Consider the following 144,179-nt stretch of genomic DNA (forward strand, 5'->3'; position numbering starts at 1 on the left):
CAAGGCCTTGTCAACAGTATAGGGACAAATAAACATATTCCATCATGAATGCAATTGGAAGGCGATCATACATAAATGTGACCCATAACCTTGACTCATACAAGCAACACAAAATATTGTATAACATTTCTAAAGAACCTCTGAATTTCTTCACAATGTATGAAAGCTTTAAATATCATTTCTAGATATTCCTCATGTAGGTGTGTCCTTGGAACGGAAGGACATTTATTTCTGACAGGACACTCTTCATTTTCTATCAAGCAAGGTGGGAGCTAAGGTGTAAAGAATTTAACAAGGGTGGAACACTCAATGATGTTATTTTAGTTTACTATAAATATTTGGTTTGTGTGTATTCATATATTGACAAGGAAGTTAAAGTTCATGTAGCAATGCTACACAGCATTTGAGATGCTGATATGATACAAGGGCATGTCTCACATTTACCTCTAACTGCCTTCCAACTGCATTCTGAGTTGCTCATGCAAACTGAATTTGTATGCAAAACTGATAGCTAAGCATCTATCTACTCAGTTTGCATAGAAGCATGGGTGTCCAGATGCGACACTTTAAACAGACAAGCAGGTAGCGTATGCAGTGTTGTTGTAGCTGATTTGGTCCCAGGATATTAGAGACAAGGTGGGCGAGGTAACATCTTTTATTGGACCAACTTCTGTTGGTGAGAGAGACAAGCTTTCAAAGAACTATTCTTCTGAAGAAGACCTGACAAAGAGTTCTGTGTAGCTCAAAAGCTTGTCTCTCTCACCCACAGAAGCTGGTCCAAGCTTTTGAGCTACACAGAACTCTTTGTCAGGTCTTCTTCAGAAGAATAGTTCTTTGAAAGCTTGTCTCTCTCACCCACAGAAGCTGGTCCAATAAAATATATTACCTCACCCACCTTGTTTCTTTAAGAAGGTAGTGTGTCCACCAGTGTAGCAAAAAACTAACAAAAAAGCACAACTGTATGAAAAATACAGGGAAGTGATTGTTAGTAAGGTACCACTCTCTATTTACGATTCAAAATGATTCATTGTCTTGATTATTACTAGACTATGTGATGAAGTGTGTCCTCTTTTGACTTGACAGAGAGGATAGGACATTAGGCACCAAATAAAGGATGTCTCAAAATAAGAAAATCAAAGATTCACCAATTTTAGGATGACAAGGGCCCATTGGAATCGTTTACTCTGACCGTCTACATAACACAGGCCACACATTTCACCCAGTAAATCCTGCATTTAGCCCAACATCTTGGGCTTGAACATCTTTTAGAGACATCCCATCTTGATTTAAAGACTAAGCAATGAAGAATTTATCAATTCCCATGGTAAGCTATTCCAATTGTTAGTTACCCTCACTGTTAAAAATTCTTATTTCCAGTTTAGATTTTGCTGATTTCAACTTGTGGCTACTGGATATTACTATGCCTTTGTCTGCTAGATCAAGGAGCCCTCTAGCAGTAGAAATTTTCTGTGTAGGTAATTATAAGCTGAGAACAAGTCACCTCAACCTTCTCTTCGAGCAATTAAAATAGATTCAAGCTCCTTTAGTCTCTCATTGTAAGGAATATTTTTCTAGACCTCAATCATTCTTGTAGCTCTTCTTTGAACCCTCACCAATGTTTTAACTAACTTTTTAAAATGTAGACACCAAAACTGGAGCATTGTTCCCATAGTGCTCTCACTAGTGCAATATATAGAGGAAACATCACATCCCTGTTCTTGCTAGGTATTCCTAAAGCCCCCAGAAAATTCTTTTATATATATATATATATATAAAACTTTTCATTTTATTTTTCTGAGATTTCTTGTTATTTTGTTTTATCTGTTACCTCTCTCCCCTCAGGTGTCAAATCCTGCCCCTGAGGTGTGTGTGGGAGAGCCTAGGGCATGGGGTGTGTGTCAAGTTTTGCACCCCCCAGGGGGTGTATGGGGCAGTGTACAACAGGGTGCAGCCCTGGTGCAGGGTCAGATTCTTTCCCTAGAGTGTGGGAGGTCCTGGGGGGGCGGGTTGCAAAGCGAGTCTTCCCCCTGCAGCAATGGCTTCTGTTCTGTGGGGCTGGGCCTGGCTCCCCTCTCCAGGTGCTGTGACTTGGCACACTGGGTTGCAGGACCACTCAGGGTTGGCCCGGCCACCCCTCTGTCATGGTGATGATGAGGGGGGAGGCCAGGCCAAATTTGAGCCAGCGGCGTTGTGACCTGGCACACACTCCAGCATCTTCCATTCCCCACTCCTTGGCCAATACTGGTTCCCTGCACAGCCCTTTCCATGCTGTGCTGCTGCTCTGTAATGTTTGGTACCCAAGTAGAAACAGAGAGAAGGCATAAGCAGAAGGGTCTTACCCTTTTTCTGGTCTCCCTTTGCCTTCAGCATCTATCTGCAGCCTTGTTTCCCTTTGTATCTCTGTCTGCTTTCTCTCTCTCCCACTTTCCTTTCGTGCTTTCGTTTCTCTCCTCCTTTTTCCCCTGAACTCTGTGACTCTTCTCTTCTCCCTTGGGCCGAGCAGCAGTAACTGCCATTGCTAGCATGCCAGGTTGCTGAGGTGCCTCTGGGGCTGGGAGCAATACTGTGTTCCTTTTTCACTTACACATGAAGATCTGCTCAGAAAGGTGAAAAATTCCAAGGAAACGGCACATTAGCAAAAGCACACACCCCCAAAAAAGCCTTGTGGGGACACCTGCAAATGTTTCACCTTGTCAGAGCCATCTCCAATGTGCAAACTTTGCCTTATTTTCTCCTAAATACAGACTTAAAAAATAGTAACATATCTCTAGTGACTTATGTCTCAAAGAATCCCAAAGCCCCTCACAAGCCACAGATACACGAATGACTAACTGCCACTGACATGCACCCAATTCTGGGGTGACACGTCACAGCTATTTAACTTCACACAATAACACTGCCCAACAGTTTAGGACAGGAAGTGAAACACTGTCTTCAATTCAGAGTGTAGTGGGGGTTTTAAAATAAAGGATGCAGAACATAAATAGCTAACATGGAATTTGGCTGATATCCTGAGGCTAATACTCCTACTCTTAGGACAAGAGCTAGAAGATCTTCAATGACCACAAAAGGTCAGTATCTCAGCTTTACAACAGAACATCAGAGTTACGAACACCAGAGTTACAAACTGACCCATCAACCACACTCCACATTCGGAACCAGAAGTATGCAATCAGGCAGAAGCAGAGACAAAAATAGCAGCAAATACAGTACAGTACTGTGTTAAACGTAAACTCCTAAAAAAATAAAGGGAACGTTTTAAAAAAAAAAAAAGATTTGAGAAGGTAAAGAAACAGTTTCTGTGCTTGTTTCATATAAATTCAGATGGTTAAAAGCAGCATTTTTCTTCTTCAGAGTAAAGTTTTGAAGCTGTATTTAGTCAATGTTCAGTTGTAAACTTTCGAAAGAACCATACTGTTTTGTTCAGAGTTACGAACAGTCTCCCTTCCCGAGGTGTCTGTAACTCGGAGGTTCTCCTGCATCACTCCCCTCAATGATGGAACCTCTGGCAGCACAGGGCCAAAGCTACAGGACGGGGGTTAGTCAATTCTGCCTAAGAGGAAGCATTTATAAAGCGGAAACATTCTGAAGAACACAGTTTTGTGTCCTCCTGCTTCTCTCATTTTTTCCCTACTTTCCAGCCATCTCTTTCAGCTGCTCTGCATTTCATGAGCTACTACAGCCATGACACTTAGTTATTCAACCCTAAAATCTAAAATAAAATTTTAATTCCAGGATAGCAAATACACGTTTCTCCTTCTTACCAGAAAGACTAAATGAAAGGGGGGGGGAGGAAAAAGAAGTTCACTGCTGCTAGCTCTGTTAGTCTTCTGCACAACCAAGATAGCTGTTGGAGGCTGCATTTTGGGTCTCAGGCAGGGAGGGCAGAGAACAAGGAGGCAGACAGAGGAAGTTTCATGGCGGCTGGAAGAGGAAACTGAAGAAAACAAACTGTTGATAGTGTGGAAAGCTAACACCACGGCACTGGCCCCTCTTCAGTGCATCTGGTAGCACCTGGGGAGGTCAGCACTGAAGCAGCTCTATCACGAAAAACCACTTTAATTCCTCGCATGAATTCCTCTTGATCCTGGCCCCTCGGTGCTACTTGGTGCATGAAGAATGCCCCTCAGCATTAATACTGCACATGCTACACCTTTAAAGGGGCATAAGATAAAACTGCAAGGGAAGTCAAACAGAACATAAGATGGAAATCAATTAGACACGTTCTAAAACTTATGGATGGGCACAAGAGGTGTTTTTAATTGATTCAAACTGAATAGTGCAGAGGGGGGTTTCCTGGTGAATTTTACTACAATCAAGAGACTGGGGTTTGAGCTTGTGCTACTGGAACCAAAGGAAATTACAAAAAAGGTAATTCACAGTTAGTGTCTGTTTCTTGGCATGCCTACAAGGTCAGTAAGGGAAAGGTCAGAAGGATTCTTTTCTGATGTAGTTGCCCCAGGAAAGACAAGTTATGCCTTCTATCCACCTAGCCATGCCTCTTTGCAGGAGGAAATGCCTTTTCTCATCCTTCTCCCCTAAGTCCTCCAGAGGCATTCTGCCTGCCTCTGCCCTGCACTGACTTAATGCCTTCCACTAGTACCATCTTGGCTGTATAAACACAGGCCTGCCCCACCTATGTGAGTCCTCAGCATTTAGGTGCTCAGATACAGGCAGATAGTTCAGCTGTACAATCCGTTTTCCCCTTTTCCTGACTACTGCCAAACCTGAAAGCGCTACCAAGAACATGCAGTGTGACATTTCACACTGCACCATTCCTATAAAGCCGACTTCTCCTGTTACCATAGAAGCCTGTCTACCTGGGAACACAATTTCACATACAAACCTTTGCCCAAGGGTAACAAGGCTGGAGTGAATGGCAGAATAAAACCTTACTGTATTTTCTCGTTGCCTTGACAATATGCTTGTACTCAAAGAAATCTATTGTAACCCTCATGCTACAGTAAGCCTTGTTGATAAAGCCTGCTGGAAACATGACAAGTAACTACGCTTGCCCAAGCCAGCTGTCACACACAGTAAGCTCATCATTAAGATAAAGTACATTGCAGGATGGATCGGCTACATGCCAGAGAAAGATTTTGCAGCATTAGAGTCTAAGGGTCAGATTTTCCAAAGTGCTTAGCATCCAAAGTGCACCCTATGCACTGAGCTCTTTTGAAAATCTGGCCCTAAAATACAGCAATAAATAAGGATTTATGAACTCCTAAGATAGTCTCTGAATGGAACCTGATCCAAAGCCCAGTGGTGCTCATGGAAAGACGCCTGTTGATTTCAAAAAGGCTTTGGAACATCTTGGATTTACAACTTTCCTCTTGTGCCATACGGAGTCACAACAGATTGCTGCTCACAGAAACCTGTAGTTGCTGTTTCCCAGACGGTTGGTTCTCTTTCCCTGTTTATTACCTCACATCATGGCACATTTGATTTAAGAATTCCCCAATGACCAATACATTTCATTATGAGGACAGCAGCTTTCAGCATAATCAGACAGTGAGAAATCAGTTAAGCATAATTCCCTAAAACCAATCCCTTAGGTATTCTCTGGAGTACAGTCCCATTCTCTAAGGGGAGCCCTCTCTTTGATAACTGACATAATTGCACAGTCCATAAACGGCAGGTCGGCTTGCTCATGATCACGTCAAAATGACCATCGTACAGTGAGGCTCTCCATGAACAATTTGGGAGCAATTGCTCGGTGAAGCACGAGAAATCTGTCAGAGGCTTTACTAAATGTAGCGTCACTGAAACTCTGGCTTTTTCAAATCTGTATGATACCTGGAGAATCCACAGCTGTGCATGAAATTTAGGAGACAGGTCAAGTATTTATGGGCTTCCTCATCTCCAGGGTCATAGAATAGTTACAGCACTATTGATTAGTGTGGAATCTAGTGGAAATCGAAAAATGTCACAAGAAAGATATGCTTAATAGTGTTTATTTGTCCCGTCTTTTAAGACTGCACGCTTTTTGGGGCAGAGACCATCTTCTATTTTATGTTTGTAGAGTGTTTAGCACAACAGAGCCCCACACTCACATGGGCCCTGTAGGGTCTACCAAAATACAAATAATAAATAATAGTAATATCACCTCAGACCATTGCTCCATCCAGCCCAGTACCCTTCCTCCAGTAGTGGCCAATACCTGATGCTTCAGAGGAAGGTGGCTTATATGGACTGTATGTTCAGTGGGACAGGGACTGTGCATTCTTCTGTGTTTGAAAAGTGCCTAGCAAATTCTGGGCCCAATGCAATCTAAATAAATAATAAGAAGAAACAACTGTGGAAAGCTATGCGTAGGGATCAGGAGAAAAGCCTTTCTTTAGTCTTGCAACAGCTCATTTATGCATGTGGCAGGTCATCTTGTATGAAGGCTAATGTGCCTTGTCTTAGCATGCAGACCCCATGGAGGCACAATGATGAACATAAATACTTAGACCTGTAGATGGTCAGAAAAACAGAAAGGCAGATACTGTTAATGGTTCATTATCCAGCTCTGTTCTAAACTGGGCCATAGCACCTAACTTCCAGTGGCAGTGAAGATTGCCTATGTGCTAAATGTGAAGTAATATTTCCTTTACTTTATCCTAAATTCCCTGGTGGTGACCAAGAAGGGTTGATCAATTTTCACTAGACCACAGAGAACCTTCAATACCTCACTCAAATCTATTCTATTCTGGTTCCCCCTGTACCCACTAGCACAGCATCTAAGTGCCTAAATATTTCTCCTTTTCAAGTTCAGCAATCATAGATATCACCGTCTCTTCTCATTTCATCAATCTGCCTGAGACAACACTTTTATCAGAAGGGGCTTTGTGTTTTATCAGCTTAATGTCAAGTGACTATTACCTTTGATAGCCAATGATGCGCAGTACATCCATTTAATCAACTTTCTGATAAATGGCTTGTCTATATAATTAGGATAATTGCCCAGGAACAGATTGAGGAGTACGCATGGGTTATGCATTTCAGGGGAGAAATTGAACTTCTGGTGCTGTATGCTGCCCAGGTGTCCCTTTGGCTAGCTCTTTGATTATGGGTCAGTATGAAGAGCTGTTTGACGGCGAGAAGAGGAGTCTGAGGAAAGATTTCATTCAGGATGTGGTCCCCACTGAGTTTAATGATAGCCCATATGGATTCCAGTCTGGGGTGACAGGTGTAGCTTCAGCTCAAGTAATGGATTCTGTGATGCAAAGTGCCTGAAGTCAACGTAACTTGGGCTGGAGCTGTTGTGAACTGCAGTGAAGAAGCAATAAAAAAAAAAGAAACAGCTTTTATTCTGACCATCGAGCTTAAGTCTGCCCTTGCTGCAAATAAAAGGCAAACTTTAAACAGAAAAACAATAAAAGGGAAGGATTCAAAATATCACATAAACTTGGCTGTCAGTGGAATAAAAGCATTAAAAAAAAAAAATCAAACTCCTAGTTCCTTTTTACAGGCCAGAGTAATTTCAGCACCAGCTATTTAAACTCAATGCAACTAACAGATGAAACTTAAAGTAGCCCTAAGGCACTGGAGTAGATTGGGTCCAACTCTGTCATAGCAATTAGAGAGGGGTGGGAAACTGCTTTCCCATCCAATGAGAATTGAAAGTGAGAGACAGACACATACCAAACCTGCCCCAGGATTTGAGAGACATGGGTTCAAATTCCTGCTCTTAATCAGGCTATTCTGGGGTGGGATTCTCTCTCTGGTTTTCACCAGAAATCTCATCCTGGACCTGAGAACCTTTCGCAATAAAAGTTGAATCAAAACTGACCCTTTTCCCACCAAATTATTTGGTTTTGATGAATTAGCATTTTCTGATGGAAAAACCACTCTGTGGACAAATCCCTGACCAGCTCTATTAATAATTATCTGGGGAAAGTTAACAGAATTGCATTCTCTGTGACTGTTGCCTCTTATCTTCATGAGTCATAACCAGCAAATCCAATTGCTCTCTGTCGACAGCCCGTTTTACAACTGCCAATATCCATAGCTACACCTTTGGATCTACACTGGTAATAGATACAGGAAAAAGTTCTTATTCCCAGCTTCAATTCTTCCCTGATGGTTGACTTCAGCCCCAAAAGTTAGCATGCATCTGTTTTGTGCGCACAAACAGACAGGCTGGAAATTGAGAAAAAATAAAGTATTCAAACTAGATTTGATAATTAATTTGATTCAACTTTCCCTTCCAACGGGCATCAGATACTGTGAAATAAAACTTAAAGTAACACCAATGAACTGTTGATAAGGCACGAGTTAGAGCTGAAATTCATTTTTAAAGCAGATATTATGCTTAAACTGTAATGCATTGTGTTTCACTTGAGGCGGTGCAGTCTAGCGGCAACCTGAAGCCAGGAAATCTCAGTTCTAATACTGACTGGCTGTGTTTGGCTGGGAGTAAGTCCCTAAGTTCTCGCTGCCTCAGTCCTTGTGGTATTTTCAGTGATGACGGCGGCGGGTTTTCAGATAATTTAACCAACAGCAAGAAATCACTTTTAGGGTACGTCTACACTGCAAACCAAAGGAGAGATTGTAGCGGGGGAAGGTGTCCCTGTGGTAGCTCTACGCTAAGTAGCATGGGTAATAACAGTTTAGATGTGGTGGCACGGGCTTACACTGGTTGCTAGCCCATGTGTATGTCCCCAGGCTCTCTGGAGAGCTTGTACTGTTGTTGCTAAGCCACCATGTCTACCCTGCTTTTGATACCAATGCCAGTTAGGTGAAAACTAGCCTGGGTAGGCACATCTATGCTATAGTCACATCTTCACCCGCAGTGTGGACAGACCCATAAAGAAAACAGAGCACTGATGCTGCTAGCCTGTCTAGTCATCTAGCCTGGCTGTATTCTCGGTCCGAGTCCCTGCAACTCGTTCCCATCTACCTGTGGGTGAGAGTCTCTATGAATCAACAGTCAATGTAATGCTGCAGAGGGTTCTGGAGAATGTGTATAACTTTACACTTTCTGCCGACTATTAACCCGTGACGACACGGTCGCCATCCGTAGCTGAGATGGTAATGCCCCTCCATTTACTGAGGATGTTCCAAGCATTATCTAGTTCATGCTTTAAAATCCTTTGAACATTAAATGCATTAGATAAAACCTCATTGTCACACTTCTGCTTGAATCACAAAGAAATGCTGAAAATAGAAACAAGTAATATATATCACTAAAATCTCTGATTTAACATTTTGCCATGCAGTATAAAACAAAATTGAAGTAATTTCAGTTCAAATATATTTTAACTGTAAGCTTAATTTTTAGCCATGATTTTTAAATAGCTACATAATACATGCATGTTCATACCTATGTATTAAATATGTCACTATATGTGACATAAATAATTAGACGTTTACTGTAGCAAAACTATAAAATATTGTAATTGGTCATTGCATACTTAACAAGAGACAGGAAAACCCTGTGCTCATATTCAAAATGCCTCTGGTGAGAAGAGATCATTGGGAAAATGGCAAATTGGAGATGCATACAGTACATGTGCTGCTCTCTGACTTCCCTGTCATGTTTGCTCAGTTTATTAGCAAAAACCATATTTTTGCCACGCTCCTTACTTCAAATTTAATTTACTTCAGGAGACTCAGACACGCAGTGTGTCTTGCTCTTTATAGATCACAATTTGGTACCAATCATTCTGAAGTAAGAGCTCCCTTTCTATTACCAGGTCGGTGATGATAATTCCATATGATGAGACCGGAACTAAGAAGAACAGCATGTTACCATCATCGCAGGCTAAACCTATTCCATTAGTTAACTCAGACTGGTGCAAAGATATTCAGTACAAAGATCCTTTCGGTGTAAAGAAAGCCTCCGATGTGTTTGAATAAGGCATATGTAAGAAAGATGGGGTATAAAACAAACCTCAGTTAAGCAACCGCTGAACTGATCATCGGTACCACCTTTCTTAGGGTTTTAATTTCGATTGTGTCACTAAAAAAAAAAAAAAGATCTCAAGAGTTGAAATTAGTTTTATAGAGTTCATTAAATATCCTTAATAGCAATTAATACTATAGGATATAAGAAGGCAAAAACAGTATTAGACCACAATTTGGTACAAACTAGAAAGTTGGTTGATATAAGCACTCAGGTCTTCAGAATCAAATCACAGAACCACAATAGGATACAACACTTATGTACCGTCAGGTGGCAAAATTTGTGGATGATACAAAACTACTCACAATAGTTAAGTTCCAGGCAGAATGCGAAGAGCTACAGAGGGATCTCTCCAAACTGGGTGACTGGGCAACAAAATGGCAGATGAAATTCAGTGTTGATAAATGCAAAGTAAAGAACATTGGAAAACATAATCCCAACTGTACATCAAAAATGATGGGGTCTAAATTAGCTGTTACCACTCAAGAAAGATCTTGGAGTCATTGTGGATAGCTCCCTGAAAACATCCAATCAATGTGCAGCGGCAGTCAAAAAAGCAAACAGAATGTTGGGAACCCTTAAGAAAGGGATAGATAATAAGACTGAAAATATCTTATTGCCTCCATGGTACACCCACATCTTGAATACTACGTGCAGATGTGGTTGCCCTATCTCAAAAAAGAGATATTGGAATTGGAAAAGGTTCAGAAAAGGACAACAAAAATGATTAGGGGTATAGAATGGATTCTGTATGAGGGGAGATTAATAAGACTAGGACTTTTCAGTTTGGAAAAGAGGTGACTAAGGGGGTATATTAATATGACTGAAATTATATAAAGGTCTATAAAATTATGAGTGGTGTGGAGAAACTAAATAAGGAAGTGTTATTTACTCCTCATAACACAAGAACTAGGGGTCATCAAATGAAATTAATAGGCAGCAGGTTTAAAAACAAACAAAAGGAAGGATTTTTCCACACAAAATACAGTCAACTTGTGGAACTCCTTGCCAGAGGATGTTGTGAAGGCCAAGATGATAACAGGGTTCAAAAAAGAACTAGATAAATTCATGGAGATTAGAGCCATCAATGGGCAGGATGGGCAGGGATGGTGTCCCTAGCCTCTGTTTGTCAGAAGCTGGGAATGGGTGACAGGGGATGGATCACTTGGTAATTTCCTGTTCTGCTCATTCCCTCTGGGACACCTGGCATTGGCCACTGTCGGAACACGGGATCCTGGGTTAGATGGATCTTTGGTCTGACCCAGTCTGGCCGTTCTTATGTTCTTACACTGCAGCCGACCACAGAGATGGACTTAGATGCTGCCAGCCGAGAAGATGTCTGAGATGGGCCTGGCAGTAGGAAGTGACCCAGTGAATGTATTACAAACTGATGCCTGAACCTTTACCTGGGAATTTCCCAGCTTCATAGGGCCCTAAGTCAGAACCCAATAGAGTAAGGTGGGCCTGGGTTCCCCTACCCTCCATCCCGCATTTGCCACTAGGTGTGGCTACTGCAGGGCTACAGCCATAGATCGACTGTTTGCTCTGTCCCGCCCAGGGGCTACAGTTGGATTGTTGGCTTCACCTGCCCAGAGGTGAAGAGACCCTCAACTGCTATTGCCTGCCCCAGTCAGGAAGTTCGGGAGACATAGACAGAGTGTTTACTGGGCCCCGCCAAGGGCCCTGAATCCCCCTAACTGCAATTTCTTGACCAACCCAGAGTCCCAATGACCATGTGATGAGGTGTACCAAGCTGGCACTGTGGTAATGGGGGCAGCCCTGCTCGACATGCAGGAACCTTTCATTTGAAGATCCCAAAGTACTTTACAAAGGTGGCAATTAGGTCAACTGAGACACAGAAAAGTCAAAATCCTGATCCAAATCCCAGTGAAGTCAGTGGGAGTTTCCCTATGGACTTCGACAGCTTTAAGGGCCAGGCCGTCAGAGACTTGTTCAAGGTGCCGCATCAAGCCATTGGCCATGCTAGCAATAAACTGAGCTCAGTTTTCAGACTCCCAGTCCTATGCTTCAATCATTAGCCCATTTTTCCTCCCATTGAAGGGAAATAGAAGAAAGGTGAAACGAGAAGCGGTGATTCCGTAATTGTTATTCTAGAATAAGCCCCATTAACTATTATATATTTAAGAAAGATGATAGAAGAGAAACGATATTACATGGGTAAGTGAACTATAAAGCTGACAATACACCACACCTTTAGGAGCTCTGATTATTAACCATTTACAAGAGTGTACATGGTGCTGCGTTAAACCTAGGACAAGACACAAACCCTGCCCCAAGGAACTGGCAATTGAACCAAGGGGAAGACAGTGATTTTCCTGAGGAAGAGAACTGAGAGGCACTGGGGAGGTGCAGTGTGCTGGGGAAGGATTGACTCTGATGTTTCCTCCCTGTTTCAAAATACTCCCCACTCTCCACCTGCCCATCCTTGCTGATGAGAGGGAGGGAGGCATAGCGGTCCCGTAACACCTGCTCTCCTCTGCATGTTACATACCCCCCTGTATATAAAAACCCACAGTTAATGGATTCAGAAGCATCTGACAGATCTCAACATGTATCTGTAAGTGGGGAACCATCACTGAATGGTGGTGTTTCTAGCGGGGTCCCCCAGGGATCTGCTCTCAGTTCAGCGCTATCCCATATCATGATCGGCAATCTAGAAGAAAATAGAAAACCCTGGTAAAGCTCGTAGATGAAACAAAAACAGATGGAAGGGTAAATAGTAAGAACAGGTCAGTCACATTGAGTGATATGGATCACTTGGTAAGTTGGACACAATCAAATGTGCATTTTAAGACAGCCAAATACAAAAATATTTTTTCCAATAGTATCTGTCAGCTGTAGTTGTAGATAAGCCACTGGCCATTATCTGCCAGTGGGGAGATATGATAAAGAGGCCACCATGATTCTTGGCTCTATACACAGAGAAATAGAGAGCAGGAATAGGGTTGTGGTATTACTTCTGCTTTCAGCAGGTGCAAGCCCACGGCTCAAATACTGTGTCCAGTCCTGGTGTCCACACAAGGTTGTTGAAAAGCTGGAAAGGGTTCAGAAAAGAACTCCAAGAATGACTCAAGGCCTGGAAAACTTGCCTTACAGGGAGAAACTAGAAGAGCCAAACCTCCATCTCACCAAAAGGAATGGTACTAAGATGAGTACGGGGATCACAACCTAACCCTAGATTTTAGATCTGACACAATGAATGAGGGTGATGAATGGTAGGGAGGGGATGGGTGAGAATGGACATGGGGTTATCACCACAAGGTGACTCAGTTTAGGCAGGTGCACATATTGTGGGTTTAAGTACGAAACCATCATTAACTCATTTCCTGCGGGCCTTGTGGAAGAATGCTTTGAGAGCTACAGATGAACAACGCTATATAGGCCTGCCCCAAAGCCCACTGAAGTCCATGGAAAGACCCCCACTGACTTCAACAGGCTTGGGATCAGGGCCTGGTAGCGCTAGATCTATAAAGGAGGGATTTGAACACAGAGAGTGCAGCTGTTTGCAGAACAGGATTTGGAGGGTATGAAGAGAGGCATGGAAACAGTTAGGAGAAGTGAACAAAGAGCACAATCCTGAAAGGGGATGAGCTTTTCTGAGTGCAGAGTATCCTTGAGGACCTTTGACTTTAACATTTCACATCCTTGAGCAAGATTTGCAGCTCTGGCTGCCAGAGATCCCTCATCCATATGATCACCAACTGTTCTCATCTTAATAACCTGAATCTCTGCGTCTGAAAAGCAAACAGCATCCCAGAGCTTGTAATGTAATTGACAGCTACACTCTCTGGTTCCACTGAGACAAACAACTATGTAGCAGCAATGTCCTGACTGTAATACTGTGGGCCACGTTACCCTTGCATAGGAGTCATCAGCATGGGGTGGAGGGATGTGTGTGGGGAATACACTGTAGGGGGCCAACTTTCCCCCAGCCCACAAAGGACCCAGTGCCACCCCTAAAGTCTCTTTCCAGACACAGTTTTATTTGTCAAACTCGGCAAAAGGACCACAAAACCAGTCCACCCCGGGCTACAATTCCCAGGGGATTTTCTCTCTCAGACCCTCTTGCTTCATTGCTCTTTTAGCTGAGCATTGTCTACCAGGCTCTCTCCCTGGAGGTCCTGTTTCCTCAGCACATTCCCATTTCCTCCCCTCCCAGGGGACTCAGTATTCATCTCCCTCTCCTGCTTCTGCCACTTCCTTACTGACAGCATGGTCTTTATAGCCCCACATGCTGCTCGGTCTCTTAACTGGCAAAATTGGGAGCACCTCTTCTGGCACAGGGGACCTGTCTGTCCCTGCTTCACATAAAGGGACCAGCCACCCTGTGACACACATGCAATGTCCTAATAATTATTTCTTTACCACCTCGCCTCCTGTAGAAGAAGCCAGGGGCTCCACCCCGTCGGCAAGGAGTGTCTACACAGAGGCCTCTCCACTCTGCCCAACATTTCTCTTGGATCTATGGGCTGCCTGGCTCCTGCGGGTGGCATACTTTCAGGGGCTCCCCCCGCTGCAGCTGAAAACAGAACCCACCAGAAGGGGACAGTGCTGTTTCCACATTACTGGAGCAAGCAGTACAGATCGATATAGTCTCAAGCTGTATTAACGTGCATTGGGAGCCCCTCTGGGTTAGGAAGAGCATCCCATCAGCTCCTGTAGAGTCGGGAAATTGTGGAACTTTCACAGGGCTGGTATGTTGTAGTGATGGAACTTCCTATTCTGTGGCAACAAGCTCCACTTCAAAGGCCCGATCCTGCACCTGTTGACTCCAATGGGAGCAGGATGGCGTCCCAATTGTAGACTTGGAAGCAAGCATGAGTCCCCATAGTTTTATTATTCCACAGCCTGGAGCGCGTCACTGCTGTTACAAAATGGAAATTACCTAAATAAATAAAAATCAGACCTGTGCATTTACTCAGAATTATGATGTGTCAAGTATCATAGGAAGAATAGATTGGGAAGGAAATTTTAAAATCATTCTGACATGTAGTTATACAAATAAGCTATTGAAAGTACAGTCTAAGGCATTATATTTAGCAAGAAGCACGTAGTGCTTTTATGCTTCTTCCCTTTATAATAAAACCAACCCATAAGGAAGAATTACACTAATGAAATTAGTCTAAAAGTGACAAATTTAATAATAAATAATGGCCATTATCTATAAAAATATGAAAAACCATTTTCAAAATCATTAGCTCTAATCACAAATGAATTTTGCAGTGTTTCTTGATATTTTGCACCTTTGTAATGAACCCTGATAAATTCATGGGACTACATGTTAAATAAAGAGATAGAAAGGTCTAATTTGCTGCTTCATTAAACCAGCTTATTTCCAGGCACCTTGCATATTGCTTTGAATTTCATATCTCTGAAAGCAGAGACAATGGAACTATTCGTCTCTAATGTAGTGTGGCACACAATTAGGGGCTCAAAAGGATGTGAATCTCTTTCCATCAGAGATACACACTGAAATTATTTTATTACCAAAGACTGTCAGCGTTACATATCTCCAACAGCTATGGAGACACCTGACTGGCATGTTTAAATTTGTGCTAAGCATTGCTAAAGCAGTAATTTGGAACTTCTTGTTTCACAGCGTTATTCCTTACAAAGTGCAGCATGTAGGCCTCGAAAGGGCACAGTGCACTTCAGAAACTTCTGGGTGGGGTTCAACACCATTGCTAATTTGCAAGCCGTTTGAAAATTGAAGCCAGTGTGGGACTTAAGCATGTGTGCTGTCCTGGGTCAGGGGCCTTAGTCTTTACAGGATGGGAGCGTAACACTATTAAAGAGAGCTCTGTGTTTTTACTGCAACTTTATTTGTTCAAACCACAAACTCGGAGGTGGGGGGGGAGGATGCTAATCCTAAAGGGCCCAATCTTACAACTAGTACTTACACAAGAGTTCCTTAGGCACGCATGGCCCCTCAGCGGAAGGGTGGCAGAATCACGGCCTGAATTTTTACCAGGTATGTAGATCCAAATCCTGCCCTGTAATGTGACCATGCAGAGGTTCTGCTGGTCTTAACACGAGGGCAGAATTCATTCTGCTGTCCTTGAGAGTGGCTCTGTTGAGATTCTGAACAATATCAAAATGAAATGACAGAGATTTAGGGCCAGGGTCTGTCTTCAGATGTACACGTATTAGGAGGTAGGAATTATATACACGCATCACAGAGTAGAACTTTGTCAGAGCCTTCAGTGTTCTCTAACCCAGGGATTGCAGTAGTTTTTGGTAGGTGAGAAGAATATATATATTTTCCCATGATTATTCTCAAGGTAAAGGGCCTGATCCAACTCTTAATGGCGTCAAAGTGAGAGTGTGAATTTTTTACCTATACTGGTAACTTTTCATGACAGTTTTGCAAGGCTCTTTTCAAATACACCTGGGGCAGTAACTATGTTATATGACCTTTTCCCTATGCTGTTAATTTCCAGGTAAATGAATGGGATTGCAGAACCAGTCTCTTTAATGAGATACGAGGTAGCTCTATAAGGAACTTCTTACGCAAGATTCTTCATTACATGACCCTTCTGATAGGGGGGGAGGGTATGTCTACACCAGAAACACTACAGTGGCACAGCAGCATGCTGCAGCACTTCCGTATAGACACCACGGTGATGGAAAGAGTTCTCCCATTGCTATAGTTAGTCCACCTCTTCAAGAGGCGGTAGCTAGGCTGATGGAAGAATACTGCCGTCAACTTAGCACAGTCTACACAGGACTTAACTAAGAGCTTGTCTACATTACCCGCTGGATCAACAGGCAGCGATTGGTCCAGCAGGGTGGGGGGGGTGGAGTTTGATTTATCGCATCTAGTCTAGACATGATAAATCAACCGCCGAGCACTCTCCCATCAACTCCGGTACTCCATCAGGGTGAGAGGCACAGGCGGAGTCGACAGGAGAGCATCAGCCGTTGACTTACCCCAGTGAAGACACCACGGTAAGTAGATTTAAGTACGTCGACTTCAGCTATGTTACTCACCCCCAACAGTTTAGACCAGGCCTCAGTCTCCCAGGGATATGAATTTTTCACACTCCTGAGCAATGTAGCTGGATCCACCAAACTTTCTGGTGTAGGCCAGCCCTGAGTACAACTGAAATGCAAAGTCCTCTATTGACCCTTCTTTGCCATGATCTTTCAGGCTGGTCTATGCTAGAAAATTAGGTTGACCCAGCTGTGTCTCTCAGCAGTGAGAAAAACCTCACACCCCTGAGAGACATAATTAAGCTGACCTAAACCCCAGTGTAGACACTGCTGAGTCAACAGAAGAATTCTCCTGCTACTGCCTCTCAGAGAGGTGGATTTATTGCGGTGACGGAAGCACTCCTAGAAAGTGTCTACAGCGATACAGCTGCAGCTGCGCCTCTCTAGCCTTTGTAGTGTAGCCCTAGCATTAGTAAATGACTTCCAAGTGCCTGAAAACCTCCCACCAGGGAAAATAAAGCAGGGATCTAAAGGAGATTTGCAAGGTTGAGTGTACTGGTGGTACACAGCCCAACTCTGCCCTTTTGGAGATAGATGTATTGAAATGCACGTAAATGTGGTGGATCTGTGCACCATCAGATCTTGTATTCTGCCCTGGGATTTTCACGGACATGTATGTATCTAACTGAGGTTGCGTTATCAAATCTGCACATCTGCCATACATGATTCGTGCTTAAGCTACAGCCATTTACATACATAGGTGTCTATTTAAGCTTGCTCATGGTTACCATATAAGTAGCTAACACAGCGGGCTTCTTAGTTCTATCTTTTTCAGATATAAATGAGACAGACCAGTATAGTGGCCTGTACAGGAGATCAGATGAGATGATCTAATGGTCCCTTCTGGCCTTAAAAATCTAGGAAGCGGAGAATAGTAACTGTGATCAGCTTCTTGTGAAGCATAAACAGTCTTTGGCTATTTAAATTGCAGAATCCAAACTGCTGTGCCAGCATATGGGAGACCCGGAGCTCCAATACATTTTATAGCTGCACAATGCAAAAAAACTCTAGTACATTAGGCCTGAGAATTTAAACTCACAGGTCAGGACATTCAGAATGATGGTTCTCACAACATCCATAACTCAGCCCCTTGCACATACGTAGCATGCTTTAGTGGAGATGTAGTGAAATTTATGCCTTACTATGTATGTGTAAGGGGCAGAGTTATGGGTTTTGGGGGAGCCATAACTTTCTATTTCCTGACTTTTGTGCACTGATTCTTTAAGAAATGGAAAGACGATAAAGGCCCATTTTGTACTATGGTGAATGTTCCTCTTCCTTCCTGTTTTCCTTTCCCTTTCCACATGCCCTCTGCTTCCTCACACACACACACAGTAGCTACCATTGAATAAAACAAGCAACCAGTAAGCTCAGGCACTCTTTTCTTTGCTCATGTACATTGCCTGGCGCAAGGCGGCCACATGGCACTACTGCAGTATAAATAATTGGTCACACTTATATTAAAGTGCCACTGATAAATAATTGTAAAGGCTTAATGATTGATAGATGTTTTATTTGATTTTTAATTGAACATTCGAGTCTCCAACAGGTTGCGTGTGACCTTGTTTTGTAATGAGCTGCAACACCTTTGACTTATGTACTTATGGTCATCCATACCATAACTACTCATGTCTGGAACATGCTTATAACAATTTTATTTATTAACTCTTTATATATGTAAACTTTATATTAAAGTGTGAGTCGTGTGAAAAAATAATTAGTAATAGTGTGCCAATGGTTACCACACTGCAGCAGTGGAGATCCCACGATCAGTATTATTTGAGGCAGAGGGTAATTGTAGGTGAATGTTGATATTTTGCTGGTGACTGCTGCAGGATGCTGAAACGGATTTTTATTGGCCCACAGCTGGGCAGACTGTTACCAGTACCAGTGAAAATTTGGATTCAATTTGCTCAATGCGCAGCAATTTGAGAAAGAACCACACAAGCAGTAAAAAGTTAAATACATCTCCCTAATAAGCCTCAATTCCCCAAGCATAATCCCTCAGTAACTATGTTGCCTGTCCACAGTATCCTGATTGGCAAACAAAGCAGGTATAGCTACCAGTCCTAGATGGAGATTTTTCTTTTCTTTTCCCCCCTCAAGTACTTGGTCTGTCAAATGTCCCCCGAAGCAGGGTCTTGGTTACCCTGAGGCCCTCTGGTTCAAAAGTCCTACAAAAGTCCCTCGTAGGAGGGTCTTGCCTACACTGAGACCCTCTGTCTTACAGCATCACCAACCTCTTTAGATGTTAATTGGGGAACTAACTAATTAACTAACTCCGCTTCGCATTTATACCTTTTGTTTTCAAAGGAATCACATGTCCCAGAAATATGCCCTGTGGGCGTTTCATTACTGTTTTTTTCTAATTAATATTTTAGAAGGGGGCTGCAAAGAGACACAAACCAAAGATCAGTTGCCGTTTACCTTCTTATCAATTATGCACTTGAGCTCTTAGTGTGATGTCATCCAAAAGGGTCATTTTGACCAGGGGCAGCCTGTTCCAAGCTCACTGATGGCGTCTTTCTGTGGTTTTTTTCTTGGTGAGCTGGCCGCTGGCTAATATGACCAAAGTTTTATGTTAAAACACATATACAGATAAAGCCTCTAATCACTGTCAGTAAATTTCCACCCCAACTGTATAATGCTAAAAAACCCTGCTCCCAAAATTGTCTAGCAAATACAGACGTACCAAGCCATACCAAACTCATGTTCATTCATATCAGTTACAGTAATTCATCATAATGATTTTGCACCGTCCCAACATAGGGGAGACATGTACTCACTTTCAAAGAATGTTTTCACTTTTGTGTCTCTCCCTGACACAAATAAGTATTTCAGGTATGGCCCAATGGGTGTTATAATTAAGGCAGTGAGTTTGTCACGGAGGTCATGGATTCCATGACTTCTGTAGTGGTCGGTGTGCCTGGCCTGGGGGCTGCCTGAGTTGTTCAGGCAACCCTGGGCCAGTTGCACTGGCCACTGCTGGGGCAGTCTCAGGCCCCCACAGGCCCTCTCCCCCTGCCCAGCAGCAGCAGGAGTTTGGATGTGGGAGGGGGCTTGGGGTTGGGGCACGGGACGGGGTGAGGCAGGCTCTGGGCGGTGCTTACCTTGGGGGGGGGGGTCCTCTCTGGAAGTAGAGACATTCCTCCACCCTCAGCTCCTAGGCGGAGATGTGGCCAGGCAGCTCTGCAGGCACTGCCCCTGCAGCTCCCATTGGCTGTGGTTCCTGTCCAACGGGAGCTGCAGAGCTGGTGCTCTGGGTGGAGTCAGCGTGCAGAGCTGCCTTGCCACGCCTCCACCTAGGATCTGAGCAAGTGGGATGTTACCACTTCCAGGGAGGCATGGAGCCAGGTTGGGTGCCTGCCAGCCTCGCCAACACCTCCCCCAGCACCCGCAGTACCCCCAGACCACCCCCCTCTATGCCTGAGCCGCAATGGCGCCCCCTGGGTCATGCCACTGCCCCCAAGATTTATTCAGGGGTATATAGTAGAAGTCATGGACAGGTCACGGGCCATGAATTTCTGTTTACTGCCCGTGACCTGTCCATGACTTTTACTAAAAATACCCATGACTAAAACATAGCCTTAGTTATAATAGTGGAAGGACCAGGACCTTCACCACAGCTCACGGAAACGTACGGTGAGCTTCACATTGACTTCAGGGAGCTTCGGATCAGGCCCCAAATCACTCCATCTCTTTGGCTCCCCCTGCTGCCTGTCCATGTTTTCCTCAATTACCCAGATAACATGGATTGCATTCAATGGCAGCAGAAATAGTAAGATATATGATTAAATGCTTTAATATATGTAGCTATTCAGAGAATAAGTAGCAGTAATATAAACCTAATAATACATGATATTTTAACATTCAATAGAATACCATCGAGATGTTTCTGGTTATAGTGCAACCAATATTTCTCCTTCTAAATTTCAGTTTCTTCATTTATTTGAAGGAAAAAAACAAAACAAAACAACCTGATATTCTACTACTCTGCCTTTCATATTTTTGTAAGCAGTAGTGATTAAAAATATTTGTTTGATTTGGTCTCCTGAAACATTACGTTATTTTCAACTTCAATCAGGGTGCATTTCTGATATACTTCAGATGCTTTGAATGAGCAAAGATGCAAGGAAATGTATTACATTTGAGAAAATCTTACAACTGGTAAATGTCTTTTCAAATAAGTTATAATGATATTTCAAGGGCAGTTTAAACCTATTCATTTTCCATATTCTCATTACCATTCTTAGCAACAGGCCTAAGTTCCTCAATTCCTGTGTAGTTCTGTTAATCTCTCTCCACAATGTTCAATTTCCTTACAACTATTCAGCTGATTTATTATTTCCCTTCTGTATTTTAACTGCATTGTAACCCCATAAATTTGTTTCACTCTCTCAGCTTCAATACTCAAGGTCATTAATACCCCCAAAATATCCTTTGCTTATATCACAACCTTAAATATGCTCTTTCTTGCCCAGTGGCTTGCTACATAATTACCAGTGGCAAGATCATCTTGTTTTTATAGTTTTATGATTAAAGGAGATAAAAATTAACCAAATTGAGTGAAATGTAAAAAGACACATGAAACATATGTGAGTGTTGTTGCTATTTAACTCACAGTAACGCTATACAGAGATCCAAAATTATTTTTTCTTGGAATGTTGCTTAAGAGAGGGCCACAGTAAAATTAATGCTTGGTTTGGGATTGGATGCTGCATAAAACATGGGCAGAATTTTTTCAAGCATATGGATGTGCAATATCTAATGCAAATGTGCAGGCCCACCCTACATGCATGCTCTGCTGGAACCTTTCTATTCCCCTTGTGGTGCTGTATGGAATCTGGGGGACACTTGAGGATATTTTGAATACGAATATTGTAAAATTGTAATGAGTTATGCCAGATATGCCACGTAAGGTATCTGCAAAAATGTTTTAACTTGCCAGATATGATCTCATAATACAAAGGTGACACAAACACATAAATAAGTTATATATATGTATGTATGTCTGTATTTCAAACTTGTGCTGTACTTTTGGGTGTCACCCCCAGACTGTTTGGGTGTGACACCCAAAAGGTGTCTTCAGCTCTTCCTAGCCTGCTTGATGGCCCATTAAGGACCATCAGCTATACAACTGACTCATTGAGAGAAGGCAGATATACCTTATGACTCAGCAAGGCACGCAGGGGCATGTTTATGGACAGAACTCTAAGGCCTCCAAGCCATGCGCTGAGCAGCTATTTGTTTGAAACAAAGGAAACAGGCTGCATGGCAAGAGACTATAAAAGACAGCTGCATCTTCTCTATTTTGTCTTCAGTCATGCTTCTTACCTCTGGAGGAACTTTGCTACAAACTGAAGCTCTGAACAAAGGCCTAAATGAGCCATCCAAGCTATGGTTTATTATAAAGAAAAAAAAGAAAGAACAAACGGAGAGATGTTAAATGGTAAAACAGTCACATACATACAAAGACTTCAAAGTTCATTTATCAGGTTCCTAGCAGTAGTGGTGATAAATGGACTTTGAAGTCTTTGTATGTATGTGACTGTTTTACCATTTAACATCTCTCCTGTTCTTTTTTCTTTATAATAAACCTTCAGTTTTAGATACTAAAGGATTGGCTGGCAGTGTGATATTTTGGGTAAGATCCAAACCTATACTGACCTGATAACGTGGCTGACCCTTTGGGGGTATATGTGAGTGAAGTTTAAAATAACTTCTCACTGTACGAGACCTAGGTGCTGATTCGGAGCCAGAGACTGGAATGCAATAAAGGGGGCTGTGTGATTTCTTTTTATGTTTCTTGATAACCAGTGTGGGGGGGATGAGAAGCACAGTTTGTGACTGGTTGGGAGGTTTAACTTCAGTGTTACCCACCAGTCTTGGGAGTATCTGCTTTCCCTTTTGCAGCCTGCCCTGATCTTGGCATTTCCAGTGAGAGCTGCCCTGGGCACCATGGATCACACCCCTTATTCTGGCTCCAGCTGAGTTGGGGATTGGTCCTGCTTTGAGCAGGGGGTTGGACTAGATGACCTCCTGAGGTCCCTTCCAACCCTGACATTCTATGATTCTATGAGGGCTGGTTCAGCTTCCATATCTTAGACCATTCTACCAGCTTCAGATCACAGGAGCCTATGCTCCATTCACCCCTCTTCCATCCCCAGCACCCTGGAAGAGAGGAGAAGTAGGTGATGTAGAACTGGTTACACTGGTTCTGTGCGTCCACCTATGCCAGACCCCCTGCTGGGCTCTCTTTTCTTACCCAGTTCTCAGACTGCTCCTACTTTTGCCAGATTCCAGAGAGCTCAAAATCTTCCTTGAATAGACCCCTTTAAAGGATTTCTGACACCTTTGCCCTCTTGGTCATGAGAGTCCAGACGGAGACATGTAGTGAATCTGTTGCTTAGCTGCTTAGAAAGGGAGAGTGGGTCAGGCAAACAAGGCCCTGGATTGGGAATTGGGATAGCTAGGTTCTATTCCCAGTTCTGCCACTGACCTGCTGTGTGATCCTAGGCAAAGAGGCCAGCATGAGACTCTCCCTGACTAGGTGTTTGTACAGAACCTAGCTCAACAAGGGCCCTATCTTGATTTGAGAAAGTGTCATTCAAGCTGTCTTCTGACTATGCCAGAAAGAAGCAAAACAGGAAAGCTGTTTGTCTTTTTGTTAAATAAACTTGGCAAGAAAAGTTTGGAGAAAATACTTCCGTTGTATCAAAAGGGAAAAAGCAAGATATGTATGAGAGAGCAGGGCTGAACATGGGATGTGCAGGGCAATAAGCTTATGTCTATCTAATAGATTTTTAAAAGTGTTTTTTGTGAATTTAGCACCCTTGAATGCAACCAGCATATTTATATGCGAGGATGGCGGGCAGAGCCCAGCCAAGCAAAGGACAGATTGCCCCCTTCAGATGGGGGAGGGGTCATTGAACTCAGATATCAACCAAGTGTGGGGAATAAAAAAAATGAACAAACAGAGATAGGGTTCAGATCACAGGGTCCAAATGAGGGATCCAAAAATGGGACCCAGAGCATAGAACTTTGGACAATGCCCATTACCCTAAGGAGGGGTTAATAGATGCTACTCAGGAACTCTGTGTTGATGCATGCATGGCTGAGGGACTGGAAAAAGGCCCCAGCCACCCAACAGTTGCAGAGGATCCCCCGATCCTGCCTCCTGCTGGTATGATGAATGGCCCAACGTTAGGAGGAGGTTGATGAGGCAGTCTCAGGATCTTGTGTGGCCACAGATAGGAAGCGTGTAGGGGAATAGGTGTGCAAAGAAGTACAGCCAGAACTTCAATTCTAGGTTCTGGAGAAGATGGAAGAGGGGCTGCAACTGATCGACAGCCCTGTCGACAGACGATGTTACCTGAGCACTCCCCAGTCATCTTCTTGAAGTACCACCCCATGTCCAAAGCTGCACCTAAGAGCCCTATATCCCTACGTGTTTTAAAGTAAACCCAGTATTCACTGTAACTGACAAACATGACCATGAAGACACTCCCAAATTATATAGCACTCATTCCTGACAATGCTACTGCTGCGTATTATGGAAGTGTCAGTTATGGTTCTAAAATTAAGGTTGAGTTGAGTTTGCAACCAGGGCTGGTGTTAAGGGGTAGCAAGCAGGGCAATTGCCTAGGGTCAGGCTTCGTGTGGCAGGGCTTAGGCTCAGGCCCTGCACAGCGGGTTGCAAATGTTGCAGAAATCCAATGTGTAAGCAGGTAAGGGAGGCGGGGTGGGGGCCCACTCCTTAGTTTCTGCCCTGCACCCCAGCGAGTCTAACGCCATCCCTGGTTGCAACTAAAGCAGGATTTCAGGCACTTCATTACATATGACAAATATAGCTCATCCTCCCCAAAATTATAGTACTTATTCTTTGAGCAGAGAATGGATTTTCTGAGAATTCACATGTTTATGGGTTAAGAAGACATCCTTTTATGCCTAATGCTGACCTCACAGAGCGAGAGCAGAACATCCATACTGGGAGTTCAATTTTCTTGGCCCAAGAAGTATTTCTCCCAACCAACTGGTGACAGCTGCTAACCAAAAGGTGTAAGCATATCTAGCACAGGATAATCGATCCTGTCGATTTTTCACACTAACATATGGCAGATTATTATTTTCAAGGAAACATTAATACCTTGGAACTTTTCAACATCCTTTCTTCCTCCCATCCCCTTTTTACCATCCATATATACTCTGAACTGTGACTTGATCGGTAAATAAGGTGAATTCCTGACTTGCTCACAAGTGGTTTTGCATTGTTCTTTAAGGTGAGAAAATGCATGGAGTTCTTGGATTGACAATGGCTTCAAGTTTCAGGCTGCTGTTAAGATCTGGGGCTCATTGGATAACAAGATTGCCACAAAGAATATGAGCTGGAAACAGTTTTACGCTCATGCAGCTGCTACGCTCATTCCAGTAGCAGTGCAGTGCTAGGAAGCTATGAGAAAAGCATGACTACTGAGCTATGAAAATTCTGCTTCCCTCCCTCACTCCAGATGGAGAAGAATTACATGAAACATAGCTAAAATACAATGTTTTCTGCATGTATGAATGTGTGGGAAGTTATTACCAAGACAACGCAGGTCAACTCAACAAACCCTGTGCACCGAGTTGCTCCATGATGTCTCTGCACTGTTTGTAGAGGGAGAGGAAAAGGTGGGCTGGCAGGTGGACCATTGCAAATATAATCCACTGCCCCCAAATGGCAGGAGGATCAGGCTGCATCTGCCATTCACAATACCCAGTAGAAGCGATCGCGGTTTGGCAGTGCAGGTGCCCTAGCCCCTACTTGTGGGCTGAGGGGGCAGATTTTGTATCCATTAGCCCACACAGTCCTTTCACTTGGGCTTTGCTTGTAGGATCAGCATTTGGGCTGTGGTGTCTGGATTATACGATGAGCAGGTTGCTCAAAAAAGGGAAAGGAGGAAATTAAAGCTAGACTTCTTTAAAGACACTGAATATTTTACAGTGGGGAGGGGGTTGTGCAGAAAGCAGCTATGTTTTATTCTGCAGTAGGTGGGAGCAAAACGGCAAAAATAATTAACCCAACCTGTGACAGTGCTCTGTGTGCGTGCGTGCATTTAAAAATGCTGTGGGTCCCTTCCATTTTGTGGTTAAATGAGTGAACGATAACCCTTAATTGTTGCTCATGATAATCATTTTTGATTCAAAGGCAAAATACTACTTGTTATACTTTGCTGTAATGTGCTGAATTTATAGAAGGTAAAAGTATTGTAGGAGGCACTGACTATTCCCTACCAACAAAGAAGCCAAGCAGCAACCTCGTAAAATATATCAAGAATGAGAAAGCACATTTCCCAGACTCTAACCACCAGGCAGTGAAGGAAATAATTCAACAGAGAAACACTGATATGATGCCATCATAGACTATCAGGATTGGAAGGGACCTCAGGAGGTCATCTAGTCCAACCCTCTGCTCAAAGCAGGACCCAGCCCCAATTTTTGCCCATATCCCTAAATGGCCCCCTCAAGGATTGAACTCACAACCCTGGGTTTAGCAGGCTAAAGCTCAAACCACTGAGCTATCCCTCCCCCCAAGTAGAGACCAGACAAGTAACTCAAGACGTTGACAAAGCAACAAGAAAACCAGATCAGCTGTAGGCATGATTAAGGTATGATTAAAATAGTAAAAAGAACAGAAAACAAAAACTTCTGAGTAGGGTAACCAAATTATATCCACAGTTATACCCACAGACATGTGTGTCCAAACTAGCTGTTCCTCTCTAAGAGTTGCTCAGCCCACATGCTAGATCCTCTTTCTGTTCCCATCTTCTTTATAACCAGTGTGATAATAAGCTACATTGCTTTGGAAGAAAGGTCTGGTATAATAATAAACCAGGCATATTGAAGAAACCTGAAGTTACAACAGAGCTGTGAAGGAGGAAACCCTAAACCACAAGGTGTCTCCAACTGATTAGACAGCTGAACGGGTCAGGGGAATCAGCAGGAAAAGAGAAACTCTCCATGCAAATGTGAGGTGTCCTTTATTCACTGTACCTAAACCCTCAACTCTATGACCCAAGTTAAATTTTACCAATAAGCCTTCTCTACATACAAAATTTGGACAGATTTAACTATAGTGGAAGAGGGAAAGTGATACAACAAACCCTGGGGTGGGTGCAGTTAAGACCAGTATATGTGTGCTTGTCTTGCTATGGCTTAAGGGGAATATGAGTGAAAGGCACTTTGATACTGACCCAACTGTCCAGACTAGAGATTGTACTTGGTTTAAAAAAATAATTACCCCTAACCAGTACAAAACCCATGTGTACTACATGTGCTGTGTGAAGCATTTCTGTGTAAATCATTTTTTTTGCTTTAAATTGACTTCCCTCCCTACTTTTAATAAATCCTCTATTCAGTTAGACAACTCGAGTCTTAGTCCTGGTCTACACTACAGAGTTAGGTCGACATAAGGCAGGAAATGTCTAATGGCTGTGGGGAGAATAGGGTAGGGCGGTAACACATAAAATTACATATTATCAAGTGAGGTTACATATGTGTCAGGAAGGTTAAGGAAGCCTGCGCTGCTTTAATTTCTACACTGTATGGCTGGAAGAAAAAGCATGTAGTAGGTCAAGAAAGTACCTGTCAGTCACCAGGATGTGGGCAATCATTCTTAGTGGTCAGATCAGGAGTCAGGCCTAGTGGTCAGAACCAGGTTACCTGGCATGAGGCAGGGCTGGAACAAGGAGGAACAGGAGCCAACACAGCCCTAGGCAAATGCTTTGAGTAGCCACTGATTTGCTGCTGGTCTTAAGAGCTGGGCTGCTGACTCTTCCAGCCAATCAGGCTGTGTAGTTAATCAGGCAGCCTACTACAGGCCAGCTGGCCTGGAGACTGGCTCTGCTGCAGACGCTGATTCCTGACAGTACCAAGAATCCCTGTGACATTCACATACCTGCACCTTTTGGATCCCACTGATGTGTAAATTATAATTTAGACTCCTTCAGGCACCCTTCCTGATGGGTAATTCCCAGCTTGGGAGCTGGGACTGAAAGGCTGAGAGCTGGGCTGGGAAGCAGACAGCTGCTTGCAAGTAGGCCAGTGGTAGCCAGGACAGGCAGATACTCGGGAGTGACCTGCAAAAAAAGGGGGTCATAAAGACAAACTAAGGATTGAATTCTGGCAGGGGATCTGCCAGCCAGTGCTTATACTGGACTGCTCCTAGTGGCTGAGATTGGAACTGTTGCTCATCTTTTGTTTGTGATTGGTAAAGCAACCCTGTCTCGGCTGTTTGCAGTTTATTCCGAGGGAGGGAATCCTTTGTTATTCATCAGAGTCTGTGAGCATTTATGGGAACCCACCGTGGGCTAGAGCCTGCAGAACCTAGTGCTTGGAGCACCTACAGGTCTGATGGGGTAGGCCCAGCAAGCTCCCAATACAGACTGGTGTACCATACCATTTGCAGTCAGACCTTGCAGCATGGTTAAGTCCAGCGTTATTATGACCAGTCTGGCACAGCACTGAAGAATGCATTAGCAGGACCCACTTGACAGGGACAGAGGTGCTCCGCTGGAGATAGTTCTTTGGAGCAGGGGTTGGCTTTTCTTTCTGTTCATCTCTAGCACATAGCACAGTGGGGCCCTGCTCCCTGACTGAGGGCTCCAGGCCACAATGCAAATTCATAACAATGTCACCTCAGACAATCCAGATACAATCTCAGAAATCCGCTAGCATCCAGAAATTATTGCCAAAGTCAAGGTCACATTTCTGAAGCTCCAGTTCAGTACAGTACATTGTTGCTTTGTGACAGTTGGTTAGAGAATGATTAAAGGAACATTGTAGGCAAGTGTGGGTACTGGGGTCCCATCTGTCAGAAGAAGAGTCAGAAGTTAATTTAAGTGACTCCTACAACATGTCGCCTAATTCCAGTAGCAGTGGGGCTAATTAAAATGGAGTTGGTCCAAGAGCACAGCAGAGCATCAGCAGTAAGGCATAAATACTGTCTCACAGGCACCAATAAAATTGCAGGCACAGTAATGAACAAGACATGCTGGAAGCATGCAATGAGTGTTACAAAGCCGGGAAGGAATGCTAAGCAGCATAATTAACTGAAAACTTGGTGCCATTGATAACTCCGTGAATATTTCATAATCTCTTCCCACAAATCTGTACTGACAAACAGGACATAGAACTTGTTACAGGAGAATGTCTTTAATATGCATGTATGGTGCAACTGCTATATAAGTAACTATGAATTTATCGTTAAACTTATTATTTTTCAGATACTCCTGTAGGAGACTTACCAGCTACAGAGACACAGCCAACCTCCAAAATCCACACAGAAAGTGGAAAAGACTTCCTCTAATGGACATTTTAAAGCTCCTAGCAATATGGGTCACTTTAGCCACTTGGTACAAAACTTATTCAAGGAAAATCAGAATAATATAAAACAGGTCTGTAAAAATAAACACCAAGCAATAAATACTAACCCTTAGTTACACCTAGAACACATTATTGGTGTCAATGAAGGTATGCAATTTTACTTGAGGAAATAATTATACCCTGTCGCTTTACAAATAATTTCTTATTTACCAACCTTGCCAAGTTATCATTAAACTTTGCCAGGCCAGGCACAAAATCTACTTGCCTTCCCATTACCATAAATGGTCTTTGGTATTTGAAAGATAGACTGTCACTGTTCAGAGACTCAGTTGCCTCTGGGGCCTTTCCCAATGCTAGCCAATTACAGATGAAGATATTGCAAGAAATGTAGGATACTTAGGCTCTCCTATATATGAAAAAGGGGCTGAACAGAATAACAAATACCCAAATTCCACAAGAAAAGCTGTTCTCACATTATTTGCTACCTAGAGCAATCCATAAGTGTCCAGAACTTTGCTGGAAAGTCTGTTCTAGTGGGATTTTTATCTTAATTTCTAGATCAATCTTCTCTTTAGCCAAGGGTTTGGATCCAAGGTTGAGCCTCTCTCTCTATCAAGTATTTAGATGAATTGATGCTTAATATTCAGTAAAAAGAAAAGGAGTACTTGTGGCACCTTAGTGATTGTTCTGAGGTTCGTTCATCCACTAGGTTTTATCTAGAGCTGCGTGGAACAACCTTAGTATCTTTTTTTATGATCTGATTGATTTCATTCTTATGGTTTCACCCCTTAGGTTTGCTTTCAAGTTTCAGTGTCAAATAATCCCCAGATTTCAAAATGAAAAGTCATCTGATTCCACCGAGTTTTCCTTTGTTTTAAGGGCAAACCATGCAAAACTAAGGAGTTTTGTGTGGTTTCCAGTTCCACTCAAACCTAGATGTTCCTTCTTGACCTATTGTACTGCAGATATGTTGTCAAGGTTCCTCCCCCACTCTGAACTCTAGGGTACAGATGTGGGGACCTGCATGAAAAACCTCCTAAGCTTATCTTTACCAACTTAGGTCAAAACTTCCCCAAGGTACAAAATATTCCACCCTTTGTCCTTGGATTGGCCGCTACCACCACCAAACTAATACTGGTTACTGGGGAAGAGCTGTTTGGACGCGTCTTTCCCCCCAAAATACTTCCTAAAACCTTGCACCCCACTTCCTGGACAAGGTTTGGTAAAAAGCCTCACCAATTTGCCTAGGTGACTACAGGCCCAGACCCTTGGATCTTAAGAACAATGAACAATCCTCCCAACACTTGCACCCCCCCTTTCCTGGGAAATGTTGGATAAAAAGCCTCACCAATTTGCATAGGTGACCACAGACCCAAACCCTTGGATCTGAGAACAATGAAAAAGCATTCAGTTTTCTTACAAGAAGACTTTTAATAAAAATAGAAGTAAATAGAAATAAAGAAATCCCCCCTGTAAAATCAGGATGGTAGATACCTTACAGGGTAATTAGATTCAAAACATAGAGAACCCCTCTAGGCAAAACCTTAAGTTACAAAAAAGATACACAGAGACAGAAATAGTTATTCTATTTAGCACAGTTCTTTTCTCAGCCATTTAAAGAAATCATAATCTAACACGTACCTAGCTAGATTACTTACTAAAAGTTCTAAGACTCCATTCCTGGTCTATCCCCGGCCAAGACAGAATATAGACAGACACACAGACCCTTTGTTTCTCTCCCTCCTCCCAGCTTTTGAAAGTATCTTGTCTCCTCATTGGTCATTTTGGTCAGGTGCCAGCGAGGTTACCTTTAGCTTCTTAACCCTTTACAGGTGAGAGGAGCTTTCCCCTGGCCAGGAGGGATTTCAAAGGGGTTTACCCTTCCCTTTATATTTATGACATATGTATAAAAGACTATTTCTCTTTAAGGAGCTATTGTGCATATGTAGTGGCATGAATGCAGGATTCAGGGTAATTTGCTTGTTTCCTCTGAGGTATTTCTCCCAGGATACTGGCATTGCAGTCACTCATTTTTGGAACTATATCCTCTTCTTACAAACACGATCATATCATGGTATTTATAAAATTCAACGCTGAGACCTCTGAAAAGTGCTGCCTTCATTAATCATTTGAAAGGTTTCAACTAGTTGATCTCATTAAATATACATTTTTGAGTTGACAATAGAATATGTGCCACTAGATTTCTTTCTATGCCTTGAAGGTGTAGTGAGAGCTAACTTAAGGTACTGTAGACACCTGAATCTTTTCCAGATTATTTTCCTCTTATTGCAAGCAAATTAGGCCCTGATTCAGCAAGGGATTGTAGCAAGGGCTTACCATTGATTTGAATGGGAGTTAAGTATGTGCTTAAGTGGTTTCCTGAATTGGGCCTTAACACACCAGAGTCTTTCACTGGTACCAACGAGGGGCCTGGTCTTACAGGTGCACAAGAAGGTTCAGCAGCTTGCAAGATCAGTTTCTCGGTTACCCAGAGTGGGCCCAGTCTTGCTCCTACCATTGCTTGATCATTGGCTTCATTGGGAGCTAGATTGAGCCTACTAACTGTAACCGTTTTATGCAAACCTTGGAATGGTTTTGGCTATCTACCTGAAGTTGACTCAATGGCCAAATCCCAACCTCCTGCTCTTTGTTTGCACATGTTAACAGTATGTGCATATTCACACTCATGGCTGTGTGTTTGCCTCTTAAAGTATTCTCTCCTCTCACTTATTTGCATGCTCCCAAGTCCATGGAGGTTACTGCACCTAGGTGCCTCTGCAAGAGATCTCATATTATATACATATGTTCATACAATATATAGCATGCATACCTACACAAACCTCTTCACTTTTACATTGTTCCCGTTCCACTGTTGCTTTTACTATGCCAGCTGCCTCACCTAAAATGAGAGAAACAACTTTTCACTCCACAATAGTACATAGATAAGGACATGATTAAACCATACTGGGTGCTGCTGAGAGGCAAAGTACTGCACTCCGATGTTCAAAAAGCCAGAGTAATGTGATGGTTATATAGACAGACAGCTCAGGCAAAGATTGCCTAGAGCATGGAATGATTGTCAGGATGGGCAAAAATGTTGAAAATCATGTGAGTGTGTAATCTGCCAAAGCCAATTAATCCAAAGAACATTTTGCAACCATTAGTGTTGTATTACTGTGCATGCATCATAATTGCTACAGGTCTATGTGGACAAGATTGCAGATCTGAAACGATATCGAGTTTTCATGTGACCTTTAATTATTTTCATTGTGTTTATTTGCATTGAATAGCTGTAGTATCTCATGTTAAAAAACTGACTCATTTTTAATTTGCCGTTCACGCGGTACTGCAAGAGACGACCAGGATCTTTCTAAAGAACACCAGGATCGTTCCAATAACGACGTACTAGAACTTGCTCTGATGGTGGAGTTTGGAAGAAAATCTATAAAGAAGAAGACACAATGTATTAGACAACATCAGAGGAAAAGAGAAGTGTCATTTGTGTCATCCTTTTCTCACACACGCTTTATTGACATACCACATGGTTAATACCCTGCCTGAAAAAACACTAGGAACTTAAAAACATAGTGTCTAAATCAAACTATATAAATCAAAGCTAAAGACTGCACTTCAGCTTTGATGTAATCACACTTCTCAAGGTTTGCAATGCGGGCACCGCGAGTTAAAAGTGGAGGTGAGCCCAAACCAAGCTCCCAGCTCTGAACATTTCTGGAATTTAAGAGGACGGGGTGGGCTTCAGCTTTTGAACTTGGATACACATTTTGCAGTTGGCCCCGTCTCTATAACTGGCAGAATTAAAACCCTGGATCAATATACTCTACATCTCTGGGTTATGTGAAATCTGGATCCTACCGTTGTGGTCTGAACCCAGTTCTAGCCAAAAGACAACAATATGGGATCATGCCCAACTTGGTTCAGGTGTCTACTGTAGCTGAAGGCCATATCCAGTAAATAACATAGAAAATACCTTTTTAAAATTAAGGGCTTGATACAGTGTTTGCTGGCTGCTTCTACTGCTGGCCTTGGGAGGAGAGGCCAAATATTTGCCACATTCAGGGGGAAGAGGAAATAGGTCCAATTTTTTTCTTTCTGATTTATTTTGTCTCCTATCTGTGGGATGTTAAATTAGTGCAAAGCACTTCACTACCTCATCCTTCACTATCTTCAGTGTCATAATTCCTATAGCATGTGCCCGCACTCTAGACGTTGGGTAAAATTTTCAGAAACACCGAAATGACTTTGGTGCCTAAGTGCCACTGAATTTTCATGAGTCTTAGGCCTCTAAATCACTTAGGTCTTTCAAAAATGTTGCCCCTTGACTTCAATACAGTTGAAGTCCACTTCATACAAGGCTGAAATTCAGCCTAAGGGGAGTTGCCCTAACTAAGGCCCTTTATTCTAAATGCTCTATACAGAATCGTTCAACTCGTGTTCTGTGTCCTCATTTGTGTAATGTCAGAACGTCGAGTACGTTTTTCAACCACAGCCACATAACCGTTTCCTGGTTGTGTCTAGCTTCAGTCCCATCAGTCCCCTGGAGAAGAAATGTGCCTGTTGAACAGTTACTCACTCTTTATTTTGAACCTTAAATCTCATGACCTTATACTTGTCTAAGCAGAAAGCCCCCTAATACTCCCTCATTTGTGTCTCTCTCTTGAGGTCAATCCTTTTCTTTTACATCACTTGTTTCTCTGCTTGATTGGATGTCATCTGCAAACCTTGGCCTATCTGTTCCCCTTCTGCATTCAAAGAAATATAAAATTGTCCCAATAAACAGCAGCATGGTCTGCCCAGTAGCTTGGCTGCCTAGCCTACAGCAACACTCTGTGACCCATCCAGGGCAGCAGGAATTAACACTGAATCAGGCAGCATGCACTTTCTGTCACATTCACTGCATTTGCTACATGGATTTCCTAGAGGAACATTTTTGCCTAGAGTGGCTGGCTCCCTAAACCCTCCTTTGGCCTCATCCCCTACACTCTTGCAATCCATCTGCTAAACAGATGTTTGGCAGAGGGGAAGTAAGGACTAAATAGATAGGATGAATGCTGGCACTCAGAAGCAGATTAAGATTTATTGGGGTCGAGGGCACAAAGAACATTTGGGCCCCTCACATGCCCCTTGACATAGGGCCCCGTCCCCGATTCTCCTCTTCCCGCAAGAGTTCCAGCCCCTGGCCAGGCTGGAAGCCAGAGTTGGGTTGCGGTAACAGCTTCCCAGGGTGTCTGGGCCACTGTGGGGAGCCGTTGACCCTCCACCTGCCCTGGGCAACATGCCTGGGGGTTGGGGACACAGGCTGGCGGCTACTCTTGGGCACCTCAGCTCCCTACTCAGGACAGTTGGAGGGTCCAGGGCTCCCCACAACAGACCAGGCTCCCTGAGTGGCTCTTACCTTGGCCTGACTCCGGCTTCTGGCCTGGACAGTGGGGCAGGGCCTTGGGGGAAGAGGAAGAGCAGTGGGCGGGACCACAATTCTGGCAATGGTGGCCTCACCACTTCTACACAAGTTCTGGTGATCCTGCGGAGGGCCCCCAATTGGCCATGCCCCAGGGCACGGCCCCTGTGGGCCCATGCGTTAATCAACCACTGCTGGCACGAGGGGCATCCTGAACAGTTGCCTTTATCTTCTGCATTACTCAACCACAGATCTTCCCATGGTTTTGTTTCTCTACCATACTGGGAGGTTGTATGGAGACTAAGACCTGGTCTACACTACGGGGTTAGGTCGAATTTAGCTGCGTTAGGTTGATTTTAAAATGGATGTGTCCACACAACCAACCCCATTCCGTCGACTTAAAGGGCTCTTAAAATCGACTTCTGTATTCCTCCCCCGTGAGGGGAGTAGCGCTAAAATCGACATTTCTGGGGTAATGTGGACGCAGATCGATGGTATTGGCCTCCAGGAGCTATCCCAGAGTGCTCCAATGTGGCCACTCTGGACAGCACTTTGAACTCCGGTGCACTAGCCAGATACACAGAAAAAGCCCCGGGAACTTTTGAATTTCATTTCCTGTTTGTCAGCGTGGCGAGCTCAGCAGCACAGGTGACCATGCAGTCCCCCCAGAATCGCAAACGAGCTCCAGCATGGAGCGAACGGGAGACACTGGATCTGATCGCTGTGTGGGGAGAAGCATCTGTGCAGGCAGAACTCTGAGCAAAAAGAAGAAATGCCAATATATTTGCCAAAATCGCACAGGGCATGATGGAGAGAGGCTACAACAGGGACACACCGCAGTGCTGTGTGCAAGTTACGGAGCTCAGGCAAGCCTACCAAAAGACAAAGGAGGCAAACGGGCACTCCGGGTGACCCCCCATATATAGGGGAGGATCCTACCACTACCCCACCTCTGTCCGTGGACACCTGCAAGGGGGGAGTCTCAAGCAACAGGGAGGAGCATTTTGTGGACGAGGAGGAGGGGGAGAATGTGCAGCAGGCAAGTAGTGAATCCATTCTCCCCGGCAGCCAGGACCTTTTCATCACCCTGGACCCAATACCCTCTGAAGACGGAATCCCCAACCCTGAAGCCGGAGAAGGCAGCTCTGATGCACATTTGTAACTACAGTACAGGGTTTAAAAGCAATAGTGTTTAATGTTTGATTTGCCCTGAAGAATTGGGATGCATTCGCAGTCAGTACAGCTACTGGAAAAGCCTGTTCACATGTCCGGGGATGGAGCGGGAATCCTCCAGGGACATCTTCATGAACCTCTCCTGGAGGTACTCTGAAAGCCTTTGCAGAAGGCTGCCTTATTTCATCCTCCACAGTAGGACACTTTACCACGGCAAGCCAGGAGCAAGTATTCTGGAATCATTGCAGCACAAAGCATGGCAGTGAATGATCCTGGCTTTTGGTCTCATTCAAGCAACATTTGGTCTATATCTTTCTGTGTTAGCCTCAGGAGAGTGATATCAATCATGGTCACCTGGTTGAAATAGGGGAATTTTTGTAAGGGAACAGTAAAAGGACCCCGTTTACGTTGGGCTTTGCACTTGGCTAAAAAGGATTATCCCGGAGAATAGCCACACGGCAGGGGGAGGGGTGAAGGGATCATCCCAGAGAATAGTCACACAGTGGGGTGGGGGGAGGTGTGTGCTGCACATCCACCCGAAAACCGCAGCCCCTCCTTTTAAATGTGAAACCCAACCCATTGCTTGCTATGGGAAAGGAGGGTGCTACAGTTTGAAACCATTCCCACATGTTATGCGTAAGAAGCCAACCCCGCATACCCTGGGCCTTATCATGGCTGCCTGGAAACCGAATTCTGTTGCCCAGCTCTGTGTGATGTGTCACCATACCAACAGGTGCTCAATATAAAAGGCAAAATGCGACCTTGTACCTAAAGCACATGTGCTGTCTGCTGTGAATTGCTTGTTTCACTGTTGAAGAGTCTCCCTTTTGTTCTCAGAAATGTATCATCTTAAATTTAACTCTCCCTTTTACCCCCCCTCCCCCGCAGGTGCAAATGTTTCTATGCTCCCCCTATCATCTCCAGCCCCGAGGTTATCACAGATTAGAAGGTGAAAAAACCACACTCGCGATGACATGTTTTCCGAGCTCATGCAGTCCTCCCTCACTGATAGGGCACAGCTTAATGCATGGAGGCATTCAATGTTAGAGGCCAGGAAAGCATTAAGTGAGCGCAAAGAGCAGAGGCAGGAGCGTGAAGAGCGGAGGCAGGAGATGCTGAGGCTAATCAGAGAGCAAACGGACATGATGAAGCATCTGGTGGAGCTTCAGGAAAGCCAACAGGAGCACAGACCCCCGCTGCACCCATTGCCAGCCCTCCTCCCCAAGTTCCATATCCTCACCCAGACGCCCAAGAACGTCGGGGGGAGGCTCCTGGCACCCAGCCACTTCACTCCAGAGGATGGCCCAAGCAACAGAAGGCTGTCATTCAAACAGTTTGATTTGTAGTATGGCTACAAAAAGCAATGTGGCCTTGTCCTTCCCTCCTCCCCCACCCCACCTGGGCTACCTTGTCAGTTATCTCACTTTTTTTTTAATTAATAAAGAAAGAATGCATGGTTTCAAAACAAGAGTTACTTTATTTCGAAGGGGGAAGGGAGGGTGGTTTGGTTACAGGGAATTAAAATCAATCAAGGGGGGGCGGGTTTGCATCAAGGAGAAACACACACAACGGTCACACCATAGCCTGGCCAGTCATGAAACTGGTTTTCAAAGCCTCTCTGATGCGCAGCGTGCCTAGCTGTGCTCTTCTAATCACCCTGGTGTCTGGCTGCTCAAAACAGGACGCCAGGCGATTTGCCTCAACCTCCCACCCCGCCATAAACGTCTCCCCCTTACTCTCTCAGATATTATGGAGCACACAGCAAGCAGCAATAATGTTGATTGCGCTGAGGTCTGACCTAGTCAGCAAACAGAGCCAGCGAGCTTTTAGACGTCCAAAGGCACACTCTCCCATCATTCTGCACTTGCTCAGCCTATAGTTGAACCGCTCCTTACTACTGTCCAGGCTGCCTGTGTACAGCTTCATGAGCCATGGCATTAAGGGGTAGGCTGGGTCCCCAAGGATAACTATTGGCATTTCAACCTCCCCAATGGTAATTTTGTGGTCTGGGAAGTAAATCCCTTCTTGCAGCTGCTCGAACAGCCCAGAGTTCCTAAAGATGCGAGTGTCACGCACCTTTCCCGTCCATCCCACGTTGATGTCGGTGAAACGTCGCTTGTGATCCACCACTGCTTGCAGCACCATTGAGAAGAACCCCTTGTGGTTTATGTACTGGTTGGCAAGGTGGTCTGGTGCCAAGATGGGGATATGCATTCCGTCTATCGCCCCACCACGGTTAGGGAACCCCATTGCAGCAAAGCCATGCACTATGACCTGCACATTTCCCAGAGTCACTACCCTTGATAACAGACCGTCAATGATTGCATTGGCTACTTGGATCACAGCAGCCTCTACCATAGATTTGCCCACTCCAAATTGATTCCCGACTGACCAGTAGCAGTCAGGCGTTGCAAGCTTCCACAGGGCTATCGCCACTCGCTTCTCAACTGTCAGGGCAGCTCTCATCTTGGTATTTCTGCACTTCAGGGTGGGGGAAAGCAACTCACAGAGTTCCAGGAAAGTGGCCTTACGCATCCAAAAGTTTTGCAGCCACTGTGCATCATCCCATACCTGCAACACTATGCGGTCCCACCAGTCTGTGCTTGTTTGCATGGCCCAGAATCAGCGTTCCACTTGTATCAACCAGCCCCACTGCCGCCATGATGTCCCAATTGCTACAGCCCGTGCTTTCAGGAACATCTGTGTCCATGTCCTCATCAAAATCCTCCTCATGCTGGCGTCTCTTAGCCAGATTCTGCATATACTCCAGGATAATGTGCGAGGTGTTTACAATGCTCACAACAGCAGTGGTGATGGTGAGCTGAGCGGGCTCCATGCTTGCTGTGGTATGGCGTCTGCAGGAGAGCAGGAGAGCAGAGTTGCAGCAGAAGCGGTGGATGACGATGGTTAGCAGTCCTACTGCACCGTCTCCTGACAGCAGCACCCAGGACACAACAGCTGCGGTGACGGTGAGCTGAGCTGAGAGGGCTCAGTACTTGCTGCGGTATGGCGTCTGTATGGAAAAAGGCGCAAAATGATTGTCTGCCATTGCTTTCACGGAGGCAGGGGCGACTGACGACCTGTACCCAAAACTACCCGCAACAATGTTTTTGCCCCATCAGGCATGGGGAGCTTAACCCAGAATTCCAATGGGTGGAGGAGACTACGGGAACTGTGGGATAGCTACCCACAATGCACCGCTCTGTAAGCCAATGCTAGCCACGGTAGTGAGGACACACTCTGCCAACTTAATGCGCTTAGGGTGGACATACGCAATCGACTGTATAAAATCGATTTCTAAAAATCGACTTCTATAAATCGACCTAATTTCATACCCTTACTGGGGCCAGATCCTCAGCTAGTGTGAGACAGCATTGCTCTATTGAAGTCAATGGAGCTATGTTGATTTACACCAGCTGAGGATCTGGCCCCACATCAGTGTTATCATTCTGGAAATCTTTTCCATACAGACTGAATTGTACCAGGTCCCTAGCCTTGCAGAGCTGTGGGTCAGTCCAGTCCTTGTGGGCACTGTGCGTTAGACCAGAAGGACAAGAGAGTCCTCTTCAATAAATTATTAAAAAAAAATAATCAGTTAAAAGAATAAATTCCCTTTACATCAAAAGTAGAGCAGCTCTGCTAGGAGTGCTCCTCCTCAGTACATTTCCTTGGCCTCTTCTCTTTCTAGGTTTAAAAGCCGTTAGGAGATGGATTTATTTAGACAAGCCTTTAATTGTTAATCTGTTTTCCTTGTTCGGGAATTGATTGTGAACTGCAAGTTATATTTTGTTTTTCCCGGATGTTATTTTAAGTGCCTGTGTTCTATAATTGGACAGTGCTTTGGGCAACTCAGTTGGAAATGCACTATATACATAAATCTGCCTTGCCTTTCTGCTAGCATTTAACCAATCCTGTTGGCTCTGAAAGAGGAGGAAAAGAAAAGAAGTGAAACAGCCTCTTTTAGGCAAGAGACAAAAACAGCCTGCCTTTTAGCATCGCCCTCCCACCTGAGCACCCAACAGGCCCGGGCAGGCTTTCAAAAATGATGGCCAAGGAGTATAGCTGTGGAATTCCACGGCTGCACACATCTGTGACTCCCGGCACGTGGGGGCCACGGCGGGGATATTATTCCAGCTCTACGGCTGTACTTCTTTCCTCTGCTGTCATGGCCTTAGTTGTGAAGCTGAAGTAAAACAGGGCAGAGAACAGGTGGCTGTGCTGAACAGAGAGCTAGTCTGCATGAGCGCTCATCAGCTCAGTCAGCTCCCCTTTACCTTGAGCACATGGGTTTTTTCTTTTCTTTGGCCTTACATTCTTTACCAGGCTGACTTGTCCAGCGAGTGGATCCTCCTACTGCACAGTCAGGATTCTCTGCCCTCCAGCTCTCTTGCAGACCTGATACTTACAGCTAAACACTGTTCCTCTGCAGCAGAACTTGGGCTAGTGATCAATCAGCACAGCTACAGTACATGGACTGAACGAAATAATTATTTTAGACCAAGACTGACAATTATTTAAAGAAGTTTGGAAGACCCATTAAAATAACTGGGCCCAATTCCAGTTACGATGTCTCACTGTGCAGTCCTAGTGGGGGACATAAAGCAAGACTGATCATAACATGGTTAATTCATATTATTATGTTAGTGGCATTATCGAGCTGGAACTCACAAGTCCTATTCAGAAGTGTAATGGAAAGCGCAAAAGTGAATATGAAGCCAAAGAGCACTCACGGGGCTATGTTGTGCCATCGATTTTGAAACATTTTATGAAATCTAGGAGGAGTTCTGCTGAAAAATTGATGGCACAAGATGGCCCATAGTTCCTATCCACAGTGAGAGCTTTAGCTGATTGTCTGACTCAAAGCCCTATACCCTACCCATTCAATTTTAATTCACTTTCAGAAACTTCCGCCTCATGCAGTGCCAGACATCAGTTAGACAGCATGAAACACGAAAAACAGTCCTTTGATGCAACAAGGAAAGACAGATTTGGGTATCATCTCTGCTAAGATGATACTTGACTCTCCATATGGCTGGGTTCAATCACCGGCTGGTTTTGTGAATAGGTGCGTGTGCAGACGCACGCACAAACAGACACACACAGACGTAAACAAAATACAAAAACTGGCCATGACAGAGGACAGAAGCTGAAAGCAAAAGCCTTTGATTCACTTCAGTGTCACAATCCAGCTGCATAATTTTAGCATCCTGAAACATCCATACTATTCAGCATGAAAGATTAACCTAATGCAGTTGCCTGTTGGCCTTTTGATTCCAAATGGTTGCCAGCTGGTTATGTACAGCAGAGTAGGAAAAGAGCCAAAGTTTTCAAAATCGGAAGCCTGAGGCTCCTAAATCCATACTAAGGCACCTGTCTGATTTTCCCATTGTGGATAATGGAGGCTGTTGGAGACTCCGCACACTTGAAAATTGATGGGTGTTTTATTCTGGATTTAGGAGCCTAAGGCTCTTGTTTTTAAAATCTTGGCCAGAACTGCTCTCTCTGATGCAAACATCTGATTGCTAGTATTTACTTTAGGAATAAGCTACCTCTTGGCACCCTATTTAATCCCATACTCCCTGGTTTATATCTTCTAGGGTACCAGAGTCCCTTAGTCCAATTCCAAAAACTATATCAAAAGAATCTTCAGCCTCACTGGGCTCAGGCTACAGCCCCCTTCTTTACAGGTAAGAATCATAGAATCATAGAATATCAAGGTTGGAAGGGACCTCAGGAGGTCATCTAGTCCAACCCCTTGCTCAAAGCAGGACCAATCCCCAACTAAATCATCCAAGCCAGGGCTTTGTCAAGCCTGACCTTAAAAACTTCTAAGGAAGGAGATTCCACCACCTCCCTAGGTAACGCATTCCAGTGTTTCACCACCCTCCTAGTGAAAAAGTTTTTCCTAATATCCAATCTAAATCTCCCCCACTGCAACTTGAGACCATTACTCCTTGTTCTGTCATCTGCTACCACAGAGAACAGTCTAGAGCCATCCTCTTTGGAACCCCCTCCAAGAAGCTAATTTCCTGTCTCATTGTCTAACCACAGACTTTTGGGCTCCAATCAACCCAATCCAGGTCAGGTCTACCCTCCCACCAAGAGCCTCTGGCAGGCTGTAGACTTCAGCCAGTTCCCAGATTGAGCTCACATTGGAACGGCCTGTCTGCTCTCCCCCCCAGCCAGCCCTCCCGTGCTGGACTTTCCTCCGCTTCAGTACAACATTCTCTACAGGTGTAGCAGGATCAGAGTAATTGAATGGGGCTGACTGGCCCAAGGCTCTTGCCCTTAAAAGGGAAGGCTGCCCTGTTTCAATCACCTACCAGTGAGGGCCCACTATAGGTGGTAGGCCCATTGGTAGGCCAATGCAGTCACCTACCAGTGGGGGCCCATTATAATTTGGCATGGGCCATACCTTGAGGTCCTTTCTCAGGACTGGACTTAGCAAACCATGTACGTTCCTGATGAACTTTAACCACCTACGGATGGGGTAAAGCATGTGCTGAGGGCTGGCTTCAGTGCCAATTGAAGTCAAAGTCAAAAAGCAGGCCTTGCCTCAAAGAGTTTACAATCCAAGACCCCAATCCAGCACAGCGCTTAAACTGACCTTGACTTTAAGTACACAAACAGTCCTGTTTAGGTCAGTGAGATTACTCATATGCTTAAAGTCAAGCACGTGCTTAAGTGTTTTTTCAAATCAAGGCCTAATTTAGTGTTCTTCTTACAGGATTGTTTAAAACATGGTACCAGACTCTCTAATGGAAATTATTTTCTTAAAGGAAAATTCTTCTGTAGAATCAACAACAAAGAGCTCTATTCTATATAGATCAGAAAGAAAATCAAACTCCTAAGGAATCTGAAAAGAAACAGAAAATTAAAAGGATATTTGCCAGCACCTTGAACTGTACAGACTAAACAAAATACAGTGGGAGTTGCCTCTGACTCTCATGGCCTTTAATGGGAGTCCATGGCTAAAACCTGGCTTCCTGTGTGGAGAATTAAGGGGAAAGGCTGCAGGTGTTAGACTTCAACAACAGAACAAGCCATTTTGACAAAGATATGAAATATTTAGACTCAAAGTGTTTCCTTTCACTTAATTTAATCTCACTTAACACTTTGAAAACTGCTACAGATGAAACCACTAGAGGCTTGGATTCGTACTGTGTTCAAACATAACCAGAAAAGAATTGCATCCATTTTCTATGCAACAAATGCTCAACTGCGGATTTTCTGGGTCATAAAACCTCCAGCCTACCTATTTAATGGTTCAGCTGAGTCCCAGAAGAACATGAAGCCATAGAAATCTAAAGCCATTTTCTTGAAACTCTGGAGTAAGGGATAACAAATGTTTGTTTTTAAAGACACGAAGGCTCCAAGCAGGCAAAAACTCTCCCCAGGCAGGCCCTACTGGCTAAAATGGGAGCACTGAAAAATTACATGAATAGCAAGAAGAAAAGGAGTACTTGTGGCACCTTAGCGACTAACCAATTTATTTGAGCATGAGCTTTCGTGAGCTACAGCTCACTTCATAAATAGCAAGGTTAAGAGCACTGTTTAATTAGAAGGGATTTTTCATTCCCATCCAATAATTTCCTGGGAACAATTCATGCTTTTTCAGTGGGTCATTATTAATAATGTTTATACTGGGATAGTGCCTAGTGGCCAAACAGGTCAAGGCACCGTTTGTGCTAGGTCCTGTACAAACAGAGACACAGTCATTCACAGATCTGTAGATTTTCAAGGCCAGACGGTGCCATTAGAACATCTAATGTGACTTCCTGCATAACACATTATGTCCCTGCCCCCAAAAGATGACAATCCTCATGGCTGAGACAGACAGGTGAGCCCGGCGAGGGCGAAGGGGAAACACCAACAACAGGGTGTGTGCAATTCATGGCCAATCATAACAGCGAGGCTAGTGGGAATGTATCAGGTTGCTGCTGCCCATATGCTTTGAGGAGTTGTGAGGAGGACTAAATGGGGGGTTTGCCCATTTTGGCTGGGTGGCATGGGAAATAGTGCAGAAGCGGTTGTGGGAGAGGTGAGCAATGGAGGCTGGCATCGCTGGTAGAAAGGAGGAAGGAGTCAAACTTGCACTAAGACATGAGAGCAGATAGGTGGGACAGGGCAAAATCGTGAAGGGCTTTGAAGGGTGTTTCAAACTGTGAAAGAGGGGGAGTCAGTGCAGAGACTTAAAGAGCAGCATAGTCAGAGTGAATTCAGGAAGATGATCTTAGCAGAGCATTTGGAATTGACTTGAGCGGGATGAGGTTGCAAGGAATCTAGGCCAAAGAGAGCAGCCATCAAGGCACGAGATGACCAAGGTTTGGGCAAGAGTTTTGGCAGCAGGAGCAGAGAGGCGCAGTTGGATCTTGGAAATGCTGGATAAAGGATAAAGCAGCAAGATTTGGACAGCCCGGATGAGTGGGTCAAAGAGTGGGCTGAGTTAAAGATGAAACCTTGGGGGCTTGAGCAAATGGGAAGATCGTGGGACTACCCACCCAGCTAGAGAAAAAAAAGAGTTTTTCTCTCTCCCCAGAGTCAGGGCTGGGGAGAGAGAAGAACTCACCCACAAACTGCACCAGGGACAAGGCAGGGCAGATTCAGACCCCATCATTTATCGTTGCTTTAAGAGGAAATCCATGAAGGCAGCAGGGGTTGGAGCAATTAGTGGTCATGATAATAATCACTCTACACATTTACTGAAGAGATTAGCAGGTTGAGCCTTCAGTGCTACTTTCCGAGGCAGTGTGACTATTTAGTTTATGTAAATGTTCCTCTCTTTGTCTTAAAAAAGTTTGGGGCCATGTCATCACAGCTGCTTTGCAGCTCTGTTCAGCTGCTCTGACTGTCATCAGCTTGGCATCCCTGGAGTGCCTGTATAGTTATAACTGTACCTTGGTCTGCTTTGCAGAGCATAGACCACTAATTATATGGCAAGGCAGACCACAATACAGCACCACCGACAGCTTTATGGTTGATCTGGTGGCAACTGGGTGGCGTCATCTAGATGTACGGCAGCAGCCAGCAATGAGAGCAGCAGCAGGGACACAGGCAGTGCCCCCTGTGGTTTTAAGAGCTGAAAAGCAACACTTTGCCCACCTGCAGAGAGCCCCTGAGGGGCTGGAGGTCCCCTCCCTATTCCTGGGGTTGTAGCTTTGCTTTAATTGAATGTGCTGTACAATGATTCATAAAGGAAATGTAAAGCCAGCTCCTGGGCAATTTGCACAGTTAACTTCTCCTACAACTAGGGTGGGTGTGTGACGCCTGAAAATCCATGTAGATGAAGGGAGCATCAGACCGCAAAAGCAGGGGGAAACAACTAGAAAGTGGGCCATAGTTCAGGGCAACTGCACCTGTAATCCCCCTTCGTGGTCCCCTGAGGACACCCAGAGTAAGCCCTCTCTTGGGTGGAGGCCTGCATCTCTCCATCCTGACTAGGTTTTTCCAGGCTGCACAGTTCCCTGCCTACACTGTGGTATCCCTAGCAAGCCAGACTGCCTAAGCAGGCCAGTGCCTGAGCTTTGCTTTCTCTAAAGGCTATGAACAGTAGCAATTCCCAGCAGTTACAATATATGACACAGCTCTTTCTAAGCAAGCACACTTATTCTTAAGGTGAAAGCATTACAGAGAAAACATTTAAAATGTTTAAAAAAACTTCACGCTTGCTAAACAACTTAGAGGTCACCCCCACAACTCCAACGTAGACTCTGGGAGGAATCAGTCCTTCAAACCCGTTCATAACAGCCTTAGCTTACAACTAGCATCCCCATGAATAGGCCTAATCTTTTCTTTATTCAGCATGGGCCCCTGGGAACAGGTAATCAGCAGACAATGGTCCCCACCTCAGGGCATAGTTTCAAAAGTCTGGGACATTCACAACTGGAGATGGGGAATTTGCATTCACCTTCCCCTAGAGATTCCCCAGGAAAACCACTTGATACTATTTGTCCCAAAAGTCCATTCTCACCTGGCACATTGTACAGTACTGTCCTTTGAAATTCTACTCCTGAGGGCATTCTGCACCAAAAAAATAAAAATTCTGTATACAATATTTTAAAATTTTGCAAAATTCTGAAAATTTTATTTGTCAAATAAACGTGGAGGCTCCAGCATGGCATTGAGGAGCACAGGCCACTGGCTGCACAGTGGTGGGAGATCACTCTGCGGCTCACCCCTGGGACATGGAATCAGCGCTGAGGCTGCACCCAATCCTGACACAGTGCAAGGACTGGGCCTGCCCCAGAAACACCCTAGGGCCCTGCCCCTCCATGCCAGGTGCACCAGGTGTGGGCAGACAGGCTCAGCAAGGCAGGATCCAAGTGTGGGGTTAGTGTTGGGGGATCCAGATGTGGGTTGAGAAAGTTCTGTATGGGGCAATCTGGGTGCGGGTAGCTCAGCGGGGGATCTAGGTGCGGGGGAGATCTGGATGTACAGGGGCTTGTTGGGGGGTTCTGGGTGTAATGGTAATGGGACTCTGCAGGGGGGTCCAGGTAAAGGTGGTTGGGGCTCAGCAGGGTGGGGTCTGGATATGTGGGGGGATAGAGCTCAGCATGGGGGTTTGGGTGTGGGGGGTCCAGATGCTGGGAGAGTGGGACTCAGTGGGGTGGGGATCCAGGTGCAGCTTGTTGGAGCTGGGTACGGTGGGGATCCAGGTGCAGGTGGCTTGTTGGGATGGTCCAGGTGCAGGGGGAGTGGGGCTCGTTGGCGGGGGGGTGAGGTTCGTCGGGAGTGTCTGCGTATGAGGGGGTCTGGATGCATGGGGGTTGGGTGAATGGGTGAGCAACTCCCTGTACAGTGATCCTTCCGCCTGCAACTGAGGCGTGACGGAGGCAGGAAGCACGGGGGGTGAGGGGGAGTTTGCAGAGCTTCCTACAGCAGGGGGAGAAATCTGGGGGTGGGTCTGACACAGCCCCAGATGCCATGCATGGGAAGAGGAAACCCCATCCTCCGCAACCCAGCTGAGACTAGCAGCTGAGCCCAGTTCAGGGTAGGAGCCACAAGCCAGGTCTTTCCCAGTCCCACCACCTGCACCACAGTGATTTACACCTCTGCCAGCTGCTCTGGGCATCTGAAACATACTGCTGGGGAGGGTCGCATGACCGCTTTTGTGGCTTCCTATTGCTTCCCCATCAGAAAGTCATTTTTCTGTGGGGAAGCAAAGAAATCTGCAGTGGACAAATTCTGTGCATGCACAGTGGTGCAGAATTCCCCCAGGAGTAAAGTTCATAACACTTCCCAGGGTTCAAAACCCATTCCTCCCCCCGAGATATTACATGCTGTCACAGCCCACAATAACACCCAACCTTTGCGTTTAATACAACAGACTCCCAAGATACTTAAACTTAATTCAGTGCTATCGTTCAAGGATAGTGCCGGGAATTGCCATATCTGTCACAAAGTGCCTCCCCTCCTGCAACGTTAGCCACGTCTCGTGGCCCTGCCTGTGGCACTGGTGTCCCCTCACATAGTGACAACACTGGAGTGGTGCTGCCAAGAAGCTAATGGAGAAACACAGACATTCCTCCCCTTCAGCAGACCCCCTGAATGCCACATGCATTGTGAAGGGCTAACAGGTTCTGCCCATTCTGAAGGAGCCGAACCCCATCACCCTGACCCAGCCTGCGGGGAGCACCAGGTGTACAGGAGCCCCAGCCATGCCCCGTTCCTCCTTACTGTGCCCCCAACACTGGCAGCCAGGAGGGGGTTGGTGTGGGAGCAGCCAAGGATTACCCTTTGCATGGATGTCCTCCAGGTTTCAGGCTGATCTTTGCAGGCAGAATGGTGCAAAGCAGCCAGCATGTGGCTCAGGAATGGGGCCAGAATCTGAATGTGCTTCTCCGACTTGGTGAATTACCACCAGCTTCTTCAGGAGCCAGGTAATTTACAATAACATTACTAACTACATTACCACTCATCACACACAATGCAGTTTCTGGAATTTACTTGCTAACCAAATCCTCTGTCCCCAGGACATTAGAAATACTCCTACAAGTGTGGCAGTAGAGAGAAATCACATTGCCCTTGTTATCACAATATCTCCTGCTGAGCCGGTGGTAATTGGATGTCAGATGAGTTAGCGGGAGCTCAGCAGGATAGCCCAAAATTGAACTGTGCATTCATGTGAACTGCAGCAGCAGTTGCAGATAAAACCCACTAGGTGGTGGCACAAGGGAAAGAAACATAAACGAGTTCAATTCCCCGTCTGCGACAGCTTATGGGAGAAAGGGGGAAATCAGCCTTAATACTGTCCAAACACATCAAAACTCTATTGACAATTTTGCTCCCATTTCATGACGGTGTCATCTGTTTCAGGCCACTCTTTCCATAGACGGGCAGCTATGCTACTGTATATTATCTTGTACTTTAGAAGCATATGATGCTATAATTAACATGACACTCATTCCATGCCATGGACCGGCAAGCAGGCAGCTCTCACTCTGGACATACTGGCCCAGATTTTAATAGCAGGCGCTAATTTCAGGCACAACGTTAGATGCCTTTGGGCTGATTTTCAAATGTCACATGCCTCAGTCAGTCAAATCCTTTATCTGGCCTCAGCGTGCCCAGCACCAGTCAGGAGGAAAGAAGGGGGATGCCATAGTGGTTTAAAGCCAACCTCACCCTCTCCCAATTCTAAGGGGACCAGGCACTGCACCAGCCCCGCACTGAAATGTAAAGGAGCCTGCAAGTTTCTCAAACTAGAACACCGCCAAGGGGGCCATTCCCGTTTCTAGGGGTGGCCCGGCAGCAGGCCCCCCCGACTATACCTCCTGAAGTAGTGACAGGGAAAGAGACAGCACTGCGCATGCTTTGTGGGCTCTGCTCCACCAGAGGGTTCTGTCACGCCAGAGAAATCCTCTGCTGGCCTTTACAACATATTTAAGGCTTCTTTCATCATGCCATGGAGATGTTCTTCCAAAAAAATCCCTTCATGTGACTTAAACTGGGAAACTGACCCATCTGTGCATGCTGTCTTGTACACTACGAGCACTGCTTATTATACTTCAGCTGGTCTCCCCCCATCTGTATCCACCTGTTATCTCTTGTCACATGCTTAGACCGTAAACTCTCCAGGGCAGAGCTCATCTTTTTTGTTCAATTCGTATACTAGTGCAGCATTCAGCTCAATGGGGCCCTGATTGGGCCCCTAGTCACGGTCAAAATACAAACGCCAACAAAATCTCTTGGTGGCTTTACTGAAATGTTTATTAATGGTTTCTCTCATAGAAGGGGGGGAAGCATGAACAATGAAATAAGCACACACACACACACACACAAAAAGAAAAGAAAACCAACCCCCGCCCCCTCCAAAGCCAAAACAACAACAATGAAAACACCAAACGGTGAGTACCACATACGGCCTCTTGCTTCATGTTCGAACTTAGTAGTTCACCAGCAGTCACTGCTTTATGTTGCAGGAAAAGCCAGAGAAAGAACCACAGGAGAGAAGAAAGAGAAAGAAACCATAGGAAATGAGAGAAGGGGGATGCGCAGGACATTGCTCCTCAGACGGAAGAAATCCCAAGCAGTGCCAGGAAATGGACACCACACAGAAATGACATCAGTCTATGGGTCAGATTTTTAGCCGGGACACATCAGCGTAGCTCCACTGACTTCTATGGAGCTATGCTTCACATCAGCTGGGGCCCTGATCCCAGTCCCAGAACTGACTCTTTGTTCTATAAGGTTTATCTGCAGAGTGCACAGGCATGATGATATTGGCCTCCTTTATAAAGCACTCTGAGATCTGCTGATGTAAAGGGCTATATCAGAGTTGGGTATTAACAACATGACTAGACCTCCTTGAGCACAACTCCATTCCAAATATTCTGTCTGTTGAATTACTAAAGATAAAGGCAAATGTCACCATCTTTGTGAAGTTCTTCTCCTCTTTTAGATCCTGTTCTCGTTAGAGACGCCCAGTCACTTACCCCAGCGAACCAATTTTCTTGGGCATTGTGGACGATTTCCAGTGTCGCACTGTAAGATATTTTGCTACCGGGAGGCTGGTGGGAGCCAGCAGCTATGCAACTCAGGGAGAGCTTTGGGCTGGTGAGCCTCAATACCAACAATTCTGCCTGCAATAAGAGAGAAGTCCCTAATATTAGTCCCAAAATGGGTGACTCAAGTAGGTGGCTAAATCTATATTTAGGCTGCTAATGAAGTGGTCCGATTTTCAGAGGTGTTGAGCAAATTGAATCTGGAGAGCTTGGGCCAGTAAAAGCAAGATAATTGATAAAATCTATAGGACTGACACAAGAGTGCAATACTCCCTATTTTTCCTAACTAGGTGTAAAAACCCCTCTCCCATCTTTGGTGGCTTCCAAAAGCACAAATTTAATCTTTCTTGACAGTTTGTCCAACTACAGCGCAGATTTCTTTAGCGTGATAAAGGAGTCGTTAATTTCCACAGGAAAAAAAAGAAGACATTAACTGCTCCGCTGTTCAAACAACAATGCTACAGTTGTAACATTGTCAGGATAACTTAGGCTGCAGAGTGGTGAAAACCGCAAAGGAAACTACATTCCCTTCTGAAATGTTCCTGCAAAGACCTTAGCTGGCCTCTTCCTGCAATGATGCGTTCAGAAATGTTCCAACAGCTCAAGTTCGGATAGTAAAGGCTAGGATTTTCAAGAGACTAAGGGAATTAGGTGCTCCACTCCCATTGAATTTCTATACAGTTTTGGGCACCAGAATCCCTTGGGATCCTTTGAAAATCCCATCTTAAATGAAAGGCATGTTGCAAACAGAACTGAAATTGTTCCTCTGAAGGATACGCCTTTTCTTAGCTGTTTACACTGCATTTCTGGGCCAGTAACATTGGACATGTTGATCTATCCCCTCTATGACGTGATCGTTCCCCTCTATTCGACATTGGTGAGGCCTCATCTGGAGTACTGTGTCCAGTTTTGGGCCCCACACTTCAAGAAGGATGTGGATAAATTGGAGAGAGTCCAGCGAAGGGCAACAAAAATGATTGGGGTCTGGAACACATGAGTTATGAGGAGAGGCTGAGGGAGCTGGGATTGTTTAGCCTGCAGAAGAGAAGAATGAGGGGGGATTTGATAGCTGCTTTCAACTACCTGAAAGGGGGTTCCAAAGAGGATGGCTCTAGACTGTTCTCAATGGTAGCAGATGACAGAATGAGGAGTAATGGTCTCAAGTTGCAGTGGGGGAGGTTTAGATTGGATATTAGGAAAAACTTTTTCACTAAGAGGGTGGTGAAACACTGGAATGCGTTACCTAGGGAGGTGGTAGAATCTCCTTCCTTAGAGGTTTTTAAGGTCAGGCTTGGCAAAGCCCTGGCTGGGATGATTTAACTGGGAATTGGTCCTGCTTCGAGCAGGGGGTTGGACTAAATGACCTTCTGGGGTCCCCTCCAACCCTGATATTCTATGATTCTATGATTCTATGATTCTATCATGTCAGACCCTCCTCTCTTCATCTGATGCTCTTACTCCCCCCTTCTCAGGCTTGTCGTCATCGTAGTTAGCTCCCTGTCTTCTCAGGAGATTCATGACATGTATATTTTTGTGCCTGGTGCTCTTGAGATGTCTGAAAAATGTTCCTGTGAACCAGTCATTGTTGCATCACTCTGAAGTGAAGATAAATTTCTGCCCATTCCACCCTCCCCTCGTTCCAAGGCATGCCAGGAATACAAATTTGCTTTGCAAAGTTAGGGCTAAGCGGATAATATACCTCATTTTTTAGAAGGCAGAAGTTTCACTTTTAAAAATGTAAGATGACAATTGTTTGAAGGGATATCTGGCTTGTTTGACTCAAGATGTTTCCAATTTAAGTCAAGGCTCATTTTTGCTTTAGTAATATCTATTTCTGTTCTTCTGTAACTTAACTGAGACAAAACATTTACTAAGAACTTAACAGCACAAGAACCATGGAACACTTGATCAATATCGATGCTTATTTTACCCCCACTGAATTCCTTTTATGCTCTGAATTTCTTTCACTGTAAACACTCCTGGGCTGAGATTTGCTATTGTTTGGCATAATTTTGCCACTGCATTGCAACCGCATACATGGGCTGAATTCAAAACCTATTAAAGCTAATGGAAAGATGTCCATCAACGCCAAAGGGCTTTGAATCAGGCCCTTACAGCACAGACGATGAACAATAATTTAACAGTGTTAAAGTCAAAGGGCCTGATTCTACTTTCACTTACAGTATACAATCAGGAGTCAATGGGCCTGATTCACCTCCCTTTACACTGATGCAACTCCACTCACTTCAGTGGAGTTAGTCCTGGTTTACATTTCCGTAAGTGAGAGGAGAATCAGGCCCCAAATATTGTATGGATTACAAGGTAATACATTTCTCATGTGGAATCGGTCATGCTAGGAAATTCAAGCAATCATACTCCATGGGGGAAAAAATCAGATATTCTTCACTACTTTTAAGAGGTTTACAGTTGCGTCAGAGACAATGCTGCTGCAATGAACTGTGAATCCAGGGCTAGCTGTCTGAGGAAAGGGGGCTGCTAATTTGTTGGTCTAGATCAGCAGTTCTCAAACTTCATTGCCCCGCGACCCCCTTCTGACAACAAAAATTACTACACGACCCCAGGAAGGGAGACCACACCCTGAGCCCACTTGAGTCCCACCACCCTGTGTGTGTGTGTGTGTGTGTGTGTGGCGGGGGTGGGGTGGGAGTGAGGGTGCAAAGCCAAAGCCCAGGGGTTTCAGCTCCAGGCAGGGGGCCTGTAATCTGAACCCCACTGCCCAGGGCTGAAACCCTCGGGCTTTGGCTTCGGTCCTGAGCAGTGGGACTTGGCTTCAGCCCTGGGCTCCAGCAAGTCTAACACCAGCCCATTAAAATGGGGTCACAACCCACTCTGGGGCCTCGACCCACAGTTTGACAACCCCTGGTCTAGCTCCTTTGAAAGAAAATAAGGTGAGGGAGGGGGACTGGGTGGTTCAAGGGACCGGCAATTGGATCCAATGCTTGAGTCCTCTCTCTTAAGAGTGGGTGAAGAAGGGGAGAAGATGGGGCAAATATTAATTGCCTATTGTGCTTGTCACCACAGTTGCCAACTTTCCCGCAGTAAATAAGCACCCCGACTTTCACAATAAGCCAAACATCAAGCTAATCCCATTTCAAAACAAGGCCAAAACAAGCCAGTCCCTAAGAACCCCAACACTCTATGTGACTAGATCCCCGCAGTGTGCAGTCTGGGACTGTGGTGGGCCCGCTGTGGACCCCTGACTCTCGGTCCCGCTTGCCCCGCTTGTCCCCCGCTTGTCGCTGCTTGCTGGGAACTGGTCAAAAAAAAGAAGCAACAAGCTACAACAAGCAACAAGCCAAACAGGCAACAAGCCAAAAACTAGCCAACAAGCAACTCACAAGCCAATTAAGCCAAAACCAAGCCCAATTTCTGCGTTTTTTTCATGGGTTTGGCATGCCTGCTTGTCACCCTTATACATGGGACAAACTCCACAAAGTCTGTATCCTCCTACAAAACTCTCCTTAAGATTCGTTTCTGCCAGGACGTTTACAGGGCACTTCCATCTGAGTGACAAGGCACCGGCAGGCAGTGAACTGAGCATGCTGCTTATTATAGAAAAATGAGCTTGTTTCACTGTGTCCTTTCCTTGCCCTCCCACTTCTGTTTGTCTATTTCATCCACCTGTTGCATTTGGCCAAAACCCTAGATTGTAAGCTCTCTGGTGCAGGGACTGCCTTTTTATTACGGGTTTGTACAGCTCCTTGCACACCGGGTCTCCCAGTCCTTGACTGGGCTCCATAGTTGCGACTGTACGACAACAGATAATAGCATTAATAATAAAAACCTCATTAATACAAGTTGTCTGTGCACTTATTCGTTGCCCCAAATCATAATGTGAAAAACACAAGCAAAAAGAATTGCTAACGGTTTGCGGAGCAGGCAAATGGTAAGAATGATTTCATGTCGCTGAAGGATCTGATTCACAGTCTATAACTTTGTCCTTCTGTCTCAGCTGCGGGATAACTGCTCCGACTGGCAAAGGATCTGGGGGTACTGTTGTTAAGCACGCCGGCCTTTTCCCTGCTTGTGCGACTAGTAGCAGAACAGAAGGAGGGGCACAGCTGGCACTCCAGCCAGCTGTAAAAGAAACAGGGAGACAATAAAGTATTTACATTTTGTAGAAATCATGAACCGACTAGAAGGAGAGAGCTGTGTCAGGCACAGCTGGCACGGTGGATTTGAAATATGAAGCGTGACTTTCAAAAATAAGTTTGCCATGACCGGGCAGACGTCAGCAGCTTCTGAGACAGAAGGATTATAAATCATTAGCATGGAGCCAAGCATGAAGCATGGAGCATGCAAACAAGAAGTCAGGATTTGTTCTGGCATATGTCACCTTCCTGGTTGAGCCTCTCCTGATGGATATTCACCAGGTAGGTGTGTTTTGGACCCACAGACTCGATCCCCATGCTTCTAAGCTGCCCGGGTGTCAGGGCAGGCTCCAGCCACATCCTGGATCTGGGTCCTTCGGCACACCTCTCAGGCATGGACTTTGTCTGGTACCACTTCTAGGGGATTGAGACCCTGTGGTCCAGCTGCACTGGGCCCCCAGGACACCCCTGCCACTCAAGTGCGCCTTCTCCAGAATTCCACCCCACTGAGTACTCTGGTCTATAGTTTAACTCTTCGGGGACATGTGGTAGTTGAAGCAAGAAAGAGAGCCTCTGAGCAGAGGGATTTCTGAGCCAATCACTCTTCATTTTTAGAGGTTACAAGAGATACACAGATCTATTCTAGGCAATATACTGTACTAAGGCACAGTACGCCATTCCCTCCTTCTGAGTCCTCACTGCTCTTTGGGTGTCCAGCCCTATCCTCTACCCTCCTATGGGGGATGGAGGGGGAGATTTTATTTTGGCTGCAGCCATCTCATTGTTCTGCTAGGAGGTGATGGGGTGTTTACCCCACACTGCCCCTGAAGCGGTTAAAATGGCTCCAAAGAGTCTGCTTAACAGGATGGGCTGCACCTGGGTGAGGTGTAGGCTTGATATACAGCCTTAAAAGTCTAGCTAAGCAGGAAGAGGCTGGGCTCCTATAAAGCCAGGGAGAGGCAAGCAGAAGAGGCTGTAGGCGGGGGAGAGTCAGAATTTATTGAGAGAAAGCCTTGGGAAAATGGCAGCAAGGGGCAAGACTGTATGGAGCTTAACTGTGGATTGTAGGGTTTATCAGCTGGAACCCAGTGTAGAGGGAGGAGCTGGGTTCCCCTACCAGACACTGGGAGAGGGGCACAGGGAGGGCAGTGGATTTTGAAGCCTGCCTGAGACAGTTTTGTTTAGAGAGAATTTGATACCCCGAAAGGGGGGGGGGGAACTATAGTGACCGAGCCAGAGAGCCAAGCCCTGAAGAGGAAGTGCTGCAGCTCAAGGGGCATGAGAGAGGCCGCAGAATGAGTGACTGGGACAAGGGGCGGAGAAACTGCAAGGCGGGGGTGTCAAACTACTGGGGAGCTAATCCCCAGATGAGCCACAAGGAGGCACCCCAGCAGTGAGTGGAGCAAACCCCATGGCATAGGAGAAGGTGGTTCAACTGTTGATGATCCTTAACAACCCGTCCCATTCGGGGCAGACAGGCACATGCCAGTCCTTCTCCCTTATGACAAGAGGAACGAGGCAGTGAAAGAACTTTAAGTGTATAAACATACAGAGAGTTCATAAAACTAAACTGGAATTCATATGTTCACACTGACTAATTTCCTAATTGTTACAGCACATACCTAGTAATAGTGGGAGGGTAGGCCGGGGGGGATATGAATAAATGCGCTCAGTCTGTGAGTAAAAGATGGCTTTCCCCATCTCCTAGTCCTGCAGCCTCAGCTTGGGATCTGAGAGTCAAGCTGTATTCGTTCTGGCTTGGGCATCATGAGTTTTGCGGGCCAAATTCTGCTCTCAGTGACACCTGTGCAATGGAACTTCATTAACAATTCCCTTGATACAGCAGGAGGCAGGGAAGACTTTAGATGCCTCTGGCATAGCACTGCACAGCCACCACCAGTGCTAATGGGGGTATGAACATATTCTGGGCATCAGAGTCAGCGGATGTGAATGCACACCGGGGGGCTGACGTATTTGGTAAGAAGATGCTATTTCTACAGGGTTGCGTCTCAGGGTAGAATCACATTTTCAGATCTACGACGTCACCAAAACAAAGTTCTTATACGTCCCTGCACCCATTGCTCTCTCAACACCAATTTCAAACGCTCAAAAGCAAAGTAAAACAATTCATAATATCCAGTGTATGCTGCCCACATGTATCCCATCATATAACAATCAGCTTCCCTACCTATCAATCCCTGCTCAAGAGGCACTTCTTCAAACATGCCTACAACCCTCTGCTCCTGAGGGAAATGCAAATAACCCCTTCTTAAACAAATAGGAAAAGCAACGAGAGTCATACCACTGCTCATTCACACTGCTCTCTGTTGTCTCTCTATCCTGGCCGTGTATGCTGTCTATCTAGACTGCAAGCTCCTCAGAGCCAGGACTGTGTATTTTACATGTCTGTAGAGCACCAAGCACATGTCACCCACGCTGGCAGTGTGGGGCTTTGGCCCTCTCAAAGGGCTGGGTTCGGGAGTCTGCTATCACCTCTGCACTAAGGAGCTCAAGCAATAGAGGCTCGTGGTTTTAGATCCAGAGGTTCTGGATTCAGTCCTTGCAGACATGTCCAGTGACATCTCTGTAATAGCCTCATAAAGTGGAACCACGACAGTACTAGTTGCTATTCTGGGCCATACACCAGGCCAGCCATTAACGGGCAGAACAAATGCCGTTCTCACAACTTTTCTAGCAGCCATTTATTCCTTCCTGCTGCAGTGCATCTCCAGAGTGGGACAGTCTACTAAGCAGAGCTCCTCTTACTGCCTCAATCCAGTCTGCAAGGCCCTTGAAAAATTCAACATACATTCCCATACACCTTACCTCACTGCGTCCCACATCTTCCCCAGCACCAGGGTGAAATCCTGACCTTAATGAAGTCAGTCAATGAGAAAACTCCCAGGAACTTCAATGAGGCCAGAATTTGACCTCATTGAATCTTTCCAGTTGGCATTTCTAGCTATGCCCACTCTGGTTACTACTTGACATTTTTCTCATGACTGGACGGTACTATATGCATGTTATCTGAGGCAGCTCAATTCCGCAGTGCATTCTCAGGATCTTAGCATTTTCCACTGCTTTCTCTAACCAATGTGAGCACGTCACTGGGCTGGCCACCTCCTGAGGGCCCCTCCATAGCCAGAGGCTGCTATGCAGTTGGACTACCTCCGTTTCCCCCCATTCAAGGAGCTTCTTAAATAAACTTCACACAGACTTTCATGAGTCTAATGACGACAGCCTCCCTAGGATCTGGGATTTATTAACTTAAAGTTCAAAATAAACATAAAAGTCCTCCCCCAGCCTTAAGCTGGTCACAGTCAGGGCCGGATTTACACCTTATGCGCCCCTAGGCACGGCATCTTCAGCGCCTCCCTTCCCCCTCCCCCCCCCCCCCCGCACCTACAGCTGACCTTTGTGTGGCACACAGTTTCAGAGAGGTAAAGTGCCCCTAGAAGGTCGGCAACCCTAGACATGTGCCTACTGTGCCTAATTGGAAATCTGGCCTGGTCACAGTCCCAACCTCCCCTAGTGTCTCAAGGTCATTTTTGCCTTAGCAGGCTACTGCCAGCCCTTCCTAGCTAAAGCAACGACTCTGGTCTCAGGTTCTCCCTGTGGGAGCCTCTCTCCTTCTCTGCAGTCTCTCCGCAGCTTCCTGCTACTCTTTTTTGGAGAATCAGCTCTTCCAGCCCCAGCAAATTAACCCCAGACCCCATCCTTGATGTGGCAAGCAAGGCCCATTCCAAGCCTCCAGCCCTCAAAGGAGTAGGCTAGCCCATCACAGGGTATATGGCACTAAATGCTTGTTAGAAATCTATGAACAGTCCTGGGAATTTAAAAGCAAATTTTAATTTTCACCACCCCTTTGTGCTCATTTGCTGCACTCAAGCGTCACTGAAAGCAAATGCTGAGCTCAAATCGTCACAGAAAAGAAACTCTGAATGGAAAAATTCACAATTCGTGCTGTGTGGGTTAACTATACAGATTGTCTGGTATAAAAAAAACCAAACAAACCAAAACCACTTGTGATTTATGGAGCTAACCAACATAGCACAACGAGTGAATACTCGCTGAGAACAGTTTGCAAATAAGCTGCAGATTAAGAATTATTTTTGGAGTAAATGCGCAAGCAATTTTAAATGATAATCAGTGGGAGAATTTTGCAGTCTGCTTGTTGACAATTCACAAACTAAATCAAAGGAGAAATTAGCAGTGGTGAAATATTCTCTTAGCTCTAGTGATTAGAATTTTACTGATCTCACCTCCTCATTAAAGTCAGTTTTATCAACCTGTAAGATTCACTGTTGTAACAAAAAATAACCTTTAAAATCTCTCTCCCTAAGGCAAACACACTTTGCTCTCATCCACCTCATAAAGAAGCCTAATGAAAAACTATTTTTCTCAGACACACTGAAAGACACTTAGTTCCAGACATGTCCAGCCTATGAAGAAAATGCAGAAATTGGGCTTGTTTTTGGCTTAATTGAATTGTGAGTTGCTTGTTGGCTAGTTTTTGGCTTGTAGCTTGTTGCTTCTTTTTTTTGATCGGCTCCCAGCAAGCAGGAGAATGGGGGAGGAGGGCAAGCTGGGGCATGGCGGGGAGAGAGTCGGGGTGCACAGCGGGCCCATCACAGTCCCAGACTGTATGCTGGGGGATCTAGTCACATAGAGTGATGGGCCTCTTAGGGATTGGCTTGCTTTGGCCTTGTTTTGAACTGGGATTAGCTTGATGTTTGGCTGATTGTGAAAGTCGGGGTGCTTATTTACTACGTGAAAGTTGGCAGCTGTGCTTAGTTCTCAATGGAGGTGCATTAAAAGAGTGTCTAAAAGTATTAGGCATCAGCCAAAGTAAACCTTTATTTCACTTTCACACAGTGCCAACTTCAATTTAAGTCCAACAGAGCTGGGACTCAGTGATTGTTGTGTAGACTCCTAGTTCTTCCCTCCAGTTATCATGGACGTGTCTGATGACGAGACCAACATACAACGCATGTTTGCAGTGTTGTTGTAGCCTTGCTGGTCCCAGGGTATGACAGAGACTTCTGTTGGTCATGGGCGGTGGGTATGGAAGGCCAGGGGAGGCTAAACCACCCGTAACCCGGGCTGTGGCTCCACCCCTGCTCTGCCCCAAGACCCTGCCTTTGTTCTGCCTCTCCCCAGAAACCGGCGGGGGCTCAGCTCCAGCCCATGGCCTGGAGCTTGGGGGTTGGGCCAGCTGGCGCTCCTCTGGCCCTCGGGTGGGGGCGGCTTGGGCAGAAAGGATGGGGGGCTAGCCTCTCCACCTGCCGCCTATGTTGTTGGTGAAAGGTACAAGCTTTCAAGCCGCACAGACTTTGGAAGACCTGTAAGAAGAGCTCTGTGTAGCTTGAAAGCTTGTAGCTTCCTCCAACAGAGGTTGATCCGATAAAAGATATTACTTAATATACCATATAATCGCTGGTTCATTCCATAATAGGTAACATAGAAACTACACAGTTTTCATTAACACTTCAGTGGGAGTTGTGGATACTCAGCAGTTGATAAGATTGGGCCCTCAATCAAGATCCACTTCTGGGATCGGCCTTAACTTAGGAAAGAAAAGGCCTAGCAGTTATCAGTTGTAACTGTGTTACTTCTGCAACAAGTATCTCTCCATGTCATATTTCTATCAACTCCAGGGCCCTCCACCAAAATGAACTTGACAACCCTGGTATAGCTAAAAGCAAAAAAGGTTTCTTATACATTAAAATGGAGTGATACAGACGTCAAGGATGGTAGCTGCAGTTAGTGACATTGCCTGAGTAGCTCTGGCATACAGAGAAGAGAAAGGAAAATGTATCTGAAGCCCTTCCTCAAAGTCAGGGGGAGCTGTGGACACCAAACAGGAAGCACTCAGCACCTTGCAGTATTGAATCTGTAGACAACTGTTCAATTCACTCAAGTCATTTTCAATGGCATACAACCTTACCTATGCTGAAGTTCACGCATACTCAGCAGAGACTGTTATGCAGCTAACGATGAATAAGAAAAGCAAACACTTCACATTTAAAATGTTCAGCTAGAAAATACCATTTCAGGGTTTGTGAAGGCAGGGCAACAACAAACAGGGAGCTATTCTTGCACAATTCAAAGTGTAGAGTTTTCTGCAAGACTGATCCATGAAATACCTTGCAGGTCAAATCTTGCATTATTTACCATATTAAGGCAAAACTCCCATTGCATTCAATGGGAATTTTGCTTGAGAAAGGAATTGGCCCTAGCTAATGTTTACCTTAGCATCTCATCACACTTGGCACAGAATTTTATTCCCAAGGGACACAACCCAGCATGGTAGGAGAAATTTGCATTGTCCTCTCTTCAGCTAGGCTGAAATACTGTATTCAAATGGCAATTTTAAAAAAAAGAGTGGATAGAAGCAAAAGTGAAGAGCAAAATATTTGCATTGTCGTAAGCTGTCAGGCTGCTGGGGCTGTCAAGTCAGCAGACTATTTTGGGGATAATTCAGCACCTTTCCACTGTCACATAACATTTCATGGAGGATGATGCCTAGCATTGTTCATAGGACATTAACTTCACCTCTTCATCCTAGTGGGACTATATCAAATGCAAAGTTGGATTAAATTCGGCAGATCACATTGTAGGTGGGGAAATGAGAAATATTTCTGCATCACAACTGATTTTCCCAAAGGCACAAGCCATTGATACTGCAATGATAAATAATTTCCCACCAGTACTTTTCATATTCAGCCAGCTGAAAAGTTCTTCTGCATATTCAAGTAAGATTTATTTAAGGCCTATTTTATGTCACTTACAATCTGAGAGTGTCAGGTAAGGTTTTGTCTTGATTTTTTTTTGAGTGGGTCACAACACAAAAGGGACAGTCCTTTGTACCGTCGTTAGAGTCACCTTTGACCTGAGACAGAGCTGCTTGATGTAAATGTGGCTGGATAAAAGTCACATAAAAATAGACGAAATGGGAACGTGGCAATTATAAATTGTTGCATGCTTCATGTGATGTCTGAAATATCAGAAATTATTGCTGTGATAGGACAGTTTCACAAGCTACAGGCCTGCTTTAGCCAGATGATTTCTGGAGCTAATTGGTTCATCTGCCATATTTCTGGCTGATCGATTTTACAGTGTAAAAACCAAAATCCACAGCCCTGATTATTCACATCTGAACCATTAAAAAACCCATCCATGAATCACAATCCTTTTACATTTGCTCTAAATATTTCTACAGTATGGGGTCTGATCCAAAGTTTATTGAAGTAAATGGGACTCTTTCCACAGATTTAGATCCAATCCCGTATGCATGGAAAACGCGCTGCATTCTAACATGTGCTAGGTGATTATAATTTGTGTGGATTCCAAATTTTGATTCAATATCATTCTTTATATTAACCGTAACACTCAAAGACTGGAATTTGTGCAATCCTATCTCATTCAACTTCATCTCCGCCTTTTTGAGGTTTAGATTTTATTTGAACTGTTCTATTCCAGTCTACGTTCTTACATTCACTTGCACTCCGGTTTCTATTCTGTATGTCACATAGAAGCCATTTGGAGACATTCATCTCCGTGCAGCGGGTCAGAACAAGGCTGTGCATCACTTAAGTCCTGTTTTGATGAACTGAATGGTACACAGTGCTTGTGCTGGCTCTATGCACATGGGGGAATTTCACCTTTTGAGCATATTTATATTAGCCACTATTGCAGCTTCTCTTCATTCTATGTATGAACAGAGTATTCCCTGCACTTGATAGATCCCCATGTTTTAGCTTTAACCCATGCATTTTCTTATTTTCTCTGTCAAAGTGGTTGCAGTTATTACAGTTTCTACCCATTGCCTGATTGCTGGACCTTTTCTTTGCTCCTGCCAGCTGCCACATGGCTGACGTACTTCCTCCTTTGGCATGGTTCCCCCCCTTTTTTTTTTCAATTTTATTTTCAGCAGACTGCTTATTTGTTAACTGGTATTTACAGTCACATGCTCTATAGTCCTCTCTAAGGCCTTTAATTTGCACGGCTGTTTGTTCAATAGTTGAGCTGATTCCTGAATGGAAGATCTCCATAGATGGTGATGTGTGCTTTCACATGACTCTTCCTTGCAGGATGCTACCTTTGCTCCAACCCTTGCTGCTATACAGTACGCAGGAAGTCTCCAGGGGACATTGTGAGAGAGGGTGTGGGCGGAGGTACCATTAATATTGTAACGGTATTACTCAGCTACTGTCAATCTGCTGTGAAATGTTCCCTGGCTCTGTGATTGTCTGCATGACATTTTTGTTCCACCAAGGCACAGAGGGCTAGGTTAAAAATCGTGGGCCCAGCTCTCTGCTTGGGTCCAGCTCCTTTGTCTTAATGGAATTTCTCTCACTTATACCAGTAGAGAACTTAGCCCTATGTATTTAAAAGTGTTCTTGACTTATGTTACTAATGTAATCTGTACAGTTATGTTAGTGTGGCTCTCTGTCTCCCTCTAGTGGCTGATCTACCACTTACAACACCCCTGGGTTGGTCTTTGTCTGGAACTTCTGGATCTTGAAGCATCAGCCTCGGCTACCAGCACTAAAAGACCCAACTTTGTTAGCCAATGTTGTAATAAGCTCAGCATCCTCTACGTGTGTCCCATCCACCACGACAGGAGGACAGAGCTCTACACTGAGGGGGTGTGGGCCACACTAATAACACCATGGCATATTATGGCAGCAGTCAAGGTCCAATCTACTCAAACCATCTCTCTGCCTAGGTCCCTCCAAGCAAAATGCAAATGCATGGGAGTGGTAGACATGTTATAGTCCACAAGTGAATAGTGATTCTGGATGTCTCAATGTTTGGTCCCCAACTTGAGACATCTTAAAGGAACCTGATTTTCCAAAAGTGCAAAGTGCTCACTCTCTGTAAATCAGATCCCTTTCACACGTTAGGCACCCAAAATTACTAGCCAGTTTTGAAAATCTTAGCCGGACTCCATCTGACCTCAGACCAACACACAGGGACAGCAACATAATCCTCAAAATCACAACACCTGCCCCCCCCCAACTTAAAAAACAAAACAAAACAAACACACCTTGAACATTTCCACAGACCCTGCTGTAGTTTTAGCCCCAGTCAGAAATTGCTGATCATCAATATTAAAGAAGAGAAAAATAGGCTTGTCTGAGCCAGTTTAGAAGTTCCTCCTCTGGCAGCAATTAGGTAGAGCTATGGTTTTTGTATATAAGTGCTACCCGGAGTTTAATAAATGCTCACATACATTATTAATCTGGAATATTAACCAGAGATCATATAATAAAATAACTCAAGCTTTCCAAGTTATCTCAAGGGCTTTCAAAATCTTTATAAGTCACTAATTAAGGGTGCATTAGAACAATAGTGCAGTAAATTTTATAACCAGGTTTCATCTTCTCTGTAGAAAGACTGGACTGCAAATTTATGCCACATAAAACGGAACCTAATGAATTCCAAGCACATTCAGTACACTGTGCATTTAACAAGTGGGAATAATAATGTTAACAGCACTTTGCGGTAATAGACTATTTAAATCCATATTTATAAAAGAAGCCAGAATAATATACAGTATTACGACTGACACATTTGTTCCCTTTATTATTCAGGTTGTTAATATACATCACAAACTATGAGGCAGAGACACAAATTCTCAGGCACATCAGATTGCTGTCAAGTCATGGAACTGATGGCTCAGCAAGGAGATAAATAGACAGGTTATGTATTTACCGTGATGCGTAGCAGTGGGGTTCTGTACTGCAGAAAGAAAGCCCATTGCCGGGCCACTTGGACATCCCTACTGTCTGCAAGTTAGATGGGAGATGATTTCTTTTGCAGGTATTATTGCTGCAGGCATCTTGTACTAAAGAGAACACCGTGTATTGCCCTCAGTCAAGTAGTGAATTAAAGAGCAGTGTCACCTCCCCTCACACAAAAAAGCTTCCTTGTGTGCAGAAAGGCTCACTTCTTAGCCTGCGTTCTAGGGCCAAAGACCAGGAAGATTAACATGTGTCTCTGTGTTTGGTTTCCTCTTTGTTACATGCTATGGGCAGGACTCTTTTTAATGGTCTACATAAGATGTAAATATTAAAAGTACCACCAAGTTCTGGCCATTAAAAGCAAACTATAATAATACCTAACTGTTTTATAGTGCTTTCCATCATTAGATCTCTGTCAAGGTTCCTCCCCCACTCTGAACTCTAGAGTACAGATGTGGGGACCTGCATGAAAACCTCCTAAGCTTACTTTTACCAGCTTAGGTAAAAACTTCCCCAAGGTACAAATTAATTTTATCCTTTGTCCTTGGAATATTCACTACCACCACCAAACTCTAACTGGGTTTACTGGGAAACGTAGTTTGGACACGTCTTTCCCCCCAGAATCCTCCCAACCCTTGCACCCCACTTCCTGGGAAAGGTTTGGTAAAAATCCTCACCAATTTGCATAGGTGACCACAGACCCAAACCCTTGGATCTGAGAACAATGAAAAAGCATTCAGTTTTCTTACAAGAAGACTTTTAATAGAAATAGAAGTAAATAGAAGTAAAGGAATCACCTCTGTAAAATCAGGATGGTAGATACCTTACAGGGTAATTAGATTCAAAACATAGAGAATCCCTCTAGGCAAAACCTTAAGTTACAAAAAAGACACACAGACAGAAATAGTCATTCTATTCAGCACAGCTCTTTTCTCGGCCATTTAAAGAAATCATAATCTAACGCATACCTAGCTAGATTACTTTCTAAAAGTTCTAAGACTCCATTTCTGTTCTATCCCCGGCAAAAGCAGTGTACCGACGGACACAGACCCTTTGTTTCTCTCCCTCCTCCCAGCTTTTGAAAGTATCTTGTCTCCTCATTGGTCATTTTGGTCAGGTGCCAGCGAGGTTACCTTTAGCTTCTTAACCCTTTACAGGTGAGAGGATTTTTCCTCTGGCCAGGAGGGATTTTAAAGGGGTTTACCCTTCCCTTTATATTTATGACAATCTCAAAGCAGTTTACAAAGCAAGTATTGTTACAGTGGGGAAACTGAAGCACAGAGCGATGAAATGACTTGCCCAAGGTCACCCAGCAGGCCACAGGCAGCGCTGAGAATAGAAGCGAAATCTCCTGAGTCCCAGTCCAATGATTTATCCACTAGGCCACACCGCCTATTATATTAGGGGCAATATCCTGTGTATAGTTAGTTTATGCAATGTTCCCCCCCGGTCATAGAATCATAGAATATCAGGGTTGGAAGGGACCTCAGGAGATCATCTAGTCCAACCCCCGCTCAAAGCAGGACCAATCCCCAACTAAATCATCCCAGCCAGGGCTTTGTCAAGTCTGACCTTAAAAACCTCAAAGGAAGGAGATTCCACCACCTCCCTAGGTAACCCATTCCAGTGCTTACAGTGGTTCCTGTATCCAGAGTTCTAGGCATCTCCCTCCCAACATTTAAAACACACAATTATATTCTCAAGTTTTCAATACAAAAAGTTAATTCTTCAATTTTTTTTAAAGTTAGGAGTCTTCCAATAGAGGGTTAGGGCGAGTTGAAATGAATGCATCTATGCTGATTTCCACCATCTGAGTATCAATCTGGCCCTTAGTTATTAGAGGCTTACATTGTGCCTCCAGCAGCGACAACTGTCTGACAATTAATTAATTTATCAAGGTATTAGACGTCTATATTTTTTCATATGCTGCTACGTTAACCCTGGCATGTCATGACATTAATGAGTCCCCTCCCATGCACGTAATGAGGAATTTGATTGCATATCTGCTGATTTTAGGGAAGTGGGTCAAATCTAGTCAGCAATGATAGCCACACAGCCCACTGACTTTGGCCCTGGATCTCTAGGACTGGGTTCTACGGGGCCCCCTAGTTTGCGATTTGGAAGTAGAATTTTTCTCGAAGATCATTTCCATAGCCACAGCGTACCCTGCTGCAGGGGTCTCAGATGCAGCCCTTGGTGTTTGTAATGCTTTCAGTTTTCTGCAGTGCTGCGATCCCTCTGGTTAAATACATCTTTATCTTGGCGGTGGGGGATGGAAGGCCTATGTTTAGAGTGCCTAACACAATACTGGGCCATTAATCAAACACCTGCATGGTTTTCTCAGATGTCCTTTTGAGAACGCATTATGCTGCTTTTTAAAAAAAAATCTCATGAAGCACTATTAGCATGCTCCGCGCTCTCCTGTGCCAAGGGGGAGACGTGGCCCCTTGGCCCAAAGAGCTAACAATACTATTCAAGCGCAGGCAAAACTATTCAGATCTATATGAAAAGGAGCAGAAAATTCAGTATTAAGTGGAGAGGGCACATCCTGAGAGATCAGCAATGCAAGGCTTGACAGAAGAAGTGGGATTTGAAGGATAAGAGGGAGGACACTTAATGGCTGTGAAGAAGGAACGTACCAAACGTGAAAAGAAAACTGCTTTAAGAGATGCAAGTCAAGTCTGTAGCGTCCACACCCTCCCCGCCCCCCCAGAAGTGGTAGGCCTTGGGGAGCTTCTGTACCAATGCTGCACCTTTGGTCAGAGCAGTTAGCCCATATTCGGGGCCTTCCAGGATTATTTCCATTGGTGATAGGAGTCGGGTGTCTTGTTGGTGTGATTTTGTTTATTTACAGTAAAGGACATTAGGTCTCTTTCCCTGAACACAGTAGAAACAAAGAGCAGCAGGTTCCTCCAGAATTCCCCATGTCTGCCAATCAGGCGACTTCTTTGTGCTACTTTTACAGATGACGATATGGGGCTTGATCCAAAGCCCAGTGAAATCAGTGGGAGTCTTAACAAAAGCAAGAATTCACAATTAACGAGGGTAAAAACTCACTTACCAGACTAACAGTAACTATGGAAGCAGCTTCCAGAGACATCCCCTGAGACATCCTTGTGGCAGTAATCACTTAGTTTCCCTATTGTTACACGGTAACATTCATTTTAAGTGTATTTGTTTTCTTTTTGAAGTTAAAATGGAAAAATTGACTCAAGTGAGAGGCGTGCATATTTACCTATGCAAGGAACAAGTATGTAGCAGGCAAAATACAAGTGTCCATATCTGTAGATTTATTAGGAGATGTGCTCTGTGCTATCATTGTAATTAACTATTGTTTTATCATTAATAAAAAAGGAAATTAAAACCATCCTAACAAACAGGAAAAATGTAAATAAACTATAAAAGTGGCTCAAACCAGAACATCAACTCCAACTCCCTTTCCTTCCCATGCAGGGGCCTGCAGAAATGAAAGGGGAGTGTTTTTACATTGGCCACAAATGCCTGCTATAAATCAGGATGCCATTCACATAAAGAGAACAAGTGACCCTAATTGCTGCTCTGCACAATTCCGCCTTACAATCACCCACCTCACAGCACTCTACACCGCTGATTAAAGTTTTCAAAAACATCTTTCCTAGGGAGCGTGAGGTGGGGTGGGAAAAGCTCCTCTAAAAAATGATGAATCTGAAAGTTATGAACTCAAAAGCTTCCCTCTGTCCACCATTCAACACTCTGCCTATGCCAGAAGCAGCCATCTCAGCCAAGGAGGGCAAATCATGGTGAAAACTATTTTCTAAAAGAACAGAACACACCAGTAGCACATTTCCCTTTGTTCTGTCCTCCTCCGGGGCTCATTTTGCTGAACCTGTTTGACTGCAAAAGAGAAAAGGAGGACTTGTGGCACCTAGCTCACTTCATCGGATGCATTCAGTGGAAAATACAGTGGGGAGATTTTATATACACAGAGAACATGAAACAATGGGTGTTACCATACACACTGTAATGAGAGTGATCAGGTAAGGTGAGCTATTACCAGCTGGAGAGCGGGGGTGGGGGACGGACCTTTTGTAGTGATAATCAAGGTGGGCCATTTCCAGCAGTTGACAAGAACATCTGAGGAACAGCGAGGGTGGGGGGGAGGAAATAAACATGGGGAAATAGTTTTACTTTGTGTAATGACCCATCCACTCCCAGATGTCCATCTGTTTGCATTTGGAAAGGAAGATAATGTCTGTCTGTATCTGTACGAGTTTTTTCATGAAGTTGATAGATTTCCACTCCATACGGCTAAATTCAGCTGCTTTGCTGTGCAGGAGGATATAATTCTCACACAGCATACTTCACTCCAAGGTGCCCCTCGTGTCCTTTACAAATCAAATACAGAATCTCTGACGAGCAGATCTAGGTCATAGCACGGGTTTGAACTTCGATTTCCAAACAGCCAGCGACTCAGCCCCATTGATGGCAGTATAAGAGTTCCAAAGGCAACAGTGCAAAACTCCAATATATAAGTGGAAAAAACTTGGTGCTGAAAACAGACTGGTGGATGAAGATCTCAAAGCTCACCACAGTCTAGAGGGAACAAGCAAATCAATAATGCAGGAAAAGCCCAGGCCCTAGAGTGCTTTAAAAGTCAATAAAAAGATTTCAAATCAGTGTGAAACTTGACAGGAAGCCAATGCAAGGGCCGGCGCACAGGAGTGATGGGCAGCAATTGTGCAGAATGGGTAAATAGCTGAGCTGCATCTTTTTGAATGAAGTGAATCCTATAAGCCAATTTTACTGAGTAATCCAACTAATATGGGATGATTGTGTAATCCTGCAGTGATTAGAGTGTGGATCAACACCTCAGCATCTCCGGGAGAATTTAAGGGATGCTATATGGTAACTAGAATCCAAGTCCTGCATCCACAAAGCTAGATTTCTCCTTTTAACTAGAAAAAGAGGAAGTGCATTCAGGTACAGAGCTATGAGCCCATTTGTATTACTTTCAGGAGGAAGAAAAAAAGCAAGATAATCTGATCCATAACAGCTGCCAGGCACTGTGACAAAACAGAGGCTGAAACTAAAGCATGAGAAGAGAGGGTGACACAGAACAGAGCCTCACTGGGCAAAAATATGCTACATAATAAGTTAACGTACACCATGGAAACAGTTGAATTAATAGGACTAAGCAAATAAATAAGCATAATTAGCCCAATACAGAATCTTAACAGCAAAATACTGATAGAGGTAGCCAAATTTTACTTTTTTAAACTCTTACAATCCAAGATTTTGCAAGGGATCTAACTGGCCCCTGGACTCCAGCAAGATTGTTTGTTATTTAATAACAGAGCCCCTGAAATAACCACTTGCCCCCACATGCCCCCAGTAATGGGACCCTTGAACCAGCCCTCACAGGGGATTACTTTCCATGTAAGAAGATACTTGCCCTGAGTAAGGGTACCAGATTTTGACCCTGTGGGATTGTGCGCAAGTCACATAAACTGTGTGGCACTTTACAGATTAAGTTGTTGCTAATTTATTGGAAGCCACTCTCATACAATATTTTCAATGACTAGAGTCAGGAAGTGGACCAAAGTTAGACGGCACATTAGATAAGTGAATGTTTTTTTAAAACTAAGGAATAACCAATTGTATGTTGAGAACAATTGGGACGGTACCAGGAGCCAAGGACAGATGCACAGTTGCAGGAACAATTGAGGCAACACAATCACCAACTTTCTTGTATAAGCAAGGCAGGCCAGGAGGCCCAAAGAACAGCTGCCCAGAGTGGACTTGCTGAATTATTGTAACAAAATCAGATAAGAAAACAAAGAAAATTATCTCAACAATTCATATGGAAGAGAACGACTGTCCACACTTTAACAGCTGGAGGAATGGCAGTGCAACTCTAATGGAGACCATTTTCTCCTGAAAGTAATTACTAAATTGATCAAATTTAGTCACTGAAGTGGTCTCATTATGAACAGATGGAATTTTGGGATTTAACTAACTCAGCTCTCTGTGTGTGTGAAATTACTGATAATTGTCTTGTTGTGATGCTACACCCCCATATTCTTCATAGAAATACAGTTATGTTATGGATATAACATAACTGAAATGTACTTTATGCAAGATGGCTCATGAAAGGTATCACTGGAAAGGTTACGAATTACTGAATGTGTTTATCCAATTTGTATGCATGTATCATTTTTGTATCTGAAGCTGGGAATATTGACCATGTCTCTGTATTTCAAATGTGCTATGTTGGATGAGGCCAAACAATGTTAACGGTTTATTGAAGAAATGCACACAAGCATAAGGATTACCCCAGGAACTGTGCACAATAGAAACCTCTCAGAGATAGCTCTGCACAATGGGAATTGTTTGACACAGGTCAGATAGCTCTACACAATGAGAACTGTTTGACCCAGGTCACAGCAAAAAAGCTTTCCAGCAAGTGGGGGTAAGATATAAAAGAGGGACAATGACAACATGAGGGGGTCCTTCCTCTGCCTACAACAACACACCTGAAAACACTGAAGGAACAAAGACTGAACTGTGAGAAGAAAGCCAAGACAACTTGTACCGTAAGAATCCACCAGCCTGTTTATCACTCAGGGTGAGACTTTGCTAATTTCTTTCCTACCTGTCTAGTGCATCAAGCTTAGTTTGTGTGTTTTGTTTCATTTGCTTAGTAATCTGCTTTGTTCTGTTTGCTATCCCTTGAATCACTTAAAATCTGCCTTTTACAGTTAATAAAATTTGTTTTGTTTATTATTAAACCCAGTTTCTGTCATTTCTAACTGGGCCGGGGGGAAGAAGTTATCCATACCTTCCTCCACATTGAGGGAGGAGGTGGATTTCATAATATATCTTTGGGTCTGCACTCCAAGGGAGGCAGACATCTTTGTGCTGTGGCAAGTCCCTTAAGCTGAGTCTTCCCAGAGCTGAACTTCAGCTGGGTATGGCCCTGCCTGTGTGTGTGATGGAAGAGGCTTTAATAGCCTGGCTCTGCAAGACAAGTTAAAGGGGGCCCATGCTGGCGGATCAGGTAGACTCAGTGGTACCTCAGCACATCAGGTGGCATCCCAAGGGGAGACCAACCTGTCACACTTGTATCTGTGCAGATGAAATTTGAAAAATAAATCCTGTTGCTAGACAGGCTCTGAATATAGCTAAGGCCTGGCACAGTGTACAATGACAAATGAAGCCCAGTTTCCTACCTGCTACAATCCTTATCCAGTAATCTAGAACCTCTTCATTCTGATGTGTCTCCAAGTGACCTGAGTGGCAGAGGGCACACAATACCAGAACTTTCATCAGGCCTGACACACTGATTGCCCCAAGTCACTGTAAAAGGAGTTATGTAAGGTGTCATATGCCGAACTCTGGTCATTAATATTATTGTGTGATGTAGGTACAGGTGGTGGATAAAGAATTGTAGATGAGTGCTGGAAATGTGGTCCTAAAATGTGTTTGGCAGACAGAGCCTGAACCCTGCCTGTCCAAGACAAAGGAATGCTGTTTCACAGGCTTGACTCCGGTGTAAATTGAGCAAGGCGTGACAAAAGAGAGTGAAAAGCACGTTTACCGAAAACATAAACCAAGCCGTCAGGTGAGCAAGTGAAGGAAGATGACCGCTTCACAATCTTGAGAGGGGGCAGAGATTACACACCCAGGAAACCTTTCTACTTCTTGAAATGGGATCCAGGAACTTTGGGGAGATATAAAAGCAGAATCAAAAAGCCATTCTGTGATCCATCATTGAGGGGCCGATAGGGTACAACAAAACTTCAAGCCTATGAAAGTTGGGTCCCCTCATCTGGAGGATTCAGGATGCTGAGAACTTGATGTAAGCAAGGAAACTGCTTAGGCCAAGTTTATCACTTGCTAGAATTAAGTTTCAGGCACTAGAAAGCGTGCTTTGTTTTCATTCGGAACCTTTCCCATCTCTTTTACTCTTACCTGAGATCACTCAAACCTCTGTTCTTTGTTAATAAACTCATTCTTGCTTTATTACAAAACCACTTCAGTGCAGTGCCTTAAACTGGAGCGTGAGCCTTCAGCCAAATTAACAGGCTGGTGTGTGCTCTGTCTCTTTGGAGGGTCCAGTGAGAGGGACTGGATGCAGCAGGGGAGATGGTTTGGGGGGGACTCAGGACTGGAAGGGCTGTTGGTGTCACCCTGCAAGGAGTAACCAGGCTGGTGGACATCAGGGCAAGGCCACTGCGCTATGAGCAGCCTGCTGGCATCAGGGTTCTGAGCCAAAGTGACACAGCACAGAGGCACCCAGGGTTACTGGGCAGGTGTGACACAGCCCCTTACTGGTCCGGGTGAAACCCCAAAGCATTACACCCCCTGGCTGGGGTGGGAGATACAGCAGAGATGGGGCAGGGATTACTGAAGGGTGGTCCATTATGTTTAGAATACTTGCTGTGATGAAAGCGAATACTTAAATTGGAGAAGTTAAAATCACATCCTGAATCCTTGGGTACTGATGGAAATGAGAGGTACCAAGGTAAGGGGTGTCAAAATAAAAATGTGAGTGATTATTTACCACCATGTGCACAGAGAGCAAATGAAGTTTAAAATATCTAGAGGAAGGCAGAAAGGTTTCCTTTACGGTCAACATAAACTTCAGTGGTGCTTGAGCAGTCTGAGAGTGGGAACAATCTAACTCATTTTGGCAGCGTAAGCCATGGTAGTATGCTGGAGGAGATAAAGGATCATAGGTGGCTGTCTGAAGGGGATAAAAATGAGGCAGGTGCCTTACATCACCAACTATACAGATGCTTTCCTTACTGTCGTTGCTCACATGCCCCAAGTGCTCTCCTTACAATACCTTTGCCTTCTGCTCTAATAAGCAATTCCATTAAGTGATATCGATCCCATTTGGTTGGCACATTGTGCCGAAGCGAACAGTACGGCAAGTTGTTTCCTTGCAGAAACAAAGTTTTAAAATGGCCGGATTTGGTAGCATCAAAAACGGAGTGTCTGTTTTCTGTGAGACTCAAGGGGGGAAAAGAGAGGCACAGGCTATGTCTACACTTATGGCGGCACATGGAGTACAGACACTACATGCAGAGCCGTCCCTTAGGTACGGCGAATCGGGGAGACTGCTCCAGGCCCCATGCTTTGGGGGGCCCTGTGGGCCGGTGCAATTGGCTGGTGCAGTCGTTCCCGGAAGTGACAGGTCGGTTCCAGAAGTGACTGTCAAAAGCATTCCAATGCCACTGCTGAAAGTGGCCAGTATCAGAAGCTCCAGAGCAAGGTGCAAGCCCTGCAATAGGAAGTTATGAAATAATGTGATTCCAGTGAACTTTTCTTCTTCACTCCCCATACTTCACTTCCCCATATCCTAAATCATGAGGGTTTACTTCCAAAAATCTGATTTATTCTTTTCCAGATTTACTGTACCCATATAAACAGTCCAACACTTTTTTTAAACTTTCAAACTCTTTGCCTAATGCGAAGACCTTGTGGCAATGAGTTCCACAGGCAAATTGTGCACAGCTTGAAATTTCCTATTATTTTTAAAAATTTGCTCTCTTTCAATTTCTTTAAAATGTCCTCTTGTTCTCGTATTATGAAAGATGGTGGATAGCAATACCTTCTTTATACCAGTCATTATTTACATACATTCATCATGTACCCTCTTAATTTAGAACATTTCCACCATCCAGGTTTTACACTGCTAATACAATAATACTATCACAGTGATACTCCAACATTTTGGCATTAGATGATGGTTTCTGAGTGCTCACATCTCTGTATTAGCAAAATCTTACGGCCAGCCTACTAGAGTGGAGCTGACTAATTCAGCAAAGTTCAGAAAGATAATTGTAGGTGGTGCCACCTAGTGGTGGGAGCAGGAGTCTGGCCTATTGGTTGGAGGAGAATCAGAGGGCAGAACCAGAGTTGTGGTCAGGAGAGAAGCCAATGGTGAGAGTCAGGAGGCAAGAACAGAGCCAAAGAGCAGAGCTGGAGTTGTGGTCGGGAGACAAGCCAATGGTCGGCACTAGGAGTTAGGAATCAGGGGTTCAGGCAGGCAGGGACTCGGGCTGGAGCAGAATAAGCGAAAAGTGGAGCAAAGCCTGCACAGGAAGCAGGAAGAAAGTCTGGTGCAGCAGCGGGTGTGAAATGCATCAAACAGCCCCTGTGCTGCTGATGCTACCAGGCTTAAATAGGGGTCCTTTGGCCCCTAAACGGATCTGTCCAATGAGGGAGTGTGATGCTGTCCAGAATATGTGGGACACTTTATGATACTTTAATACCAATTATTATAAAATTGCAAGAAACCTCACCAGTTATGCCGTGTGAGGTATCTACGAAAATGTTATAATCTGCCAAATCTGATAATCTTGTTTAAATGTTTGTACCGCCTTTGTATTATGACTTATAGATATGTAGGGTATATCTGTTTTTCAAACTTGTGTTGTTCATCTGACACCCCCAGACAGATTGGCATCAGCAGTGCCTGGCCTGCTTGATGGCCCATCAATGGACATCAGCTGTACAATAAGCCCTTTGAAAGACCAGGGACTACACCTGGTGACTCAGCAAGCCATGCAGGGGCATGCCTATGGACAGAACTCTAAGGGTTTTTCCATGCCATGTGCTGTGGAGCTTGTGTTTGGGACACAGGAAGTACAAGCCACATGGCGAAAGGAATATAAAAGGCAGCTGCATCTTCTCCATTTTGTCTTCAGTCCTGCTTCTTCTCTTCAGTCCTGCTTCTTACCTCTGTAGTAACCTTTCTACAAACCAAGGTCTGAACACAGGACTGAATGACCCATCCCAGCTGTGGATGTGTTCCAGAGGGACTTTTAAACCAGCAAACTCACCAGTACTGCTAATAACCTGATATATGGACTTTGAAGTCTCTCTGTGTATGTGCTGCTTTACCATTTAACAACTCTCTTCTTGTTCTCTCTTTTTTCTTTATAATAAACCTTTAGTTTTAGACACTTTAAAGGATTGGCTGGCAGCGTGATATTTTGGGTAAGATCCAACCTAATATTAACCTGGTAACATGGCTGGCCCTTCTGAATAGTGAACAGAGTTTTAAAATAACTTCTCACTGTACTGGACCTAGGTGCTGACTGGGGTCCAGAGAAGTGGAATGCAATAAAGGGGATTGTGTGATTTTTATTATTATTATTTTGCTTCTTGATAACCAGTGTGGGGAATCAGAAGCACAGTTTGTGACTGGTTGGAGAGTTTAACTTCAGTGTTGCCCACCAGTCTTGGGAGTATCTGCTCTCCCTTTTGCAGCCTGCCCTGCCCTTGGCATTTCCAGTGAGGGCTGCACGAGGCATCCCAAGTCACAGGGAGCGTAGTCACTTAGTGAAAGTTTATGGGGTGCAGCTGAGCTCATTGGGTTGCTAATGACTGTGCAGGGAGCCAGCTGAGTTCCTGGCAATAATAGAGTAAGTGATACAGTATGATGTGTGAACAAGACCCCAGAAGGAAAGCATGGCAGACACTCAATTATAAGTTTTCCCAGTGGTGAAGAAAAGGTACCAGTGGAAAGGATGGTACCTAGAGACTATAGGGTCAAACACAGGAGTCTAAGCAGAATCAGAAACTGCTCTCTAGCAGAAAGGAAGAGCGGAGAGTAAGAGGTTAGGATAGTCTGACTCCAAAGTGAGAGTGACCTAGAAAATGAATGAAATCCTCTAGGAAAGCCGGGCCATTGACGCTCTGAGCCAGCAGCATAACATAGGGAACTTAGGAACTAGTTTCTTTCAGTTTACAAAGAAATTCCACAGCAAAAGATGCACTGTCCCTTCTCAGTCTGGAGTAAAGTGACAGCCAGGGGATTTCTAGAATCAGGAGTTCGGAGGCTAAGGAATGTTTGGGGTTTGTTTAGGCACCTCTTTACACTTGGAGAATGATCACACTAGATGGTATTTGTCACACATTTTTGTAGGTGGTGAAATGTAGGATCCACGGCAGGGCATGTTGTAATGCCGCACACTAGGGTTTGAGAATGGGTTAGCAGCTGAACACTAAGCTTGAGTTCAGGTTCTTCTGTTGACCACAGGGTTCATTTAGTTCAAAATTGAATGGCTTCTGTCTACCTAAAGCTTACATAGGTCTTTTCTGGTCCTTTCTGTGCCGAAAGGATGAGCAGGAGCTCATGCAGGGTAGCACTTGTGTGCTGGCCACCCAATAGGATGATCTTGCACTGCAATAGGAATGTCCAAAGATGGAAACCTTGTGTCTGACAAATGAATATCTCAATGTCTGAATTCAATAGCAGAGAATATGGCTGTGTAAGGCAAGCTTAGCTCTCTGCTCTGTTTGCTCATAAAGATGAAAATAAGCCAGTAAGCATGCATGACAATATTTAAACAATGCCTCTTTTGTGACCCTGCTAGCTATGTCCTTCGGATTGTGATTTGTTCTCACCCTTCAGCTTTTATTCTATTGCAGAATATCTCTCCCATTCCTATTAAGCTAGGGTATGAATCATGAAAAAGTCATATATAGGGTTGTTTTACAGAACCCTTATGTCAGCTCTCAGCTGGAGAAGGGATTCTTTTCAGTAGCCTTTAATCCATTGCTTTCATCGTTACAATGAGTTTTTGCAGGTCATTTTCTCCAATGCTGAACAAAGACCCTTTCCAAACACAAGTGTTCACACATGAAGCATTAAGAGATGCCTTTTTGTTGTATTTCACAAATGTAGGCAGTTTCCATGAACCTCGCTTCCACTTATCCTTGTAAAACAGGGGCGGGCAAACTTTTTGGCCTGAGGGCTGCATTTGGTTTCAGAAATTGTATGGAGGGCAGGTTAGGGGAGGCTGTGCCTCCCCAAACAGCCAGGCATGGCCCGGCCCCAGGCCCCTATCTGACACCCCCTGCTTCTTGCCCCCTGATGACCCCCCTGGACCCCTGCCCCATCCAGCCCCCTTGCTCTCTGTCCCCTGCCCACCCCCAGAACCCCCCACCCCTAATTGCCCCCCGCCACCCCATCCAACCCCCCTCCTTCCTGACTGCCCTCCCACAGGATCCCTGCCCCATCCAACCACCCCTTCTCCCTGACCACCAGTGGAAACCCTGTCCCCATTCAACCTCCCTGTTCCACACCCTCTGACTGCCCCAATCTCTATCCACACCCCTGCCCCTGACCACGCCCCGAACTCCCCTGCCCTCTATCCAACACCCCTCCCCCGCTCTCTGCCCCCTTACCATGCTGCCTGGAGCACCAGTGGCTGGTGGCGATACAGCCGCGCCACCCGTCTGGAGCCAGCCACGCACCGCGCAGCGCAGAGCACCGGGTCAGGCCAAGGCTCGACAGCTCCGCTGCCCCAGGAGCTTGCAGCCCCGCCGCTCAGAGCATTGAGCCAGCGGCCCAGTGAGCTGAGGCTGTGGGGGAGGGGGAACAGCAGGGGTGGGGCCGGGGGCAAGCCTCCCAGGCCAGAAGCTCAGGGGCAGGGCAGAACGGTCCCGCGGGCTGGATAGGGCCCACGGGCCGAGTTTGCCCACTTCTGTTGTAAAGTATTAACAAAGAGATTGACCCTGAGTGAACCAGTAAGAGCTTTAGAGTTTCCAGCAAAGGCATTAGTAATATCATTTTTTAAAAAATCCTGTGAAAAAGAAAAAGCAACTGAAAACAAGCAGCTATTAAATGCCATTCCCAGTTCTCTGATCTCCTGAGTCAGACCATATAGACACAGTCAGATTTTCAAGTGCTCAGCACCCACCAATGGAGTCAGATTTTCAACACTACAGAGCACGTAACATACCAACCTCTCTTGAAAAATCTGGCCACTTAGTTGGATGCCTAAATAGGAGCTGACCTCTTAAAAACTGGAGCAATGTTGAAAATACAGCTCTTAACATGTAATGTCATGCATCCATGTCTTGACAGTTAAAGAGTAAAAAAAAAAAAAAAAAAATTAGAACAGCCGCCTCTCCTGTTCTCCTTCCCTGAAATGGCAGGTTGCTGCAGGAAAGTAACAAGTTATGGGCAAAAAATGGACTGGAAATTTCATGAAAATAAATCTTATGAGGTTTCCAGTGTTTCCTGGTTTCAGCTCTATTGGAAATATCATCAACCCATCCACCATGACTCCCATACTAGTTAGTTAACTGTCTGTCCATCCAGGGTCTCAAAATAGTTTCTATCTGCCAAGACCAAGAAGTAAGGAGGGGTGTAAAATTGAGATAGAGAGAGAGATGAGTCAAGCCATGTTGAACCTCACAAAAGGTTGTATTTCGTTGAAGGAATAGACAAAGGTTAATAATTTGTCCCGCCTTTGATCCAGCAAATTTGCTTCACAGGAGCAGTTCTTACCTCTATGAAGTTCTACACATGAGTAATTCTACTGTGAGGAAGTGACTCATACTGGTGGAAATTCAAGGGAAGACCAAGTCTCTTGGGATTCCAGTAAGGTGTGCAGTGTGCATAGAACCAGGTAGAGGTTAATAAACAGAGTGAGGAAGTGAAAATCCCACCCTGGTCTGAGCAAACACTCACCATACATAGTGCAAACTTATCCCCTCCCTGGGCTTTGGGATGGGTAATAAAGTTTGGCTATTCCTAGTGTTTCAATGCAGGGCTTACTCTGTCCCTTCCCCTAGTTCTCTCTGCCCCAGAGATAGACACCAGCCTTTGCTTAAGTTCTGCTTAGAACTAACTAGCTTCATCTGCCAGCATGATTCAGCAGTACCTGCTCTGTATTTTTATGGAAAGTTTAGCACCTGAACATAGGAATACAGGGCTCCTTTGTTGAACCGCCTATGTGGGGCTCTAGAAACTCACAAAGCATCTCAAAATACATAGTGGGGAGAGGTAAAAGGAATAATTCTTCATGAAGGTCAACACGACAACTCTCACATAAGGAAAACGGCACATGGGTTCTGAACAGAGGTGATCCCTTTTACATTTCAGCTTTCTTTTTTGAAACTAGTAAATAACTTAGTTTTGTCTCTGCTTTCTCCATACTGCAACTTTACACTGCCTGTCCGCAACGGAAGCTAGAGTCAGAAGGTGGGTGAGGTAATATCTTTTATTGGACCAACTTCTGTTGATGAGAGAGACAAGCTTTCAACATAGCTCTCTTCTTCAGAGCTGAAGAAGTTGGTCCAGTAAAAGAAATTACCTCACCCACCTTGTATCCAGGACCAACACAACAATAACAACACTGCATACAACAAGGCAAAGGATGCTGCTATTTTCGGGGAAAGGACTGACAGGACATACAACCGCAGAGTGCAGACTCACACGCTAGTTTCTTTCAGAGACTTTATGTAGGACCAGGTGCTTCCAAGGTACTTCTAGTCCCCCTCCCCCCAATTACCAACGTATCTGAGCGCCTCATAATTGTTAACGTATTTATCTTCACAACACTGCAGTGATGTAGGACAGTTCCATTATCCCATTTCACAAATGGGGAACTGAAGCACAGAAAGGCTAAGTGGCTTGGCCAAGGTGACGTAGGAAGTCTGGAGCAGAACTATGACTTGAACCTGTCTTTACAGAGCCCTTGGCTGGCTGTCTAACTGTAGGCCATCTTTCCTTTGTGTCTCGCTCCCACAGACGAGCAGTTACTCACAGGGAGAGTCCCATTCTCTCCCTTTTTAATTGGTTCTTCCCATGACATTTAAAGTCATTCAGATTGAAAGGCTGCTGCACCATCATTACTTCTGCATGGAAAAACATCAGGACTCTTCCTTCCTCGTTACTGTGAGGAGTCAGATTAATAAAAAATTATATATGCAATTTGTCTAAAACCGTATTGTGCCCCTTCTGACCGGCTTCCTGAGTGCTTTTAAACAAATTGTTGTAAAAAAAGAAAAATAGTGTAAAAATAAAAATGTCACTGCCGAGCCAAGGTTAGAAGTATTGCAAAGGCAGGATTTTCTGTCCCTCCTGGAGAGGGAAGGAATATTCTCCATTCAACTGCAGAGGACACAAGAAATACTACTAATCGCTTCTGGTGAGAGCCATCATCTTCTGTTTCCAGCAGAAGGGGTGCGTGCAGCCGTGTAGGATATGGGCATAGGCACTGACTCTGTGGGTGCTCTGGGAATGGAGCACGCAAATGGGAAAAATGGTGGGTGCTGAGCACCCACCAGCAGCCACCATATCAACTCTGCCCCACCCCCTAGCACCTCCCGCCTGCCAGTGGGCCCCCACAGATCTGCACCTCCCGCTTCCTCCCCGCGCCTCCCGCCCTCCGCGATCAGCTGTTTCACGGTGTGCAGGAGGCTGGGAGAGAGGGAGGACATGGCATGCTCAGGGGAAGGGTGGAACTGGATGGGGGCGGGGCCTGGGGGGAAAGGGCTGGAGTGGGGGCAGGGCCTGGGGGGATACAGGCCCTTAAAGAAAGTGAGTTATGATGTCCATAATGGTTTCATTGAGTATATGTGTCCACTACAGCTGCTAGTGTGCCTCCAGCCTGGGCAGACAGACACACGCTAGCTCTGCTTGAGCTAGTGGGTTAAAAATTGCACTGTGAGCAGCAGCACGGGCTAAATACCCTAGCTCAGACGCAAGGGATCAGGCAGGCTTGTACTCGGCTGGCTAGCCCTTGGTGCAGCCTATGCTGCAATGTTCAAACTGCTCTTTTTAACATGCTAGCTCACGTGGAGCTTGCATGTGTCTGTCTACCTGGGCTGGGAGGCATGCTCCCAGCTGTAGTGTGGACGTGGCCTTTGTTACCTTGTGTGTTCTTCCCACTCCCCCTGTCCTCCAGTTGTATCCATTTGTTGTCTCATCTTAGTCTTAGATTGCAAACTCTTTGGTGCAGGGACTGAGTTATGCATGTGTACCATGATTAGCGCAACGAACCTTGAACCCTGGTTGGGGCCCCTAGGTACTACCACAAGTACAAATAAAATGACAGAGGGAAATGCGGCCCTGAAAGAGAATGCCCTAAAAAAAGATGCACTCGTGCCATGATGGTGTTAGATATTCAGAACAGACTGATTGGGGAATGACCTCCCTCTATGCAAATGCAGCTTGGTCACAAGCGGCTCGGGTCCTTTTTATAAAAAAAAAATTAAAATAGTTGCAGTCCAAACGTGTAATCAGACGGTATCAATTTAGCAGAACTGTTTGGACCCAGTGTGTTCATCGCTTGCCACTACTTAATGTGGCCTGAAGCTATGGCGGAATCGGAGAGAAAGCTAACGCCTGTAACCAGTTACGGTTCATCAACCAAATACTAAGGAGAAACATATTAATAATATCATCTAAAATGCACTCAGTTGGCACGAACTAATTGGCTGTCTAAAGAACTGCAACTACTGTAACAAACTGCGTCGAAGTGCGGGGGTGTGCGTACATATATACAGAGTACAGTACACCCACTTTTAAAGAAAGCATTCTGTCATTCTTTGCACAGTTCCTGGGATTTCTACATCCACAGAGAGACCATTCTGAACACAGCACTTTTGCAGGGCAGGCACAAGGATGACTGCAGGAGAGTGACTAAGTGTAACCTACTGCTCAGTGTTTCATACATCCCCCTGTAGTACCTGGACCACAGAGGTTATGAGTCTTTTACAGTTACCAAATAAAGAAGTTATTCTTTAGGCTCAAGTAGTAGAGGCTCATGCTTTAATCCTCTGTGCATACTAAATGGTTCTCACTCAGTATCTAGCATTTCAATGGTGATAAAAACAGGCTTTGTGCAGCTTCATTCTGGCCACAGCTGAGAACCCAGCTGAATGACTGTGCAGGGCGGTCTGTGGTCATAAGAAGCCCCTGACTGCTAGCGTATGTTCTCCTCTTTGCTAGACCCCGCGCAGGCAGAACAGCTGCTGTGGGGCTGCCCTTCCCCTCCCTTGAAGGGGGGCAGGGTGGGCAGGAAGAGGGGGGAGCTGGTAACCAGAAATGCAGCAGTGCTGGAGCAGGAAGAAAAATAAGCTGCACCAAGACTAGAGCTGGGCCTCCTTTCCCCATGGAGCAAAGAGGGACTGAATTGTGACCAGTGGCGGATTAATGCATAGGCCCGTGGGGCCCGTGCTCAGGGGCCCCAGACAATCTGGGGGCACCTGCACGTAGATGTGGGGGGCCACTGGTGCTGGAACTACTCCTCCTCTTCCCCTGACATCCCACCCAGGCCACAAGCCAGAGCCCAACAGTGGTAAGAGCTGCACAGGAAGCCCGGGCCACCTTGGGGAGCCCTGGACCTGCCTCTGCCCTGGGCGGGGGCCAGGGTGTCCAAGACAAGCCCCCAGCCTGTGTCCCTGCCCCCTGGGAGGTGCCACGGCCGGTGAGACCCGGGGGCAGGGGCTGCGGTCCAGCCTCCTGCCTCCTCCCCAGGGCCTGCAGACAAACCTTGTGTGGAGAAGGCGGCCCTGCCCCAGCTGGGAGGCGGTGGGGAACCCTGGGAAGATCCCAGGCAGCGAGAAGCTGGGCAGGGAGAGCTCCTTGGGCACAGCTCCTGAGGCTACTGGCCCAGCCTCAGCAGTTGCTGCACTCTGCCCTGGCTCACTCAGTGCCTGTGCCTGGCTCACTGCCAGGCTGCCCCCGCCAGGTCCCTCCTGCTCCTGCTGACAGGCTGCCCCCACTGCTGTCTGGGCTTTGTGCCTGAAGCAGTAACCACATGTGGCACCACTCCTCCTGTCACCTCTGGCCCAAGGCTTGCAGTTTGGGGGGGAGGGGGCAATGTCCCCGTCCCCCCGCTCCTCCCAAACTTCGCCCATGCCGCTCCCACTCCACGCCTGCCCAAGGCTACTATTCCTGTGTTAAAAAGTAGGCAGGCATGGTCCCCAGGGTGTGGGGGACCCAAATGTTCCTTGTGCCCAGGGCCCCAATAAATCTTAATCAGCCTCTGATTGTGACAATCCGGTCTCTACCCTGCTGTTCCTTTTCAAGGCAGCAATCCAACCTTCAGAGAACTAATTAGCTGTATACCTCATTGGGGGACAATTGACGGCAGAAAAGGACTTGAAGCAATAAACAACAATGAATCCCCTTACCGTTCCCACTGATGGCAGTCCCCGAGAAATCCCCAAGTGTATTTCAGTGAACTTTTTCCCTTATGAATTTCAGATTCATTCGGTATGAGAAATGCAGAGATGATGGTTTTTTTAAAAACAAATATCCTCTCTGCATATGCTAAGGATATTTTCGGTGTGTGCTTTGTGAACTGGGCATTATTTTGCTTCTTTAGTATTCCCCAAAATGCAGCTAAACAATTAATTGCTTCACCTTTCCTTGTCTGAAGAGGATGTGTCTCTTATACATAGAAACACTAAAGTCAAATTTTTGACTTAGTGGCTTTGTTCATATTGCTAAGCAGATCAAGTAGGAAGAAAAATGAGACAAGAGATAAACAATGTTGTTTTGTCTGCTAACGTGATTGATAGACAAGTTCCAATTATTGTCTCTTAGACTGACAAGAAGCACTTTAAAAAAAATCCTGACAGATATTGTTTCTTTCTGGCTTGATGCTACTTCCATGGAAAAAATATACAAGGTTGCACTCTGGTGGTAACTGCATGGCTGTGTCATGCAGAATGACTGTTTAAAGGTCTTTTTTATTAATTAGTATTATAACTGTGTGACTCATCGCTTGCGATCAGAATAGCCAGAAAGGTAGTTTATTCATCATGTTCAACCCCGTTTACATTTGTTCTAAAGAAACAAACAAAATCGGAAGGCTGGTTTTGATGATTTCTTAATTGAGTTAAGCCAGACTGAAGGAAAAGGTTAGTTTAAACTATAATAATAAAAAAATGATAAAAGTTCCTCTGGGAGTTTTTGCCACCCTGCTGGGCTCAGCAGACGTTTATCAATGTTCCCTTGGCAGGAGGGGGGAAGAAAAACAGTTCTCCTATCTGATCAGAAACACTTCAGCAAGCATTTTGTGCTGCCTTATCCCAGGAGTTTTATCAACTTTTATGAGCCTGATATACGGAAATTTTCTGAGGGATAATAATATTCCAAGGAGTTTGCTGGCCAGCCTCAGGCCATCCCTTAAACGTTATGTTGGGGCCACATACTTTGTTTCTCTGCATGGTCCCTCACGGTTCTATTTCAGTCCCATAGCGCCCCTGTGAGGTAGGGAAGTGCTATTAACTCCACTGTACAGCTGCAGAACTTGAGGCACAGAGAGACTAAGAGTATATCTACACTGAAAAGAAAAGACCCGCGGCAGTGACCCTCAAAACCGGGGCTTGTGCTACGGGGCTAAAAATAGCATTGTAGACATTTGGACTCAGGCTGAAACCTGGGCTCTGAAACCCAGAGAGCGGGAGGGTGGATCTCAGATCTTGGGCTCCAGCCTGAGCCCAAATGTCTACACTGCTATTTTTAGCCTCACATCATGAGCCTTGTGAGCCTGAGTCAGTTGACCTGGGCTCCGAGACGCACGGCCGAGGGTCTTTTTTTGCAGTGTAGACATACCCTAACTGACTTGCCCAAGGTCGCACATGAAGTCTGTGGCAGAGCAGGAATTGAACCCAGCTCTCCTGGGTGTGAGGATAGTGTCTTTAGCCCCAGACATTCCACCCTACTCTAGATATAGAATACTAGGGCTTTATACTAAATCCCCTTTGACTGTATTGGGTATATGGGCAATTTTCCTTAATTGCTTTCAAAAACAGACCTTTCAGTCTATTATAAAAGAGCTTTACAATTACAATTGTCAGAAACCTTGGCATGGCTCTACATAGCATGTAGCCATAAGCCAGGATGTAGTAGAGGATTTATTTATTGTTAGATTTATGACTGGTGAATTCTGGCCATTTGGAAGCTGGGCCTATATTTCACGGATTCTGCTTGATTCGAATCCATGGACTGTGAAATTCAGTGCATGGCCCCAGCTGAGGGTTAGAAAATGTCTATGAGGGAGGCAAAACAGATAGAGAAGATGAGATTATCTCAGTGAATTCCCCACCTCCCTGTGGGCCTCACTTTTTTACCTTTATTTCTAAATACAGCATCAAGCAAAGGCTTGAAGAGGTATGGCAAACTTACTATCAGCTGGCCAGGTACTGAATCTATTTTCAAAGATTTCCAGCATATTAAATGAACTTGAAGTTTCCTGAAATAGTCCATGTAGTAGATGTGTTTTAACTGATCCTTCAAATGGCAGCTTAACACATGCGTACACACTGCATTGAAAAAGATCTATTTGTTCTTGCAACTTTTTCTTTCCGAACAGTTCAGTCCTGATGGATTGCATTTGTACTATAAACTGTATTTTGATAACACATCTACACGCCCTTTTAATTAAAAATACTAAAACAAAGGGTCAAAGTAATGAAGATCGATTAATGCATTTTTTAAAAGGGACAGTCGGGTCCAATTCCCCCAGTTTAGATTTTAAGACCAACTGAAGTGTTTCTGTGAAATTTTGTATTCTAACAGGAACAGTGTGTTTTTAAACCAATGTGCACTGACCTGAGAGTCAGGACACCTTGCTCTGCCTATGACGTTAGCAAGTCATTTCACCTTTCTGTGCCTTGGCTTCCCCACTTGTAAAATAGAGAAAATAGGACTTTGTGAAGTGCTTGACAGATACGGCTGATGAGTGCTATATGAAAGAGCTAGGTATTGTTAACAAGGTTCTAAATGGTCAGAGAAGTGTGTGTAATTGTGTGTCTAATTCGCATAGAGGTTTAATGTGATGAGACATCAGGCCCTTTCTTCCCCTGGGTGTGGGATTTGAGCTGACACACAATATACTCCTCCTTTAGCACAGGTGTTATTAGCATGCTGTGCATGCTGTGGACTAGCAGTGCACTGCTAGTCCAGCTCCTTAACATTTATATTTTTAAATCACACAAAACATATAGCCACTGCCTGATTTGTTATGGGTGCAGATTCTTGGCTGGCCACCAACTCAAAGGTTAGAGACATTCCCTCAATAACTGCAAACCTGAATGCGATTTCCATTTTACAAGGATTATGTGAAAATGCAGGGCCCATCAATAGTTGAAAAAAATATCTTCATGATTCCATTGTGCACTGTGGTTCCAAAAATAGTGCATAAGCCTCTAAATTGTGCTCCACAGATGGTGGTCCATATGACCCAAATATACCAAGAACCTGTCTTGCTTCTGATGCGGAATTCAGGATTTTCATAGAATCATAGAACCGGAAGGGACCTTGAGAGGTCATCTAGTCCAGTCCCCTGCACTCAAGGCAAGACTAAGTATTATCTAGACCATCCCTGACAGGGGTTTGTCCAACCTGCTCTTAAAAATCCCCAGTGATGGAGATTCCACAACCTACCTAGGCAATTTATTTCAGTGCTTAACCACTCTGACAGTTAGGAAGCTTTTCTTACCATCCAACCTAAACCATCCTTGCTGCAATTTAAGCCCATTGCTTCTTGTCCTATCCTCAGAGGTTAAGAAGAACAATTTTTCTCCCTCCTCCTTGTAACAACCTTTTATGTATTTGAAAACTGTTATCATGTCTCCTCTCAGTCTTCTCTTCTCCAGACTAAACAAACGCAATTTTTTCAATCTTCCCTCATAGATCATGTTTTCTAGACCTTTAATCGTTTTTGTTGCTCTTCTCTGGACTTTCTCCAGTTTGTCCACATCTTTCCTGAAAGTTGGCACCCAGAACGGGACACAATACTCCAGCTGAGGCCTAATCAGCACAGAGTAGAGCGGAAGAATTACTTCTCATGTCTTGCTTACAATACTTCTGCTAATACATCCCAGAATGATGTTTGCTTTTTTTTGCAACAGTGTTACACCGTTGACTCATATTTAGCTTGTGGTCCACTTTGACCCCCAGATCCCTTTCCGCAGTGGGCATTTTGATTTCCTTGCTTCAGAGTCTAAAATAAACTGAATTCTTGCAGAAAATTGGGATGATGGGAAATGCAGATCAATGATGAAAATTAGAGAGAAAAGGTGGGTGAGGTAATATCTTTTATTGGACTAACTTCTGCTGGTGAAAGAGACAAGCTTTGGAGTTACACCATGTACCTTGAAAGCTTGTCTCTTTCACCAATAGAAGCTGGTCCAGTAAAAAGTATTACCTCACCCAGCTTGTCTCTCTAATATCCTGGAACTAACATGCTGACAACAACAAGGCAAACAACAATGGAAAATTAAAGTGACATTTAGGATAAAAATGAACCTGAAGGATTCCCACTGTTGACAGTTTTCTTTGAAAGCTGCCCCTAGTGAAAAATGCTGATTTATTTTTTCTTGATTAAAATGTGCCTCAGTACAAAAACATTTAAGATGTTATTTCAGTGTTAATATCACTAGTACTCTGTTTTGCCCGTATTAGCCTTCCGATGGAATAAATCAGAAACTTTCCACTCCCCGCACTGTTAAAATGTATTTTTTTTTGAGAGAGATGATTATTAAGGCCTGGTCAACATAACCATGGTGCTCAGGGGTGTGAAAATTTCTCATCCCTGAGTACCGGAGCTATGCTGACCTCGCCCCCAGTGTAAACACAGCTAGGTTGATAGAAGAATTATTCCATTGACCTAACTACTACGGCTCAGAGAGGTGGATTAACTACAGCCGTGGAAAAACTGCTGAAGGAAGCATCTACACTACATCGCAACAGCAGCATAGCTGCAGAGCTATTGCTGTGCCGCTGTAGCACCTGTAGTGTAGACATGACCTTTCTTTCTTTCTTTCTTTCTTTCTTTCTCAGACAGCTGAGATGTTCATTAGACCTCACCAAGGATATTCTTTGGCGCATCTCTTCAAGAACTGGACAATCATTAAAGGTACAAATTATGTAGCTAAATTTTGCTGGACCCAAATAATTTCCTACTTTCTTTTATTTTCTTAGAAAAGGATTAAAGTGTTCCCCACTGGAATCACTAGGCGTTGCCAGTGAACTCAGTGGGAGCAGGAGCAGGGCCTGTATTTAATTCCTGCACTTCAGGGCCTGTCTACACAAAAAAGTTTTTCCAGTTATGTGGGTGTAATTATACTGGTATAACCCCTCATGTGCACATTTATTAGGGCTTATCAACAAATAGAATTACTCTGGAAGAGCTATTCTGGAAAAAACTATTCCTGAACAACTCCATGTTAGATACTTTTACTCTGGAATAAGAGTGCCTTGTTCTGGTTTAGCTTGATCCACTTTCAAAGATGGAGTTGTTCAGGAATAGCTGTTGTGCTTTCAATTCATACCCTACCTTAATCTGAATTAATTTTCAAGTATAGACAAGCTCCTAGATTCAGGATCTGCTTGTATCGGTGTAGAAAGACTAGTCCATATATATCAGGGCTGTTCTTACATCAGCGGAATGAGAACCACTGCTGCCTTCTGGCAATGTGTGCAGCCAAAAAGGTTTGTTGGTTCACATGAGCATCTCGAAGTTCAGAGGCTCACTCAAACCTCTGATCTCATGTGATTTTTTTTCAACTCAGATTTCAAATGAAACTGCATGACAGAGATTCACCAATACTTTAGTCTGAGCCGGACATACTGCAAGAGCTGCTCTCACATAGTGAGTATTTCTGGGTTTTGCTGAGGCCAGTCTGGTGCGGGAGGCAAAAGGGAGCATGCCACTTCAAATTCAAATAAAAAATTATGTCTTTTTCAAACTACACACACAAAATCTACACCCGTCAATTACAGCTGCAGGTACAAGTAGGCAGAATATAATTGCATGAATCTGAATTTGGCCAAGACACTGTGGTGAATATCTTCCTTCTTTGATGCCATGTCTACCCAAGAATTTTTGCTAAATTTTCCCCTGGTATTGGTCTGAAAGGCTTTGTTTGTTTGTTTGTTTTGTTGCTTGCTTTTTATCTTTGGCCTGGTACTGCTTCATAATGGTATGGTTAAAATGGCACAGCCCCCCTTGATGTGGATGTGGTCACACCAGTATAAATGGGCTTTACTGGTCTAGTTTTATACCAGTAACTATATTGCTAAAAAACCCCACACTGTGACCAACATGTTTATACTGGTACAAAGTCTCTCTGTAGAGCAGGCCTTAGAAATATCAGGAATGTCAACTGTGGCCTGCCCAGGTTTCCTGGAGGACTTTGAGGTTCTCAGAGCATCTGACAGTTGAGAGAGCTCCAACTTCAACAAACACTTCCCTTCTCCCAAAACAATTAGTAGTTGAAGTTAAATAGGCGTTAAAAAAATTAAAAATTTTAGACAGTCCGACTACAGATCTCTTCCCTTTCAATTGCTTGGATCTTGTGATATAAAAGTTTCATTAGCTCTTAAAGGTTTCAGAGTAACAGCCGTGTTAGTCTGTAAAGTTTTTATAAATAGAAAAGACCCAAATTTCTCATCTAAAAAACATGGAGGGAAAATAAAACAACTACAAACCATTAGTCCTCAAAAGGAAGCCCCGAAAGCATACTAGCCCAATTTATTTTTCCCTTCACAAGTAGCCTTTAAGACTCTCATCATGAACCAATTCCCTTTCCACAGAATTGCTAATGAGGAAATGTAAATACACTTGAATGGCTGTAAAAGTGCTTAAAGAATGAGTGGAGAGGCCAAACAGCCTTTTACAACATTGATTAGCAATGAAATCAGCAACCCTGTAGTGATTGTGCAGTTTAAGGCAATTTCTATTTTTAGGCCCTATAAATAGCAATGGTGGCCTAAGATCACATTCCACGCCTGGGACAGAGATTGCTCTTTGGTATACACACTTGAAAACAAAGTAAAATCTTTTCTATACCCAAAAGACTTCCTAACTTAGCTCAAACCCATTATCCACTTCCTGGTCTTTGAGTATTTTCCTTGGATGCAAGATTTCCCCAACATGCCCAAAACCTGGCTCATGTTTTTTGCAGTGAACTCTCCACATTTAATATAAACCTCCACCTCTAGACAGCTCAGTCTGGACTGGGGTCCTTAGCAGATCACAGTTTGAAATGCTGGAGCCAGGTAGAATTTTAACACAACTAGACTGATGAAGGATCTTCTGCCTCACTGAAACAGGACTTGTTTTTGTAAAAAAATATTCTCTCCTCTTTAATTGTTCAACCATTTAGGAAAAAAGAAAGACCATTGCTGGTTAGGCTGAAGCCATAACATATATGCTGCGCCCCTGGCAAGCCATGAACAAGTAGAAGAAATGCTTTGATCCGCTCAAGGCTTTACGTGTCAGGAAAGTGATACTAAAAGATAGCACATAATGAAACACAATGCCGGAGTAGAGCACTGGAGACCCTACAAGTGAGCATGCTGAAAGAAATCACCAGCTTTATGAAGTAGGGAACGTACACCACAATAATGTGATATACCACACAAGCCATTGCTCTTCCTTCTAAAGCAGCGATTCTCAAACTGTGGGTCGGAACCCTAAAGTGGGTCACGACCCAATTTTAATGGGGTCACCAGGGCCAGCATTAGACTTGCTGGGACCCAAGGCTGAAGCTGAAGCCCTACTCCCGGGATCATTTAATAACTTTGTTGTCAGAAGGGAGTCACGGTGCAATGAAGTTTGAGAACCCCTGTTCTAAAGCAAAGTGACACCTAAATCTCTTTAAGAATCTGGGCCTTAGTCTACCAGGCTGATAGTAGCTATCCAGCTTTAATGGGAAATAAGTTATGCTACCGAGTGAGAGATGATCGGCGCCTCAAAGTTTGGCTCCACAACTGAGCGACCCCAAAGCGCAGGGCTGTGAGGTGTTTTGGGTTTGGTTCTGGCCCATCTCTGCTTGTACTGGGACTATCGAAGCGGGCAATGTCAGTAAAGCCAATTTCAGAGGCCTGTCCTGCAGGGTCAGCTTTTTTTCAACACTGGCAGCCTGTACTGAAATTGGAAGAACCACGCTATTTCTCATTGGTCAGATCTTAAAAGGTGAATATTTCATCTTAAATAGTATCTAAAGTGCTTACACCAATAAGGATGGAGCCTAAGAAGTATCTGACCTTTATTAATAAGGACTTGGCCCCTGATGAGGGCCTGTTTAAACTACTACTAAAGAAGTTCATTACATGGCCAAAATGTACGAAAGCAGAGAGTTTGGGTCATTCATTCAAAAAGGGACTGGATTAACTGTGTTCCCTCAATTATCTTCTTCCTGTTTCACTCTAGAGCAATGGGAAAGCCCACTGTCCCTTTCCAGTTCAGGACACAGGGGATCTCCAGGCCTGTCAAAGCTTCTCTCTCCAGTTTGCTCCCTGCTGCAGTGGAATCCTAGCTGACACTGTCCCAGACAGAGACAATCAAAGGGGCTCTGCCATGGGTGACATTTGCTCACCCTGTGCTCTCTCATGTGGATTCAGTTAACACAGGTTAAAGGCTGCAAGAAGAAAGAAGAAAGTTATTTCAGCGGCTCGGTCACAACTTTGACTCCCAGCACCAGCTGAACCATGAGGAAAAGCCACACCGATCAGCAGGGAGCGTGTACACCACCAGTCTTTCTACACACTTATGCAGGGCTGGTGGGGGGGGGGGGAAAGGGGGACAATTGTACCAGGGTCCCAAGCTAGGGGGACCTCCAAAACATCTGGAACTGGGATGAAATAGGGGTGAAGAGGGAGAGGGTCGGACCCTGGTAAAATGATGTTCCGTGGCCCCAGATTTCTCTCTGTGGGCCTGCACTTATGTTGCATGGCTTTAACTCGACCACCATACTGGTCGAGTTAAAGTGGGGTAACCCTGATAGCATACATGCAGTTATACTGGTGAAAAAGTGCTGATTCCCATATGGGAAGGGGAATAAGCTAGTCGCAATAAAAGTATAAACCCCAGGGGAACGAGTGTTCCAGATCTCCTTCTGAGCCTCTTCAGCAGAGGACATGAGTCTGTGATGGCTAAGGCTGGAGAATCTTGGCTCTTTAGACCAAGCAGTAGCAGCTCATGCTTTTAGCTCTGGATGGCCCTGGTTCAGTGGGCCAAGAGGGTGGCTGTCAGATGAGCACTTTTATACCAATATGCCTGTGTCCAAACAACAAGTAGAACTGTATTGATAAAAAGATTGCACCTTAATAGAGTTATATTGGCACAAAAGTGTGTGTAGGACCAGGGCCTAACTGGAGATGGTTGGATAGAGCCTCTGAGGCCAAAACAAGGGCTGGTCAATACTGCAAGAGAATTCATGATGACTTGTTTAAATAAAAAACATTAAATTTGCTTTGATGGCATTTGCCACCCTTTTAATGCTGTCATGGCCATCTTGAATCTCTCCGACTTATAAAAAGGAGGAGAGAAAAGTTTCAAGTCATCAAATCTGGGAGCAGCACCAGTGCCATGTGACTTGTAGGAGTGGTTACCTCTCAGGCAGAACAAAGGGCCCACGAGATAGCCAAAGTAAGAACTTACCAACAGCCCTATAACCTGAAATATGTTCACCTAACAGGTTTGTGGCACCTTTTCCAACAACACAAACAATTCATAGCAATCAAAGTCCAACAACAGCAAACTCAGAACAAAGTCAATGGGTAAGATTGTAGTATACATTATTTGCCATGGGCTATTACCAGCAGGAGAGTGAGTTTTTGTGGGGGGGGGGGGTGGAGGGTGAGAAAACCTGGATTTGTGCTGGAAATGGCCCAACTTGATGATCACTTTAGATAAGCTATTACCAGCAGGACGGTGGGGTGGGAGGAGGTATTGTTTCATGATCTCTGTGTGTATATAAAGTCTGCTGCAGTTTCCACGGTATGCATCCGATGAAGTGAGCTGTAGCTCACGAAAGCTCATGCTCAAATAAATTGGTTAGTCTCTAAGGTGCCACAAGTACTCCTTTTCTTTTTATTATTTGCCATGAACGCTGCCCTTGGCTTTAAGCAGAACAGCCTGCTTGCCCTAATACACAGCAACATCATATTACTGCAGCTCTAAGAAGCTAATGAAGATGTCTTCCCCAGAGCTGTCACTGCCGTTCACCTGCCGTTTGATGACTTTACACATGTGTGACAGGTAGTAATGTCACTGACAATCTTTCCCTAGCACCTTCCCGACACTATGTCTGCTTGCACCATTCCAAGGGAGGGGCTCTATTCACCAACAAGCCTTAGATTTTTCCCCCCTTTCTTTTTGCTGTTTATCTCTCTATATAATAAATCCAATTCATTTCTCTGCTCCTCCACCATTCCAGGCAATAGATCAGCTTACGAGTGTAAAACTCAGATTGCAGCAGGAAAGGATCAGGTCAGCGGTATACGAGACATCCATGGTGTCAAACCCCCTATAAAAGCAAAATATAGTCTCCTGACAGAGGATATATCAGATACTAAACTAATACCACACTTGGTCTGAGCCGAAAGGCCAAAGAGAAGTGATCCCCCAGGAAAAAGCATCCAAAAGCTTTGCTTACTTAATTCTTCACTAAGCTGATTTCAAGTCAGATTCTCTTTAAGTATTAATGTTGGGAGAACTGTATTTGTCCCTGTTGTGCCGTCATTTTATTCTTCTGCAAACCCTTTATCTCTTTTGATGCTTTCCTAGCCTTCGTCAATCATTTTGTGCAGATACTCTTATCTGTCACTAGAGGGCACTGTGGAATCCCTAGAGTTAAACATTACTTGTTAACCCTTTCCCACGGAGGTGACTTTACATAGAGTAGAAAATCTCCTTTCCTTACCACGCACATTTCTTCCCTGACTTGCAGGGGCGCTGGAACTATTTGTATAGTGGGGGTGCTGAGAGCCATTGAACCAAACTGTGAACCTTGTATATAATGGAAACTACTTCAAGTCAGGGGGTACTGCAGCACCCCCTGCATCCCTAGTTCCAGCACTTATGCTGACTTATTATAATTGAGAGGGAACGTTAACACAGTAACAAATGCATTTTTTAAAAACATAACTTGTGCAAAGGCCAGAAGCAGGACAGAGCACGATATTCTTTCAGATCAAATAACTCAGTTGAAATCACTGTTAAAGTTTCAGGGGAACCTTGTTCATCCAAAATGTTCTGCAAGCTGGACATTCACAGGCGACAAGAGACCTGTGTACTGTTCCCAGATCTGCCACTGACCTGCTTTGTTTGGGCAAATCATTTCTCTCTGTCTCTGCTTTTCTTTGCAGTGTTTGTCATTTTTTAAATTCAGATAGCAAGATCTTTGGGGGCAGAGACTATCTCTTATTATGTGTCTGGACAGCACAGTGGGGCTCTGATCTTAGCTGGGGTCTTCAGGGGCTAGTCATAAAAAAAAAATTGAATAAAGAGTGGCTTGGATAAATGTGGGCTCTGATAACGAGATTGTTAGTAGGTAACTGATTCATGCTGGGGGTCCAGTAGTCCTGTTGCATTGGGTCATGACTGGGGACAGAGGTCCTTCTGGCTTTCCAGGAATCAGTTCCCCTCTGCTAGGCACTGTACACACATGTAGTTGAAAAACCACCAGTCTATGCCCTGAAGAAGTGACGAGCGATAACAGGCAGAGAAAAGCAAACAAACAAGGGAAGGACAAGATAACATGGAAACAATCGCAAATGGTAAGGTAAACAGGAGTTGCAGCATGCCCACTGCCCAGCCTTTGCCAAGCGTTTGGTAGGCTGTGAAAAATCACTGCCCCCACTTCCCCGTGATAATGCCAAAGCACACAACATTTGGAAGTGGAATTTATGCATCCAAAATTTACCAGATGAGGTTAAGACCAGGTTTGCACTACAGATTTCTGCTGGCTAGCTAGGTTGGTCAGGAGTGTGGAGAGGTTTGAACCCTGACTGACACAGCTGTGATGGCAGAAGCCCCTAGTGTAGAGGTAGTTATACCAGCAACGCTGTACTTTCCCCAGTGTAAGTCATTTCGCTTGGGGTGGGGGAGGGAGACGGCTGGAATAAGCTATACTGGCCACAGTGCAGGTTTGCTGGTATAGCTGCATCCACACTAGGAGTGCTCTGCTGGTGTAGTATACCAGTATAGCTATCCCGAGGAAGGGCCCCCTTAAGGGCCTAGGGCCAGCCAGCCCTGTTCAGTTTATCAGACCCAGCTGGGAAGGGGCCAGGTGTTTTCTATAAAGGGCTGAGAGATGTCAATTGGAGGGAGCTGTGGGTGGGAGAGGGTTCTACCTCCTGCAATAGCCCTGAAGCAGAAGGGACCAAACAGCAAAGGGGAAAGCCTCTGGCTGCTGTAGCCCAGAGTGGGCTGAGGAACTGTTTGTGTTTGATGTTTTGCCTACGTTTTATGACGGGAGAATAAAATTGTGCCTGGAAAAAGACTTTGGGTGCAGCAGTGAGTCCTTCATGGGGTGTGGAGACAGGAGCTTATATGTGGTGCAGCGTGCACGCAGGCAATTAGCCCCAGGAACAGAGGGGAAACTGAGGCAGCAGCTAACCTGAAGATTGGATAAAGTGGCCTATGACGTGCTCCTAGTGTACACATGGCCTTAGAAGAGAGAATAGAACACAGGAGCTTGCTCCCTGATCCTGGTTAGTCTTCCCGCTTAGCTCTGCTCTGCTGTCTCCCTGACCTATACAGCTCCCTCAATGTGTGTGGTAGGTTATCCAGAGGGGATGCACATGCATTCGAAGAACAGGAAAACCTGGAATAGAAGAGAAGTGTATTAAAGGCAAATCAGGGTCTTTGGGCCCTAATTCAGTATGATGCTTAAGTATGTGCCTAACTTTAAGCATTGACTACTGGCTGAATGCTTTTGGAAATCAGATCATATCCCTTCTGCCCCCAACCTCCTTGGATGATCATGGAATCTGGGGAGGTAGGACTAAGAAAAAGAAATTCCTCTCTTATTAATGGGCCCATAAACATACGGATGCTTTTAAAAAATGAAGCTTGGATCTATTGCTTGCAGTAAGTCAAGTCTAGTTTCAGTGAAATACTACCCAGTGCTATTTGTGTTTTAAATGGTACAGTGCTATTAATTAGTGTTCAAATTAGGCAATAAGATAAGAGTGGGAATATAATAGGCTCCTAATATATGCTTTGGGGCTGTTGAGAGGTGCATGTCTGAAGGAAAAGTGATTTTAATCACCACAGAAGTGTATTAATAATGGCCCATAGATTCTTGTATTGCTCTTCTGACACTTTGGAATATTACATTTTCCTATTAAAATGCCCATTATCCTTGAGCCCTCTAAAAATTTATCAGTGCAGCCATATTCTGCCAATTCCTACTCCACATATTACATATTTAGCATAATCCAAAGGGCTTATAAATTAGAGTCGGGCCTGAATCAAACTCCCAGACCCAGATGCCACTCAGCTTTCAGAACTGAGAGACTCAGGTCCATCTTTGCTCATGAGATGACACCTCCTCCTTTTGCTGCCCCTGCTGGCTGTCTTGCCCTTGCTGTGCCCCATGGAGCAGAACGTGTGGAGAAAAGTCAGACAGTAGGAAGGAGGCAGCAGCTTGGTATTCACTGCCCACCTGCCTCTTGGCCCTGAGCAGTAGCCGAACACCCTCCTTTCAGGAGGACAACATGAATGTGTGGGCAAGACCAGGCCTGAAGACAGGAACAATGTTTGGGAGACACACAGGATCTAGGCTGGACACATGGTGGGACAGGAAAGAGGACCAGAAGAGTGACAAGCAAGGGAAAGAACTGAGGGGAGAAGTCAGGTGGGGGCATTGGACCACTGTGTGGGAAAATATAAGTAGAAGTGGTGGGGGAGAATAAGCCAGGTTGCTGGCAAAGGTTGTAGGACAATGGTGGTGGTGGTGAAAGAAGAGGGGGAAATATTGGGAGCGAGAATGGGGAAGGTTGATTGGTGTTGTGATCAATGTATATCACTTGGAATCAGGCTGCCGGGGTTCTAATTTCAGGTCTGCCAGCGACTCAGGCCTTGTCTCCCTGCAAAAGGTGTACTTATTTGGTTTGTAGACTAATACAATTAAACTGGTGCGCACACTCCTGTGTGGGCACTCTTATTTCAGTTTAAGAGGGGTTTATTTCAGTTTAACTTGAACGTGTTCCTAGTAGACTTAAATTAAACTGAAAAAGAGACACATAGCCAAAAAGAAAGTGGCCACATAGGAGTCTGCACTAGTTTAGCTATATGGGTTTTAGTTCACACCATAGGTTAAATATCGGTGCAAAAAGCCTCTGTTAAGCCAAAATAAGAGGTTCCACATCAGCCTTTTGCACAAGGTTCATTCCACACCTTACCTAAAATATTTCCTTGTAGAAAAGGCCTCACTGTGTCTCCTTGGACAACTCAGTTCACATCTATGTGCCTCAGATTTTCCCACCTTACAATGGGAATACTTCCCTACCTCCCAGGCTGAGAGAAAAGTACTGTTAGAATCTTGGACGGCTGGAGTTCTAGAAGCGCCAAGTATTGTTCTTACTGTTGGGTTAGGAGTATGAGACAAGAGCCAGAAAGGCTAGATGAGAAGAAAGTCATGGGATGGCCACCATTTTGGCAGACACAGCAGGGACTGAAGTAGAGACTGTGGAAGAACTGCTAAAGCTTGAGCTAGAGTGCCAGGGCTCCCTAGTTTGGGCTGTACGCACTTGTATCTTCTGTGGATTGGCACAGAGGAAGAGCTGTACGCACACCAGTGGGCTACATTCACTCACATCTGTGGGAAATATGATGGGAGGAGAACCAGTGTTTTGGCAGCCATCAGACCAGATCATTGCAAACTCATATCTGTCATCCACAAAAATCAAAGCCTACAAAGTACACCCAGGGTTGTTGTTCTACTGACCCCAGAGTATCCTGGGGGATTTTCACAGACAATTAAAGTCACTGCACTGAGGAGTTACTGTCGAAATACTGCACTGCACAAGGTACAGTATGTGAGTGGTTATACAATGGTGTCAGTGAAAATAGTGATTTTTTCATTTCTACATGGATACATTACTCCTCCAAAAAGTCATTTGTACTCAATGCCATTTGTCTGCAGTATATTGCTAATCAACTACAAAGACATTTTTGGGCAGAGGGTATTGGTTGACTCCATGTAAATAGGTGGAACCTTTTGATTAAATACAAATGCAGATGCAGTAACTCACAGTGCATTGACAACATGCAGCACAGACCACTGGAAGGGGCTGATTCTGTTCTCATTTACCCTGGCATAAACCAGGAGCAAGGCTCCAGTTCAGCAAAGTACTTTAGCATGTGTTTAAGTCCGTCATATTGAGCAAAAGAACTCAAGCACGTGCTTTAGTTCCTTTTAAATCAATGGGATTACTCAAGTGCTTAAAATTAAGGACTTGCTGAATTGAGGTCAATGGTGTTTCATTGTGGGTGTGAGATCAGACTCAGACCCAGAGAATTCCATCTGCTAAAATGCCCCTGTTAATAGCTGCACACGTTAGCCAGCAAAAGAGTGTTACAGATCAGATCCTGCAAGGTTAGGAGAAGCCTAGGCTCCCTTTGATTTCATTTCAAGGAGAATGCTCAGAACACCACAGGACCAGGCTCTAGAGGACTATGTTAGCTAAAGAAATAAACTTTGTATGTTCCCCTTCAGAGGGTATCACATAAAACATTACGGTAACTGTTAAAAGAATATGGGGTGTGTGTGTGACAAGATGATTCATTAAGCAGGTTTCTCTCCCATCAGCTAATATAACAGGTTTATGACTTTGGAGACAAACTGACAAGGTTCGTAAAACATAACAATGAGGTGCTATTTAACCCAATGAATAGCATTCCAGTGAAAGCTATGAGGATGTTTAAAAAAATAATAAATAAGGAATTAGCTTTTGTTCATTTGTCAGGCTAAACAGCAGAGCTATTTGGGGCTTAATATTATCTTTAAAGGGTTTATTTTTTATTTTTAAGCAATTGCACATTTCACTCGCTGTTGGTAATTAATTCCCCTCTCTGAGCAGCAATGATAACACTTCATTTAGATTTCACAGATGTGAAGTGATCGCTTTTAAAAATCTTTCATCCTTCAGCTCTGTTTGATGGATATCTCAGATGACAGAAGACATGATTAACTTGAGGACAGACAGAAAGTGTAAGTGGCTGTTCAGATTCACTCAGAGCACAGACACAGGAAAGCAATCTGGGTCTTTGAACTTGACCCCTATTATCTGATGACTCCCCACACCATTCCCACTAAGGTTTTCTCTAAACACTTCTCTGGCTCCCTAAGCAGAGGTCCTGGATCACCTCCCTGGTTAGTTTATTCCAATGGCTCTTAACCTTTTCCATACAGAGACCCCTCTCCCACAAAACACCTCTCCCACCCAGCTTGGACTTCCCTCCCTTCAATTTAGCAATATGGAAAGGGCACGGTAGTCTCAACCCCAGATCTATTCAATTCCCAGTTGTTCTGTTACGAATTTACTAAGATGTGGGGGGTAACATTTTCAAAAAGTGCCTAAGTGGTTTAGGAGTCTAAAGTTACTTCTGCTTATGAGAGCTTATGTTTGTACAGCAACCTATTGTAGACACAGCCAACACCGACAGAAGGGGTTTTTCAGTCAGTGTAGGAACCCCACCTCCCTGAACAATGTTAGGTATGTCTAGAGAAGCCCTCTTCCATCAACCTAGTTGCGTCTACACTGTGGGTTTTGTCAGCATAGCTATGACAGATGTAACTTTTAAGTGTAGACCAAGCTTGAGTTCCACAGACTTTCAATAAGATTTAGTGAGTGTCTACACAGGAAAAAAGGGGGTGTAAACTCAGGCCTGGATTTCACTTAAAATGTCACACCCGAGTACTATAGTTAAAAAGACCTAACCCCCAGAAATAATGCAATAATAAAGCAATAATGCTTTATTAAAATGACCTAACCCCCAGCAATAAAGCAATAATGCTTGCTTGGGGCAGCGGATTACATACAGCAACAGAAATAACTTTTCCATTGATGTAGGAAGTGCCCATACTAGGGCTATGTCTACACGGGCAATTGAACGACAAAACTTTTGTCTTGTGGAGGTGTTAAACCCTCTCCCCCCGAAAGACAAAAGTTTTGCCGATGACAAGTGCCAGTGTGAACAGCGCTTTGTTGGCAGGAGCGCTCTCCTGCTGACAAAGACAAACGCCGCTTGTTGGGGGTGGAAGTATTTTGCCAGCAGGAGAGCCAACAAACTGCAGCTATGCGGTGCGACTTTTCACACTAGGATTGTTCGGGCCCACAATTTCCAGCAGGTACAGGTTCACTGTGGGAGGCTATTTATAAGCAGGGCTCAGGTGCTTCTTCCTCTGTATCATCTAACCTTGATCTATGCAGAGTCAGACAACATGGTGGTAAAAATGTCTGAGCGCACCCAGGCCTTATCTCCACTGCAGCTTCCTCTGGTGGACCTGCAGCGGTCTGAAAAGTCTCAGTGAAGGTCTAACACACAAAAAGGTTCTACAAAGGTTAGATGGTAAAGATACATAATACATGAGGGATTTAAACCCAAATATCTGTTGGCATCTTGTAGATAATATCACCTATCACATTCACTCCAGCAGAAAAGTAAATGCTATGGTTATCGTCTATATACAGCCTTGGAGTAATGTGACAGGGCACTTTTCACCTGTAGATATTTGAGTCACATACAAGGAGTTTGGTGCTGACCCAAAGATACCAGCTGATGGCTGTTCGGTGGGTTTTGTGGGTTGGTTTTACCTCTGTTCCTAAGTGTATCCGGGGAGCCTAAGGATGGTTATCAGCAGAGTCAGCAGCAAGCCCAAGGATTAAAAGGTATGGGCAGCCAACCCCTCAATTCATTTCTGGTCAGGATTGAGGCACATTGGCAGGGCAGCTGACTGGGGCATCCATTTAGTGGATAAAGAGAGGATCTCAGTCTCCGAGGATAGAATTCCAGCCCCTTTTCACAAACACTAATTCCCTTTGGCAAGTACAGAAAGAAAGCAAGCTTGAAACCTTAACTAAAGGCTGGTCTTTGGATTGCAGCATAAAGGGAGCTCAGTCACTGAAGCCATCAATTTTCATAAGGCAGGGAAAACATATGGGAGACAAAGTCCTCTTAGCCTTGGTGTGCTTTGCCAGCTCATTAATATGATAGCAATAATGCCCTTACTTGGAGGTGGTGGTGGTAAGAAGAGTCCTGCTATGGAAATCTGTGACACGTTTGCATTCCAAGTTCTAAAGAAAACAGAGAGGAAGCAAAGGATTAAAGCAACAAAAAATGTTAATTTTTGCAGATTAGCAAAATAAGTAATTAAAAACAGGATAGTAATTCCAGGGCTCAGAGGAGAGAATTACAGGACCTGCTGGCATATAAACTGCAAGGGGATTTTATCATTCGCTCCGCTTCTACACACTGGAATAAATCAAGTCTGGTATTTGCTGAATTAATTGATGGCAGAAAGCAGATCTGAAAAATTGGTTTCCTTAACTTTCTGAAGCATTACATTAGGTTATGATAGTTTAGAAATACCTGCTGCTTGGGTCACCAATTTCCTTACATTTGCAAGGTGAAAAAAAATCCCCTATGTACAGTACTGTACATTCATTAGATTCAAAGTTGATAAATTAAATTCAGGCAAGCACAATCCCAAGTGCCTCATGTAATGATGTGAGGATATAACGAAGTATGAGATTGGAAAGCGGCAGGGTAGTGATTTTGGATTCTCTTGCTCTGAAATTGGAGAGTTACAAGCAAGTTATAGTTAAGTGGAAAGTTTAGTTCTCTGGAGTTCACAGAAGTGGACAAGTTTACTCTACATGTTGAGCAGTGATGGGCATGAGATGGAAAGTTGAGATCTTCCCCATAATTTTTGGGTGGGAACGGATCAGATCCAGTGCTGCAATCTGGGCATATTTCTGCCATTGATGTGAATTTGTGCTTGCGGGGAAGAAGTTACTCAAAGAACCTGAGCTTTTCACTCTTTGTGGAGAAAGGATTTGGCACAGATGTAGACCGGACTCCTTTGCTTTAATGTCTCTGCTATCTGACACCATTCTAGTGACCCTCATTGCAGGGGACATCACCCATTTTGATCTCCCAGTTACCTGCCTTCCACCTCATATTTATTGTTCAAAATGATTTACCTCAGGTATAGAGAGTCCTGGAACACAGGTTATGTATGGAGACAATTATTTACTCTGCAGGAATGAAGCGTTCAGGAGTTAAAGTTTCCTGCATGAATGGCTTTTTTTTGTCCCCCGCCATATTTTTGGCCTTCATCACATCCCACATTTGGGTCGTGGCAGGTTTAAAGGTATCAACCCAACAGAGCGGGAAGAGAAAGTTGCAGCTAGGCTGGAATACAGTTGAAATGTCACCATAAACTGCATTTATATTAGCCTGTTGTGTTAATAGATAACAAAATTGTTCAGTAGCCTTTAGTTTTCATCAAAGTATTCTAATAATGCACCTTCAAGTGGTTCCCAATAAAGACGGGCTGAACCAAATACCCCCAGACTCTGGGAAAAATTTGGATCTAGTTGGCCTGGATCTACCCAGGGTATCTCACAGCAGTATGTACACCCCCTACTGGTATCAAGGGGTCCACAAAGCAGCAGCCAAGGAGCTACTTATGATTGACTGGCTCTAGCCGGATACGAGATAAAAGACTAGCGGTAGAATAGCCTCTTGGGGATTGAGCACTGCACTGTGATCTGCTCACCCATTTTGCTGGTGGCATCTGTGGCTGCCTGTATAAAGAAGGCACTGTGGGAGGGAAACAAGTTAAGCCTGCCAGAGATTTTAACTTGGCTCTTTTCTACTCAGGGATCACTACATGTCTAAGGATCTCAAAATGACCCTCAGAAGCCAGGGACAGATCCTCAACTGGTGTAAATTGTCATTGTTCCATTGACTTCATAATTTCCAAGGCCAGAAGGGACCATTGTGGTCATCTAGTCTGACCTCCTGTAGAGCACAGGCCATAGAACTGCCCCTAAATAATTCCTAGGGCAGAGCTTTTAGAAAAACCTCCCATCTTGATTTAAAAACTGCCAGTGATGAAGAATCCACCCTGACCCTTGATAAGTTGTCCCAGTGGAGCTAGGACAATTTATACCAGCTGAGGATCTGCCCACAAATATTTGCCATCAAAAGCCCTGGCAAAACACACCCCATTCTAAAGCTGATCTTGAAATAGAAACAAAACAATTGCATAATGCATAAGTGCTGCATGATTTGCAGCACATACAGTTCATGCTAAATCCTACCCCAGATGTTTACAAGAGGGCTGAGATTTTATTTGTAAAAACAACAGCTATTTTAGTTATTTGTGTTCATTTTTTTAATTCACTTTTGATCATTCCATCAGAAATATTCCCACTGCCCAGAATGCTTTGGATGAGTCTTCGAGGTCAGTAATAAAGGTGTGGGATGTTAGTGGATCCAGTATTATTATTCCTAAACTGTGATATTTCAGAGCAGTACTGAAACAGTCTGGGAGAAAATCCTAGTGTGTGTATTAGCATTATTATTAATTATAGTACCTACAGGGCTCAGCTGAGATTGGAACCCCATTGAGCTTTGTTTGCACTGTGCAAACACATACTGACAGCCATTGCCTGCCCCGACTAGCTTTTACAATCTGCCTTCTTGCAATCAGGGAAAAACTCCAGTCTGGAAAACAGGGCTGGGTGGGGAGTAATCCAAAATGTAATGAGTTTGGGCTTTACGATGCATTCATAAACCAGGCCCATTATTTACTAATCTATTGGGTATATGAAAATACACAGTGAGCATCACTATTCTTCAGAATAGTCCTGCAGTGTCCAGTGTTAGTATTTGAGATCCAAGCTTAAAAACAGGTCACCCAAGCCATCAGTACGTCAAATGCACATATTAAGTTTTGAATAAAGCTAGAGGGAACCGGGCAGACCAGTTTAGAAGCTTCACTGATTTGTAAATGCTAAAGGGTTCAAATAAGGTCAAATTGAACTGAATGCCCGGTATTCACAAAATAGTCAAACATTTGTTTTCCAGGCTTTAATGAGTTCGGCTGAAAACCCACAGCCTGGTTTTCCAGGGGAAGTAAAACTTGATTCTGAAAATTCTTTGGTAGTTTTTCAAATGGTCAGTTAATGCTATTTCCCTGTGTAAAACTTATACCATACACCATAACTCTGTTCTGGAGCACTCACATGCTGTTTGAGGAAAAAGAACAGAGGATGGAAGTGTAGGTGCAGGATTGGAAACCAATTAAAAATGTGGGGAAAGAATTAACTTTGAGAGAAGTGTCCGTCTATACTTAGCTGTGATTTTGAGCCAGATTTTGGCTACTTTGGCTTCAATAGAGCAATGTAGATTTGTACCAGCTGCGGATCTGGCCCTTGACCCCAGCAGCGCTAGTATAGTGTATGTTTACAGTGCACATTTAACTGAGGTTTTTACCTGGGTTTCAGCCTTAAGCCCACCTACCCCTTTTGGAGGTGCTTTAAGCCAAGCCTACCTGACTTGGCTGCGGGGTGAGAGGGAAGTGAAGGAGGCTACAGACCAAGCTCCACTGTAATTTGGGCTGGAACCCATCCACTTTGCTGTGGTTAATAGGTGCATCTGAAGAAGTGGGTTTTTCACCCACGAAGCTTATGCCCAAATAAATCTGTTAGTCTTTAAGGTGCCACTGGACTCCTCATTGTTTCAATGAAGGGTTATTATGGGTGTATCATTCCCATGATTATGAGTTAGGAATGTACTGATCAATGAAGCCATTATGGTCTTTCAAGTTAATTCGAGGATAATGAGAGTATCCTATACTCATCCATAATAATCTCAAAGGAAAAAAAAAACTTGAAGAGTTTTAGCCAAAATCCCAAATCTGAACACACCTGAACTCTGGGGTGTTTGAAATCCAGACATGGATCTAAACTTTGCAAATGGCCAATATCTTTATTATGGGTTAAGCCACAAGTGGGTCAAAAAAGTGAGTGAAATTCAATGGGCCATGTTATACAGAAGGTTAGACCAGGTAATCATTGTGGTCCCTTCAAGCCTTAAAAATCCATCAGCTTCTGACCCAAAAATTCTTGCACCATGCAGGTTTTGAAACCCAGATCTGAAATGTTGGCGGCGTTGCTCTCGGACTAAAGAAAAGAGAGTGAAAAGAATCAAGTCACTGAAGGTGTATTGGGTCCTTGAGGCAGAAGTGATTTCATTACAGCTGAAAAGTTCAGAATGAAGGCTTCTTCCTCTGCCCATAAACTACATCTTTGTACACAGCACAAGTGAAATGTCTGAGTTCTGCAGCACATAAAATTTCTGTGACTCATTCACGAACTTTTAACTCTGGAGATCATTTTCATTCAAATATGTGCTGACCATTAAGCTAGTGATTCTAACACGAGGAGGAATAATGCTTTCCAGTTTGGGGTCGTTAATGTGTTTCTGCCAGATGTGTTGCCTTAAACATGGTTATGGAGGAGATGAATTTGTTTTTTCCATATACTGTGGCATGGCTTGGAAGCCAATGCTCTGACTTCATGCCTGCATTTGTCCCGATGGGGATTTGGATGCATTTATCACTGTTACAATCTGCCAGTTCAGAGGTGTCTTCCCTGCATTTATTATAATTGTGCAACATGTGGGTTAGCAGGCTGGATTGCCTCACTTTTATCCTGTCAGTAACTCAGAACACAAGTCTAATTGAATTGTAGCAGAAGGGCTGCACACCCTCAGATATGCAGTGGCAGGATGGAGAAATGTATATTCCCCTAAATCTTTAACTCCTAACTTGCCATTTTAACAAAATCTTGAGCTAATTTGATATAAGCCGAACAAATTTGGAAAGATTTAGGGACTCAGGTGCTTGAAAGCCTTTATGGAAATTTTCTTCTCATAACTCCCACAGTCTTGTTAGATCTCAGATTCTACCAGTAAATAGGTCCCACTGAGGTTACAGCTGTAGTTAATACTTAGATGGAAGACCAAAGTCCTCAGTTACCATGGGAATTTGCATGGAACAAAAAACAGAACTACTGTCTAAGGGAAACTCAGGATGCTGTAGAAAGTGATAGTGGCAATTCATTAGCTGGCTCTTTCCTCTCAAAGATCAAGACTAATCCAATGCCTCAGCATGGTGTTAGGGGACAAGTTATGGGGAAGTGCTCTCTTCAGGGTGACATGTAAAACAAACATAAGCCCTGACCATTAGTGGTATTAAAGTTCCCATGTGCTTTTCACAAAAAAGAGGAGTGTTCTCATCTCAGTGTCTTGGTGAAATTCCACTTGCTGTTTCGACTGACTGCTCTAAACTGCTAGGTTCCACCCAGAAATGGCTGCATTTCATTCAAACCACCGATTTTCCTTGTACATTTTCCCTTTCTCACTGGCTGCTTGATGTTCCAGGAAAGAGAGGTTAGACAAAATCCCTACAAGCTCCCACCCGCTACTGAAGAGTCATGGGGAAAGACAAGTTGGATGAACAAAATAATGGAGTGTAGCACTATTAGAGTCCACGCTATATTGTATTTTGCAAAGCAAGGTGAAAATAATTATCTGGAATACCCTGCTGGGCTTTTAAAAAGTTAACTTTCCTGCATGCCTTAAGCTAGAAAACCTTCTGCCCTTTTGTATTGCATGTTTCAACTCTGCTCTTAAATCTGTTTCACTCTGTGATCCTTTGAGCCAAAACTCTACTTAGCTAGAAGAATCCTAATATCAGAATAGGAGATTTTAGGTTATATGTTGCTTACAAATATGAAAGCACGTGGATGGTATTCATTATTCAGAGCTTGGAGCAGAACGTTCAGTGAAATAATAGACTAGATCGGGGTAGTCCATTATTTTTTGTCAAGGTCCAAATTTCTTGGTCAAGGTCCAGACTTCAAAGAAAATAATCAAAAAACCGAAAATGATGATAAGTAAATAAAAATAATTAAGGGTCCATTCAAAAGTGTCTGGCAGTCCGGATATGGCCTGCAATCTGCCTATTGACTACTCCAGCTTTAAAGAGTCCAGACAACTCTGGTGAACTCCATCATCACTGATTCTTTCCTCCTTGCAGGATATGGGGACTTTCTTAAAGGACCATGCCACCTGGGAGACTCCATGAAGGATTCCAATTCACAGGCTGCTCACAGGATGGGGCCACATCCCCCTGAAATTCTTGCTCTGATGTACTTTACATAATGGGAGATTTGATTTTTGCAAAACCGTGTCCCAGAAACGTAAGTCCCATTTCCCAGCCCTCAAGGCTTGCAGGTTTGTGCACATATGTGCCTCTGCATGCAAGAGCAGAGGCATGGGGAGACATGTGCAAGAGATCAGACTGGATGATCACGATGGTCCCTTCTGACCTTAAAGTCTATGAGATTTTAGATAGATGATGATTTGGCCTCACTGTAAATGTAACAAAGTGCCAATTTTTCATTGTGATGGGGTAGATCAGGGTGTGATCAAAGTGCACTGAACTATGGCTGTTCATCATCTCTTCCCAAGGCACATAAGAGGCTCTGGCAAGCAAAGCAGAAGTTACTGAAGCCTTCAGGCTGCTCTAACTCACACGAGGCCCCTGCAAGGCCTCAGAAATCCAGGAACACAAAAAGTATCTTCAAGCCACCTTTCCTTCCTTCTCCATCTCTGGCCCGGGTGTAGGTACACACGGTGACTGGGACTCCTTCTCAAGACCCATCTGCTCTTAGTACCTTCTTTAGTCCTGCCCCACTGAGCTCAGGTGCAGGAGGGAATGTGGGGTATCTTTTTGGGGTAGCCTACAGGGTCATGAGAGAGAGCTATTCCTGTTGCTTTTACCCAGTTGTAACTGCAGTAGGCTCAAGGGTTTTATTTATTTATTTATGTTGGGCTCTCTGATTGAATAGTCTTATTTAAAATAGGATTGTCCCTAAAATCTCTGCGCATAAATCAGTCTCGGGGCACTGTGCCTGCCTCGCTCTCATGGCTCCCAGCTGAGAGGATTACTCAGCCTAAACAAAGAGGCACAAACAAAACAAAACAAAAAAAAATCCAAAGCAAAAAAACAAAACACCTAGGCAGGCAGGAAAATACCCAACCCACTAGCCCTACGCACTAACAGTAACTGACTGTCTCCACTTGAATTGAACCACTCAGAGAATCATTCTAATGACTGAGCTCAGAGGGTTTGGAAAGGAGCCTGACCGGGTGGCAAATTCTGTGTTCTAGCCAAGCAACACACACCGTTTCCATGCTATAGTAAGTTTAATTTGTTGTAACTGTTTCAACAATCCCTAAGCCCCAGTAACAGTGTTACATACTAAAATAAAATGGGAGGGGGGAGGGGCAGAAAATGCTATCTGCACAGATGCACAATTTGGCATAATATAGGCACCCATTATAGCTTGGGCAGCTGGACAATAGAAAAGCCACTACTATTTAAAAATAATAATAATAAATAATAATAATAAGAAGAAGAAGAAGAAGAATGAATAATCCCAGAGCATTTATCAAATGGATGGAGACAAATGGCTATTCTATTGTTCTTTAATTGAATGTGTCTGGGTGGAGGGGATAAAAACGGTACACTTGACGTTCTGGAGTTTGTTTAAAAGGAAAAGGGTTGTCTCAAGAAGTGGCATGGGAAGAATTTTAAACGATGTATTTTGCACTTGTAAGATGAGCTAGTCTTGATGCTGGCATAAGTGGACAGCTGACCAACCAAAAAAAGGCAAGAAAAAAAGGGCTAGTTTTATATGGTAATAAAGCTTTATGATAAAACTTGAGGTGAGTATTGATCGCAGCAAACCTCTTGTACTTTTCCCTTCATTATATCAAGGAAGCGATGTGCAAGACCCCAATTCTGTACAGAGATCCATGTGCTTTGATTGCTGTGCCCATACAGAGCCTCTGTGTACTTGAGTGAGGCTCCCACCGGCTTCAGTGGGGGGACTGCAGGGGCACAGGGATCGGCCCATGCGGTTTTCTTTGTAGGATTGAAGCCTAAGATAGGAAAACAAAAGAACAAGGGAAAACCTGGAGGATGAGCAATAGAATCCCTTTTACTTCTATGACAACTTCCAGCTGAGGTTTTAAAGTAATTTACAAACATGAATTAAGGGTGACCCACAGTTTGGGATTGTGTCGTTGTTTCAGTTCTTTATGATGTGTAGAAAAGAACCTTTCAGAGTTTCTTTGTTTGTTTTTACCTCAGAAATAACTGGAATGTCAAGTCTGGTCTTCCCTGGTTTGTTTGGCAAAAGTCTTGGGGGGAGGATCTCGGTCTCAGAGCACGTATAGATTGCAAGTTCTCACCCCTGTATTAAAACAAGCAGGGTTGTTGAATCCTTAATTAGTCACTTCACTGACTAGATATTAGCAACCAAAGAATTCAAGTGATCTTGACTAAAAATCCCTTCTCCTCTTCACTGTTCAACTTTACTCTGGATTAGCCTGGCCCTGTGTGAGGATTTAAACCAATGGATCTGCCAAGTTGCCAACCCACTGGTGCCATCCTGCCTCCAAACCCTCTTTGTGCTGCCTGGAGGAGATGCCAGAATGGGGTACATGAAGTTACGTGCCATGGAGAGGCTATGAATCCATATCCCCAGGGATTAACTCCTTTAGCTCAGCCAGTGGAGCAAAGATACTGTGCATTCAGCGGAACAGCCATGATTGCATATACAAGAGGCCATTGTGCCCCTGCACCAGGTGTATGGACTGCACAAATTCCACGTGCAACGGCCCTACACCAATGTCATTCCAACATTGTAGGGGGGAAATTATGTAACCTGAAAAGGCAAAAAACACCTCTACACCTCTTGTTCACAGCACATTCCTGCTTCCTTCCCTTCCAGGAACACTGGGCTTTTTAGTTCTCAGAGTATTTTGAAAGAATTTGTCCATCTGCTCTTTCGCCTTTTGTCAGCATGGCCTCTCTGTTGTTATTTGTATAACTTAACTCTCTGAATAAGACCTACTGTTCTGGTTTATTCTGTTATCCACTGAGTCTCTCTCTTATTATGTAGCAGAATCCCCACGGTGTCCTGCTTCTGCTGTACTAAAAGACCATGTCTCTGAGCTACCATCATCTCAATGCCAAATGCCATAATCTGAGAGATCTGGCTACATTCAGAAGTAGCATTGCATGGTTATTGGCCATGTCGCCAGGATGGACAACACTGCCCCCCCACACTGTGACATTCTGGCACCCCCTTATTCCCCACTATCATATAATTGGGACCTGTTTCACACAAAGTATGCCTTCTGAGATCTCATTCTATAAGTCTTGATCTGCTTGAAAGTAACATATCATTGGATGGTATGTGCTATCATCGTATGTGAAGTTATGAAGTTTATAGAATCATAGAATATCAGGGTTGGAAGGGACCTCAGGAGGTCATCTAGTCCAACCCCCTGCTCAAAGCAGGACCAAATCCCAGTTAAATCATCCCAGCCAGGGCTTTGTCAAGCCTGACCTTAAAAACTTCTAAAGAAGGAGATTCTACCACCTCCCTAGGTAACGCATTCCAGTGTTTCACCACCCTCCTAGTGAAAAAGTTTTTCCTAATATCCAACCTAAATCTCCCCCACTGCAACTTGAGACCATTATTCCTTGTCCTGTCACCTTCTACCACTGAGAATAGTCTAGAACCATCCTCTTTGGAACCACTCTCTGGTAGTTGAAAGCAGCTATCAAATCCCTCCTCATTCTTCTCTTCTGCAGACTAAACAATCCCAGTTCCCTCAGCCTCTCCTCATAAGTCATGTGTTCCAGACGCCTAATCATTTTTGTTGCCCTTTGCTGGACTCTCTCCAATTTTTCCACATCCTTCTTGTAGTGAGGGGCCCAAAACTGGACACAGTTCTCCAGATGAGGCCTCACCAATGTCGAATAGAGGGGAACGATCACGTCCCTCGATCTGCTGGCTATGCCCCTACTTATACATCCCAAAATGCCATTGGCCTTCTTGGCAACAAGGGAACACTGTTGACTCATATCCAGCTTCTCGTCCACTGTCACCCCTAGGTCCTTTTCCGCAGAACTGCTGCCTAGCCATTCGGTCCCTAGTCTGTAGCGGTGCATAGGATTCTTCCGTCCTAAGTGCAGGACCCTGCACTTATCCTTGTTGAACCTCATCAGATTTCTTTTGGCCCAATCCTCCAATTTGTCTAGGTCCCTCTGTATCCTAACCCTACCTGCCACCGTATCTACTGCTCCTCCTAGTTTAGTATCATCCGCAAATTTGCTGAGAGTGCAATCCACACCATCCTCCAGATCATTTATGAAGATATTGAACAAAACCGGCCCCAGGACCGACCCTTGGGGCACTCCACTTGATACCGGCTGCCAACTAGACATGGAGCCATTGATCACTGCCCGAGCCAAGTTTGGCTATGTATTTGTTACTGGAACATGTTGTGGGGTTGAACACACCCACAAGCAGCCTTTCAGGTACAACAATAAAAAGGCCAAACAATGTTCATGGCTTATTGAGAAAACGCACACGAGCACAAGGATTACCCTGGGAACTGTGTACAATAGAAACCTCTCAGAGATAGCACTACACACTGGGAACTGTTTGACCCAGGTCACAGCAAAAGAGCTGTCTGTCAAGTGGGAAGAAGATATAAAAGGGGATAATATGATATCATGATGGTACCTCACTCTCCCTACACCAACACACCTGAAAATACCTGAGGAACAAAGACTGAACTGGGGGAAGTGATGGTCCCAGGGTAAAGGGATTTCTAGCCTGTGTATGAAAACCTGGGAAGCCCAAGCTGCAAAGCAAAGACAGCATGTGCCTTAAGAATCTGCCAGCCTGTTTGTCACTAAGGGTGAGAATTTGCTAATTCATATCCTACCTTAAGGTCAGTTTGCGGTTTTGTTTATTTACTAGGTAATCTGCTTTGATCTGTTTGCTATCACTTAGAATCACTTAAAATCCATCCTTCTGTAGTTAATAAACTTATTATATGTTTTAATCCAAACCAGCGTGTGTTCGACTAAGGTGACTGGGGAAAAATCTCAGCTTGGCTACCACAAGTGTGCATGGTCCTCTTCACATTGAAGGAGAGGCAGACCGGGTGTTATACTGGCCAGATTTGACCAGGGCAGGATGGTACTGTTCTGGGGTCCTAGGCTGGGAGGCTGCATGTACCTGCATCTGAGTGTATCCCTACCTGTATGAATGCTGGTGAAAGTGCAAGCCTGGAAGGCTTTGCAGCTTGTCACAACAGCACAGTGTGAGAAGGAGCCCTGGCTGGTGGGTCAGAGGGCTCAGTGGTACCCCAGTTCCAGATGAGACCCTTGGGGGTAACCCATCACACACACCACCTCAGCACACCATGCTTTCAAACTCTCCATTGATGCGCAAGGGGGTGCACACCTTGACCTTTCCTAGCATTGCCTGCGGGACCACTCCAGAGATGTATGGATTCACAGATCTGGGAACTTCACTCTGATGATGTCTGGTATGATGTCATCAACCATGGTCACTCTGGCTGGCACTTTGGTTTTCAGTAGATTATGCACGTTTGGTGACGATCTGAACTGCATCTGTTGTTGCTGAATAGATGCCCTAGTTTAAGGTTTTCCTTTTCTAGATAAGAGGCCTTTTCACCCTGCCAAAGCATTCAAGCCAAACCAGGTTTCCTTTTCTTGACTTCTTCCATCTGGTTTCTATCTGACCTGTGAAGCTGTCCAATTTATAGATATTCAATGAGGTTTCCATTCTATCCAGCCTTTCCTCGACATAGTGTTAATTTCAACCAGGTTACTTTCCTGCCCTTCTGGAAGAGATTTATATCTGTTTGTTACAGTTTTATCAGACACATTCCACCACAGTCAGAATATTTCAAAATTCTTGCCCATGTATGTAGAAATGTTGAAGTGAGCCATTCTGGAGTGGTTATATTGTGAAAGGGTAAAGACATAGGAAAAACAGGTGCTTGTTATCTTGTAATCCTTTAACTCCACATTGATCACACATAGTCCCCCTCTCTCCAGCACCACTCCCTCAGATCAGCTCTTCTCTTTCATCTTCTTTTCTCAACCGTTATTTCTCTTTCCCTGTACTCCCAGCTGGATGCCTTCCTTGAAGTGGGTCACACTGGAAACAACGCCAGACCAGACCACTCATTTCTGTAGCATACAGACAAAATGGCAAAGGGGGAGGGCAGATTTCACCTCTATCCGAACAGAGCTTGCAGGCTCAGGGAGTGGGGGAAGAGGGCAGAAAATCCTACTTTGAAAACAGGACCATTTGCACACCCAGTGCTGGGTTCCAAAATAAGATACAAATAGTGACCGGACAGGCAGAAGAGAGTGGCCGGAGAGCGCACGGTAAATGCATTCAGTTAGCAGATTATTTACACCCAGGCTGCCATTTACGCTACAGCTGTGTCTGCCCAGCGAGGTAGGCGTGTTCTTCCCCTGCGCTCCTACACATACTTGCGCTAGCTGTCATCGAAGTAGTAGAAGTAGAAGTAGCAAGTAGCAGTGTAGGGTAGCTGTGGTCACATGGGTAGCGGAGGCACGGCCAAGCCACGCCCAGGGGGTACCCACCAGTTCCGGATGGGTTTGTATTCTGCATGGCTCAGCCAAGCCTCTGCTGTTGCCGCCTGCACTAATATGGCTACACTTGCTATTTATACTTGCGTTCGCTTGATGAGCGCAGCACGAGTATGCACACATGAGCCGGCGAATCACCCCCTAGCTCTGAGTGGAGACGTAGCCTAAAGCTCCTTTGCAACATTCTGACAGCATAGAGGGGCTTTGGGGTGGCTGTATCTTACATTTCCACCCACTTTAAGAACAGTGTATAGGGCCCCCAGTGTAAATAAGAATATGGCCCTTAATGGTAACGTTGTCGGCAGTGTCCTGGGACTAGCTCCCAGTTTCGTGCACACCAGTTTTACAATGACGTGTTTGCCGTGATTGAAGTGGAGGGCGTTACTGCTGGATTACAGCGAGGCGCCCCAGAGCTGAAAGAGGTTCCTGACATTCTGAAGATGCCCATTCCCAGTTAAAGTTCTCCCACGTCATTAGCGGGCAGTGAATGATTTTTGTAATTCTGCACCATTAACTTCTAAGGATATTGGACTATTGCTGAATCAAAGTTCAGAACTAATTATAACATGAGACCGATGGTTTGGTTAGTTAGGCCCTAGGTCAACAAGGCACTTAAGTGCAGGCTTAACTTTAAACAGGTGAGTAGCCTCATTGATTCCATGGGATGGCTCACGTGCTCAAAGTTATGCTTGAGCTTAAGTGCTTTGTTGAAACAGCACCTTGGTAATATTTTTTATAGTTACTCCCAAGGCATTATAAACCAGCAGTGTAATGCAGAATCTGCTAACTAATGATTTAAAACCATAAGAGTAAGCCAACGGGACATGTTAAGAAGCAAACATCAATTCTGTTTGGTTCTACGCTCTGCTTCTCTGCTTTCAGCTGCCAAAGTCTCAATTGGGAGCAGCTCTTGCCAACAATAATAAGCATCACCTTACATTGCCAGGCTTGTTTGTTTATCATCATCATGAGGTTCTGGCTCCAGCCAGGTAGCCACATTATGCATCATGCATCCACATGTGTTAAAACAGCCCCCCTATTTGAAGTTGGAAAACTAACCACCCCACCACCACACACAACCCACCATGCTGCTTAACTGACATGAGACATTCCTCTCTGCATCCCAAAGGTGAGGAATCCATCCCCTTTGGTTGCTGAGGAGCTTTCCATATCATTGTCAAATTCAAATGCATTACTTCTGGCTGCAATTGGAGAGTGCAGCTCTGGGGTTCAGTCTAACACAACCATCTTGCGTTCTATTCTAAGACCTGAGAAACTGATGTGGTGCTCACTCCTGATACATCATCATTATCACAGTCATTAAGAAGATTCATAGATGTAGTCAGCTGTGCAAGGTACATATTGTAACACTTGGCAAAAGGAGAGTAAGGTTGGGAGGGGAACTTAATTTGATTGCCGTTTCCTTTGAGGCATCGTATCACAGAATTAGACAATTGCCATATCCAGGTAAGAGCCCATATGAAATTTCACAGCACTCTCCTGCTGTATAGCTTTCCTGCTCTATTTAATTTTCCATGAATACAGTTTCTTTCATTGCAATTTGCCCTCTTCTGTATTCCTTAATTTCCCTCCATATCCATTATTATGATCAATTGCAAGAAGAGTTATTTAAAAACCTTTGAACTTGATGGGCATGGTGTTGCTAAAAAATAAAACAAAGCAGCACCCCAGGAAATTCTTGCTGATTTCAGCCTTCCAATTTATGGCATCATGCATCACACGGTACTCTAATGTCTCACTCATCTGCAGCTCAATCTGCTGTTAAGCCGATTTATGATGTGGCAGCACTCACCGAGGTTGTCTGATGTTCATCAGTTGATTGAATCATCTGCTACGTGTGATTTGCCAATGTGCCAGGGCAACCAGGAGCCCTTTTCTGCAGGAGAAACTAATTGGCTTTCACAGTCCTGCAAATGACACCATGCAGATGGTATTTTGCTCCTGCGTTGACCCCCACTGATTTCAATGGAGCTCTATACAGACAAAGGGGCTGTCTGGGCAAATCAAGCTGCAGGATCAATGTCAACGTGGAAAAAGTTTCCAGACAGACCTGATCAGAACTCATGGACTTTTTGTAAACTTTCCAGCTGGGTTTGGAACATGGAAGTTAAGTTCTTCAAGCCACACAACTGTACTCATCCCAAGTCCCCTATCTAGAGACTACTGCCCTACAATTATCTTTCTCCCTTCTGCCTGCTCAGCATTATTGGCCCATAATGACAGTTGTGATTTCTTTCCCAGAGACAACTACCATGGCAAGGGCCTTCTATCTTCCTCTCACCCAGCTGCCTTCTTTAGCCAGAAATGATCATATATGTCTGATCATTGTGATCCCTTGGTCGAGCCACTGTTCCTTTCTCAGCATTGATAATGTGCCAAACTACTAGATGCTTCCCAGAAACTCAAGATAGGCATGAGCCAAAACTACATATCTGATCACCCCCACTGTCTGTGGGAAGTTCGGATGTGGATCTGAAAGCAAAACAAAAAACAAAACACTGCATCACTTGACTATTTGCTGGGTCAGAGCATATCTTTCTGAATCAGAGCATATCTTTCTGAAAAATAAACAGGAATTATGCCAGGAAGCTCTATGGCCTCTGTTATGCAGGAGGTCAGACTAGATGATCACAGGGGGCCCTTCTGGCCTTAGACTCTATGCCAACAAAACACTGCATCACTTGACTGTTGGCTGGGTCCAACAGGGCCTATTCTGTAATCCAGCCCTATCTACTCTAGCCTTAAAATGTCCCATCGTTGTTTGTGGCTGCCAGTGCAGCAAGGTGAGAGGAGGAGTGTTCAGAGTGGAACAGCTCTACTGCTTAGTGGTCTAGATGACAGCAGTTCAAACACCAGTTCCCTCCAGCAACTTGCATATGCAGCATCCATTCCCCGGGTTGCTACCCGCAGCAGGGCTCCATTTTGGGTCAATATTTACTCATGATCTTATACAGTACATTTCTGTGTTTAAAACACTGGATTTCAGAAGTACTGCGCTCCCAGTGGAGAGTCAATGGGATCTCAGCATCAGGCCCTATATGAACTGCAGTAACTTGTTCACATTTGCAGTCAGAGGAAGTTCCGTTCAAACAAGTGCTGGAAGCAGGCGTGCTCGGGGTGCTGCGACGCCCCCTGGCTTGAAGTGGTTTCCATCATATACAGGGTTTACAATTTGGTTCCATGGCTCTAATCGCCCCCACCAAACAAATTGTTCCAGCACCTCTGAACAGAAACACTGGAATGTCGCTTGCATGAGAGATCCTGATGTTTCAGGAGAAAAGCGGGTAGGGAAGGCCACACGGTCTGTTTCGGACTGTTTCCAGCTGGCACTTGAATGGCTTGCTGATTACGGTTGACCATCTGAGCTGGTAAGTGAATGGCACAACTTATCTCTCACGTCACAGAATCTTCAGAACCAATTTGAACCACTTGGAAATAGAGGTCACCAGAGGCTGCCGGATGCCTCGAAAACAGAACTCTCTGGCTTTACACAGGCTCTGAGACACAGTACAGGGTGGAGAAGAACATTTGTTAGCAAACTGACTCTACCAATACCTCGGCAGTGTAGACCTTCCAACTACTGTGGCTTGTGCTACTTTGACTTCTTCCACAGAACACAATGTAGAATGAGGTTTAAAATGTCCACAGCTACATCTTTGCCATTTGTAAGACGAGTCCTTTCCTTTTATCTGTTCTCATCTCAACTTGCTTTCAGTGCTTTGTGTGTATTTATTTTATGGGTGCAAACTTTTTTTTAAAAAAGCCTTGTAAATTGAAAATGAACTCCAGGTCCATCTGACTTTACCTAGGTTTTACTATTATGGTATTACATGATTGATCTGTGAATCTTCCTTGATAATTAGATAATTAGTGCCATTGTCAGGGAAGCTGTTAACTATATTTGTACTGGGTTTTAAGCTCACTGTGATTCTGGCCCCAAACAGGGAAATATTAGACGGTGGGACTACAAGGATACATCACTGTGATTGGCAGGATGTATGGTTTATTGTGGAGATAACACACATTTTGTAGGTTACATAAATTGGAGCACTCCTGCTGACAGCAGAAAAACGTGCAATGCTTTCCTCTGGTTGCTAGGAAATAGAGTTTGCTCTCCGATCCTTACATGCTTTGGTGCACACTCATGACAAATGATAGATTCTCCACAAGTGGGTGGAGACCAGCCTGTTAGCAATCACTGAAAGAAGGCAAGGCAGAGTGAAAGCCGAATTAATTTAACAAAAACAAAAAAGTATTTTTCATTAGTGAAATTAAATCTGTTTGCCCAAGGCATTTAGGAAAACGTAAAGGAAGGATAAAGTTAGCAATAAAGAGACAAATGGTCAAAGACCTGGAGTCAGAGACAGATCTATTACACGAGAATAAGATCTTGTATACATAAGGGATTTTCTCACCTATCAAAGCCCCTGGCGTAGAAGCGCTGTGGTTTCAAACCAGCATAATTCACACTAGTGCAAGCCCCACTTCACCACAGGTGCAAAAGATCCCCAGTCTGGAGCGACTCCCAATTGACTTCTGAGGTCAGAGTAAATTGAAGGCGCTCCACCGGAGTTAATGGAACTCCACAGATTTACAACAGCTGCCTGGCAATCTGGCTTCCATTTACTAACTACAGGACACTGCCTATTGAAACGTGTGGAAAGTGATCAAATAGGAATATGCAACAGCAGGACTGATGATAAAAGAGATACAGGCATGAATTCTTTTCACATACATACACAAAACCCACTTATCCCCTCCTCAGCATTCGTAAGTGAGCATTTCTGAGAGAACTAATTGTACTACACAACTATAATTAAAATGCAGTAAAATAAATAAAAGGAGCAGTTGTGGCACCTTAGAGACTAACCAATTTATTTGAGCATAAGCTTTCGTGAGCTACAGCTCACTTCATTGGCTGCAACTGTAGCTGGATGCTGTAGCTGGATGCTGTAGCTCACGAAAGCTTATGCTCAAATAAATTGGTTAGTCTCTAAGGTGCCACAAGTACTCCTTTTCTTTTTTCGAATACAGACTAACACGGCTGTTACTCTGAAACCTGTAAAATAAATAATCATAGATGGTTATGTGATCTCCATTTCACCCAGTCGAGATCCCACTGTGCTGCACAAACATATAGTAACAAACAAATCTTTGCCCCAAGAGCTCACTGAGTTGGGTTCATGACAAGCTGGATCAGAAGGACTAAACGGACAGACAGGAGTGGGAAGCAGGGGAAAGGGAAGCCCAAGTAACAACGATCTGAGCAGACTTTCAGGCAGACCTGCCATGCACACAGTGGTAGTTGGCCAGCTGCCTAACTGTTGTTTGATAACTCACCCCCGCCACAACAGGCGGGTTCAGAAATAGGTTCAGGTCTCTCTGCTTGTTTCACTTTCTAGTGTTTGCAGTACTGGTTCACACCTGAAGGTGTTGAGCATGTACCACAAGTGGTTATGCATCGACAAGTCCCGTTGAAGTCAATGGCCTTCCCTAGCCTGCTCTCGCTGGGACCAGTGGGAGTCCTGCGAGGGACTTCAGCAAGGTCAGACCACCGTGTATTTCTTACCCATCAGAATCACTAAAGTGATTCTTAACCAGCAATAAATCAAAGTTCTTTTTAAAAAGAAGTGGTTTACTAGGGGTGTCTTTGGTGTGCAAATACACAGACAGTACATCTCTTGCCTGCCAGTCATTCATTGGGGGTGGGGGTGGGGATCATTTATTTGAGAATAATCCCTACACATTGTGATTATTCTCAGTCTTACCCCTGTCAAAATTTGCACACGGATTTTGGCAACAAATGTTAGGTACAGAAATTAGAGAGGGCCCCAAAGTGCAAAATTGGGATCATTATAAAGATGGGCTAGGCCAGGGTTTTGGCTCTGCTCCAACTCCATAGGATATCTATTGGGGGAAAACGTTGAGGTCTCGCTCAGCTGGAGTCAGAAGAATGACTGAAGTGCCTTCTTCCCTCTGACTTGAATAGGTTTTCCTGGCGTATCTTGAATTACTGGAGGAAAGGGAGCTGCTGAACTGTCAGTCACAGTGTCTGGCTAACAATCAATATTCTCTCCAGGACTCAGCATTGCGTGACTCAAACTTTCACACTCTAGGAGACAGGCGCAGAGCCCACTTTTATTAGTCTGATAAAAATATAATCTTATCCCAGTGACACTACATTTCCCTAAGCCCTTTAAAGGACTTTGAACCTCATTTTCCTCCTGGGTGTAAGTGTAAGTTTTCTTCCCCTTAAATTTCCAAGTTCTTTTGAAAAGCTAAGATCGTTTTGTTTATCATTTGCCTCCTTGCCTAATTACATTAACCAAGACCTTCTGTTAGGACAGGGAAAACGTTCATCTTGTCCTGATACAAATGAATTCTGAGGTCTCATCATTGTTAATCTGAACTTTCCCATACTACTTTAATAGTATGTGTCCCGTTTTTGCTGGTCTGCTTCTCTCAAGGTCCAATGTTGTCTGCTGTGCTGAGTGCTCGTTTCTCCAATGAACTTCAGTTGGTGTCCAAGATCAGCCCTTTGCAGGATCTGACCTTGGAGCATAGCCTCCCGAGTAAGTTCTGTTTATATTTATGGCTCTATACAATTGATTAGTAATAATAATACAATTGCATCCTGGTGCACTGGACAACTGTTAAATGTATAGTCTGGAAGTTGGGTGCCTAACTTCCTTAGCCGCTGCAGCTACACCCCATCTCTGGGCACAACATCAGCAGCTGCTCCACATAGTAATGAGTTAATTGTCCAAGCCAATCTACTCCTGGACCTTTCTTCTGAGACTGCCACAAAAGATGTTAGTCAGCGGCAATTGGTGGCGGCGAACAGGGAAGCGGAGTGAGACCAAAACTATTTCACAGCGGCAACTCAACAGCCATCGTGTAGTAGCAACTTTTGATCAGCAGCAGCCTGGGTAGAGAGTACCCATCACATAGAATGCATACAGCAAAACATGCCATCGGTGGGCAAAGTACTCCCATGTATGAACTGAAATGAATACAGAAAAGCTGAGCACCTGCAATTCCTAATCTAGACCATAGCTAGTTTCTCCATGTTCCTAATTTTTGTATGAGGCTCCCTAGAAAGTGCCCCAAGGGGATGATATTCTATCCACAGTTCACTTGACACAAGGACTGTCAGGTTACACTTTGGCTTTATGTAAAATGGTCGCCGTTTGTTCTGAAGGCAAACAGAACATTTATTAATAGATGCCTCAATAATGAAAATGCAATTTATGAAATTCTTTCCAAATCAAGCCAATGGAAGGTATTTTTAAAAATGAACTAGTCAGCATTACACACAGCTTTGCAGCTAATGGTGCTGTCAGGAGGCAATCACAGAAAATCTATCCGTGCGAATCCTGCCGCTAGCCAGGCAAGTGAAGGCACCGTTATCTAACCGTGTGCCCTCATCCGGTCCGTTGGAGTGGCAGCCTCGTTAGGCCTTTCAGCTGCTTCTTTACTGCATCCCTCGCCCACGAACAGCCGCTGCCACAGCACCTTCTCCCCTACAGCAAACAGGGGCTAGGTTTTTGTGGACTGTTCCAGTCCATCACGACTGCTGCCTTATGAGCTGGTCTGCCTGCATCCCCTACAGCCAGGGTGACAGTCAGTCCAGCACAGAAGACCTACCCAAGTCCTCTGCACCATGTGCTCCCTTATTCCTACTGCCTGGGGAGGGATACAAAGGGGAACCAGTCACGCAGAGTCGTGAACACACTCTTTCAGGCTGGAGAAAGAGGGTTATATTCCGGTTCCAAACAATCCAGTACGTCTTTTTATGATGGAGAGAGTCAGTGTAGAAGGCTAAAAGGCCAGTCACAGCAATTTCAGTACACAAAGGAGTTCTTCAAGTGACATTCAGGCAGGAGTCTTGTCTTGAGCCAATCTGCATTCTCCCATGTGATGGGCTATGGCTGATACGACATCGTAATGACATTAAAAGACAGGGTCCTGAGATACTTGGCTCCAAATTTTCAACTTTCTCTTCCCTTAACTGCACATAAAAACATGGTTTGAAACAATCTCCACAGAGTTTTATATTCAGGGCTCACATATTCAAGCACTCGGAAATTTAGGCTGATTGGTTCTATACAAAACTCTAAAAGAGCTAGATTAAATTTTGAAGCCTGTGAGAGCCATGAGATATAATTCCACTAAATCAGAGACAAGATGCACTATGTTCTAGGGCCCAGGGGCCACATCCAGCCCTTCAGACATTTTAATCCAGCCCTCAAAGTCCCACTGGGCAGCAGGGTCTGGGGCTTGCCCCCTCCCTGCATACCGTGTTTCCGTGCGGCTCCCGGAAGCAGCGGCATGTCCCCCCCTCCGGCTTCTACACATAGGGGCAGCCAAGGGACCCAGCACGCTGTTCCCACAGCTCCCATTGACTGGGAACTGCAGCCAATGGGAGCTGCAGGGGCGGCGCCTGTGGATGGGGCAGCGTGCAGAGCTGCCTGGCTGCGCCTCTGCATAGGAGCTGGAGAGGGGACATGCTGCTGCTTCTGCGAGCTGCTTCAGGTAAGCGCCACCTGGAGCCTGCCCCACTCCCACACCCTAACCCCGGCCCCAGCCCTCATCCCCCTCCTGCCCTCCGAACCCCTTGTTCCCAGCTCAGAGCACCCTCCTGCACCCCAAACCTTCATCCCCACCCCAGAGTCCACACACTCAGCCAGAGCCCTCACCCCCACCCTCGCACCACAGCCCGGAGCCCCCTCCCACACACTGACCTTCTCATTTTGGGACCCACCACAGAGCCCGCACCCCCAGCCGGAGCACTCACCCCCTCCCACACCTCCAACCCCCAATTTCGTGAGCATTCATGGCCCGCCATACAACTTCCATACCCAGATGTGGCCCTCGGACTAAGAAGTTTACCCTAGAACAGGGATGGGCATCGAAAATACTGGAAAAGTCTCTGGGAATTTGAAGGACTGAATATTTGAAAATTAAAGTCCAACATTTTCTAACTTGGGGACCTAGAGTTATTTGCAGCCTGTAGGGCAGGTCAGGCTTCCATTTCCCTCTCTTTCTTCAAGTAAGCTGCATAGGAAATGAAGAAGCGGAAAGGAATACAGCAATACCAAAAAAAAAAAAAACCTTGAAACTATCTTGCCTTCCAATTTTGTTGTCAAAAATGGTTGGGACTTGACAACCACCATCTAGCTGTGACCTCATTTTCAGACTCATTACCACACTTTTTTCCTAGTGCTTCTGGCATGATGATCTCATTAGTATAGAAGTGAGAGTTTGCTGACTAAAATGAAGAAGAAAAAATTTAAGATACTGAAAATTCTTCAGTACATTGGCCTTTAGCAGGAGTACTTTAACACCAAATTTGAGGGGGAAATATCAGCTACATGTTTCTCCTCATGGCTTGATTGGTTAAAGCGGTCTGTAAATCCAGATGTCTACCATTTGGATCTACTTTTAGACAGAGGGAAAATAGTTGCTATTTACAGCAACTCATTCATATTATCTACAGCAACCAAAGTGCTTTCAACAGCTCTTCTGCCCAAAATTCTTGTGAGAAGCAGGCCAGTCTTCTTCTTCTTCTTTGAAAGAGTAAGAAAGCAACTAATTTTTAGTTAGAGATGGACCCTGAAAATTCCAGCTCGGCACATGACTCTGAACTTCCGAGTCAAGGCCACCTCCAATCATAATGACATGTGAAACGGTACGCGGTTAACTACAATGGGGCTTGAAACAAACATTGCCTTCGGTTGAAAACAAGATACGTCATCTCCCCAGGTGGCACCAAAATTAAAACACCCTCCCCCCAACAAGTGTTATGCTTTAAATTGCAACAGTTCTTGTAAAAGACCAACGAGGACCATCATCGTGTGACCGAGCAATTGAACAGTTCAGCTTTCCGTTGAAATAGCGTAAGAGGTGAGGTAGAAAGCAGACAAGACCTGCAAGATTTGCTGTTTCAATTCTCAGGGGGTTCAATGCGACCCTTTTTTAGCTGGTATGTTTCAGTTCACATGGGTTTGCACCTGCTGTGTTTAACTTAGAGTTTCATTTTCAAATGAATCCAGAAACTCAGAGTGAAACTCAGTTAAAGCTCTGAAATTTCAGTTACTGGTCAAAGTCCGTGGGCTTAACTGCCATGGCTCCAGCATTAGGAAAGGCTGCTGTGATCATGGTGGAACTGTGTTTATTAGAACAAGTAACCTCCTCACATCACACCCCCATATTAAAGTTGTGGGCAGAAATGGGTAACATTTTATATTTATTTAGATTTAAATAAGATGCCTATCCCCAGATCTAGGCACCCTAGCTGCTATTTAAAACAATGATCCATGCTAAGAGTAACTACCCAGTACCACAAGAGAATTAACTTAACCAGCCAGTAATTCAAACAGCAAGAGAATATATTTAAACAGCCTCCCACCCACCCAAAATCTCTAGCAAACAGACAGTGTTTGTAGCATGGCTTAAAGGTAAAGAGATTCAGACCATTTTGTATCGAGAGTAGGGAGCAAATTCCAGAGCTTGATGTAGAATGATATTTGAAGTGTTTTACAAACCTTAATTAACTAAGTCTCACACCACCCCCACAGGAAGGGAAGTGCTATTTCCATTTTAGAAACGGGCAAAGTGAGGCAAAGAGAAATTAAGTGACTTGGTCAAAGTTAGCCAAAAATCTGTCAGGGCCAGGAATAAAAAAAGCCCACATCTCCAGACCCCCGAGTCCTGGACTTGTAGAGAGCTTAGACATTTTACATACTATAGTTTTGCATGCAGTCCTAGGAAGGCTTGTAGGAACTGAGAGGCAATATTTTCCTTTGGGAATGAGAAGCTTTAATTCTCATAGCCTAGCAAGAACACAAAACAGAATTATCTTGGGGCAATGGGAAAGCTAATGCGTGTCATCTCACCACCGTTCTTGGACTGAAGAAGAAGAAAAACAAAAACAAACCCAAGGGATCCATAAAGACTGAACTAGAACAGGATGGCTATGCTGGATCATTGTTTTGTGACTGTGGCATCCTTCAGCTAGTTTTATGTCTTGTACTTAATGGCAAGAGGAATCTAAACTTTTGCGTGACGTGAACAAGAAAAAATTCAGTCTCTGCCTCACCACAAACTAATAAATACAGGTAGAAAGCCATATACCATAACACGAGCCAAAAAGTCCAGCTTGGGGAGCGGGGGCGGGGCAAAGAAGGGATGGAGGAAAGCAGTCTCCTGACATGGCCACATATGGGGGAGGTGGGTAAATAGGAGGATGATTTATTGTGCTACCCTAAACACCAGGAAAATCTGAAAGACTAGAAGGACAGAAAACAACTGAAAACTATACGGAGACAGTCATAAATCCAAGGGCAATAACACACACTAATAACTGATTAAGAGAAGATTTTAAATTGCATCTGGTTTTAAAAATCAAGAAAAGAAAAGAAAAATTGGTCAGGCAATACATTTCCATGGATTATAGCAGCCCTGGAGTGAAATGTGGGACACCAAGCCAAATGCGGTAATTTTACCCGCAGAGAGGTGCAGTAACCCCCAGAAAGACATTGCCTGAAGTGGGTTTGGTCTGAAATGGAAGAGGATATATATTTGAAAACAATGTTAAAAATACATTTTAGGGAAATCAGAAAACTCCAGCTGCATCTGGAATTCTAAAGCAATTTCAAACGGAAGAAAATGTAACAGAGCTCCAGACAAAGACAAACAAGGATGGGAGAAGTCCCCTTCTTTTGAATTCACTGGATGCCAGATATCAGGCTTTCCATGTCAGATAGTGGATATAAATTGGGAGATTAAGACTGTGTGACAGGATCTAGCTACCTTGCTGGCTTTCCCAGCAAACAGGGGTCACAGAACTGGACTAGATCCCAAGCTGGAGAATTTTCCCCATTTGCTTTCTGGTTATGATAAATCATTCTATTTGCTTGTAATAAATAGTGCCCTTTAATCCTCCAGAGCCCTGAGGAAGAGACCTGGAAGATCAAGACTTTTTTGGGGGTAGGGTGACGGGTGGAGCTGCTGAACTATTGAACTGGCCAAACACAGACACAACATTTTATATACACAAGAAAATGCATATAAAATGCTCCACGACTGCTGTGCTTAAATTTTTTAAAATAAACTGTAATCAGGGGGCCTCTGCATATCTATAGTGTTAAATCCTTCTGAGAAAGAAAAACTAGACCAGAACCAAATGGAACTTTTTACCCCATTTTCGCTGCAAAAATTACATTCCTATATACTTAAATAAATAGTCTTAGTATAGCAGGTGTGATGTGTGCCATGTGCACTGCTAAGTTTACAGCATCACCACCCCTCCGACAAGACTTCAGCCTAAAATGGTGTATTTTTTGTTTGATCTGCCAATTTTAACAAATGTCCAGAATCATGGGCCAAAATCTCATGTGAACAGCTATGGCCCTGAGATTTAGCTGTTTGTGGGCTGGAAAGGGAAAATAAGGCTCTCTTGTTTTTGTATCTGTCCCAGAACCAAAGTCACAAGGACAGGTAATTTGAACCAAAACCCACAGCTGCTTCCACTCGAAACCCTCAAATTGCAATATTGTCAGCACCAAGCATTCAAAAATCATTCGTTAGCACCCGCCACACCTCCCCCCAAAAAAGTGATGAGATTGGCTTAGAAGTCAGGAGAATGGTACAGACTTTAGATCCCCTTTTTCTAAATGAAAGCAAAGATTTTCACACAGACGCATGATTCCAGAAGCTGGGACTTTAAATGAAAATGGCAGGACTTATAATAAAAGTAACTAAACTAGGCAACAGATTCAAGGTCCAAATGTTGTACTTGTTATTAATGGCTAGTGACAGTCCTGTTAAGAACGATATTTAAAGTAATTAACAGTTCAGAAAATAACCAGTGCTCTTCAGAATTTTCCAGGTACTTGCTCTGGTAGAGATGGTTTAAGACAAGTGCTTGAAAGTCCTTGGTGCAGTCTGTGAAATGGGATAAATACTATGGAAACAAAGATTTTTCCGGCAATTAAAAACAAAACCAAAAAACACACCTGTTCCTGCCGGTTTTATTTTTCATGCTCAGGAAGACTCAACCCTTCACAATCAGAGGCTTTGTCTGCATTCGCACTTTTGTTGGTAAAACTGTTGGTCAGGGGTGCTGAAAAAACCACCCAGCCGACAGACATAAGTTTCATCAACAGAAGAGCAGGTGTGCACAGCGCTACGTCAGCAGGAGACGCTGTCCCACCGACATAGCTACCGCCATTTGTTGGGGGTGGTTTAACGATGCTGATGGGAGAGTTCTCTCCCGCCACCAGGAAGCAGCTACACGGGAGACCTTACAGCAGTGCAGCTGTAACATCTGTAGCGTAGACATAGAGTTCTTTGGAGAAGCTCAAGTCTCAGGGTATGTCTACACTTGCAGAGTTTTTGTGCTGTAAGTTGCACCGGTGAAAGTAAAGCGCTGGTTTGAGTACTCACTTCATTCCTCAGGCGTCAGAGAGTGTTTACATTACAGCACTTCCATCGCTGATGAGACCAGCGCTCTAGGGCAGCCATCTCACAGTGCAGCTCTCGCCATTCTGACGATGGGTCTTGTGAGAGGGTTGGGGGGTGATCGCGGGGCACCCTGGGTCCCTGCACAGCCTCCTCTTCCCCAAACACGGATCAGCTCCAGTAGCTCTGCATTGCTCCAAGCAGGGGATCGTTTGCTCCGTGGAGCAGCCATTGTCACCTGGCCAGATGATAGGTGAGCACTTGCCAAGAAAACAGGAAGGGGAGTTTCAAAGTTCTGGAGCTTTACAGAGGGAGGGGTGGGTGTCTGTTTATCTGGCATCAGAGCAGCTGCCAGAGTGGTCACCTGGGCATTGTGGGATATCCTGCAGAGGCTAAAAGCTGTGTAAACAGGAAGAGTGTGTCTTCACTTGCACATCACCAGTAAGAGCTGTACGCCTCTTGTGGAAGTAGTTTTCTTTTTGTGGTGAAACTTCTGAGTTTCACCACAAAAGGTCATTGGCAAGTGTAGACGCTCCCATATTTTTTGTGGCAAAAAGGGACTTTTTCCACTTTAAATGGCAAGTGTAGACATGTCCACAGGGTCTGAAATTTAGTTTATTCCATTCCTGTGCTTGGGGTAGGGATGTGTGTGGTAAAGAGGGGTGGGGGGAACAGAAAGGTGGCGTTAAACTACCTTTGTGCTCACTGTATTCTAGGGCTATGCAAGTGCTGCTGTAACACACACAACACACACACACACTGCTTTCCCAGGACTCACAGAATAGCTGCCATGCAGTGCATACGAGCTATGTACCGATACACTCCTGATCTGACCCCTACATCTTGGGCTAGGAGCAACTCTGCCTTGGCCAGTGAGGTCCTCTGCATAGGGGGTTTCTTAGAAGAACATTTCTATCCTCGGTAAAGTCCCATATGCTGCCAGAGTACCCTAAAGGGATCTTAGTGTACACATGAGAATCGGTCCCTGAGACATCACTGGGCTGGGGGTGCGGTTAGTGGACGGGAAGGCTGGAATGATTTGAATACATACACGTCGGCCTGAGTCAAACAGAATTGTTCATAGCTTCAGAAGGCTGAACTTATATGTTAAGTACCTTCCCTTCCCCCACACCCCATTAAGGATTAGACTGTCCACTCTCCAATAATGGGCCGTGTTCAAGGGTGAACAGATGTAATACATGTCAAGCTTAAAACCTAAGAACACAGCTGGCACTGAAAAAGTCAGCCATTTTCCATGGCTTTTGTCTTGCCACAGAGCCAGTTTGATTGTGGGTAAGGACTTCTATAGATTCTGCGGAAGGTTCAGTGAACCAGATACCTTTAAAACATTCCTCTTTATCACTGAATAATAAAATACTCGCAGATGGTTTTATTTACTCACATGAGACTCTATGAGAAAAGACTATGTTGAAACATGTTTTGTAAAAAGCGTGAGTTTTCTATTGGATTTAAAGGTTTGTGTTGTACCTTGAGAATGCTCATTTAGTCCTTTTATACAAAGGCCTATGGACAAGAGACCTCCTCATGGTCACACTGGCAAGACTCGGTGCGCTACCAGCAGTTTGACATGCACTGGGAATTAGAAGTGGCTATAGGCTACAGCAAATGTCAATAGACTCGCTTCAAGCGGATAAATAGGGCTGTTTGATTCACGAACAGTATAATCCTTTTTGTTGCATATATTCATTTTAAAAAACCGTGATAGAAGTAAGAAATTCTTCACAACTGGCAATGGATCAGTCATCCCCTAGGGAACGGAAATAAGACAAGACACAGGTTATTGGGTTAGGCAAAGGTTTTCGGCTAAGCTGGTTGAAGATTGTGGGGGGAATCCTGAAAATTTTTCAAGTGTTTTAGTTAAAAAAAGAAATAACTGGATGAAACTTTCCCACCCAGCTCACGTTCTCAATGAGGTTGGACATCCAGAGTGCTGAAGTGCAGAGATGACTTGGTATAGAATTACCCCTTTTCGGTTATACAGAGAAGCGAATGACTGTTAAGCATTCTCCACACTGAGGGTGGGGGAAGTTTGCAAAGTCACTTCCCAAATTGTTCTGGTTCATTGTTTTTTGGCAGCTTTTTGGCATGATCTGTGAATGTTTGAGGTTGGTCACACTGCACATTTGCACATCTCTGTTGTAACTCAGGGTTTAATTCAGGGCTTTTGTGAGGCAAACAGGATAGGGAGAGCCTTTGGCCAACCTTCTGCCCAAGGACAGGTTTCAGAGTAGCAGCCGTGTTAGTCTGTATTCGCAAAAAGAGAAGGAGTACTTGTGGCACCTTAGAGACTAACCAAGTTATCTGAGCATAAACTTTCGATGCATCCAATGAAGTGAGCTGTAGCTCACGAAAGCTTATGCACAAATTAATTTGTTAGTCTCTAAGGTGCCACAAGTACTCCTTTTCCTTCTACCTAAGATGTATTTAACACTTTGAGCCTTTGAAATACAAGGGCTCAGCCCAACTTCTATTGAAGCCTGTGGTATATGGAGTTATCTACCCCTTTCAAAGTACAGTGATAAAAGACTGACAAATATTCAGACTGCAGAACCACTGATGTGACGCAAACACTGCTCCATCAGAACTTATTGCAAAAACGTGGAATTCTTTTAGTTGTTTCTTTTCATTAGTGTTTAAACACTACCACCCCCACTCTGGACTGGAAACTATTTTTTAATGACACCTATAAAGAATCACTCCCTCTATAATTAAGAATGGTGCCACTGATGGATATCTAATTCTGGATGATGATATCATCATGTTTATATAGGAAAACTTGCAAAAGGTTCCAAAAATGATTTTCAAAAAATCCACCACAAAATTATTCCCAGGCCTTGCTGTTCTGCATGTATTTATTTGCAACAATGAGTGTGGCTTTATGGGAGCAGATGGGCAGTCCCAGAGAGGATGATTTGTTTCTCCTCTTTTCTTACTTCATGATGTATTTTATGATTTCAGCAGGTCAGTGGCTGCCATGTGTTCTTTCTAATCTGTAAGTACTTTTCGTTTGCTTCATTCTTGGCAGCCTTAGTATTTACCAAAGCAATCAGATACGGACAGATGATGGCGGAGTCCTAGCCTCCTTGAGAGTTCAGTGCTTGGATGTTGGCAGCAGATAAAGAAATATGGATTGTGTTGCTGGTTCAAACTTTCAGGGGTTTGTGTGTGTGTGTGTGTGTGTGTGTTTAACACCCTCTTGTAACACCCTCAATAGATGTAATACTGATGAGCTGCTTTATGGAGAACAATAGATGTCAACTAGATTACCTTTGTGGTTTTTTTTTAAATAGGCCTGGTTTGTTATAAATCCTCCATGCCCATTAACCTCTGAACCGCATCGATGATATCTCTTCTGAGCTAAATTGCCTGTATTTACAGACATTTGTTTCTTCACTTAGAGCTCTATTCAGGAGAAAAAATCGCCCATTACTGCACCGTTCTCATGGATTATAAATGAAAATGCTCTCTGTTTGTAAGATGATGCTGTTCTCTGAGACCTGTTATGAAAGTGGACAGCTCTCACTGATGCACTCAAGGGCGGAGTCCAAGAGTAGAAAGCTAATCACATTGATACCAAAACTATTCAAGCAAAATAGTAGGCAAGAACTGGATCATTTTCCTTAGCTGAATTCAAAGGAGCAAAAGGCTCCATGCCAATACTATGAGGTCATTTGCTATCACTGTTAACTTCCTGACTGTAGTGCTAGCAACAATGGTCTAAAACTGCAGAGACCTTGGATGAAGTTGCACACACAGCAAGGTAGCACAGAAATCGTATAGCAGCAACCTAGTGACTTAAACTGAAGAAATCAGATGGCAGGGTCAGAGACAGGACTGGCAACATGCAATCAAACCACCAGAAAAACACACGTCAGAAAGATATACGATGACAATTTAAGGAAGATGGGTCCGGCAATAACAAACACGCTCATTTATGAGGATCCTGCGCATACCCAGGCTGCCAGTTAGTTGCTTGAAGGGACCATTGAGTGCTATCGGGGAGATCACTCTTCCCCACTTCTTTCACCCTGCTTATTGTGCTGTTCCAAACAGTCTGCATGCGGCTGCTGTGGGAGTGGACGCCCTGCCGGGCCTTCTCCAAGTGAGCCCTGCATCTGGGCAAGATCAGAGTAGCCTGCCTCATTGCTCCTCAGTCTATCCCTGCTCCGGCTTTTCCATGGGAGTGGCTAGTTGTCTACACGTTCTGGTACATGCCTTAACTCATTTTTTCCTGCACTACCTTTTCTTCCATGTCTTATGGGCTTGAATTTTTTAAAGGGGTGCACGATTTAAAAAAAGAGTGCCTAACTGCATGCACAATAAATAAAAGCAAGCCTGCCTGCCTAATTTTCCTGTGCAATTCCTGTAGTTAAACACAAATATCTAATTGTCAAGGGCCCACCTGACTTTCTGGGGGAACAAACATCCCAAGGATTACCCAATTTACTTTTTTCTGCACACCAGAGAGTAGAAAGCTCTTACTTTTGCCCTCTTTCCACACAACAGTCTGTGCATTTTAAAATCATTCATGCTTTTTGCCCTCATTTACTCTGCTGTTTAGTAATCTACAAACTATAACTTCCATTGCAACCAGTAGATAGCACGGTGCATGTTACTTTTCACATACACCTACATATCATGGTGACTGCTGTACAAAAATACCTAATAGAGTGCTTTTGAAACACACAAAAACTCACAGCTGTCTCCACCCTTGTGTCTCATTCAAGCATTTGCATATTTCATGACTCCTTAAAGAACATTGTGTCATAACAAATGGATATACAGTACAGCCTATTCCAGATCTGAAAGCTCATTTTAAACTTTATTCTTGGCTTTTCTATTTTAATCCTAAACACACGTTTTTGGAAACTCTTTCTAAACCATTAGCACGTTGTCATGAAAGGAAAGCTTGAGATTAGTATTTTTTTCCTTCTACCAACTATTTTAGTGTCACCTTTTAGTGGCTAACAGAGCTGCAAAATAAAGCGGCTAAAATTGTGTATAAAATTCTGGCTGCTGCCCATTCTTCTATAGCAAAACTAATTTCCCGCTGCATGGCTTTGCGTTTTCCTCACCTGTGCATCTGATTTCATTGAAATTCCTGCACATGTCACTAAGATGTACATCATGGGCCCACTGAATTTCCATTGGCTTCAATCGGTTTTGAGTCAGGCCCCATATTCACCAAGAAAAATGCTTCGTTTGCCTCAACTACGCCTTCCGAATCCCCTTCACATACCCACTCTGAAGACCTCTTTAAATGAGAACTAATTTCTAAAGTAAAGAACCAGCAATTACTACATTTATCTATTTTACTGGGATTCAAATTGCAGCCATAGCTCCCTGCCTCCTGGCCAAAATACAGAAAAATAGAGTCCCTATGAAATCTCTCGCCTTTCTCCCATATGGCAGGTCAGAGGGTAAAACAAGGCTGAGTAAGAGTCTGCTGAGGGAGTAGACACTGGACCATGTGAAGTCAAGAGGAAAAAGAAAATACACTAATGTGCATCCACATGGACTGAATGAAGGAGGGAGAGCAGGAGAACTGGCATAACAGGCAGAACACTGAGAAGCAACTCCGAGCTGAATATATAATCCAGCTGCAAAGAATGTTGTCAGAGACCACTTTATGGGGAGAGCATGTTCCTATTTCAATTTGCACTGTGTTCTTGGTTGGCTTTATTCTGGATAGTTTATAGTTCCCCATAATGGTACTTACAGCAACTTTGCAGATGGTGTTCATAATTAGGATATTACAAATGTATTGTATTCTGCAACCAAAGAGTGAGCAAGCTGGTTAGGGAGGGCTGATCACAGATGCCAGGCCATAATGACAATGATAATACTTCCCTGGACATTGAATGTGTAGGAATAGCTGTATTTACCCAGGGTTGAGCTTTCTGTGGGGACTGAACCGAGGACACCTGGATCTAAAAAACATCAGCTGCTTCAACTAAAGGATCAAGAACACTAGTTTGAAAGCCCTAGCAGACTCAAACCTCTCCACCCAAACTAGCTGCTAGAGAGGGACAGAGAGTCACACGGTTCAGGTAACCCGCTAATCAGTGCACGTTACGCCTCCCCCTCTGTCCAATCCACAGCCGATGTTGGTCTGTTACAGACTGAGCCGCAGAGCCTGTCTCTTTAGCTCAAGCTGTAGAGGCTCATGGTTCCAGTTCTGGAGGTCCGTAGTTCAGTCATCACGGCCATGACGGCAGCTGTCACATAACCACAGGTTGCACATAGCTCAGTTAAATATTAGTAGGGACAAACAATCAGTTAACGCAGATGCCACGTCATCACTGCGTTGTGGGATGATATATTTTCAGGTTTGAAATGGAAGGAAGACTATGATATAAAAACAAGTTTAATGTGAGAATGGGAAATGACTTTCCAAAATTCAACCCAACTGACTGCCAGTAGGTCCTGTCATTCTTAGAGAGTCAACATTTACCCACAGTTGTACCTCCGATACTATAGCACATCCATCTCCACCCTTCCGCTTGGAATAGGAAATAAACTGCCTCAGGTACCAACTACATCCATGTAACCCCATTGACTTGGCAGAAGTGTAATTAAAAGTAGAATTTGTTACAACAAATGTAAATTAAACCCTTCATGTGGGGATAAATCCTGTGCTTAGCTCACAACCAAGTAACTAGGCTGGGCATGGGAAGAGTCATACAGTGCCTTCATACCCCTTTACGGCACAAGCCATATATTTTCTACTCAGTAAGAGCAAGCTTGACCACCTCATCATCACTCAATGCCACTTTATGGTCTTGAAGGAAGGGTGCTCATTGTCTGTCGAACCAGTTAATAAAAAATGTGCCAGCACACAGTGACCAAGAATCTACAGCATTATTTATGGTTTCACAGGGCCAGTACAGTTTGTTGTGGTGCACTGCAAACAATTTCCCTTTGTGCAACTCTTTACAGCAACACTTAACATGCTGCTGCTTGAATGTTTCCCTTAAATAGAGGCAGAAGTGGCCCCCTGGAATAGCATCTTATGACTCCTGACCACCTTTTTTTTTTTAAACCCATTTTTTTGCTGAGCACTTGTTACATGTCAGCAAGGTCCTTGGAGAAACTGCCCTCATCACACTAGTTAAATGAGTAGGGTTTATTTTGCCTGTTTGTTCTGTGTATTAGTTTGACCTGGGCTGAAATCATCACTCTGTTGATACAGAAACCCAAATGGAGGGAAGGGGAGGTCTTGCCCCATTACTTTAGCATTTATCAGTCCGTTCAGAGCGCTTTGGTTGGCCTCAGTGGGTTTTAAATCAGGCCCTTACAGTAACTATGAAAATCAGTGAAAGCCGGCTTTCTCCACATATAATGCTCCTGAATATGTCCTTCTATGCAAAGAGCTCCTCTCAAAATTTCTCACTTATTTCCGGTCACTGAATGATTCTGGATGCATCCCCATTACTATCTTGACCAAGCTATCCCCATGGTGTTTCAGATTCAACATTGTATATTTAATTGTTTCCATTTATACCAGTACTTTCAAACAGAGGGAAATAGTTTTGAGAGATACCTTTATACACCCACAAGGTCCAACAATGGCTATTCGCCAGGATGGGAAGGGATGGTATCCCTTGCCTCTGTTTGCCAGAAGCTGGGAATGAGCGACAGGGGATGGATCACTTGATGATTACCTGTTCTGTTCATTCCCTCTGGGGCACCTGGCATTGGTCACTGTGGGAAGACAGGATACTGGGCTAGATGGACCTTTGGTCTGACCCAGTATGGCCGTTCTTATGTTCTTAAGAGTGCAAGAATAAGAGGAAATCTCACATGGAAGGGGACAAAGATAAAGGCTTGACTTCATATGTGGACTAAAATGTTTGCAGATATCTGGTCTAGACAAGGATTATTTTAAATAAAAATGGCATCTTTGAAGATATTTCAGCAAGTGAGCAGCTACACCTAAACATTAGAGGGACAAGTAAGGAAGGCAATTTGGACAAGGGTTGTAAATGGCACTTTCACCACCAGGAAAAGTAATGAGTGTTGTGTGAGTTATATCAAGGGATTAAAAGGCTAGCGTGGCTGCCTATCAATTATATAGGACTTGTGTCACTGCTACAGAACACTAAATATTGGGGGACTAGTGAAAAATGTCAATGATTAGGGGGTGGAAGTCAGAGAATTGAGGCTCTGGCTCAGTTGAAAGCCCTCAAACATAGCCTTCAAAGCCTGCTGACATGCACCTTTGTTAGTATGGACAGACAGTGCCGCATATTTGTTTACTATGGTTTAAGCACTTCAGCCGAATTAGCCAGTCTTGGAGAAGCCAAGCATCTATCCAAACATCTCTTAGCTGTAAATCCGGGGGGGGGGGGGCGATGTGATTATATTTTGGTTAACAGGGGAGTTCAGATTAGGTTCTGCTACTTGAAGCATAACATATAATCAAAACTTCCTGGTGCCCTCCTCCCATGTTGGATAATGAGATTTTTTCTTTAAAAAAAACCAAAATGGATAAACTCAGTTTGTTTTGCGTTCCAATAAGATGTATTTAACATTCAAGCATGCCGACTAACTATGTAGTGGAATGAACCGGAAACAACAGCTTCAAAGGAAGGAATGGAGAAACCAGGTGAGTGGCATGTTATATGCAAACACCTAATAAATATGACAAAAACCCCATTAGACCAAGAGAAGATTACTTGACTTTAAGATTAAGCAGTTTACACCTGCTTCCTCAAAAGATGAAGGAGACGTGAAGACACAGACAATGAATTTTCTATAGGAAAGGTAAGGAATGATGGAGGTAGGAAGACCTTCCTGATTTGAGTGGGAAGTCATAGCTTTTCCTCAAAGAGCAAAGAGTCAGTCTTTTGAAACAGACGATCACCAACAGGAAGCAGAAGCTAGGGCTGTGTGGAGACAGGTAACTCTGTTTTGTGAAGGATTTCAATACTTTGAAATTTGGTTTCGGTCTGATTAGGAATGAGAAAAGAAGATTTCAAAATTCTCCACAAAAGGGAATGGTCTCCATTGTGTTTGCCAGTACATTCCAACAGAGGGAAATAATTTTGAGAGGTGCATTTATATACTCATGAAAGCGCAAGTGGCCACAAGGAATATGAGGAAAACTCACATGGAGGAAAACAAAACTAAAGGTTTGACTTCACATGTGGACGCCTCCTGCACTGCAATTGCATTCACAACCAGCCATAGGTGTACCCCACATGAGAAAATGGAGCGACACCAGTTCTATAAGCCCACGAAAGCTTATGCTCAAATAAATTTCTTAGTCTCTAAGGTGCCACAAGTACTCCTTGTTCTTTTTACCAGTTCTATATTCATTAGTAGTTTCTCGAAAAAGCAGGTAGATATCTTCAAATTATCTCTGGAAAGAACAGCTAGCCTGGCTCAAACACCAAACAGGCATAAAAACACATTGGAAAGCCTACCTGAGTCAGCCTGGAAGACCCAGTGTGAATATACAACCCACAGAAGAAATGGGAAGATCAGGTCAGGTATTGGCTACCAAGCTTCAAATAGGTCTTTGAAATATTGCTATTTTGTGGCTTGAGCCTCAACAAACTCTAGTCACCACAGACACATCAAGCTACAATGAGAGCTTGTGAAAAACAGCCACTGAGCAGACCCAACTGAGCACAAATCCATCCCACTGCTTGAGATGTGAATGTGAATGTGGTGCTCTCTCAAGTGACTATGGGTATGTCTACACTAGAGCTGGGAGATGTAAATTCCAACTTGAGAGGACATACTCATGCTAGCTCTAATTGATCTTGCACACTAAAAGTGAAAGTGTCGGCATGGTGATGGGGGTAACTAGTTGCCACAGTATGTACCTATTGTCTCAGACTGGATTGTAGTTGGAGTGGCCAGCCGTTCCCATCTCTGCAGCAACCCTTCTATTTTTAGTGCAGTAGCTCAGATCAGAGTTACCAGAAGTCAGTCTCTTTGAGCTGGAATTTACACCTTCCAAATCTAGCACAGATGTACCCTAAGGCTCCTTCTGGCTCCCCCATCCCCGACACACTGTGCACCCCTCATAGAGCAGCAAGTGATGGGGGAGCTTGACTGTTCCAGCGACTTCGGATGGAAGCTACCTCCTTCCTATCAGGTTGACTATACATTAGAGTGATGTATCATGCTGCTTGCAAATCCCAAGAAGGCATTTCCTTGGCACAGAGGTAATGTTCCTTGTGTGATGATGACTACAATGAGGACCGATAACTATGTCACCATATATATTTAGATCTACTTTAGATCTTTGTCCCTTGGACAGTTGCAATCTTACTTCCCATCACATTTCCTCCCCCTCCCCCCCCCCCCGCCTCCATTTCAAACTCTCACATACAACATACAAATGGCTGATTTCTGTTTGATCTCAGTTCTGTTTGACACATTTCGAGTAAGCTTTGGCAAAAACATTCTAAAGCTGAAACTCATGTTCATTAATGATATTCATATTGCCTCCTACTCTAGGTCTTTAACATGTTGTTTTTATTTGATCTAAGTGAAACTCTAAGTATGATTAATTGCAAAATATTTGTGGTTAACTGGAGAATCTGATACCCCTGCCCTCATATGGATCTGAGCGTATCCTTGCTCAGAGTTCAGGCACGTTTCCTGAAATCCTAGTATTAAAGCTTAGCTCCAACTGATCATACACTCTAGAGGTTCTGTAGTTAGCTTGTCTCCAAGCTTGACATGATGTCAGATATTAAGATTCAGCCTTGAGACATAGTGTCCTAAACAGTAACTACTTACATTCGCTGCCTTCTCATCTCTCTTATAAAGGAGGCTTCTCTTGTACCTGGCTTCTCTCTTCTTCCTCCTTTCACTTATGATCACAGGCCTTGTGATAGATGAAAAGCTTGTAGTAATTGTGGGAGTTCAAAAAGCTGTAAGTTGCTATTGTAAATGGTACTCAGCAGGAATTCAGGGACCAATTCTCCTTGTAGGAATTCGGTATCAGAAACGTTGAACAGAGTGATAAATCCAGTATTAATGTATATTGCTTATTAAGTGTGAGCCATAAGCCTATCATAATACAATTTGCAGAGGTTCTTAAATGCCAGCACATGAGGTTCTCTGCCCAAGGAAGTCTTCTCAGAACTAGATACATTTTTTCCAGTGGTTACAGCTTTTTTTTTTTAAACCATGTTTTTATATTGTTTAAATCCACCACTAAAAAGTTCTCACATAAGCAACCTTAAGGCTTGAGGCTGTTGCCATGGAAGTTAATGGCAATATTCCCATGGACTTCAATGGGACTTGGATCAGGCCCTCAGTGAAGAGACATCTTCACCATATCAGTGTAAGAAAGTTTCTAAAATGTCTTTTGAAGGTCACACACAACACACATGAGACTGATGGGACCAAGTGTTGGTCTTATTTATAATCATGTACCCACCTTCATTGCAGCTAGTTTGAGTTTATGAACTCAAGGCAGAATCTTTCCCCCTCCTGCTTAGTTGTTACAGTAGTTTCTCAGCCATTTTTCTTTTTCTAACCCTCATCTTTTCCCTCTCTCCAGCAACTGGACTGAGAGTTCACTTTCGGTTGTATTCACTTGATGCTTTGGTAATGAAGTACATGTAAGTCAGCTCTGCTATCAACTCATTCAAGGAAAGTGTTTGTTTAACTCGCTTAGTAAAGAGCTGCTGTCACAAGCATCCTGGTTAGAGAGCAACCTGTGATCTGATGTGTGTCACATGTACCAAGGAGGACTTTGGCCTGTGAGACCAGCTATAGACACAGCATTTAGGTACCACCACAGTAGGTTCTCTTGGTTATACCTGCCATAGAACTGGGATTCCAGTACTCTCGAAGCATCTAAACAGGTTGGCAGGTATAGCCACTAACAGGTTTTTATGAGAGGTCTCTAATCTTCACACTGATTTACAGTGTAGTCCAAGTTTCAGAGGAACAGCCGTGTTAGTCTGTATTCGCAAAAAGAAAAGGAGTACTTGTGGCACCTTAGAGACTAGTCCAAGATATTGTCAGTTTGGGAAAGTATCCTATACTAGGTCACCTGGGTTTTTAGTAAATGAGCATTCCAAGCCCCTAAAACTTCCATTAACAAAAGACTTGATTAAACCTACCTGATCATTGGAACCTGCCTTTATTATCTTCTATCCCTGGATGACAGGCAAAACATTCCTACACAAGCCTTTAGCTTATTGGCTAAGATCTACTGCTTATTGCTTACCCAGAAAACACCAATCAAACCAAGGAAATTAAATGCAGGTTCGCACTCATTACAGAGCCAGAGTTTGGAAGAGAGTGAGGAAGGAGGCAAAATGGTGTCATTCCTCTTTACCTGCTTTATTTGCATTCCCGCTAGATGCTATCACTTTTACTTATGGAACCTTTTAACATAAAGAACCACATTCAGCTCAGCTTTAGGGTCCAGCAGGGGAAGAGATTAGGTTGCAGAAAAAACCACCTCCAGTCCACCAGGGAACCCAGAGAAAGACAAGTAGCCTAAGAAAGCGGTGGTGTTGGCCAAAAGGAGGTTCAACAAGGGTGTCCGTTCTGACCAGTGCAACCTCATGCACCGAGCTCCTACAGAGCCAACAACAGTTAAGAAAGCTGCCCTCCCTGATGGAAACTCCACCAGAGGGTGAGTAGTGGTGATCCCCACCTTCCCTCCCTCAGTGTGAGGGAACAATAAGGCACGAGCAAAGCAGCAGGGGGTGTAGCTTACACAGCCCTCTGCCAGCATGTATGAATTTGGCCTATTGCCTATTTAGCTGCATATAGTTACCCATTTAGAGTAAAATCACTCCAGACAAGCCAAAAATAACGGAATGTGTAATTCATGCACGAGTGCATGGACAGAAAATGATGAGTGAGTATTAATAGGATGTGACACTCCTAAAATTCTCTGCCTGAAATCTCCAGTTGTTTACACAGAATTTCACACCCCCATCTGTAATTCTCAGTAACCCTGACAACAAGCTCCTGTTAAAATAGCGTCTCCAGGTTTATGACATTGAATGACTGCAAGGAAGAAAAAAAAAAGGCCCTGCAAAATCCTGAAGGGAGAGCGTAGGATGCCCCTGTCAGAACTGACACCTATCTATTTTTGATTTACCTCAACTGATCACTTACCAATGCCGTCACCAGTCCATATACAGTGTGCTAGCTTCCAAAACTCCTCCATATGCTTTGACAATGACTAGCTTACAGCACATCACCTGTGGCAGAAAGGGGCTCCAGAATCACATCATTTCATCACACACCTTAAAATATTACATGAAAAAAGTCTACTTCCTTCTTAAAAGAAATACCACACTACCCTAAAATAATGGTACAAATCACTGCATTCACACTACTATAACACTTAATGCTTCAGACTGCAGTTCTACTGTACGGGGTTGGCAGGGTTTTTATAAAAAGAGGAGGTACCACATAGAAAAAAATAGATTCAAAGAAACTAGAAATTATACATTAATTAACTTGTATCTAGCTATAAAGAAACAAAAAGGTTACTTGGTTTTGCCTCTCTACCCTGTGATTTATTATCTAACCATACCCTTACTTCAAAAAATTTTCCCATTTAGATTTGTCAGGTCTAATGGATGTCAGAAGTTTTGTATCTATCCTTGATACAATACCTTCAAAAGGAGTTTTTCCATTCAATTAAAACCAGGGCCGGCTGGCGAACAAGAACTCGGTTTTGCCAAACAAATGTCAAGGTTAGTTTTTTTTCTGATGTGGGACAAAAATAAGACTTTTTGAAATTTGTCACGAAAAGCATAAGAGAGACACACACCCCAGAACAACAATGACCTGGTGGTTCAGACTATAAATTGTGCCTCTCTCTTTTTGGCCCAGTACATGTTTGTTAATTTTATAAAGTGGAACAACTCCAAAAGGATCTCTATGTGTCTCACTCTACTAGAAATTCCATACCAGACCGTGAAAACCTTGGGTTGGGAGGGATAGCTCAGTGGTTTGAGCATCGGCCTGCTAAACCCAGGGTTGTGAGTTCAATTCTTGAGGGGGGCCATTTAGGGATCTGGGGCAAAAATTGGGGTTTGGTCCTGCTTTGAGCAGGGGGTTGGACTAGATGACCTCCTGAGGTCCCTTCCAACCGTGAGATTCTATGATTCCTAATGAAAGTTTTGTCAAAACCAATACATTTCAGCAAAAGGTTCAGTTTAGTCAAATCTGTTTTAAGTAGAGCTGGTTGGGAATTTTTCAACAACGCCAACATCTGTGAAGACGAGCCCTAAGAAGAAGGAAGCCGCCACCCAATATCAAGTCAAAATCAAGTAGTCTCTTCTTCTCTGGGTCTAGCATTTGCATTAACTCATTTCAACCAGACTCATCCAATGGCACTGGAACAATTTTTATAGTGGGGGTGCTGAAGGCAGAAGCCATGTATTTGGGTTATTACTACTACTTCAAGCCAGGGGATGTGGCAGCACACCCCACATCCCTACTTCCAGCACCTATGAACTCATCCCTAGAATCCACTGCACAAGTGTGCAGAGATACACACAAAAAATCAAGATAGGGAGTCTCCTACAGATAGCTAAATGTGAGCCAAATTTATAAAAACTTTACACAAACTGAAAAAGGTATATCATACACAGTCTTAAAAATTTGCCAGTTTATAGCATGGCAGTGATAAATTCAAGAGAGGTGTGACAGGGTCGGGCCAGATGGCTATAGGAGAGTAAGAGAAGGCAGATATATTAGCCCCAGGCTAAGTAGGTCCCTTTTCCCTGGGTAAGGTAACAGGGAAGGTTCCAGAACAATCAGGAACCTTCTGGAGACAATTAAGACAGGCTGATTAGAACACCTGCAGCCAATCCAGAAGCTGCTAGAATCAATTAAGGCAGGCTAATCAGGGCACCTGGGTTTTAAAAAGGAGCTCACTTCAGTTTGTGGTGTGCGTGTGAGGAGCTGGGAGCAAGAGGCACTAGGAGCTGAGAGTGAGAACGCGGACTGTTGGAGGACTGAGGTGTACAAGCATTATCAGATACCAGGAGGAAGGTCCTATGGTGAGGATAAAGAAGGTGTTGGGAGGAGGCCATGGGGAAGTAGCCCAGGGAGTTGTAGCTGTCACACAGCTGTTCCAGGAGGCACTCTAGACAGCTGCACTCCACAGGGACCTGGGCTGGAACCCAGAGTAGAGGGCAGGCCCAGGTTCCCCCCAAACCTCCCAACTCCTGGTCAGACACAGGAGGAGTCAACCTGGACCGTGAATTCAGAAAAACGGCCAAGCTGAGGGCTTCCGTGAAGCTCCAAGGTGAGCAAATCCGCCAATAAGTGCAAGACCCACCAAGGTAGAGCAGGAACTTTGTCACAGAGGTTAAAGTCACTAGCTATACATTATATGCCATTCTTTGTACAAATTTGTATGAAATGGATTATACCAAAAACAAACTGGGAACCATCCTTTGTCCAAAACATACAAGAGTCACCCTCCCATCCACCATAGATTTAGATCACTAGAAGGCTGTTTTGATAAGCCATGAGTAGCAGCTTAGGCCAATTCTAGCCCTGCTTCCTTCACCCCAGCATAAGAAACATTTTCTTTCCTTCTCAGAGTTGCAGCTCTACTCCCAGGTTTCTGGTGGGCAGAGCAGATGTGGGGAGTAGAAGAAATCATCCTCTCACTATTATATGCACAAGTATCTGGACAACTGTCAAAGTTACGCTAAGACAGTAAGAGGCTATCAAGACAGTGGATAATACATGACTCCTATCAGTGCAGTCTGATCTGAGAATTAAGTGTTGTGGTAGCCATGCTGGTCGCAGGATATCAGAGATACGAGGTGGGTGAGGTAATATCTTCTATTGGACCAACTTTTCTTGGTGAGAGACACAAGCTTTTGAGCTAGGGAGAGCTGAAGAAGAGCTCTGTGTAGCTCTTGGTCCAATAAAAGATATTACCTCACCCACCTTGTCTCTCTCAGAATTAAATGTTATTCCCATTTCCACCTATAAGTATTGCAATAATCCCCACAGATGCATGAATTGCAAGACAACGTAAGTGGTGTTGGCAGAAAATAAAAGATGAAACACTAAATTCTGACATTAAGGTGATCCTTAAAACAAGCAGATCTGCTTTCACTCTGCTGCGGTCCTACCCCCAAAAGCTAAGGGATCAGTCAGCTCCTTATCTGGAGTCAGCATAGCTCCACTGATTTACACCAGCTAAGGATTTAGCTCAGTGTTTTAATATTAGTAGACTGAACTAACCAAATTTTGTCTCCGCTCTTAAGGCCAATTCTAAACACAAAATTTCTCCACAGGATGTTGATTAACCGTTGCAATTTATTACCCCTTCCTGCCTAAACCAAGTGAATTTGCATCCTCTCTGATGATTAGCACATCAAGAGGTTATTTTTATGCAGCTTGCTAAGGCTATCAATAGCCAATCCCTTAACAGAAAAACAAGACTCAAAAAATCCAGTAAACTATAAGCTGTTAGTTCATTGTTTACCCCAAAATGTTAACAAGTCAATGACATACTGTCATACTTGCTATGTGAAATCTGCTGTAGTCGGGGCTTACTGGTATATTGTGAAAGGCTATGAATCAACTAAAGTACACAGGCTTGAGTTTCTAGTGCTGGACAAGGGTGAAACATGTTTGCTTATGAGTGAATGACTAGTTCACTATTTCTACTAGTTACCTTTGGAACATTTATTAGATTAGGATAACGTTTTATTTATGGACCCTAATATTTTGCTTTTTTACTTTGAAGAGTTACTCAGAGGGAAGAGGCTGCTTAATGTTCCTTCTATTCTTGACATTCAAATGTCTTTATTTAGATTTATTGTTGTATTATCAGTCTAATTTTAAACACGCTTACAGCAATCACATTTCAGAAACATTTAAATTAGCTTCCCCAGTGCCAAAACTCCCTACAAGTCCCACTCTTGGACATTACAAAACTAGAACCATCACCAGTTCTCAAATATATTAACTCCCAAAAACAAAGTCACTCTGCAAAGATCCCCCTACATGAATATATTTCATGTTTTAGGGCTTCTGCAGGGAACCATGGGGAAGAGTGGCTATGGATGATACAATGAAAGAGTTTCACATTAAGCTTTACATAGAGAGCCTAATTGTCCCATGCCTTGTACCTTGTGGAGTTATTTAAACCAGGAGATGGGATCAAGCACCTGACAACTGCCCAGCCTGTCCAGAGAACCTTGCCCAGAGTCTTTATTCTTGATCTACCTTAAGATCACACTCATTGCCAGTGATGCATTAGCCCTTTCTCTTCCCCCTGGAAGATTTAAAATGCTCTCCACCATCACCTCCGGCTATTTCATTTTAGGGCAAGATATAAGAATGTCCTCTCCACTCCCAGCGCCTGCATGTGGAAATGGTGTCAGATTACAGTTGAAGACTCATGTATACAAAGGAGATTCTTTGGGCAGTCTAAGTGTTGGATCATATTAAAGAAATTCTGTATTAAAATCACAAATGAGTTTGATTCCCCATAGTTTAAATTCCAGGGTATTACTAATTAAGAGGTCTCTTGGTTTTTGGTACTGTTGCTCTCCCTCTATGTGTGAAACCTGCAAGCTGCTAATTGTGTTAGTACATTTCTAAGACAGAGTCTGTTCTCAAAGCAATTCTTTGTAACAACAACCACTCACACAGAGAGAGACTCAAAGCAATACTCTGTAACAACAGAAACAGCACCCAGAGACTCCCCGCCCTTTTGTTGTATTCATCTTGCTTTGTTAACAATTGTGATTAAAATAGAGATAGAGGATGTATGTGGATGGATGCTTGGTGTGGATAATAACTGAATGATCAGGGAGGTGCCAGCCTAAGAATGCA

The 144,179-nt window shown here is 44.2% G+C and overlaps 1 long non-coding RNA gene across 1 annotated transcript; it reads right to left on the reverse strand.

Annotated features, from left to right (window-relative positions):
- Window positions 1–32,516: 32,516 nt before the first annotated feature.
- On the reverse strand, window positions 32,517–100,559 carry LOC142072675 (uncharacterized). Its single transcript, XR_012669183.1, has 2 exons — window positions 100,493–100,559; window positions 32,517–32,705 (listed from the first exon to the last, which is right to left on the reverse strand). It is a non-coding gene; the product is annotated as an uncharacterized LOC142072675 (long non-coding RNA).
- Window positions 100,560–144,179: the final 43,620 nt, after the last annotated feature.

The sequence above is a fragment of the Caretta caretta genome, chromosome 7 (genome assembly GCF_965140235.1).
Source record: "Caretta caretta isolate rCarCar2 chromosome 7, rCarCar1.hap1, whole genome shotgun sequence".
In the NCBI taxonomy this organism is placed as follows: domain Eukaryota; kingdom Metazoa; phylum Chordata; order Testudines; family Cheloniidae; genus Caretta; species Caretta caretta.